Genomic DNA, 125,024 nt, shown 5'->3' with positions numbered 1-125,024 from the left:
TTTTAATGAAATCATAGGCAATCAACCCCTATTCTAGTCCAATCATGGTCCCCCTAGAGCCTTCTAAAAAAGTAGGTTAGGAGGCCAACACAAAAGGTAAAGAGGCGAGGGCCCCTTTGCTACCAATCCTTAATTCAAGCATTGGTGGTAGAAGTCACTTGTAACAAGTATGTCAAGGGCGTAATTCACTAGGTCCTTGTGACACATGAGCAGTTGCATTTACTATGGAACTTGTAAAAGTAGATATGCTAGCATGAAGTGCAGGGGAAGAACTGCAATTTCACAGCAACTTAGTATTGTGGCTTGAGTACTGGAAAAATGATATCCCTGCAAGGTGTCATCCTAAAGGCAAAGCAGTTGCACAGTATTTGATCTGGTACATAGTGGGTGGGGATAACATGGACAAGATAATAAGGAGACTGTCATCTATAAAAGTTTTTATTTACAAAACTTGTATACAAACTTTAAAAAAATAAAAAAGTCCGAATTTAAAAACCAGAAACAGCAGAAGCAATTTTATTATAACTAGCAATTAAAAGCATCTTGGAATGAAAAGTGGCTTAGGGAGCAATCCTGTGTCCCCTAGACCCTGTCTGGGGGACATAGATGTCAGGGTGGGAACTGAGCCCATAGAGCCCCAGAGCAGTTCTGATTCTAAGGAAGAGCAACAACCCATGGGAGAGGAGCTCGCTCATCTCTCACAGGCACAGCGGCAGGGAGAGATTCCTCCTGCCTGCATTCCTGAGAGAGAGAGTGACCCTGGTAGCGAGAGAGCGGGGTAGGGGGTTTTGCTGGACGCTCGGCACAGACGCAGGGAGCGGCGCCAGATGGAAGGCGCCGAGAGGAGGTGCTTTGCTCGCTTGGCGCTAAAACAATGGTCGTGTCCCGAGGAGCCAAGGGTAAGAGGGAGGACCTCTCCATAGCCCACAAGTTCAGGGTCTTCCCGCCCTTCCTCTTCAAACAGGGACCAACTGCCTTACCCGGAGCTTAGGCTACTCTGCTAACTACCCCAGTGCAGTTCCTTGCTTAGTTGCTGGTGATTAGCATCTGAAAGAGTCATTAAGTTGTAAAAGGAATAAAGCCTTGGAAAGAATCCTTTTTGTCTGTGTCTTGAGTTGGCTATTGGAGGGGACTGTAAGAGGCAGCTAGGGCACACCTGACAATAGGATATTTGGGTTTTCTGGCTCAGCCAGGAGACTGTGCTCCCCTTCCCCACATAGCCGTTGCAGAGAGAACAGTGCCAGCTACCTCTCCAGATGCATAAAACAAAGCACTGAGACAGGGAGAAGGGGACGTTCCCAGAGGAGGGGAGGAGACTGAGGCAGCAGCCATACGACAGATTCTATGGCCACCCTAGCCTCTTTCCCTCCCTGAAGCCTCTGCTAGATGGGTGAATACAACTCCTGCTCCGCATAGGATACTCAGAAGCCTCCAAGGCTTACGACTACCCAGCACACATCCCAGAAGATTGCACTCTTAATCGGTTGGTGCAAGGGAAACTGCTAAACATATACAGGCCATAGAGGCATGTTCTACATCTGGTGGCAATTGAGAAGGCCCTGCTTCTAGTGGAAGCCAACCTGGCTTTGAAATATAATGGAATCTATGGTATTGTCTCTTTAGCTGATCTGAGGTTGCAGGGAAGTTCATATGGGAGTGACACTTGTTAAGGTATGCATGCTCCAGACCATTTTAGTACTTTATAGATCAAAGTACCTTGAATAGAGTCCACAAATACCCTAGTAATTAATGTTACCACTTCAGCATTTGGTGAGAACTGTCTATGCTGGTATTCAACTATCACCAGCTGGGTGGTGGCATTCTGAAAAAGCTGCAGTTTTGAAATCATTTTCAGGGGCATGTCTAATCAGTGCAAAATACCTTGAATTCATTTCAGGCTGATTTAGTTGATTGTATTCTCAGAAGTGTCCTTGTTGCTGGCTTGTTTAGAAAACGGAACATAGAAGTAATCTGCCTTTTGATGGGCAATGGGAAGAATGTTTAGAGACATACACATCCAGGAATATTTGAAGAATTATCAGGCTTTTGTCTGCAATACACACCGAGACTGAAATCTAAAACAGGCATGTAAATGCTTAAGTGCCCATCTTATGAGCTGAATAAGTAAAACTGAAAAACTTGGTCAGCATTGGGTGACTAGTTGGCACAATAAAAGATCTAGAAACTACAAAGCTGTACAGATCCAAAGTGAAAAGCAAGTACACACTGTTTCATATAATGTTTCGACATACAAAACCCAACAGCACATATACATAATGGCGAAAATGACAATATATATACACTAGAAAATCTTGTAAGATATGTGATTGTAAGCATATTGTCCCTTAAGTCATTTTGTTCCTAATAACAAGGTGTTTTAGCCAATCAGAAAAGGTGTTTTCTGAAAGCTAACCTGTAAAAGATGAAAGAAAAGAAAAATACTATTTAGTATTGTCAATTGTATGGCTTCTTTGTGTGTGAGAAGGTCTGGCATTTGGCTATTTAAATGTTCAGGGTTTGGGTAGATTGTAACTAGAAACCTACAGAGAACTAGTGTGACACCTAGTATGAACATTTTATTATGGAATAAATAAGATGCTTAAAATGCGGTCCAAATATAAAGCAAATATAGAGATTATGTAGATCTCTACATCCTATGTTTTTATGAGGGTGGATTGTTTGCCCATATATCCTTGTAGCCAGTTGGCTTAAAGTTATGTGGAATATATTTTTTATGGCTACTCTATCAATCTGCATGTTCATGCATAGCTCACATGGATGTGTCCATTCATGGATGTACTACCAAAGGGCCTACTCAGCCTCTTCAGCAGGAGATGAAAAGTTAGTGAGGATAGACTGGAATGTGATTTATCAAACTGTGGATTGGGGTAGCGAGATGAATATAGAGGCTTAGAGGAGGGACTATAGCTGCTTCTTCGTGGTCTCTGACACACACATACGGGTTGTGTGCCTGTGCAGAACAGTCGATTCAGAACATTCTAGAACTGAGCAGAGTTTTGGTGGGAGCCCCACCAAACTCCTCCGCACATGCTCCAGATGTGGAGCACATGCTCCAGATGTGAGCACTTACTGCTCAGTTCCCTTTCATCCTCTGCAGCAACTGGCAGCATTTGGAACATTCTCCGTGTTTCATGGCCTTTCACTGCACAACTGCAGCTGTCCCCTCCTGGGAGTGCTGAGCAGAGTTCTTTCTCTTTCTTCCTTTACTATTTTCTTTGCATTTTTCTTCCTTTTTGTCTGCTCGTCTGGGGCGCATGACCTGAAAAGTACACCCGCTGTAGCAGGAAGATACCACTAATTGATGGCCATTCCTTCTGTCTGCTGTGCCTAGGAGAGGCACATGGAGTGGATTCTTGGACCCGCTGCCAGGCCTTTAATAAAAAGGCAAAAAGGAATAGGACGGCTCATGTTCATACCCTATGTGGGAGCAAGCCCTCAAGACAACAGGTATGGCCACCCAAAATCAGCCTCTTCATACCACCTCATCCTCGCATCAGCACCAAGTTGGCACCAACCCTCCTGCACGCCACAGCTTCCACACCAATGGAAGGGACTGAAGGGCAATCGTCTCCAATATTGCACGTACCAGCCCTTTTTCTGGCATCAACTTTGGCCTTGCCTTTGGACCAGCTGCTGGCCATAGAAGTGCAGCTTGGCCCCAAGACTTTGATAGCCAAGCCTGAGAATGCCAAACCTACCAAGTCCTGAAACAAATGCCCCAATAATTTCCTGACACCGGAACCGAAAAGCAAGAAAAAGAAGGCCATATGTAGTATCGAATCTGACAATGAACCTATGGTTACACCAGTACTGAAGCAGTCAGCTCCAGTACCAACTGTCTTGCAGCTGTCTCTCCTGTGGTCCCCATGGAGAAACTACAGTTCTCTCAGGATCATAATTCCTCTGATGACATCCAGTTCATGGGTTTGGTGTCTGAGAATGAATCCAGGGGACGAACTTCCCTAGGCCCTTATCAGTCCACCCCTTGGGATCGCTTGCCATCCTTGCAAAGGTCTCACTCTCAGAGGGCTAGATTTCCTTGATACTGGGAAACTTCACCAGCATCCTCTGCATCTTCAAGTTTTCTCCACCACTGCTATGACATACAGTGGAACTGTCACCATCACCCCTATTATGACTGGTCACCACCATACTACTACAAGATCTGATCACCCCTGTGCTGGCATCACTCATCATGCCTACAGGGAAAGAGACGGCTCATGCTACTACTCCCAATAGCGAGTGGTCAAGGTCCTTCCTGGCCACGCACCCATACACACTTATTCAAAACTGCCTGCTGTACAAGTGTCCCACACAGCCATGGTACCTAATCTGACTGTTCGCACTACCTAACTGCTTGCACTATGTCCATCTCTCCTGGCTAACTCTTCAAAAATGTTATCCTTTGGAAAATTCCAGAGACTGCCGCAGAAATTCAGGCACCAGCACCTGCTGCACTACAACCACTATTTACCCAGATATTACCCTTTACCAATCTGGAGCCACCAAATGAGCTACGCTCCAAAGATTGTTCCTCAGGACAGGACAATTACTGCTCTGACTCATCCTCCCTCTGATCTGTGGTGGCTTTCATCTGTTTTCCAGATGCTGTTGTGGAGGAACAAAAAACCCTCTCACCCTCGGGTGATGTTAGCCCTATGCAGAGCAAATACTGCTAATGGCAACATCTTTGGGTCTAGAGATCAAAGCTGTGTTTCCTGTCATGGACCTGGTGTTCCAGAGGGCGCAGCTGGACTTCGCTAGCGCAGTCAACAGTCCTATGCTCCCTACTCGTCTGCATGTCATCAGAACAGTCATGGAAAAAACCTTCCACCATATCTTCTACATCCATAAAGATAAAGAACTTCTACAAAGTCTAGGAAGAAGACTGGCCTTTCTCCTTTAAACACCACACACCTAACTCCATAATTGTGGGAGTTTCCCAGGCCAAAACTAGACAAAAGCCCTGTTCTTCTCCTGTTGACTCAGAAGGGAGAAAGTTGGACTCAATGGGATGTTTCACTGTGGCCCTAGTATTCTGAATGGCAAAGTATAAGGCTTGCATGGCAGCCTACCAGCAGTTTCTATGGGAAAAAGCAGCCTCCCGGAAGATGTAAAAAACCTGGTGGTATTTCAAGCCGAAGCTCACAGACAGGCAGGCCAACAAATCAGTATAGCCCAGCATATGGTTGACTAGTTCGAAGGCTATGGCAGCCGCTATATCACTGTGACCTCACACCTGGCTTAGAACAGCAGGGCTTAACCAGGGGAAGACCTCCTGTTTGACAGATGAGAATTTGGACTATGTCCACAAGATGAAAATATCTGCATGAAAGATGGGGATGAGATCCCAATCATCTTCACTCCCCCCATGGGGACCTTCTGCACCACTCACCTTACCCCCACACTCATGGAAGAAATTGCCATGTTTTTGAACAAGGGTGCGATAGAATCACCTCTGCTGAAAAGCTTACCATTTTTTTCCCTCCAGGTACTTCACTATACCCCCAAAAGACAGGGGTCTTCGGCCCATACTTGACCTTTGAGATGTCAATTGCTAGACCATGGAAGTTCCAAATGATCACCTCATCCATTCTTCCCATGCTGCACCCAGCAACTGGTTCACCACGACCTCTGCAACATCTACTTTCATATTACCATCCATCCTACTTTATGCCGCTTTCTCCACTTTGCCCAAGGCAACAGATTCTTCCAGTCCAAGGCCCTCCCATATGGTCTAGCCACAGTGCTGAGAGTCTATATGAAATGCATGGCAGTAGTAGTGGCATACCTGTGTCTGTAAGGAATAGATGACTGGCTCTTCGCTGCTCCAGGCCAATGTCACTGTAGACTTGGACCTTCCCAAGTCCCTAGGCCTTCAGGTCAAGAAAGAGAAGTTCTGCATCACCCTTCTCAAATTCAGTCATTTTTAGGGGTGCTTCTGGACTCCACTCAAGCCCACCAACAGAGTGGACACACTTGAGATGCTTGGCATGATACATGAGATCTTGCCTGCGGTCCCAGGCAATCATAATCGAACGCCTCCTTGGCCTTATGGCTGTAACATGCACACCGCACTCACCTACACATGAGGCTACTGCAGTCCTGGTTCCTCAGGGCCTTTGATCCGGAGAAGGGACTCCCAAGCTCGTCTCCTAGACCTCCCTCATCAGTTCCATCACTCCTTGGATTGATGGACCATCCCAGCAAATCTACTGGTGGTACTCAAGTTTTCATTCTCTCTGCTCATTGGTAACTGTCACAGTGGATGTGTTTCCGTCAGGCTTGGGGGCTCACTCAAGGTACGCGACTGCTGGTCCCAAGAAGAACAAATTATGCATATCAGCTAACTCAAATTGCTAGCGGTGGCAAAGGCCCTTCTGAGCATTTGATCAGACTATCACCATTCACTTGGTCCAGATCAACAGTGTTTTTTTCTATATCAGCAAACAAGGGGAAATGAAGTCTCTCTCAATTCTCAACCGGAACTTCTGGGACTGGTGTGTAGCTCATCACATTATTTCTGTCACCATCCCTCTTGTAGGCACATTGAATACAATCATGAACTCACTCAGCAGGTCAGGCACTACACCACCTGAGTGGGAGCTGTCTTCAGATATCACATCATGCCTCTTCAGGGTGTGGAGCATCCCTATGGTAGATTCTTTTGCTACATGCCTAAACTCAAAATGCAGGAACTTTTGCAGCAGGGCAGGCCACAATCCAGATTCTCTGGCTGATGCCTTTCTTCTCAATTGGGGATGTGTGTGTGTACACTGAACTGCTTCTCCCTCTTTCATCTCATTACATGTCTCGTGAATAAGATAGAGGACATTGCCCCTTGTATTATAATAACCCCATGGTGGCCATAGCAACCGTGGTTTGCAATATTGCTCCTTCTCACCAGCTGCACCTTCTTCTGCCTGCCTTGGAGACCAGACATTCTCACCATGAACAGCGGAAAGATCACGCACCCTGATCTTGAAACCCTTCATCTCACAGCTTGGAAGCTGGGTGACCCCAACAGTTCTCCAAAGAGATATTGTAGTTAATGACTACCTACCACAAACCCTCCATTTCGTATACCACTGAATGGAAGGTGTTTTCAGCCTTTTCTTGCACCAACAAAATAGAGTTCCAAATCCTGTGACCTTTCTTGAGTACTTGAGTTCCTTTTCTCTCAAAACTAAGGGTCTAGCAAGCTCATCCCTAACAATATACTTGGCAGCTATCTCCGCTAATCATGACAAGACTGAGGGTTTTCCCCTCTACTCACACCTGGATGTGAAGTGTTTCCTCAAGGGACTTGTCAACCGCTACCTGCCAGTCAGTCCACCTGTCACAGTATGGAGCATATCAGTGGTCCTGGTGCAATTAACAGCAAAACGCTTTGAATCAATGGCTACAGCTGACTTACAACTCCTTACTATGAAGGTAACTTTCCTCATTGAAATTATGTCAGTACACCGAACAGGTGAGCTCTGCATTCTTTGCCACAACTTCCATATTTGACATTCCACAGAGAAAGTAGTTTTCCAACCAGACTCTTCCTTTCTCCCCAGTGTGGTGTCACAATTTCATTTGGTTCAGGATATCGTGTTCCCAACATTTCTGCCATACCCTACCTCTCCATTGGAGACCAAGCTTCACTTGCTAGATGTACAGAGGGCTCTCTCATTCTACCTCCAACATGTGGCCTCATTCTGAACCTCCCCTTGGCTGTTCATGTGCCATTTGGGCCCGAGAAAAGGACATCCCCTATTCCCACAATGGTTCGCTAAGTGGGTGATGTTGATTACGCTCCTCGCTTACCAGCTTGCATGCCTTCTGGCTCCCCTGCATGTCTACAGCTTCTCAACTAGGGCTGCCTGTTGCATCATTTCCTGCCTTTCTCAGAGGCCTTTCACTTGCCCAGCTGTGCAGCATTGAAACATTGGCTCAACCTTCAGCCTTCATTAAGCACTAGCGCTTGGACATCAATCCTGGTGTGATATCAGTCACCCATATGTGTGAGTCACAGAGATCACAAAGAAGAAGGGCAGGTTGCTCACCTGCAACTGTGGTTCTTCAAGTGGTCATCTGTGAACTCACACAAGTCACTCTTCTCCCTACTTTGATGCCTCACTCATAATTTATCCCTCTGCTGTGGTGGTCTTGGAACTGAGTGGCAGATGGGAGCTGGAAGTGTGCGCAGAGGGGGTGGGTAGGGCTCCTCCCTAAAACTGCTCAGCTCTAAAAAGTTCTGGACGTCTGTGTAGGCGCATAGCCCATACGTGTGAGTTCACAGGTGACCACTTGAAGAACCAATTACAGGTAAGCATGAACTTGAGCACACTCCAGGAGAGAGCGGAGGACAGGAAGGCCTGGCATGCTATGGTCCATGGGGTCACGAAGAGTCGGACACGACTTAACGACTGAACAACAACAAAACCTGTCCTTAGCAGCAATACTGGCTGCTGGGGTGGAGGGCTGGGCAGGTAATAGTAGGCACAGCCAAAGATAACAATATGCAGAGCTAGCAGGTGGAGGAAATCTGAGCCTCAGCAGACAAGACCACTCTTTTAACCCCATAATTTTCTGCTCCAAGAAGAAACTGCTTTACAGAAAGGCAAAAAGGCAAGTAACTTGACCAACATCCTGAGTACAATGCAGAGGTGGGGTCTGAGTACAGCACAAAGCCACCCCTTTCAACCCACAGTTTTCTGCTCCAAGAGAAACCCAATTTACAGAAACATAAACAGGCTAAGTAAGAAGAAGAAAATAGCAAGAGGTAGAGGGTTTCTGTGCCACCAGGTAAAAAAAATTAAGGAAAAGTGAACTACATTTTTAAAGCTTAATGAGGGCAAGGGGTTCTCTAGCACCCACAATCACTCCTGCAATCCCAAGCCACCAGGTTAAAAAAATATAAATTCTTAAAATTTAAAAAAAAAAATTGTGATAGTAGGGGATGCCCAGGCTGTTCCCTGTACTATTGCTCTCCCCCTCCTTCCTTCTCACATTAGGAATCCTCCACCATACTTTTTCCATGGAGACACATATTAGCTTGGCTTCTTCTCACTGGTCCTGTATAGCGCAGAAGACTGGAGTTTGAAGAGTAAGCATGATCAAATTTGGTCACACTGAATTTCCCTGAAGAAGGGCCTTCATGTTGTCCAAAATGCATTGGAACTGTTGGTTTTTATGGAATAAAACACCACTTGCTTTTTGACATCCTGTTTGTTCACTGCCTAAAGGAACAGCAATGAAGATAACAGTCAAACATGCCTACTGAAAGCATTTGAATTTAGGTGCTAACAAAGAAAAGGCCCCAAGTCCAGTAGCCATCCGCCTAACTTCTGAAGATTGGAGGAGAAGGCCTCCCAAATGATAGTTGAATTACCTGATACCACAAGAGTCTTTTGGCAGGCAATACAAAAAGAACTAGCTAGCCTTCAGGCAGTAGCAGGTAATGCCAGGAGGTCCACTTCTGTACTCCTGTCCCATGGAATTCAGATCTCTATGGGCTTGGACTTGCATTCTAGTGCGTTCTGTTAGTAACTAAGGCCTGAGAACAGGCTTTCCTAATTTGGTAGCTGCCACACGTAAGGCTGGGGTGTTGCCCACCCCAGTCCTATGGGATTGAAAGCAGAACAAGAGCCAGAGGAAAGCGCTGATTTGAAAGCTTTATCTGCTGTTTTCTTGTTTTTGTGTTTCATACTGTACAGTGCCCTGAATCTGATACGATGAAGGATAGTATAACAATGTTTTAAATAAACAAACCACTAACCCATTGTTCTCAATGTTGACTGCACAATTACTTCCTGAGCAGTAATATCTTACTTAGCACCTATAAATCACACAACGTATTTCTATATGGGCAGCATGGAGGAAGCTTTTTGCAGACAGGTACAATAAGAAGGGCTCCCTCCCTCCCTCCCTCCCGTTTTTTTTCTGGAGGGTTCAGGAGGCAGAGGGATCATTAACGTTAAACTGTGATGGGGCCTCCAGTAGGAGTACATGGGCTTAAAATGGACAACGTCAATCAAACCCCTTTATTCTCTCCAAAGGTGTTCAGTATGAAACCAGGAATGGAGATGTTGAACTGGGGCCAGGGGAGAGACAGTAATCCTAGGTTGGGGGTGAGAATAAACCATTCAGTGGGACAGTAGGGTAATTAGATTAAGTGCTGATGATAGGGAGAAGCTGAAGGTAGCAGAGTCTGGGTGGTAGTAACAAAGGAGATCAGGAACAATGTTTTTAGGGTGGGGAGAGGAAACAGCATTCATAGATTTCTGGTTACAGAAGGAGTAAGGGACAGAGCAACTGGTATGCAGTGGGCAATATTAGCAGCCCTGGAAGTAGCAACATAAGTAAGGGATATAAATCCCTTTTTTAAAAAAAGTTTAATGTGTGAGGGAAATAATGTGAGGGAAAACATGGAATTCCATAGGGGTCAAAGAGCAGCCATTCATTCATTCATTCATTCATTCACTCATTCTACCACCCAATAGCTGAAGCTGTCTGGGCAGTTTGCAACAATTAAAACCACAAGGTACAGCATAAAACAATATAAAGTATGAAAGCTTAAAACTACAATATAAAAAGTATAACCAGAATAAAACCTAGCAGCACTGCAGAGATTTAAAATACAGATTTAAAACAACAGAGCTAAAAGACTAGAATGCTAAAATGCTGGGAAAATGTGTTCACCTGGCACCGAAAGGAGTACAACGTAGGCGCCAGGCAAACCTCTCTAGTGAGCTCATTCCATAGCCAGGGTGCCACAGTAGAAAAGGCCCTCTTTCTGGTAGCCATCTATTTGGTAGTTCCAAATAGAGCAATTTGGAACTTGGCTGCTATTAGTAATAGAAATGGAAGGCATATATTCCCAATTAAGTCAATTCAACAGAATTGTAATTCGTTTCAAGGTATTCGATATCCCGGTATTTTTGTGATACGATCCCTTATGGGAGCCCAGTATCTTTGCATTTTGGGACAAACCCGTCCATTGTGGAAGAAGGCGCCTATCCCACTATGCTGCTTTAAAGCAATATTCTAGATATATGTTGAAACTGATTTCCCTTTAAAACAAGGCCCGCGGGGAATACGTGCCTTGTTCTAAAGCAAAATCGTGTTCCTGGAAATTGTGAATCCAGAGACTGATTTTGCTTTATAAACCACGCGTGCGCCCTCCACGCACCTTGTTTTAGAGGGAAATCAGCTTCCTCCCCATGAATTTTGGCGGCAAAGTCCACTGCGGAGCCCCCTGTGGGTTCTGGGGGGTGGGATCAGCCCCTGGACTCTGGAAGTTGCCCACCCTGGTTTAAATATCTACCAAAGTTCTGGCTTATAGGCCTTACCAATCTCTTCTGAACTTAACGAGATTCTGCCTCCCCGTATTGCCACCATACTACTTTTACTAGAATATGGCCTTTTCTTTTTCTTTCTTTTACAAAAACACACACAACAAAATTGCAGAAGAGACATGTTTATTTTTAGTTTTGTTTATTTAAGCTAAGCTTATCAAGACCAATACAAGACTTACTTGAACTACTCCACTAGGATTGACAGTAATCATGGTACAAATTCCACGGAATGCTGAATCTTTTTCTTCATTGCCCCTTACGTTTCGGAGAGAGGTGCACTACGGTCTTAGAAACTTATAACTTGGAGAGGATAAGATCAAAGAGTGGTGGAGGGAGGAGAGAGTCCAAAGATGGAGACCAGAATAGAAGAAAGGTAGATGTATGTGAGAGAAAGAGGTATGTGTGTGTGGTGGGGGTAATGGGATGCAGCAGCAGCAGGATTGGGAATGTCAAAAGCAAGCTAAGTGTCAAGAACTGAAGTTAAATCTAAGGCAGTTGTGGAATATGATAAAACAAATGAAGATGTAGAAGGGAATAAAGAAGTTCAGAATGAACTTGGAAGGAGGAGAAACAGCTATAGTAGGAGGGCAAGGGATGGGTCTGGCAGGAGGCCAGGTCTACTACTATGGCTTTTGGCCTGGGATGGGGTGAGGAGACCTGCAAATAGCAGTAGCAGCGCCAGAAGGGAAAGCCAGATTTCAGTGAGAGCAAGGATCTGAAGGAGCTGAGTGAGGAAGAGAAGTAACTGCTTTCCCAGTGGAGGAAGAGCAGTTTTGGAACAAGAGAAATGTCAGTAAGGAGGGGGCAGCTAATATGGATGAAATTGAGAGAGATCAGATGGCACCAGAGATCTTGGAGACAAGTGGGAGAAGGCTGAGAGTAAGGCTAAGGACAAAAATAGCACAGATGAGCAAGAGAATAAGGAAGGATGCAGAGCAGAGGAAGGAAGATGGATTTGGGAGAAATGGGAGCAGAATTATTCTGCACCATGCCAACAGTAAGCTGTTCACATGCGGGTGATAGTGTGAATCCTGTATTAATGTGGGGGGTAGGGTTAGAAAGCCTTTATAAACAATATAAGTGAGAAAGGCACAAGAGGATAAATACAACTTCCATTTATGATTCTGAAAATGTATCATTTGTACAAGGATTCACCAGAAAAGAGCATTAATTCTCAAAGTGTACAGTCCAATACACCTTTCATTATTAATATGGAATGTAAAGAATGCAGCTTAGTGAACAAGATTTTCAGCCTGGCTGAGAACAATTTATTAAATCTAGAATAAATCACTCAACCATTTAATCACTTTTCAAAAGAAGCATAACTTCATATTTGATTTTAATCTTAGGAATCCAAAAAGGTCAAGATACGTAAAAAGCAAACAAACACCCTACCCTATCAATTAGCCAAATTTCCTCGAAAGTATTTTTCCAGACTTTTTCAGAGGATGCAGTTTTCATCCCACAGAATTGTTCTGTTCAGTGTGATTTGTTTTTCAACCCATTCAGTTAATTTATTTGGCTATTTTTGTATTATAGGGTGGCAGGAAGGAGTGGACATTCCATACTGCACAGCTGCATTCATTTTATCGGGGTTGAAGCTAGTACTGGGATTTTGGAAACTAGATAAAACTGAAAACAAAGTCTTGTGACACCCTAGAGACTGATGCATAAGCTTTCATGGAATAGAATCCATCAAATGGGTTTGTCTTCATACGTAGAGTTGATACTATGGTGAACATAGCTGAGGCAGATGACATGGGAATCGGTTTCAGATGGCTTAGTAGTTATGGGACCAGTACTGAAAAAGGTTGCAGTGACGGCAACATAGACAAAAGCAGTTATTACAGTTACAGATTATCAATGTTGCCTGAAATATGAAAGATGTCGTCACTGAATGGCCTTAAATCAAGGATAGCTGAGGCTGGTCTTAGGGAAACCAGTGGTGGAGGTGCCGCTGGGTGAACAGGGTTCAGAAAGTGTAGCTAACAAATATATTTTGTAGTGTTAAGAAGGAAGTCCTGGTGGGGCAGGTGATTAAAATAAGGGCACCTGTCTGGGAAATAAGACAGAGAGTGGAAATCTTAAAAAAAGCAAAGCAAGAACCCCGCTGAGGTGATCTTGAAGCTTAAAGGTTAACTATCTCAGTTCAGAGTACAGGATTCTCCTAACTTCCTGGGAGGATGTTAGAGAATCCTGGGAGAATACATTAAAGCTGAATGAACCCTTGGTTATAGGTATTGGAAGGGCAGAATCTGAGCATATTCTCCCAGTAGCCATGGGTGTGGGAAGTTGAACTGTAGACACTAAGCAAAGGGGTTGTCAGTTTGTGGACAGGGCTCAGATTTCCATAGATTGGTCTGAAATCAAGGCAGCCAACACCCTTTCCCAGAAGGAGGAGGGCCAGAGCCTCAAGGAACAATCATGGTGTCTCTGTTTAGTGACTTTCAAGCCATGTGGGCAGAATTCTGCTTTGTGTCATTCATCCTGTCAGGTCAAGCATTGCTCATGACCACCCAACAGTGATATGAAATGTCCTTGCTCTTGCAAGTGCAGCACTTTTTAAAGGAGTTCCATCGTGGATTAGGTGAACGAGAAGTCTAAACAAAAACAACTTGCAGAAACGACAAATGGAGGGCAAGACCCATTTAAACTAAAACATGAGGGGAAAAAAACCCAGTACTAATGTCGCTGTAGAAAACAATGTTCACAGAGAACATTCCCTGAGCTGCTACTGTGGCATTCGTAAGACACTTGAGGCTTTTTCCCTAACCACCTTCTGGTCCTCCAAATATATTGGCCTACAACTGCCATCGTCCCTCATTGGCTATGCTGGCTGAGACTGATGGGATTTGTAGGCCAAAATATCTGGCCACCAGTTCCCCACCCCTGCACTAGAGGCATGGTCTGAAGGCTCAACGGGAAGGAAAGTGCCAGTTAGAATCACAAGAGTTGGAGGGGGCTTTATAAGCCATCTAGTCCAACCCTCTGATGCAGGAAAACTAGAGCTAGACCATCCCCATCAGACGGTTGTCCAGTCTCTGCTCGAATATCTTCAGTCATGGAGCACCCACCAGCCCTATAAATCTAGGATGTGAGCAAAGATGCTCTGCATAGGTACAGAAACCATATCTGGGACTGTAGTAGCCTCAAAGAAAAAAAACAGGGCAAGTACGGTACTAGGCTCTAGTAATTTTAATAGCTGCACGTAACAAGAAGTTTAGCAGGGCAGCTGGTCATGGTGGAGTACTGCAGGGGTGAGCAAAATGTTCTACAGAAACATTCTCTTTTTACAGAGCTATTAAAAATAGAGGACGCCTGTCCTCTTCTACAGATCTTCAGCCTAAGAAAAAAAATCTATCCCAGCAGTGGAAATGGTTAAGTGTTGGAGAAAATATGGTTAACTTCCAGCTCTTTTTAAAATTAATGTGCTGAAAATAACTCTAGGGGATATGTAGTGTTGTTCACCGATAGAGCCCTGCCCATAATCAAAGACAGACTTCCCCAACCGGCTACTCTCCAGATGTGCATGGGAGTTGAAGTCCAACACAACAAATGGGTGTGTTGGCTGGGGAAGGTAGGAGTTGTAATCAACACATCTGAAGGGCACCAGGCTGGGAAAGGCTGCTCTAAGATCTGTTTCAGGCATCCTTCTCCTGCACCCGCTGTTAAGATTGGTTAGGTTGGTGTGCAAAGGGACAGGAACTTTGTGGGTGGCCCTCAATTATGAAATTCCCTTCCAACTGAATGATGACTTGCCTTTCGATACAGGTGGTTGTGCAGACCTTGACGACTTTTCTCTTCAGCGCTGGCTTTGACTACGTTTGAAGCATGCTTTGTATGCTTCAGGGCAGCTTTCTGACATTAAGTGTTCACCTATCTGACGTTGCCAATTATTTCTCATATCAATTCTTCCTTTGTACATCACTTTGTGAGGGCATGACCACAAAAAATGGCTTATAAATACCTTGAATAAATAAATAAAACAAGGTCCCGTCCCCCCATTCAGTTCTTGTACATTCTGTATAACACCATAGGCAATCAAGAGCTCCCAGATGCACTTGGTGGCATTATCCACATCACACCAACACAAATCTAAGTATGTTAGATTACAAGTTGTGCCGTACTGAGAAAATGCATGGAGAATTGTGCTAATACCAGAAGGCTGGCCCCAGCTCAAGGGTGCTTCCAGATGGATGGCTCCCAGTTCTACCACTCAAAAGGCTTTGTGCAGCTATTCCGCCTTTCCCTTAACAGATTTTTTGTGATAAGCAAAAAGATGGAAGATGTGGTAGGAAAACAGTGGAGGTTTAGAACTTGAAGACAATGGTAGGTACTTCCAGATGGGGGGCGCCTAGTGCTACCAACGACAAGGCACTGTGCAGCTAATCTGCCTTTTTTTCTTAATGGATTTTATCTGCTAAGAGAAAAGACAGAAGAAGTGGTAGGAAAATATGAGAGGGTTATGAGTGGAAGATGATGACATCTGGATGCCCCATAAAATCCTGTGAATAAGGCAGGGAGATTACCCAATAAAAGCCTCATCATGAAGCACCCCAAGTCTACTCATTATCTACCAGAGGCCTAGGTGGCTGTGTTCAACTGTTGTGGAAAAACCAACAGTTTTGTGACACCTTTAACAAATTTATTATGGCATAAGTCAGGGTAGGCCATCTAGAGCTTCCCCTCCCCACCGATGTTTTGAACTACAGCTCCCACCAGCACTAGCTACCATGGCCAACAGTCAAGAGACTGACTTAATTTATATCCAACCTTTCCACCAAAAAATGATATTTAAGGCAGCTAACAAAATAGATTTTAAAAAACCTTAAAACATAAGATAAAAACAAATGAAACGCATTAAAAATAAACTACCAGTTCGACGACTGCCATTGGAAGTTGTAGTCCAAAACATCTGGAGGGCACCAGCTTACCTACCTCTGCAATAGGCTTTCAAACAGTCAATGTAATCTGTTTGACCATTGGATCACCTGCCTCCATTCTTATTTTCTTGTTTGACCCTTTCATGCATCTGCTTGTTGGCACCTGTTTGAAAAAGCCACTGATGGCTGTGGCCTGCTTACAACTGACCAGCCTGCCTTATTCCCAGATGGCATGGTTCGTAGAATCTGGGTTGTTGCTGAATCATAGGTTGTCATTATGTGCGAACCCTGCACTGTTTTAACTATGGGTTAACCACAACCCAGGAAAAGAAGCCATGGTTTGTGAACTCTGGGCTGTTTGTGCTGTGTTTAACTATGGGTTAATCACAGAGTTCTCAAGTAACAACCACCCATGATGAACAACCTACAGTTCAGTGACACTCAAGGTTGTTGTGTGTGAGCCAGGCTAATGACTTGCTTTGGTTGATTTCTACCTGGCCTTTCCATCAAGAAGGTCACTCAAGGCGCCTTACACAAATAATACAAGCGCCTTCCCCACCCTGGAGCCCTCCAGATGGGTTTGACTGGAAGCCTATCATTCTTAGCCAGCATGGCAGGGAATCATGGGAGTTGCAGTCCAACGTATCTGAAGGGCACCAGGCTGGGGAAGGCTGCGAAACGATATAACAGGGGCTGCTTCTACCCCCTGGCCTGCATAGCTCTGCCCACATCCTGCGAAGCGCCTGTCGCAGTCCCGGAGCCGGGCCTTTCTCGCCCACAGTCCCCAGAAGGTCGCACATGCGCCGTGCCGTTCCTGCTCGCTCTCTTCCATAGAAGAGAAGCGGGCGGACGCGTTGCTGTGTCGAGCGTTGGTGCCTGCGCCTTGGCCGGCAAGCCGGCGCATGCGCCTTGGCGGCCTCCTGAGTCGGCTCTGGAGAGAGCTGGGCAGGAGAGGACTAGGAGTTGTGCCGTGAGGGGAAGGGCGGCGTTCGGAGGCTGTTTCCTCTTTCAGAGGCCCCCGGTGGCGGACGGAGCCGGGCCGAGGCGGCGGGATGGTCATGGCGTACTTCGTGGAGAGCTTCTGGGTAGGGAGCCGTTTTTGTTCGGAGCCCCCGCCCCTCCCTTCTCCCCCCCCGCAGGGCTGGCTTGTGTCACGCACAATAGAAGGGAAGGGAATGAGAGGGGACGAGGGGAGACGGGACAGGAGGACGAGCTGGAGCCGGCGGCGTCCCTTCGCACTCCTGCGCCAGCTTCGGGGCAGGGCTCGGGCCTGCCGTTGTGGCGGTTGGGCTTCGGGCTTCTTTCCTTCGCCGCGGGCAGCGAGCGACCAGAGCTGAGGCGGCCGCCCTGGGGCCAGTGCCTGTTGCTTTGGGCGAGCGAGGCGGGCGTCTGTCCGTCCGTCCCGGGGGGTTGGGCAGCCGCGGGGACGGTGCTCCTTCCTAGGCCAGTATCCTTATGTGGCTCCTGCCCCTGTTCTGGGTGAGGAGGGACCAGAGCACCTGCTCCGGCGGCGTCCTCGGAAGCGCCACTTCGTCCGCAGAAGGGCGGCTTTGGGGGGCTTCAGAGGCGACCTGTCCTGAGGGGGCGCCTCACACGGCGGCGGAAGGACGGCGGAAGGTTGGATGGGATTGTTTACTTTCCCTCTCCTGTACTCTCGGTGTCAAAACCCTAGAAACGAGAGCTTCGCTCAGTGGAAGTTTACTCAAGATCCTCCCTCCCTCTTGTCTCTCTTGCTAAATGCCGCTGATGTTTTCTTTAGCGCCTTCTGGAATCCCAAACCACTCCGCTGTGGCGCTTTTAGATCTTTAAACAAGCTCTCTTTATTTTTAATTTACCAGGTTTCTTATGCATTTATAAACAAAGCAACAAAATGAAGTAATTTCTTGTAATAATCTCAAGTCGCAGTCTGAACACTGCTTTAAGTGTACACAAACTTATATTAGAGTTATTATGGTCTTGAATTACAGTCTAGAAAGCATTGTGGTGTTTTAATAGTAAATAAAACCAAGGTGGCCAGTCATTGTGGTGCAAAATCAGGAACTTAAAAAACAACCCTGCATTGTACATATGTGCTGTCCAGGAGTGAAATTCATACAAGGACATACACTTTGCTCTCTTCTCCATCTATCCCACTTCAAAATTCAGGCGAAAAACAAGATAGTTCTTTCTCAGCATAGCGTACCTTAGGTTCAAATAGCTTGAACAGGCTGCAGACAGAACCATGAAATCTGGCTTAGAATTAACTGCAATCAGAAAACTGCAATCAGAAACCCAGTATGTGTTCCATATTGGGTTTCTAAGAATTCCCATGCAAGTTTGATTTGTCTAAACTGGATTTGCTTTTCTTTGAAAACTCAGAGGTCCAAAAACAACTGTTCTGAAATTTTGTGAACTAGTACAGAATTAATTGAGACTGCAGTCTGGGGATAAGCTCCATTGAACCTAATGGGACTTACTTCTGAATAGACATGTATAGGGTTGAAAGGCAAGAAGTGGAAGTCAAGCAGCTTTTAAGCTTTTCTTATCCCTAAGTTCTACATGTAAACAGTCATGTTGTGTAGACTCCCGGAGGGCACAATCCAATGGGGATAGTCAGTCACCTCTGAACTCGAAGGTGACTGACTATTCAATGCAGAGCAGGTGAAGTACAGAGGGGATCGTCTCCTCCGCACTCTGCCCGCCCTGCATTAGCAGCTAGATGGCCAATATCAGCTGTCTAGCCAAAGCGGGTTGGAGCGGGAGGTTGGCACATGGAAAGCGTCATACTGACGCTTCCGCCATCCCCGCCCCCAGGAACATGCCCTTTTCCCCTGCTCTGTGCTGCTTTTACAAGCACCAAGCCAGGGATGAACCGCCGCTCTTACGAAGAGGCAGGGGTGGGGGCGGAGAGGTGGTATTCTGGGAAGCACTGGCTCCGAGGTCAGTTCCTGAAACCAAATAGTCCTATGGCCATCTAGCCGCTGGCTGGTGGCCATAGGATAGTGCCCTAAATCATCTTTCTTGCATAGTGATGACTTGTAGACATTCTGAATTTTACACTACAGTCATTTACTCAGAAGTCACTGAATGCACTGGGATTTACTCCATAGTAAGTGTGTATAGGAATGCAGCCTTAGTGATCTTCAGATGTTCTGGGTGCAAGAACTGTGATCAGTGGTGCTGCTGTCAACATCAACCCAAAAGTCAACATGTGGCTTTTTTGAAGCACTGGATGTATTTGGAAAGACACCTTTTAAAAGAGAAAATAGCTTTATTAAATGTTAGTGTGACAGTTTGTGTGGTAATTCTACAAATACTTCTATAGTCAAGTGGTGGTTCACTACTCCTAGGATCTAGGTCTTGTAAAATTTGAAATGGAAACATCCTATTTATCCATATCCATTGGCTGTGTTTCTTTGTATGTGATGAAAATAAGTTTTGTTTCTGCATTTTTCTATTTATTTTCTTTTGTTTAGCTTTGGGGGTTAGGGAAAGCGGTATGGAACTATGTGACAGTTGTCAGTCACTTCTGTAGAAGGATACTTATATAAATACCTATATCTCTGCTTAATATCAGTAAGGGATAATGCTAATACCGTAATAGTTGGGAGAAGGACGTCCCTAAGTCAGGTTTCACTGAAGTTAATTTCAGGGGTAGTACATGCTGTTAAGCTTGACAGACTCACATTTTTAGTTTTTGGTGTGACTTAAGGGCCAATTTACATATGAAAGGTACATCATGAAAATGACATACAACCAAATGCGTGAACTGATTCCAATAAAAAAAACCTTCTGTGGCAGTGATATGGAGTAAAGATTTTTCTGTAACTGAAAATGCATGTTTATTTTATTATTTATGATTACATTTCTATCCCACCCTTTTTCCTCTTGAAAGGAATCCAAGGCAGGTTACATAGTCTGCCTCCTCCTCTCCATTTTATCCTCACAACGATCCTGTGAGGTAGGTTAGATTGAGAGTCAGTGATTGGCCCAAAGTCACCCAGTGATCTTCAAGGCCAAGTGGGGATTACAACCCAGATCTCCTGAGCCCCAGGCCAACACTCTGACCACTGTATCACTCTGGCTTTTTCCATGGAAAATATCTCCATTTTTAAAATGCATCATTCACTCTAATAGCAAATGCAAGTGGTTAAGTGCTTATCAATTTTGAAGTGAAATGGAGCTACCCAGAAACAACGTAGTGGTTTTTGATTACTTGGGGGCCACCCTAGGTATACCAGCATACATAGGTTTGTGAATTTAAAAAATGACATTAAAACCCCTAATTTATCCCATTTTTCTTTACTTACTTTACTTATAGACATGAAACCTTCACACTTTAAATACAGGAGAAATGAAGAAGGGAGGGGAAAACACAATGAGGAAGAAATGCAGGCACGGGGAGGGAACAGTTTACTGTTTGTTTTGGATTGGATAATGAAAATTAATTAATTGTTAATAACCACTCAAAAAATTTGACAGGAACCTGTGAACTTACAGAATGCAGGTGACAGTTGAGCCTGTGGGGATGTGGGGAAGAGGTCAGGTCATCTGTTAATCTGTCAGTCACATCTATGTCTGAGAACAGTTTTAAGACACAGAATGCTCATGTGCCCGTTGAAAAGAAGAAAAGAAAAAAGAGAAGATATGGCGGGCAAAGGAGGGAGTTGACCTGCTCAGCCCCTGATAGCTTATAGTAAGTATACTGGAAGAGAAGATTAGGGCTGAAGAGATCCTTTCCCATCTCCAGAACTACATTCCCTTCCTACATAAGCAGTAAAATAGCTTGCTGCTGCCATCCATCTGGTATTATGTAGAACAGTAATGGAAGAATGTGGGGAGGAAACTCCTGAAATTTATCTCAACCAAAGCCTCAACAGTACTACAAGGCTCGTATTCCAGGCTGTTTTGAGCCATGAACAGGACACTCCTTTTGGGGGTTGGGATACACTGTAAGATTGTGTTGCAGGTTCTGCTTGTTCATTCTTAAAAATCCATTAATAACATAAGAAGTGGATATAATACTAGTCTGTTGCTCCGTTTCAAGGTTGTAAGTAACTTTTTGCTATTCTCAGGAAGTATATATCTTTGTGGTCCGATCCAGACTTCACTCTTGCTGGCAAAACGTGAGGAGGTGTTGTTTGCCAGTTCCCTCTTCCCCCTTCAGCCCTTTGCCCACTCCAAAAATCTACTCTGGAGGTTGGGGGACCCTTTGAAATAGTGTGGGAAGTGGCACTGAGTGTCGCAGAGGAAATGACAAAAGTTACCTCCCCCTTTTCACCCATGGGATTCTTCTGGATCAAAAGCTTTCTGTGGATTGAAATTCCTGGAAATTCCTGGAAATTGAAGTTTGGATCCAGTCCATTACATTTCGTTCGCTCACTCTCTGTCAGTTTTTGTAGGCGGTTGGGGGGATATATACAGTGATGTGGGTCAGAAAACCTTCCACAAAATATTCCATAATATCTTAATTGTTCTGTGGAAAATATTCAATTTAATACGTTCATTAGTAACAATGAATGGATGGCAGTTGCAAATACAATATTTGGTAAGCTTGGCAGTTTCAAAGTTTTAATTAATGTTTTTCAGGTTATTATTCCTAGCAAATATATGAAAGAATACATTTATGTCATTGAAACACATATATGTCTTAGTATGAAATGGAACTAATATGTAGTAACAGTGAAACAGAAGGTGCCTCAACAACCTCAGTGGAAGAGAGCCGAGCTCTGTTGAAATAGATGAGTGGTTGTCAGCCGCTCATGCACTTCTTTGGGTTGCTAAAATTTATTAGTGTGTCAACCATTTTAGTACCTTTTCCCCTTAAATTTGAACAATGTAAGGGAAGTGCATACTATGTTTTTTAAACTTTTAGGGAGCAATCCTGTGTGGATTGACGGTCGCCTCTGACCCTGGGGGCGATTGCCTGTCCGGTGCAGGGTGGGAGGGGTGGTGAGGAGCGGATCTTCTCCTCACTCCCCCTCTCCCTGCTTTCGTGGCTAAACAGTCCATTTCGGCTGTCTAGCCACAGGACCTCGGGGCGCGGGAAGCGGCAGCCAAATGACATTTTGGCCAGCATTTCCAACTTCCCTGCCCCCAGGAATGCCCCATTTTCACTGCTCCGTGCTGCTCTTATGAGTGCGGACCTCAGGGCCTATCCATGCTGCCTACGAGGCGGTGCAGGAGGGGGTGGGGGTTGGTTCTCTGGGAACCAACCTATCCTATGGCCATCTAGCCACTGACTGGTGGCCATAGGATTGCGCCTTTATTAGTATTCTAATAAAATGTCTGCATATTATATAACATTTCAGTCACATTAAGTGTGCTTTAATTTTTCCCTTCAGATATTTCAGGTCAAATACTTGGGGTGTATTGAGACAAAAAGTTAATATGGGATACTTCATTGTTTACTAAATGCAAGTAAAATAAACATTCTAAATTGGATCAGTCTTCAAGGCAATCCAAACTGAAAAATTTCTGATGCAAATTAACCTAATTTGCAAATAAAATTTTTCCAATTCAAAATTGTCTGGAAAACACATTTATGAAGGTGTGTTAAAATCCAAAGTGTGCATAATCCGAACCAAAAATCAACTTGGATCTATAACTTTATTGGCTGCAAGTCATATCAAACCCAACATTAAAATTCTTACTCTAGTGATAGTTAAAACAAAACTAAACCTGCGATTGCATGAAACCACAGGTGTGCTTCATTGTCTACATACACACACACACACACACACACTCACTCTAACCAAATATTTCAGTTCAGTCTTCCTTTCGCTATTAGAGATACTTATGAAATATTTGCATGCCACATAAGATGAACACTGCATACTTTTTAGGTTTGTTTACCAAATATGTCAAACATGTTAAATCAGATCCCAAATAGATTTAGAAAGTTTTCCAGTTTCCAGAAAACCCACGAAACTGGTAAGGGAATATTAAAGTTCTGCCTTGAGTATTTTACCTGTAATGCCTTATATGATGAATATTGTTGGGCTGTACCATTTGAAACTTTAAGTAGGGGGTTGTGTGTTTGAATGCTTCCCCATATAAAGCATTTTTCCTAGCATGCTAGTTTTGTGTTGTTGTTGTTGTTCAGTCGTGTCCGACTCTTCGTGACCCCATGGACCATAGCACGCCAGGCCTTCCTGTCCTGCGCTCTTTCCCGGAGCGTGCTCAAGTTCATATTCATTGCATCCGTGATGCTATCTAGCCATCTCATCCTCTGCCGTCCCCTTCTCCTTTTGCCTTCAGTCTTTCCCAGCACCAGGGTCTTTTCCAGAGAGTTTTCTCTTCGCATTAGGTGGCCAAAATATTGGAGCTTCAGCTTCATTATCTGTCCTTCCAATGAGCACTCAGGGTTGATTTCCTTAGTTTTAGTTTTGTATACACAGGGATAATTTTTTTTAATATGGAGGAGCATTCAAACACATGATTTCCCCCACCTACAATATGGAATATGCAGTGCAAGAAAAGATACATCATGAGTGTTTTGGTTCATATTCATAGATTTGAATCATCATTTGATGTTGCAGTCATCAGGGAATGAACATCTCTGTGTGTGAACCACTCCATCGCATGCATAATTCTAGATATGCATTCATTCTCTTCCCCATGCTCTTTCAAACTTGGAAGTAATCACCATTATGGCACAGAAAAAGGTATTAACTTCTAGTTTGAGAGATTATGGGAATGCCATGGACATAGTATATCTTGAGGTCAGCAAAGCATTTGACAAACTCCCCCGTGTTTTTATCATTTTGTTGACAAGATGATAAAATGTGGGCTGGATGGTACTACTGTTAGGTGGATCCACAGCTGGTTAAACAACTGTATTGAAATGTATATCAACCTGGAGGAAGGTCTTGAGTGGAGTGCCACAGGGTTCTGTCCTAGGCCCTGTGCTGTTCAACATTTTTGTAAATGACTTGGATAACTGCATAGATGGGAGGCTTATACAGTTTGAGGATGTTGGCAAAGGTGGGAGGTCTGTCTAACACCATAGAAAATAGAATCAAGATTCAAAACTATCTTGAGAGCTGGAAGGCTGGGTTGAAACCAGCAAGATGAAATTCAACAGAAATAAATGTAAAGTCTTGCATTTAGGTACTTTAAAATCAAAAAATCAAACTTTGCAGCAGTACGTGAGAAAAGGATCTAGATGTCTTAGGTGATCATAAGCTGCACATGAGTCAGCCATGCAATGCAGCTGCTAAAAGTGCTTATGTAATCTTAGGGTGTATTAACAGAAATATAGTGTCCAAATCATGAGCAGTAATAATTCCACTCTGTTCTGTGCTGATCAGGCCACTTCTGGAGTACTATGTTCACTACTTGGTGCCACATTTTAAGGTGGGCATTTATAAAAGTTTATCCAGAGGAAGGTGATCAGGATGGAATTCATGGAAAAGTAGGATGTGAGGCGATGGTTTTAAATTATGTATTATGTTGACATTGTCATGGGATATGCCATTCTGTGGCATATTGTACTTAAAGAGGAATACTGTGGCATAGGCAAGATAAACCAGCACTCATCCCAACATTGGAAATAGCCCATTATGTCTAAAGTCTTCTTGGGCTCATGGAAGAAGGTTTGTAGGTTTTTTTAATCCTGTGCTTCTTTGGCACGGATGCTGTACTTTGACACTCAGGGCAAAGGGGTTGGCCTGACTGCCCTTAGGTGGCAATGCATAAATGCCACAGGCAGGAAAGTGTAGGCTTTTAAAAATAGTTTTAAATTTACATAGTTATAAGGATAGAAACTTAAAGAGGATTTTGAAAAAAATTATTCAAGGTTGTCACTGAAGTCAGTTGGGTATCACCATCCTGTATTAACTAATAACATTTTGCTAAACAGATACTTACATACTGCAGACTAAATTATATACTTATCTGTTGATTATGAAGATGTGTAAAATTGCTATCTCAAGTGTCATTTGTATGTTTATGCAACATTGCTTTCAAATTGGCACCTCATTTGCATGCCAATTTTCAGAAAACCAGTTGTGCAATACTCATTTTGTTTGTTTGTTTTAGAGATGTATTATTTTTTTAAAAAATGGGAATCTTTTTTGTGACAGAATGTTATAAAGGATTCAAAATTTTTGTTCACCTATCTGCTTTGTGGAATTTTGTATGCATGTTGTGAAGAATGTGGCTTAGTATGACTGACTACCATGTAAAATCTCATGGCTCTTCTATAGTGTTAGTTTGTGATGTTTGTGAGAATTCAAGTCCTATCCACATCCTTGGTAAGTTGATCTATGTTTGTATTTAGTGGAGAGAAACTACAGACTTAGTACTGTAAGTAACTAGACATAATATGGCTTATGTTAAGTAGTATCTAAAGCCAGCGAAGTTTTGCCTGTGAATTCATCCTTAGTAGACAGGCAACATAGCTTGGTAACTATTCTGCTAGCCCTATATTAATGTAATATGTGTCATTGCTTTAAGTTATAACATTCCTGAAGATTAGTGTGCATGATCCACTTCTGATGTTTCATGTTTTCAAAGACTATGTCGATTTGTACTTGATGGGGGAGGGGTTTACAATATAATCAGACAATAATTATTGTTTACAGTAACACTACTGCCTCAGTTATCTGGCTGGGGCATAAATATTTAGGGGCAAATTGAACGTTATGTGAGCAGATGTCTGCTTGCACAACAGTCATTTCTATTTCCCTCCTCACCCCTACATGCCCCCCCCCAATCTGTTCTGGAGAGTCCTCCAATCCTTTGGAACGTATGGGGGGGAACTTATTTGGAGGGAGAATTCAATCTGCCACTGCTGGCAGAAAGACACAGTTATACACAACTCTTAGGAACTAACATAGGCTTGTGAAGTTTGATGGTAAGGATGGCAAGGCAATTGCCGTGGGAGGAGTATGGTATTGCCCAGCCATTATTTTCAAAATGAACCTGTCCTCCCCCAAGTGCAGACATCATAGTACCAGAGAAGATAGTAAGGAATTCTTCCAGTCTCTTAAGCCAGGAGCTCCATTCCTTCCTCTTTTTTGCCAGATTCCTGGGTGGTGAAACATTGAATATGTATTGGCACCGACCTCTCTCCCACAACCCTGAAGCTCTTTTTTCACAGGAAAGAGGAAACATTTTGCCTCCGTCATGGTGTGTTTCTTGGTTGAGGCTGGCTCACCCACTGTGGGATGGTGAGCCGTTTTTACCCTTGAAGCAACATTGTGCCCAAGTGCAGCACTTCTCTTTTCCCCATAAGAGAGAATACCAGTCAGTCACTTATGTCAGAGAAACTAAAGGGGCACCTTCAGAGAAACAGTTGGGGTGCGGATTAGTCTACGTCTGTCTGTATAGGTCCTGGGTTCTGTTTCATGGTCAGTAGTGAGTCATGGGATGTTGGGAAGTGGTGGATACCTTGTTTATTCAGAATTATAGATAAAACACTGCAACATTGTGTTGTGGGTTCCATTTGTATCTCCACAATGGGAGGGGAATGTTCCCATTCTGGGTTCCAGCCAGCCTGGAAGAGAAGCCTTGTCATTTGGAGGCTTTGCAGGGGAAAGGAATGGAAAAAGGACACCTTGTTTTCTCTGCCCCTTGCTATGCTATATAGGGTTCACGCTTGGGCCTGTCTTCCAATCTTGAGCCTGAGGATTATATTGCTATATAAAGAGATGGTGACTTTAGAAAGTAGGAAAGGGAAAATGTGTTCGTTTCCTTCCCTTCCCCCTGAAACATCCCCATATAGCACAAAAGTGGAATTCTTAACCAGTCATAACTCCGACCCTATTCTTTCCCCTCAGGATACTCACTGTAAACTATTAGTGACTTCCCATCTCCCCCTGCCCTCCATTTTCCTTTTTTCTCTGTCTCAGCTGACACCCTAACATTCTGTGTCTCAAATGCTTTCAGCCATATGCTAAACTGATAGACTCCCACAGCCTGACAAACTTCTTGTTTCTTTTACTCTTTTTTCCCACTCCCAGGATGGAAAGTAAGAACTACTGATAGAATCCAATGGTGAAGCTGAGGAATTTAGCTCTTCCCCCCCCACACACAACAAAATCTAACAGGAAAGGCAGGAGTCCCTGTCTTTGGCATTCACTGTGAATCCAGAAGTTCCATCTCCAGACAATGAGATGAGTTACTCTAGGATTGTCTTATTCTATGATTTCAAGTCTAGAAACAGTGATGGGTTTTCTTAGAAAATTTGGGACTGGGCAATTTGCAAAACCCTAAATTTGAAATCTCATTTAGCATGTTTACTTTATATTTAGCAAACATTTTTAATGCCATCTTAACTTTATTTGCTGTATAAATATCTCAGAACTTTTTCTCATATTCAGAAGTAGTCGAACTGATCAGACAAATCCATTTACCAGAGTAAGTATGGAGTTCCTACTTCAGACTAGCAGTTTAAGTATAATACTGCTTTGCAAGATTGTCTGCATTTCTAAAGAAATGCTCAAGGTTTTACAAGTTGAACATAAACATGTTTACTCAGAAGTAACCATTACTTCATGGGATGACCCTAGGATCTAGCATTATGAGAGAAGAAAAAGATCTCCCTGTCTACTTTCTCTGTAGCATGCATAATTATGTACATCTCTATCATATCTCCCCTTAAGGCGCAATCCCATGGCCGCTAGACAGAGGCTGGACGGTCATAGGAGTATTTGGCTTTCGGGAACTGATCTTGGAACCTGTGCTCTGAGGTCGGTACCCAAAAATCCACCTCCCCTCCCCTGCTGCCTTGTAGGCTGTGCGTATCATCCCAGGCTCCGTGCTCATAAGAGCAGCATGGAGCAGGAGGAAAGGGAGCATTTCCGGAAGTGGGGACCTTGGAAGGCCCAGTACGACTCTTCTTAGGCATCATCTGTCAGGCCCCCCCCCCCCCCCCGAAGCACTGTGGCTGGACAGCTGAAATTGGCTGTCAAGCTGCTAATGCAGGGTGGCTGGAGCGCGGAGGAGAAGATCCCCTCCGTGCTCTGCCCGCCTTGCATTAGATAGGCATTGCCTCCGAGTTTGGAGGCGGCTGCCTATTTCCATAGGATTGCTCCCTTACTCGACTTCTTTCTAGGCTAAACAGCCCCAGATGTTGTAACCTGTCATCATAAGGCAGTTGCTCTAGCCCCTTAATAATTTTGTTTGCTCTTTTCTACATTTTTCCAACTCTAGCCTTTTTTGAGGTATGGTAACCAGGACCGTACACAGTATTTTGTGTAGTTGCACCATAGATTTGTATAAGGGCAGTGTTATATTGGCATTAGATATCATATGAGAATTATATCTAATGAAGTAATTACAAAATATGGCAAAGGAATCATTTTGCATAAGAAACATTCACTGCTAGATCAAGACTTTGATCTGATGAAGAAGTTCCATCTTTGTCATAGAGCCATTGTGTGGTCTTTTGGCAAGTTTTTGTTTCCCCGCTTCAGTTCCTTTACCCATAAAAATAAATGGTGGTGGCTGTGCAGAAAATGTAGATGCAATCTAAATAGCTGGGTGCATTCATAAATCTACTACAGGACACTCTTACATGTGTATTAACTTATAGTAACATTTCCATAAAGGGGGACTTTATAGAGTGTACTTTATAAGGGTCCAAGTGTCCTTGCTATGAGTTATGAGAACAAATTTGAAATAAAACTCAACACTTCACTGATAAGTTCTTTAAATATCACCCTTCATAGTGAATTTAAAATAGATTCATCATGCAGCTTTATTGAGGCAATGTGGGAATATTATACATGAGCCGTAAACGCCTTGAACTATGCTTAGTTTATAAGATTCCTTTCTTGGTAACGGGGAAAAGATCAAGCTCAAAGTATCTCTACTAAGTTTTGACCTTGAGATTAGAGTAAAAATAGGAGAGTTCAATTATAATGATTTCAAGTCTGTTAATAGATTTAGGCAAATGCCATTTGGTACTAAAGGATTATTTTAAAGAAAAGTCATATGACAGAGGTATGATCAAGAGAAAGCACAGAATTAACATACATAGTGGTTGTATCAAAAGAAGCATGAAGAGAAGGAGTTCACTCATTAGCGCTGGCTCACAACTTGTTGCAAAAACCCTAGTGGAAAACTTCCTGCAACAAAGAATCTGGAGTTGTGTCATACTAGGCCTGCAGTTAATGTCTGTATAGTGGGTATATGGAAAGGGTTGGAAAGCAAACCCTATTGCAGGGATGGGCAACATGTGGCCCCTGTAGATTTTCAGTGCCAAAGTGCTATGGAACACTACAATGGCTAAATTTGTAGTTCCCTGTAGCAGTTTGCTGCCAAAATTTGGTGGCAAATCAGCAATTATTTTTTTTGCAGCTGCCACTGGTGGCCCACTGAATTTCACTAGTACCCTGTAGAGTGTGGTCTGAGGGGGTGAAAATGCCCCCTGGAGCTCCCAAAGTTGCCTACCCCTGTCCTAATGACTGTGGTGCGTTCAGTTGCATATTGCAAAGTGTTTACAGCAGCTGCTTGAAAAACCAGCCACTTTCAATTCCCAAGGGCAAAGCAGACTTTACTTTCCAATGTGGAACTGATTGTGCTCCAGCCTTTGGGGCTTGCTTTGTATATGTATAAGGAATTTGAAATATAACTGATTAAAGATACAGAATCCAGAGGACAAAATAGCCCCCAAAGCACTGCTGCAAATGGTCACACAAGCCCTTGCAGAAATAGAGCAACATCTCTGGGTTTCTGTTCACTTTTCTCATGCAACACTCCTCTGCTAAGATGGAAACAGCCATTATGTGAGTGGAAGAGGTCTCATGGCTTCATTCCCTTCTTGATTTCTTTTTCTTTCCTTCCTCATTTGCTTGTCCTTGTGTTTTCTCAACCCTATCTTTGTGATTCAACTCTCACCTTTCAATGCAAGCTTCTTAAACCATTAGCAGTGAGAGAAGAGTAATTTAGTAGCCCTGTCTTTAAAAAAAAAAGCATTTTAAAGATCCAAATAAACAAATCCTCATTGTTTGCTCATTAAGTAATGTTGCACCCATAATACTAAAGCTTGGTTTATTTAGAAAGGTGAAGGAGTGATAAGCACCACTAGCAGTTCAAGGCAGTCCTCCCGCCTATCCCCATGTAATCTATACCAGTCTTGAGTAGACCCTAGAACCAGTTACCAAATTTTCAACATTGAGGAACACTTCTCTCACATAATATTTTTCACACTCATCCATTCCCCACAGTTGCTCAGGGCTCTATCTAAAAGAACTGAAAAGGGCTGTTTCGTTACAGTCATATCGAAAAATTTTACGGAAGTTAATGGGAAGTATGCCATTATTCTCCCATTCAGCTGATTAAATCAAGAGTGAAAATTGGGTCATGGTGTTGGGTCTTCCTTGTTTCTAGTTAAAGTTTCTTTCTGGCAGTAGTGATTGATGGCTCTAAGACGTTTTGTCAGCTGTTTCAGGGGACAGTGAATAAGCCAAACAAAACATTAAAAAAACTTTTCTAATATCCCTACATTAAAATGAAGCAGTTTAATTTGTCTCACAGTCCATAATGAGAATCAAGAGCAGAGTTAAGTTTGACTTTTTTGTTTGCTTTCTCCATCCTATCCCACCCTCCAGAGAAAATCTTGGATACTGATAAGGAATAGACAAATCTATCTGTCTTGCTTTCTACAACTTGCAAATTTTTTAAAGTACAAATGTATTTCTCTCATTTCTGCATCACTTTGTGAATGTTTTGGTAAAATGTCTGCATGAAAATTGTGTGCATTTTTTTAAATCAGAGAATTGCAAAGCCAAAGGATAATTGTATTCTGGTTTATGTATTAATTCAGGAAGTGAAAATTAGGTCAGTTCATACTAAAATGAGAACCAGACAAATTTCTCCTCCAGTTCTAGTACTGATTCAGTACTTTAGGATGCTACAAATTCAGAAAAAATACAATGCAGTGGAAGTTACTGTAAGGATGTATTCCCTGCATGTGTTATGCAGACAGACTGTTCATGTGGATGTTACGTGACCTGTGGGCATCATACGTAGTGCATGAGCATATACAATGCTCTTAACCCCCATCCCCTTTGTGCACGTAGACTCTTAGAATGTGAACGTTAATGGACAAGGATCCATTTTCCATCCTTTATGTCCATGACAGCACTGTAGGAATAGGGTGGGCTACAAGTGTTTATATTAACATTTGGCTTTTCTCTTTTAATCAACTTAGTTAAATCTAATGCTAACATGGAAATGAAAGTAGCTGTGCAAGCACTATCAAATGACCAGAGCATTTCACAATGAGTACATAACAGGAAACATATTACAGGAACTCCTTGCTTTGTTAATATCCTAAATGTATTAAAACTCTGGAGAAAAGATAGAAGGCATCACCTTGTATCCCAAACAACATATTTGAATTTTTAAACTCTGGTTTGGCACTGTAGCAACTTTTGTTTCTAGCATAACTAAGCAAGTAATATCCTTCTTCAATTATTTCATTGGTAAAAATAGAAACTTGACGCTACTGTAATTTTTACATTAATATTAGAGAATCTGCTACACTTGTCTAAAACAGAAAAATACAGGACAAGACATTAGAAAAACAAATTTACAGTGACAAATAACATGTTATATTTTTATATGTTTATATTTCAAGTATAAACTACAACAAGAAGATATGGATGAATAATTGGTAACTTGGGATCCAGAAAGAGACCTTGACTTTAAGGGCAGTATCCAATGGGGCGCTTACACCTCTGCTGATTCTTTTATGCCCTATCACTTCCTATCCACAAGTGGCACCCACCACTTGCAGAACAAAGATTTAGCACTTCCGGGGCAACTGGAAACAAGCAAAAATGCTTGTTTATGGAATGGGACACATTGGTGGAGCTTGCATAAGGGAGCCCTGCTAACTTGTCCCAATTGAGAAACAGGCATTTCAACTCATTTGAGGGCTTCTTCTGGGAAATGCTACATCTCTGTTACACAAATGGTACATCCCGCTCACTTAACGGAATCAGCAGGATCCACCACTTGTGCAACAGAATCGATGGGACACAAGAGGATCAGTGAGCGCATAAGCGCCCCACTGGATTCCACCCCTAAGTTTTATAGACTGCACACTTCCCTACAATTTGTTTGCATGCCTGAACACTAGGGGCTGGATCCAGGATCAACCTTTTGTGAAAGGAGGGGCTGCACTTGCTGAAGGTACCTCTGCCCAATTTTGGGGGGATCCCCCCTCCTGCCCACACTACAGCTCACCCCATTCAGCAGGGTCTTCTGACTCTCTGTATAGCAGTTTCAGGAGACTGGAGGGGCTGCCAGAGGAGGGGGTAGAAAAGTCTACTTCTTCCAGCGCAGTTGACCCAGCTTAAATCTGAATCTAACCCTAAGAAGTGAGAGCAATGGGATGCATAACCATTCAAAATACTGCACTCCAGAAAAGCCCATGCTAGTAACTAGTGATGTAGGTTTTCCAGAACAATATGAATCAGAAACTTTTCTGGAAAAAATTCCCAACAACCTAAATCAACTGGGATGTTTGACTGATGTTTAGCAAATGCAGGAATGCCATGTTAATTTTACATGCCACATAAAATCTCCAAAACATTTTTCCAATAGCCAAAGGTATTTCAGACAAAGTATTTTCCTAATAAAGTAATGAAATAAAACATTGTCATAGTGAAACAAATTCAGATATTTACTTCAAAATTATTTTTGTTGTACTTTTTACATCTTAAAATATTTACAACTCAATAACATAATTTTCATTGTTTACATTTTAAGTCTGGGGGAAGGAAAGCACAGAAAAATTACTAACATACTCATCTAGCACACTCAGAGAGCTACACATTTATATTTATATTACTGTAATGTTTTTTTTTAATCTTAGGGAGAGAGGAACAATGGCTTTGATGTCCTCTATCATAATATGAAACATGGACATGTCTCTACAAAGGAACTAGCAGATTTTATAAGAGAAAGGTAAGTTCTTTGTTAGCCCATTATTTAAATGTTTGAGGGCTTGAACAAAGTGTTATAATATCCTAAGCCCTCCTCCTTAAATCCTTCAGCTATATTATTTTAAGCTACTCTAGATATGTCAAAAAAAGACTTGATGCCTATTGATTTATTAGTGAATTACTGTATTGTAGTTTGACAGTCTTTACAACACAATTCTATGCATGTCTACTAAGAAATAAGCCCCACTGATTTAGGGAGCAATCCAGTGGCCCTTAGACAATGTCTGAGGGGCCATAGGATATTTCAGATTCCCAGCTCTGAGGTCAGAGACAGTGCGCAGATGTCAGAGCTGGGAATCAGAGCTTTAACCCCACCCCCTGGAGTCAGCACAGAAAGAACTGTGCCTGCTGTCTCTCCAAGGTTGGGAAGAGGGGGAAAGGGGGCATTTCAGGGGGAGGGGAGGAGACCAGAGAGACCAGGATATGAACTATTCAGGGGCCTTTCCAGCCTCATTCCCTCCCCCTCTGAAACTCTGTCTTCAGACAAGCAAAAAAACTTGTCTAGCAAAAATGCAGGGAGCAAGAACAGGGGAGGTTACAGCCATGTGGAGATGGTTACATGACATTTATTTTAGGTCACATAACATTTAGACTTGCATAGAAATGAGTTTTCACATCATATATTTAAATGGTTGATGGGAATTTAAAATGAGTTATCTATGCTTTACCTTTATAAATGTACTGGTCCAGGTCAAGCTATCTGCTTCCATAGTTACGAAGAGGAATTTGTGAAGGACAACTGCAAGGATTTTGTAGGCAAGCCTAGACTAGTAAGGCTTAATCAAATACCAGAGAATTAGGCATTCTTTCCATCACAGCATGTCCTCAGGAGTGATTTGTAAATATGTAAATTTGTTGTTGTTAGTCAACACCTACAAAAAGGCAGGGTCCAAATCTTTTATTTTAATGCTGCTGGATAGCACTGAAAGTATTGTCTCACAATACTGTGCACAAACACAACTTTCCCTAATGGAATTATACATGTTTATATTTTGGTCCAAGGAATTAGATATTCTTCACCAAATTCCGCATTTAAATCATGAAAGTTGTAGTATTCATGTCAGTGGGTTGAACCCAAACATTCTCTTCCTTTGACTGAGGGAGCCTGATGGACGAAAGAAAGCTTTGGATCCAATCAAATTTGGCTCTGCTTCTACCCACTCTTCTTGCATACCTTCTTTTTAACTTTTTGAATGTGTGAAGAATATAGAATTGTTCTAGCAGGAACAACGTAGAAGAGGAAAGAATGGCAGTGTAGTTGATAGCATATGAGTGTGGGGAACATCATGAGATCACACAGGGCAATCATATAGGAATTGGAAAGTGCTAATATTTGATTGTAGCGCCCATCTCACTCCCCTTTCTGCCAGAGGGAAGGAGCATCAACTTCATATTGAGCAGTTTAAGTCAACCAGAGCTTACCTTCCTCTTGTTAAGCCGTTCTTCAATCATAATGTATAGTTTGTATTCAGATTTGAGTTGTCAGAGTTAGCTATATTAACTGGTCGTCTGTGCTGATAGTCAATGTATGTATTGATTTAAAAATACTTCTAAACTGCCCTTCCTCCAGTGGATTCAAGGGCAGTGTATAATAAATATTTAAATATTTAAACAAAATATAAATACAATACCCCATTTGATTTAGGAAATTATTTTAAAGATTATTATTTCCAGGTATAATAAACTCTTAGTTGAATGTCTGAATCTGCAGTTGATCAGTAACTACTTAAAAGAAGAGAAAGTGGAGAGTAGGAATAAATAGTACATTTTCCCAGTGGAGGGATGTAAACAGCGGGGTCCCAAGAGAATCTGTATTGGGTCCAATGCTTTTCAGCTTGTTCATAAATGATCTGGAATTAGGAGTGAGCAATGAAATGGCCAAATTTGCTGATGACACCAAATTACTTAGAGTGGCTAAAACAAAAAGGGATTGTGAAGAGCTCCAAAAGGATCTCTCCATACTGACAGAATGGGAGTCAAAATGGCAAATGTAGTTCAATGCAAGCAAGCATAATTGATGCACATTGGGGCAATATATCCGAACTCCACATATACACTAATGGGTTCTGAGCTAGGGTTGGCTGACCAAGAAACCTTGGGGTGGTGGTGGGTAGCTCAATGAAAACGTTAACCCAGTGTGAAAAAAGCAAATTCCACGTTAGGCATAATTAGGAAAGGAATTGAAAATAAAACTACCAATATTGTACTCCCCTTATACAAATGTATTGTGCAACCATAGTTGGAATACTGTGTTCAGTTCTGGTCACTGCATTTAAAAAGGATATTGTAGAGTTAGAAAAAGTATAGAAAAGGGCTACTAAAATATTCAAAGGGTTGGAGCAACTCCCCTATGAGGAAAGGTTACAATGTCTGGGACTGTTTAGCTTAGAAAAATAGGTGAGTAAGGAGAGACATGATAGAGGTGTAGAAAATTATGCATGGTGTGAAGAAAGTGGACGTTTTTCTCCCTTTCATAATATTGGAACCCAGGGTCATCCCATGAAGCTGATTGGTGGGAGAGTCAGGACAGATAAGAGGAAGTATTTCTTCACACAGTGCTTAATTACACTATGGAATTCACTACCACAAGATGTAGTGATGGCCAGTTTGTATGGCTTTAAAAGGAAATTAGACAAATTCATGGAGGATGAGGCTATCAATGGCTACTAGTCCTGATGGCTATCTGTTACCTCCAGTATCAGAGGCAGTATGCCTATGTACACCAGTTGCTGGAAGATACAAATGTGAGGATGCTATTGCACTCACGTCCTACACAGCTGGTTGGCCACTGTGTGAACAGAATGCTGTGTGAACAGAATGCTGCACTAGATACACCCTTGGTCTGATCCAGCATGGCTCTTATGTTCTTAATCCTTTATCCATGTTCCTGTGAGTAAGCCCCATTGAGTTCATATCTGAGTAGATGTACATAGGATTGTGTTGTAAGTATTGTTAGTGACCTATTGCAATATTTATTTTTAATCAGTTAATCTCACAAAGCCTGCGAAGAAAGGATAAATCTTAATTGTAGGTTAGAAAGTGGACTAGGGTTTGTTCCAGAATCTAAATTACTTATCCAGCAACTGAAATAATAGAGGTTCTGTAGGCGCACTCTGATAAGTAAATAAAGTTTTGTTTAGGTTACTGAATTCTGTATTTGTATACTTGAGTAGCTTCATATACATCAGTGAAATGCAAATAACGTAAGGTAAACAGATGTACGTACACTTTAGGGCATAACTACAAAACAAGATGATTGTGCTAATAGCAGTTCACCACTCTTCCTTCATTGGTTCAGGTTGCTCAGTTTATGGTATTCATGTTGTTTCTAACTGTGGTTTTTAATTAATAGCTTAGAAGAAATTTAACTTTAAATTCATGTGCCCCGTAGAAAAATGAGATTTGGGAAAATCTATTTGTCATTTAAAGTATGAATTTGATTCAGTTGATTAGAAAATTGAAAGGAATTATATATTATATCCTATCCTTCATAAAATCCCAGGGCAGCATTAAAACAACATTAAAATCAGAATAAAGCAGTAATAAAATACACTAAATATATGCATAATAATACCAGTAAAATAATCAGCAGCAGGACTGATTGAAGTGGCAACTAACAACTCATAGCTTCTGAGCCTTAACATGGCACCAAAATATGAACAAGAATTGGTGCCGGGCAAACTTCTTGGTGGAGGGCATTCCAAAGTCAGGGCATCACCACAGAGAAACCATCAACTCATATCACACCCAATGTACTTCACCATATAGTGGGACAAAGTGGAGTCCCGTCTCCCCCGATCTAAGAATATGGGCAGGCTGGTACAGGGAGAAGCATTTCTTCAGCCTCCTGGGCCCCAAGTCATTTTAGGGCTTTGTAGGTCAACACCAGTACCTTGAATTTCACCCAGAAAGAGAGAGCTGCATTGGTTGCCTTTTAGGATTAATTTCGTATACTCCCTGTCAGCTGTTCCTGTCAGTGTTCTACACCAGTTGTAATATCCAGATCATTTTCAGTGGCAGCAGCACCATGTATACAAAGAAGAGGGTAAGGATAGTGGTGAATGCCTCTTTATGGCAGGGTGTGATTCCATCTTGACTTAAAAGAGGTGGTAGTGAGACCTTTGTTAAAAAAAAACAACAAACACTTCCCTGAACCACAATGTATTGGATAATTTCTGGCTGATCTCCAATATTCTATTGGGCAAGGTGCTCGAGCATGTGGTGGCTTCTTGGCTCTAGGGATTTCTGGATGAGACAAATTTTCTAGATCCATTTTAATCTGGCTTCAGGTCTGGTTATGGGACTGAGACTTCTTTGGTTGCATTGGTGGATGATCTACACTGGGAACTGAACAAGGGGAGTGTATCCTGGTTGGTTCTGTGGGACCTCTCGGTGGCTTTCGATACCATTGACCATGGAGTCCTTCTTGAGCGCTGTTAACTTGGTAGAAGGGGGTGGGTGACAAAGCAAGCAAGCAAATAAATAAATAAATAAGAGGTTACCAGACCTTGGGTTACTGTGGCTATGATATCTCTGCCCAAGAGTAGCCTTGTCTGTGGGCAAGCCAGTGTTGGATGAAGGCACTCGGTGCCACTGCAGTCACCTGGATGTGCCCCCAGCCTATGCTTCTGCTCTTTCAAGGGAGTGCAACCCCATCCAAAACAGGTACTCTACCCAATTCGTGGATGAGACAACCACCCACCTACAGATCCTCTGTCTTGTCAGGATTCCATCTACATTTATTGGCCCTCATCCAACCCATTCATCTAACCAGTGATCCAGCACCTGCGCAGTTTCACCTAACTCAGATGACACTGAGAAATAGAGCTCAGTGACATCAGCCTACTGCTAACACCTCGCCCCAAATCCCCTGATGACGTCTCCCAGTGACTTCATATAGACTTAAAGAACATAAAATCCTGCAGGACACCGTAGTTCAACTGCCAGGAGGTTGTGAAGAAGTCCCCCACTGCCACTTTCTGGAAACAATCCTGCAGGTAGGAATGGAACCACTGGTTTACCGTGTTCCCAGTTCCCAGCCCACAGAGTCAATCCCACAAGATACTATGGTCAATGGAATCAATAGCTGCCAAGAGGTCCAAGAGAATCAGCAGGGATGTCCTCCTCCTGTCTCTCTTCTGACATTGAGGCAGCTCACTCACTGAGGCAACCGAGGCTGTTTCAGTGCTAAATGCAGACCTGAAGCCAGATTGAAATGAGCACCATATTGAAATGGACTCAACTGATATAGATCAGTTGATTAGAAAATCACTTGATTAGAAAATTAAATGGAATTAGGTATAGGTCAGTTTTATGGGAAATGGTGTGTGTGTGTGTAGTGATGGTAAATGTGAAATGAATATCTTTAGAGAGGCATCAACCTATTAATAGCAAGTAGACAGAAGTTAAAACAATGGAGGCTTGAAGTATACTGAGAGCTACAGAACCTTTATGTTGGAAATTGCCTTGGACATTTTTAATGGAAGGTGGGATAAAATTATTTTAATAAATAAGACAGTATGGAAGATTTCAAATACGTTAGTTGAGCATCTTTCATACCTTGATTCCCCTGTCTCATAATTTAGTTCATTGCTTCATTTTCTTTAAAATATTCCAGTTAGTAACTTCTTAAGAGAGTCTGACCTTTCCATGGTTACTGAAGACCTGCTCTGTTGCAAGCCCCTTGGTCATGTGCTAGATTTACCCCCAGTCTGTGCACCTGCTGTTTTTTAGGCAGAAGATACTAGCTTGTGTTGTGTGTTTTTCTTTAGTCTGTGTTTAACACAGAATTTGGTGGATGCTGTAATTTGAATCACAAGCTTCTCTCTCCTTGAATACGGTCAAAGATATATTGAAGCCATATTGGTTTACTTCTCATGTATCTAAACAAATCTTAAGTTTGCATTCAAACCTTAGTACCTGAAATGCTTTAAATAGTCATCTCTCAAAAACAAATTAGGCTTGGAATAAACCTGCATTGAAATGTTACTGTAACAGCCTTGACATTGGTATCTAACATTAGAGAATCAATCATGCAACAAATCTAAAATCAGTTGCCTTCTAGAGGAATGTTTCTGCTAGGTATATATCGGATCAGGTTGTATAGAGCCGGAACTCTGTGGAACAGTTTGTCTCAGTTTGCTTAGAACTTAGCTATAGCTTAATAGAAGAAACATATTATGATCAGAAGGCATGGTGCTTGCTGTATTAGTCGGTGGTTTGCATTTATTCAGGCTAATGGTGACTGTGATAAGCATCATGTGGGTCTAACCTTGTAGCTCTGGGTTACATAAGTGGTGTAAACTGCCTCCTAGCTGTATGGAACAATACACTTAGTTTTAATTTTAAAAGGTTAAAATAAAAATAATCTAAAGCAGCTCTCAATAAAAATTGGTTAACTCACCACCACAGAAGTAAAATCAACATTAGCAATAACAGCCGTAGTCGGCAGAATAGTTAAAAACAATAATTTTAAAATCGGGTCAGAAGTAGCAAAACCATACAGTGCCTTGGAGAATGTTTTAAAAGTCTTGGCCTGCCATCTAAAAGAGTAACATTGGCGCCTCATGACTGTTGTCTTTCAACCACTGAAAAGACCCTCTCCCCAGTCACTACCCACTTAACCTCTGAAGGTTGTGTAATTTGGAATAGGGCCTCTAGAGCAGTTCTTAGAGATGAGACAAATTTATAAATGGTGAGATTAATTATTTTCTACTGGCACAATACTGAGATATAGCCTCTGATCTAATGGAGTCCTATAATATCACCTCTCAAGTTTTGTGATGGCATTGTCTGAAAACAGAGAGCTAGAATAGCCTTTTTCAGTCAGCTAAGCTTGAGATAATGGACCCCTTAATATGTAATGGAATTGGGAGAAAATAAGGAAACCTGAATTGAGTACACATCCTGTTGAGTGAAAAATCCCTCATCTTCTTACAAACATTTGGGCTTGATCTAATTTCCATGTCTTTTTCATTCTGGCCTGGTTCAGGCATAATGATCCTAGTCGAACAAACCATGAAAGACCAGATTTATGGTCTGGGTGTATTCTTGATCTCATGTTGTTGCTGAAGTGCCAGGTTGCTGCTGTATATATGTATACTTAAAACACACATGCAAGACTAAATAGGTATTGCTGTTTAAAGTAAAATTAGGTATTGTCTCTTTTGTCAAGAGTATCATTATCAATATTTATAACCATTGGCATCTTTTCTTATAATATCCTCCAAGGCAGTTCACAAATACACTCAAATCAATACAAAAATTCCCAACATAACATAAAACAGTAATATACAAACCAAATAATACAGATAAAAGTTGATAATTATTAAAAACTGTCAGATTATCATAAAAAAGCTGTCACTTGCAAAGGCTCTGTTAAAAAGGGCCACCTTTCCTTGCTATCTGAAGGCCAACAAAGAAGGAGTAAGGCAAGGTTCCCTGGCAAAGGAGTTGCACAATTTTGCTGCCGCTTTAGAAAAGCCCTGTGCTGGAAATCTACATGCTGCTGCTGTCTTGTGGGGCAGACCCAGCTGCACACACTTCTGTCCATTTGGTAGTAACTGCCACACCACCCATGTTCTTATTCTCTAACCCTGGGCAAAGGGTACCCCAGCGCTACAAGGCAGTAATCTACCTGAGATTGGGGGTGGGGGTGGGAGGAGCAACCATGCTTTGACCACAAGCAGGTAGCCTGCTTCCCCTTTACTTCCCTGTAGGTGTAAATCTGAGAACCCTATTAGTGAAACCAAATGGCTGGGCAGATGAGAAGAGAAAAACCTCTCTCTTGGAGTTGGTCAGAAATTCACACTCCAAACCTCACATTCAAATTAAGAGAAAATATTAAAGGAATATGGTAAGAGACAAGAAAGGAAAACAGAGGGTACTTGAAAAGTAAATAAAACGGTATAACAAAGCTTGCTAACTTAGGTTAGGCTACTTACAATGCAGGGGTCACATGGAGAATTGCAAAACACACAGTATCCTTGGTTGGTTGGGAGAGGCTGTGGGGATTCCATGTTACATATCCCCAGGTGAAAATGGGCCCAAGTGTCAGGGATAAAGAATCCTATTCCATTTTATTACATTGGAGCAGGGGTGGCTGCCCAACCAGTAACATAAACAGGAAGATCCTTCTTGTTATCAGGTTTGGGGCTGGGAGATGAGGCTAGGAAAGTGTTAATTAAAAGAGATATGCTTTAGATATCTCTGACAGGCTGGATACAGCAAAAGTCTTCTTGTTTTGTGGTTTTGGACACCCAGGAAATACATGTGCTATTCAAGGAGCCCTGTGAAACCCAGCTGTCCTGGTTAGGGATGTTTACAGCTTTAGAGCAGTGGACACTAAAGGACAGTTTAGCGTTACAAGGCCCTATTCCACATTGCTACCTCACTGTATTTGAGGTGGTATGGGGAAATGGAGCAGGACTTCTGAAGAGTGTCTCAACATAAGGGTAGGTTTATATAGGAGCAGGCTGTCCTATATTAGCTTATATCTTATCCTATACCAATTTAAACCAAGAGGAATATATACAGTAGAAAGATGCTAAACAAACTGTTTAAAAAAGCTGACTAAGGAAAAAAGAACGGATGACAAAAGATGAGTTCTACATATGCAAACATCCATCAGTTGCATTAACTCTCTTCTAGTCTCTTCCTCTACATTTTACAGAAAGGAGAGAGCAGATATACTCAGCCCTCCAAATATTAGTCTTATGATTGGTCAATATCTATTTTATTTTTACGACATTATCTTACTAGATTTATGTGTTCCTGCAAAACAGTCCTTGCCAGATCACCCACTGCCTTGCTCTTTGTGTGTGTTTCTGTTAACTGTTGTGTTTGGAGCCAGATGAAGTCGTCTAACACCCAAGCTCTGGGGCAAAGCTTGTTTTACTTCTACATCACCAGCACAGTCTGAGGGTGTTCTTTTTGCATGCCCAAGACAGTATTCTGCCACAGTACTGGCTTATGCAGTTGTTACAGAAATTTGGATTGCTGAACATTAGGGTTGTCTTTTGTTATTCATAGGGCTACAATAGAGGAGGCATATTCAAGATCAATGACGAAGCTAGCCAAATCAGCAAACAATTATTCCCAGAATGGGTAAGTTGATGGTGTGTCAAAGCAAAATAACTTCATGCAGGTTCTCTCTTATATATTAAGAAACATTGAACAGATGAATTGAAAGCTGTTGGAGCAACTTCTCTGCCTTTCTTTACTTAGTTTATATAATTAGTATTTTTTTTTAAAGATTACATAGAGTAGGCACTCCCAGAGCCTGGGTAGAGAATTTTCTCCTGCCAGGGATGGGACTGGGATTACCAGTCCTAGAATCCTTGGCAGGAATGTGGTGCTGTTTGCATCATTTCTGCCAAGGAGAAAGTTGGCCTCCTGCATGTTCTTGGCGTTGAGGCAAACGGCTTTGCTTGCTTCAGTTCTCTTGGTTGCAAGCCTTTAAACGGGAGTGCTTGTTTTAGTGTGTCCTTATTTCAAAACATATAATATCCTACTCATTCTATACTGCAGAGTTCTCATGTCTATAAGGAATTGCTGTGTAGTATGTAACTAATACCGTTTCTACTCTATAAATTAATAGACATTTGGAACCTCTGAGTTAGATTTTTTCACTTTTAAAATAAAGGATTTGAATAAGCCCTGAACATATACTTATAATGGAACAGCAGTAATCAGCTGTGGTGTTATCTGTTGAACCTTGGTTTAAAGTTGGGGGAGAAATTAGTTTGGTTAGCAATTTAATATAAACTAACCTGATTTGTACTTCCCGAACTAAAAGTGAACAAGACTGTGATTTTCCTTTGGTGTTTGCACTGCTTTAATCTTACATACAAAAATCCATACATAAGAAAAATTAGGTACAAAAATGCATACTTCGAGGGAAATAACATTTGAAAAGGAATATACTAGAGAAACATCCTTGCAAAAAATGTGTCTATAATAGGGAAAATTATACAAATTTGCAAATGAAATGCAAATGAAAATATGTACAAATCTTCATGCAGGCTTTTTTTTTAAAGCATTCACCAATTGATGCAGAAATGGGACCAGCCGAACTTGTGGTTGAAAAAAATGTGACTGCTATAGAAAGTGAAATAGGCAGAGTCATCCATTGCTACCTTGGGTTTTCCCAACCTTTTGGGTTGGGAAAGCAAATTTAAGGTGCAAACCTATGCAGGTTTAGATAGGAAAAAGTCCTACACCTCCCAGCATTCCCCAGTCAGCTGTGCTGGCTGGGGAATGCTGGGAATTGTAGGACTTATTTCTGTCTAAACATGCACAGGATTGTGCCCTTAGAGAGCAATCTTATGGTCCCTAGACAGCATTGGGGGGGCCATACGATACTTCAGATTCCCAGATCTGAGGTCAGAGACAACACTCTGACCTCAGAGCTGGGAATCTGCACTCCCCTTCCCCTTGCAGCAGGCGCAGAGAGAACTGTGCCAGCTGCCTCTCAGAGGCTGGAAAAACAACCTCAGAGAGGAGATAGAAGGGGTGTTCCAGTGGGCAGGGAGGGGAGGGAACTGGAGAGGCTGGGATATGAGCTATCCCAAGGCCTCTCCAGCTTCCTTCCCTCCCCCTCCAGTTAGATGGGCAAAAAAGCCTGTCTAGCTAAAATGTAGAGTGGGAGGAGCAGCAGAGGCGACAATCGCTTCCACCTCTCTTCCCACTCTGTACATAAGCCTTTGAGTTTGGAGGCTTACAAGCGTCGACTGTGGAAGTAATAGGATTTTCCCTTACAGTCTTTTTTATGTTGGTTCTGCGTGTTAACAGGATAAAAGTACACAGAATCTTTGTTTTTAAGGTACGTAGGTAGGACTCTAAAATATGTTTGAGTTACATTTAATAGATGGCTGTGCTTAATATATTACCTTGCTTTCAGACTATTTCAGCACTAAAGTGCCCACCTTTTTCCTTATTCTTAGGACATTTGCACCAGTCTGGGATGTTTTCAAATCATCAACAGAAAAATTAGCAGGCTGTCATTTAGAACTTGTTCGGAAGTTGCAAGAACTAATAAAAGAAGTGCAGAAGTATGGAGATGAACAAATGAAAGCTCATAAAAAGGTTATGTATATTGTTATCAAATGTGCTCCTCTAGACATGTGTACAAACTTGCTCACATTCTCAAGATGCACATTTGTTAAGGGATCTTTTAACTTTGGTATCTGGCAGGAGGAACCCAATGATACACACACACACACACACACACACTTCTTCAAAAACAGAGGACTGTATTAAACACAAGCAAGAATTTAAAATGTACACTCATTAATCAGAGAAATTAAGTTGGTAAAGGGTTCATGAATCAAACCAAGTAAAACATACATAAACATGTAAAAAACCTTCAGCGGATGCAGAGAGAACCAGATAGTGGAGAAATTAGTTCAATTCTTTTGGCAGCTGAATCAGAGGGCTCTGGTTCTTAAAGCTAGGCCGTGGGCATGCATGAACAATCTGGTCTGATCTGGGATGAGCTTGTGAGAGTGAAGAAGTCAAGAGGTGGGGATTAAGTAAGCTGGAGTCCCTAACACTCTTGGGAAGGAACAGGAAAGGTTTGGGGTGAGCTTGTAAGAGTGGAGAGGAAGAGAAGGTTTGAGGAGGTTTGTCCTAACAAGGAGTGATGTGCTAAAGCTAGTCCTGATGCATAGTCACAATAACAAAAGGGAATTGGGGATGGGAGTTACCTAAAGCTGAAAACAGATTCACTCCAATTTCTAGTGCTTTGTGTGCTCTCTCCAACTTTGTTTACTCCTTTTTCTGAAGGACCACAGCTTGGCCAAATCTTCCAGAAGACCTGGCCAACTGAGGTGACAATAAAGAGGAAACTAAAAGTGGTCCCGACCACAATCTTTCCCACGAGTTAAGCAGGGAAGCATGCAATAAATGGCTGGGACTCCAACCAAATACAGTCCAAAATTGGATCAAATGTACATATATGCAGACACACCGGAGAAAAGAGGGTACAAAGTAGGAGGCTACAATTTGTACAAGAACCTCCTGAAAATAGAATAGATACCTCTTCCTGTGTCTGTTCTTGTAGCTGAAGCTTGGGTTGCATAGAAATTCCTGGGTCTTTGCAGATGAAGGAAAAATACGTGTTTTAAAACAGGTTGTAGTGGATTTCAGCCTGTGGTGAGGTGACAACCTAAGCTGCCAGACTCAAATGATACTGGGCAAAAGTGGCTGAGAAGTAAGAGAATCACAGCAATCCTGTGCGCTTTTCTCTCTCAGCTTGCCCACGGGACTCTGGAGTTTTTCCTATTCCAAACAAGTGAGTGGAACTCCTTCCAACAGTGGGGCAGCAACTAGACCAGGGTAGGTTTCAGTAGCGTAGACTGAGATGCTACTGGTCGAACAGCTACGAATGGAACTGATCTATGAAGTCAGCATAGTCTGATGAGGGCTAGGAGACCAGGGTCCTTATACCCTTTCGACAAACGTTTCAAAAGAACAAAAGGGGTGTCAAATCTAGCATATCAGACAATACAAAGAGGTGAGGCAACAGTTCCCGGATGGCCTCAGTAGCTGTTCCAGGCTGAAACAACTGTGGTGAGAAAACTCCTTGCCATAGTCAACTTAAATGTAATGAAAAGGGTGATGAGTTCTCAACAGAGAGGGTGCTTGAGCCTGCAGCTATTCAAATATTGTGTTCTTTTGCAACATTGAGAACTTTTCCATCTGTACCTAGATATTGATTAAGCATCAGGAAATCACTCAAGGCTGGCAAATACATACATAATTATATTAACATTTTGCTTATCATAAAGCTATTGAATATAGTTCTGCTTAAGTTGGAATTGATGGATTTGACCTTACATGCGTGACCAGCAGAACCTTTAGCCACGACTATTTTGCTGTCACTGTTTGGCCTTGGCAAGTATTTCTTAAAGTGACCATCTCTCATGTTGCCAATTTTTTTGGCAACCTGTAGTGCTTGCCCTACCCTGAGCAACTTGCTAACAATTCTTTTTTTTAATGTATTTGAATGACTTCAGATGAAAATATTAAATGGGTAGTGCTTGACACACTTGTATTACTTAACAGACTAAGGAAGAGGTTTCAGGAACTTTGGAAGCAGTGCAAAACATTCAGAGTATTACCCAGGCCCTCCAAAAAGCAAAAGAAAACTACAATTCAAAATGTGTGGAACAAGAGCGTTTGAAAAAGGAAAGTGCAACACAGAGAGAAATAGACAAGGTAACTCTTAAGCCTTACTTCAAGGTTAAGGTTTAGCTAACTGACTTTATGGTAATATCACTCAGCTTGAAAAGTTCCATACAGCATTGCGGCTTTTGTTGTTTGAGTTTTTAAATATAAAAATGAATGCCTTCTGCATGAAACAACCAATAGTATTAATGTAATAAGATACGGTTGTGTTTGCTTATTGGATTAGCTTGTGTGCGCACCTGTGCAAGCGCATGAGCTTCACTGAGCAGTTCTTCAAGTATATATAATTTCTGCTGTATTTACCCTTATGGAAATGTTTTCATAAGGAAAGTATATGAACAAAGGAACTTATATTGGGATATGAAATATGTCTTTGACTCCTGAAATGTTTTACCATTCATTCAGATGACTGTGTAATGTAGGATGTCTTCAGGTGTCCAATATGCAGTCGACTCTGTTGAGCAAGATTTCTTTCAGCTTGTTGAAACTGGCATTTCAGAGCATCATGTATTTGACCCTTTGGACATCTCAGTTTTGTTGGATCTCACCCTACAACATGTGAGGTCACTGTGCAAATAAGAGAAAGGGTATCTAATTAGCATTTAGATTAAAAAGTAAATTAGCACCTCAGTCCTAATTAGCATTTTTTCCTTAAAATGAACATAATGCTATACTAATTTTGTGCAGTGTGACAAAAATAACATTTTTTAATGACAATTCAAACAGATAACTATACTGGAGTTCCACAAGGATTTTCTCCACTTATTTATAATATAATTAAAATATGCCTTGAAGGTGCTGTGAAGATTAGTAAAGAAAAAGTGCTAGGATGTCTATCTTATTTCATATCTTTCCCCTCTATAATTAATCTCTGAGCTTATTTTTAAATTGTTAGAAAATACTTATAACTGTGTTTTGGGATTACATCTTTCATTTACCTTTGATATTCTCTTCTTGATTATCTAAAGGCGCAATCCTGTGCAGGTTTAGACAGAAAATAGCCCTACAACTCCCAGTATTTCCCAGTCAGCCATGCTGGCTGAGGAATGCTGGGAGTTGTAAGACATTTTTCTGTCGAAACCTACATAGGATTGCATCCTAAACTATGTTCACACATTACATTTGAATATAATAAAGTCATCCAAGGTGACATTATTGAAACATTTTGTGTCGTATGTTGTTTGTGTGAGCCCTCATGTGGTGAGAACTGGAATATATTGTGATGGAGCAAGCCATGGCAAATTAAATTAACAACTAAATTGTAAAATGTTTGCTTTTCAATATCCTCCTTATCTGTGATTTCTTTAGGCAGCAGTAAAATCCAAGAAAGCTACAGATACGTACAAACTCTATGTAGAAAAGTATGCTGCAGCAAAATCTGATTTTGAACAGAAAATGACTGAAACTGCACAGGTAAACCTTATTTGGATCCAGACCTAGTCATGCTTACAATAGACCCATTTAAATTAATGGGACAAGTTAGTCATGACTAAGTCCTGGTGATTTCAGTGGGTTTACTGTAAGCATGATTACGTCTGGATCCAGCCCAATATATATATGTGAAATATTGAACACTATATTTTTATTTGTAATCCTCGCTCTACATGCAGTCTCTCTTTCCCTTTATACCATTTTGCAGGGAATCTGGCAGAAGGGAGAATACACTATCCAGAATAAATAGAAATGTTTGTAATTTGCACAGATTACTGCAAGTACTGGGGTTCAGAGTATTTGATAGAAGTAAGACTTGTGGATAAATCCTAGCACAGAGAAACCAGCCACTTACCATTCAACTGCCTCAGCTAATCACTTCTTACATGTTGATTTATTTCTCTTCCTTTCACCTTGATCAAATTCCTTGTGGAATTTGTTATGCTATTATTGCCATTTTCGTTTTGATATTCAGTGCTTTACTTTATCCTAAAACTACTTTTTTTATCATAAGATCCTCAGTAGTTTGAAGATGTTACTGGGAAAGTGCACACTGTAATCTTAAACTGTTACAATTCATTGTGGCAAAGGATCCTTGATGAGTTAAAGAAAATCTAGATCTTAGGTCTCTAATAAATACTAAGATTTGAAGAATTAGAGTAAGAAGTGCCCATTCTGTAAAATGAAATCAGGAAAATGAGAGAAGGTTGAAGACCTGATCTACTTGGTATTATCTTATGAACTCTTCCTCAAACAAACAGAACAATAATGCTTATAACTTTAGTAGATAGTGGTGCCATAATTGTCTTGGGCTAATGTAAAATAAACATGAAACGCATTTTAAATATGTTTGCTATTTAAGGCAGTCTGAAAGCTGCTCTGGCAAAAGTGGAGCAAACAAGAACCAATCTGCACTATGTTTGGTTATTTGCATATTCATCTTTCGTGTTGTACTCAAACAGTTATTTAGTTTTACACCATATACTTGATGAAGACACTTAGGCCATGTTCAGACATCACAATAACCCATGATTGGCTAATAAGCTACACACACTAGCTTATTTTTTTTTAAATAGTCCATAATCCTCCACCACATGAATGGCTAATAAGCTACTGTGAGTAGCTTATAGAATCATAGAATAGTAGGGTTGGAAGGGGCCTACAAGACCATCAAGTCCAACCCCCTGCCCAATGCAGGAATCCAAGTCAGAGCATCCCTGACAGATGGCTCTCCAGCCTCATCTTGAATGCCTCCAGTGTGGGAGAGCCCACTACTTCCCTAGGTCATTGGTTCCATTGTCGTATTGCTCTAACAGTCAGGACGTTTCTCCTGATGTTCAACTGGAATCTGGCTTCCTGTAACTTGAGCCCATGATTCCGTGTCCTGCATTCTGGGATGATCGAGAAGAGATCCTGGCCTTCCTCTCTGTGACAACCTTTCAAGTACTTCAAGAGAGCTGTCATATCTCCCCCCAGTCTTCTCAAGACTAAGCATGCCCAGTTCTTTCAGTCTCTCTTCATAGGGCTTTATTTCCAGGCCCTGACCATCTTTGTTGCCCTTCTCTGAACCCTCTCCAGCTTGTCTGCATCCTTCTTAAAGTGTGGTGCCCAGAACTGGACACAGTACTCCAGATGAAGCCTAACCAGTGCTGAGTAGAGGGGAACTAGTACTTCCTGGGATTTGGAAGCTATACTTCTATTACTGCAGCCCAAAATAGCATTTGCCTCTTTTGCAGCCACACCACATTGTTGGCGCATATTCAGCTTGTGATCGACAACAATTCCAAGATTCTTCTCGCTTGTAGTGTTGTTGAGCCACATATCTCTCGTCTTGTAACTGTGCATTTGGTTTCTTTTTCCTAGGTGCAGAACTTGGCATTTATCCCTGTTGAATGTCATTCTGTTGTTTTCTGCCCAGCGCTCCAGGCTATCAAGATGATTTTGAATTTTGTTTCTGTCTTCCAAAGTATTAGCTATCCTGCCCAATTTTGTGTCATCTGCAAATTTGATCAGCATTCCCTGCACCTCCTCCTCCAAGTCATTCAAAAAAATGTTGAAGAGCACTGGGCCCAGGGCTGAGCCTTGCGGTACCCTGCTCGTTACCTCTCCCCAGTTTGAGAAGATCCCATTGATAAGCACTCTCTGAGTCTGATTCTGTAGCTAACTGTGGATCCATCGGATCGTTGTTTCATGTAGACCACTTTGAGCTAGTTTGCTCATCAGGATATCATGGGGCACTTTGTTGAAAGCTTTGCTGAAGTCGAGGTATATTATGTCTACCGCATTCCCACAGTCCATAAGGGAGGTTACTTGATAAAAAAATGAAATCAGTTTCGTCAGGACTTGTTCTTCACAAATCCATGTTGGCTTTGAGTAATCACTGCATTGTTTTCAAGCTGCTTCCAGATGGATTGCTTTATGATCTGCTCCAGAATTTTCCCAGGGATTGATGTCAGACTGACTTGTCTGTAGTTCCCAGGTTCCTCCTTTTTACCCTTTCTGAAGATAGGGGCAACATTAGCCCTCCTCCAGTCATCTGGCACTTCACCCCTCCTCCATGATTTCTCAAACAGAATAGACAGCAGTTCTGAGAGTTTTTCTGCCAGATCCTTTATTACTCTAGGGTGCAGTTCATCTGACCCTGGAGATTTTAACTCATTCAAAGTACTTAGGCATATGGTCAAGAAACACCTGTCGATCTCAAGCTGCAATCCTGCCCCTTCAGCCTGTACTTCACCTTTGCCAGGGGGCTCATAGACTCTCTTTTGGGAGAAGACTGAGCCAAAGTAGGAATTGAGCACTTCTGCCTTTTCTTGTCATCTGTTATCATTTTGCCATCCTTATTTAATAACTGAACCACCATTTCTTTCCTCTGTCTTTTACTATGCATGTAACTAAAGAAAGCCTTTTTTGTTGCTTTTAGCATCCCTTGCTAACCTCAGCTCGTTCTCAGCTTTAGCCTTCCTGACGCCATCTCTGCAATTCTGTGCTATCTGCCTGTACTCTTCCGTTGTTGCTTGGCCTTCTCTTCGCTTCCTATATGTGTCCTTTTTTGTTTTCACGTCATCTCTAAGCTTTTTGTGAAGCCACACTGGCTTCTTCTGTTGTCTTCCACCTTTTTTTCTTGTTGGAATTGTTTGTAACTGCGCCTTGAGAATTTCCTTTTTTAAAAACTCCCACCCATCTTGGACTCCTTTTCTCATTAGAGTCGCTTGACATGGGACCTTACTTATAGTTCTGAGTTTATTAAAATCGGCTTTCCTAAAATCCAGGGTACGCGTTTGGCTACACTCGGCTTTTGCTTCCTGTAGAACCAAGAACTCAAGTATAACATGGTCGCTTTCCCCCAGAATTCCTGTAACTGCTACTTTATCCACTAAGTCAGCTCTGTTGGTTAGGATCAAGTCAAGGATAGCCGATCCTCTAGTTCCTTCCTCTACTTTCTGTAGGAGGAAGTTATCTGCCACACAAGTCAGGAATTTCCTGGAGGGGCCATGTTTTGCAGAATTTGTCTCCCAACAAATTTCGGGGAAATTGAAGTCCCCCATTACTACTGCATCATGCTTCCTTAAAACATTGGCTATTTGCTTTTCAAAAGTGTCATCCTCGTCTTCTTGATTGGGTGGCCGGTAGTAGACTCTGACCACCAGGTTCCTTTTATTTTTTGCTCCATTTATTTTAACCCAGATGCTCTCGATGGAGCTACCAAGGTCATCCTCCTGTATTTCTGTGCAGAGATGTGTATTTTTAACATATAGTGCAACCCCACCTCCCTTTCTGTTCCTCCTGTTCTTTTTGAACAAGTTATATCCTTCAATTGCTGTATTCCAGTCATGAGAGTCATCCCACCAAGTCTCATTTATACCTATCAAGTCATAATACAAGAGTTCAAGTTCGTTCTGTTTGTTTCCCATACTCTGGGCATTAGTATATAGACATCGAAGACCATGGACATTAGTATATAGACATCGAAGACCATGTGCTTCATGGTCTGACTTTCTTCCTACATGTTTGTGAAGACTATTATTGGGCGCTGTTAGAGCTGTTCTGTCCGTTGAGGTGCATGAGCCTTGGTCCATTGTTACCCCCAACTTTATGTTTCCCTTCCCCATAGGATTCAGTTTAAAGTCCTCCTGATAAAGTTCTTCATGCTGTGGTCAAACACATTCTTCCCAGCCTTTGTGAGGTGCAACCTGTCCCTTGCCAACAGTCCATCTTCCAGGAAGTATAGCACATGGTCCCAGAATCCAAATCTCTTGGATGACTGGTAGCCAGTCATTCACCTGGAGTATTTTTCTTTCCCTTTCTATCCTTCTTCTGATTACTGGAAGGATGGATGAGAAAACTATCTGGGCCCCAAAGTTCTTGGGTTTCCTTCCCAAAGCTTCAAAGTCTGACATGATTTCTTTGTAGATAATTGTAGAACTGCGCTTCTTCGTGGAAAAGTGAGCAGTTCTTCCCCTATTCTCACCTATTTCCCAAGTTGCGCAGTTTCAAAGTAGCATTCAGGGAAGCCTGTCATTGTGTAAGTTTGTTATATCGGGTTGTGCGATAGCACAAGGCTGTCATTGTACTAGGGGAAAGCTGTCATTTTGTAACTGTAGCCCGGCATCAGGGAAGTCTGTGCTTGTTTGGCTGCAGTTGTCCCTGGGCTTCTTGTCAGATCTTGGAAAAAGGCTGCTGCTGCCTGGAGCGGAGCAGCCTGAGCAGTTTTGGCTGCTCCTGTCAGCTGACTCCGTAGGTGTCCGGAATAAGCCATGGTGGGCACCAGACAACACGATGACCTATGGTGGGTTAAATAACTCTTACTCCAAAGTGAGTTATTTCAGCCAAATAAGCCATCATGGGTTTAAAAATTCTCGACAGACGACACGATAACCAATGATGTGTTATTGAACCCATCGTGGATTATTGTGTCATCCCAACCCAGTCTTAATGCGTATCTCTTTACTTTGATTAGTTCTGACATATCAATTTAAAAATATTTATATCCTCATTTAGAGCAGCCTTCCCTTCCCACCAGATACTTTGGACTACAACTCCCAGCATTCCTGACCATTGGCCATGCTTGCTGGGGCTGATGGGATTCGAAGTCCACAAAATCTGGAGGACATCAGGTTGGGGCTGATTTAGGGTGCAATCCTATTGGGATGCCCTTCATCCTCTGAACGTGGAGGCTGACGGCTGTCCTATGCAGAGCAGGAAGAGTGCAGAAGCGATCTTTACCTCCATGTTCTTCCTGCTCTGCAGTTTTGTTCAGTGGGCTTTTTCTCCCATCAAGCTGGGGCTCTGCAGAGCAGGAGGGAAGGAAGCTGGGGTGGCCAGAGGAGTCTTCGTAAGCCTGGCTCCCCAATCCACTCCCTTCCCACAGAACTGCCCCCTCCTCTCCAAGGTCACTTTTGCAACGTCGGAGAGGCAGCTGGCGTGGTTCTCTCCATGCCACAGCGGAGCAGGAGGGAAGCTTGGACCTCTGGGTTGGAGCGCTGTCTCTGACCTCAGATCTAGGAATCCGAGCTATCCTATGCCCCCCCCCCCCCCCGATGCTGTCTACGGGCCATAGGTTTGCTCCCTCCAAGGACTGAACTGAATATTAATAGAGTTCAGCCCATATGAATAGTCTCTGTCTGCAGTGGAAGGGCACACTATACATTCATACATTTTCAAATATATCAAAATAAATACTAATTGTCTTGATAATCTTACATTATTAACTTTTAATATAGAATAACACATCTATACTAGGAGTTGATCAGTTAAAAAAGGAAAATTTAAAATCTATGTGCATTCTGGAACTTCCTTTCTTGCATTCTTCAGTGAGTTTTTAAGAGTGAAATCATAACACTTGTATCACATATTTAATCAGTTTCTTTAAAACATGGCTGTATAGCAGGGAAGTACTTCAGTCCACTCATCACATCAAGGCTTTAATTTATTGCAGACATGATTGTGGTTCTTTGTTGTCTCTGTGCAATTAGGATGGGGTGGAGTGCCCACCAGAGCGTTAGACTAACTTTAGAAAGTACTGAAATGAGGCTCTGTGCAAATGCAGAACATATTGTCAAGGGCTCCTTGGCAGCCTCTTTCAGTCTAATCCAGTAGCCAAGTCCAGACACAGACAAAAGGATTATTTTCAAAGTTTTATTCCTCTTTTACAACTTAACGACTCTACTGTTAGCAACTAGCTACGAGCAGCAGAGTACCTATGCCCTAAGTGGGAACAGTTGGTCCCCGTTTGAAGGAGAATCACTGGCAGACCCTGAACTTATGGGCTAGGGAGAGTCCCTCCCCTTTTTCCTTGGATCCTCTGGGCGCAATCGTTATTTGCGCACCAACCAGGCACTATGCCTCCTTTCTGTGCCCTCCATTTGGCACCGCTCCCTGCGTCGGCGTCGCGCGTCCAGCAAGTCTTCTTCCCGCGCTCTCTCACTCCTGGGACTGCTATCTATGCCAGGAATGCTGGTGGGAGGAATCTCTGCCAGCCATTGGCCCTGGGAAGGATGAGTGCGCTCCTCTCCCAGGAGCGACTGCTCTTCCTCAGAATCAGAACTACTCTGGGATTCTATGGGCTCAGTGTCCACCCTGACACATATATGCATAACTGCAGAGGTGACCACTTGAAGAATCATGGGTACAGCTGAACAACCTCTCTTTAATTTGCTGAGGTGTCAGATTGTTTGGAATGTATTAATTTTAGGGCTGAACTGGTTCATTTACTTCGTAAAATCAGGCTGAACAATGAGCTGATTTTTCAGCTCCTCAGTGCCCCTATACTTGTGCATGAATGCACTTCTAATGGGGGAGGGGGTATAGGAATTTACTTAGTCATTTGTTTACCTTCCTTTTGGGGAAGGACCATAGATCAGTGGTAGGGCATATGCTCTGCATGTCCAGGTAAAGTTGGTAAAGACTCCTGTCTGATAACCCAAACAGCTACTGCCAGTCAGTGTAGACTATACTCAGTATAAGCTAGCTTCCTATGTTTCTGAGGCCATAATGAAAATGTTTGTAAAGTTTTCTATACCTAAGGGCCTGGTAACATTTTTGGTTGCTCCGTAATATATTATGGAATAATTGGTGTTGCCCCCTCCCTTCTATGGCAACTTTTGCAGGGGATGGCCTGGGAAACTTATTTCAGTAGTTTATTCCTCATTATAGAATCCCTTGTGTAGATTAGAAGGAGAATGGCCAGAGCCTATCCTATAAGGCAGCAGTCCTCAACCTTTTTGGGACCAGGGACCAGTCCGTGGAAGACAGTTTTTCCACGGACCGGGGGGGGGGGGGGATGGGACCGGGCCACAGTAGGTGTGTGGAACCCCCCTTACCTTGGGTCCGCGGGGGGGGGGGGCAATCCGACCCCCCCCCCCACCCGGAATCTTCGCTGGCCCTGGACTCACCACGGAGCTGCCGGCTGGCTCCAGCCGGGGGAGGACTTCTGGCCGCTGGGACACAAATGGTGTCTGTGTTGCGGACACCATTTACATCCCTGTTCTTTGCAGTAATAGGCTATTACTGCAAAAAACAGGGACAGAGCCAGCTGGCAGCTCTGCGGACTCGCCGCGGAGTGGAGCCGGCAAGGGCCAGCAAGGATTCCAGGGCGGGGGGGAGGGACGGATCACCTCCCCCCCCCCACGGACCCAAGGTAAGGGGGCTTCCCACACCCCTACCGCAGCCCGGTTTGGGGACCCCTGCTATAAGGCATTTTCCATGAAGGGCTTATGGACATTGTCTGGATAGAGAGGACAGAAATCTACAAATTAACCTTTAATACTGGTAAATTTGGACATGAATTGCAGGAATCTGGGAAACTGTTCACTTTTACAGGATTTTTCTTTACAGAAAAATAGGAATCTTTGTCCTGGCATCACACTCTTGGTTTTCTTTCTAATTCTCATTCTTTAACACATATATCCATACATTATGTACCAGCATAAAATACAAGAATTCACACTAAAATTACATGGAGATTAATGCATAAAAGAGCCTCAAGACTATATTGCTGCATGTATCTTTAATACCTCTTCTACTTAGCTACTACTAATAGTAACAAATTTAATATGTTTGAATTCTTTCTATTGTCACTGACTATATTTTCCTGTATTAAACAGCTGAAGGATGAGCCAGTACCTACTTTTTTATGGCAAAGAGGGTTTACATCTTCACTGTCTTCCTTGGTCTCAAGCTTGAAAGCAAGCTTGTTATTGGAGTTGGGTGTGTGGTTCAAGCTTGTTATTGGAGTTGGGTGTGTATTCAGTACTTGGCATTCTGTTTTTACATGAGCTTTTTTCATCATTGCACTAAACTAAATCCTTATTTGTGGTGCAGAAATTTCAAGATATTGAAGAAATGCATCTCCTGCATATGAAAGAAATGATAGAGTGTTTCTCAAATACAGTAAAAGAAATTCACTTACAGATGGGTGAGGTGAGTTTTTGGTAGTGTCTCTTATTAATCAAAAAATGAATTAGAATATATTTATCTTAACTGAAATTTATAGGCCATCCAACTTTAGCCGGTCTTGTATTTAATCTGCTGTTGCAGATCACTCAGGCAGGAAGGGAGGAGATGGGTCTGTGATGGGCTTTCACACCATTTTTGTAGATTGTGCCTCTGTTACCTACATTAGCTACACATTAAACTCATTTGGGTAATTATGCATTAATATAATAAGAAGAAACAAAAAGCAACTGGTGTCGATGGTAACACAACCCAGTGAGACAAAAAGAATCCTAGTTCGTATGCTACTTGGGGTACTAAAACATTAATGCATTTATTCTGAAATGTCATAATTAAATGCATTAATTAAACATTAATATTTCTAGCTATCTGAAAATCATTATAATATGGTTGCTTTTTATTTATATTTTGTTTGTGTATGCCACCCAGCATTTTTCTTTCTAGAAATTAAGTTCAGGATATAAAACATGCAGCCCAGGGTTCTATTATAATAGAGAAACACTTCCTGGCATATTGGGTTGTATCCAATGGTTACTGAGTGGAAGGCAGCTCATGCAACTGATCTTTCTCTTCTCCTCCTCCCCACCCACAGCCGTCTGTTCTCCCTGAAAACCCTGAACTGTGGGGGCTGTGTCATATGGGGCTGCAGTGTGAGTGGGGAATTTCCTGATCTTGTGACTTCAGGTGTTTGCTTCTTGCCCTGCAGCCCCATATTACACAGATCACAGCCCTCTGGAGAGGATTTCTGGGGGTACCAGAGGCTGTAGAGGGAGGAGGGAAAGAGAAACATTGGTTGCACAAGCTGCCTTCTGTTCACACAACCATCAAATATAAACCATTGTATTTACTGTGTCTGTGATCTAATGAGCAGTATAGATACTCATTCAAGTGTCTTGTGCTAGCCCTGTGGATTTTTTTTTTTACCTTTGGACCCTGATATCATATTAGAAATTTGTTTTTGAAACTGTTCTCAATTTCAAAAGTGGTTTGCCACTCTCAGTGAGTTGTGGAGAGAGTTGATAAAAACAAGCCTAAAGCCAGTTTGAGCTAGAAAATTAGTTTCATGGTTCTTGAATTAAACCATAGGTTTACCAACTACTGAAGCCCATCAAGTTATGTTTAATAGTTCTCTCTTTCTCAAAGGTCCATGAAGAATTTATAAATAATATGGCCAACACAACAGTGGAAGGTTTGATACAAAAATTTGCTGAGTCAAAAGGCACAGGCAAAGAGAGACCTGGTAAGAAATGGAAGATAATGGCGTAAAAATTACTTGCCATTTTTATATCCCTACACTCTTTAATAGTTGAAAAGAGTTGCATACATGTTTGTAATTGACTGTCTGAAAGTAATGATGAGCAGCCAGCTGTTGGGATGCCTGGCCACCCATCTGGAGGACTGCAGGTTCCTGTGGGAGGGAGGGTGGTTAGAGGATGGTTAGTCTAACTGCGTTGCAGAAAGTGGACAGCTACACGCGTGGCAGTGGCACTCACAGTGGTTAGCGGTAACCACCATGCACCATGGTTAGCCTAACCACCCTCCCTCTTGTGCATCTGAACAGGGTCAGTGGGTTGATTATTCCTCTGGGAAACATTTCACACTTTGATGATGCAAATGTTTGGATGGAAGTAGGCCTGCAGTCAAAGAACAGTGTGAGGTACACAGGTGTGAAAAACCTAGCAGACTCATTGGAGTCAAGAAGGTGCAAATCCCTACCTGGATTTCATTGCTTCACTGGATGTGACTATACAGCAGCCTTTTCTCTCTCTCTCTCTCTCTCTCACACACACACACACACACACACACACACACACGAAGATTTTGGAAACAAACAAGAATGCACAAGCTACTTATTCTTTCTTAGCGCTTTGGGTCTAGACTAAGAGCGGGGAATATGGAGTTTATGTTGTGGTTTTCTTAGGGTGGGGGTTGCATATTAATTGTTTTCAGTGTTTTCATAACTGAAATAAATAAATACAAAAATATTCTTGTAGCAAAAAATGCTTTACTTTGACTTCATTGCTACAGTAGTTCATAATTTCAGAGCAGATGTACATAGTTCCAGTTAAATACATTGGAAAGTGTTATGACTCTCGATCATATTAAATGGTCTGTTTTGGGGTTGGTCCCATGTAAAGCAGTGAGATTGGATATTTTAAGAAACAGGAAGGTGATCTCTTCCAACTACTGCCTTTCTGACCCCTTTAAAAAGGTCCCCATTACCCCTTTTTGGACGAGGTAGAAAGGCAGTATGCCCCAACAAAGTCAGATTGGACAGTCTGAAATCATGTATGCTATTCCCCATGAGATACTGCTTGTTTCATCCATATAGCTTATGATGTAGTTATTGGCCCCAAAACGGGGATGGGGGGTACAAAACACCCCAGCAGTTGCTCAATAGACAAGCAGTTTTGATGATGCCACAACTTTTGTAAGATGTCCAGATAGTCAAACCTTTTGTACCTTATAATGTAACAATTTTGACATGGGCTCTTGGACCATAAGGTTTAATTACTGGCAGTAAGAACTTTAAGCTAAAATATCCTGGTATTTTTAACCATACCCCTTTTGCCTTTGGCCCTCCCACCAATGGAATGCAGCCCCTGAGAGCTTCTCCAAAATGTAATTCAGCCCTCAGGATGAAAGAGGTTCAACACCCTTGTAGTGTACAGTCCAATAATTTGATACATTGGCTTCCCATTTATCAAAATATCTCAGTGTATTTTCTTTAGGATTGTTACTATGGAAATGTAAATCTACCCCTTTTCAACTGGTCAGAAAATGGTATAAAGATCTGTGTTGGTGACTGGTCATATGTACATCACCGAAATGTTTGTCCAATACCGTGTTTTCATTTTTATTTTTATTTCTTTGGCCTTGATACCTTTATTTTCTTTTTTAGTATTTCTATGAATTAGCTTCATAGATGTCACTTTACTTTGCACTGATTTGCTTGTGATCAGTGAGTGTAATTACCCCTTGCCTTAATCAAAGTCACCTCGGAACTATGTGTTCATTTTTTAAAAAATTATTTCTTGTCACTGGATTTGTTGTTCTGATAAAACCTTTCAAGTTAAAAGAAAATATAAAATGAACATGAATTTTGTACATTTAGGTTATATTTACCTTCCATGACACAGGTATTTCAAGCCTATCATTTATGCTGAAGGGACAAGTCTTAAGTAATTGGACTGATTCAGTTAAGTAATTGGACTGATTCAGTGAGTATTCCAGGTATAAATACGGTACAAATGGTGAAGTGGGGGGTACAGTTGTAAACAGTAAAGTCAAAGAGAAATTAAATGCAGAAAGTACTGACATTGACAATCCCATTATTAATCATGGTCATTCGCAAAACTTGTTGCTGTTAACAGAAAGTCAATTAACATACGTAGTGTGATTTTTAAAAAATCTTCATCCCAAGCCTCGGGTTCAGTTATATTGCTAGAGGCTTGAATCAGGATAAAGGGTTGGGCTCTATTAAGCCATTGTTTTAATAGAGTGACTGTCGCTGTCAGTACTTTTTGCATTTGATTTTCCTCTGACTTTGCTGTTTACAATTCTCCCCCAACCATATTTACCATGATGGCTGGGGAAGGCTTGGAGTTGTAGGGCATTTTTCTGTCTAAACATGCATAGGATTGTGCTCTAAGTAACTTTGTTCTGTGGTGGTTACTGATAAAAAGCACATCTTGACTTTTCATGCCTAAGAAAGCAATCCTGTGCACACCAGACAGCATCTGGGGGGACATAGGATAGTTTGGTTTCCTGGCTGTGACCTTGGAGACAGGGCTCTGACCTTGGAGACAGGAAACTGTGCTCCCCTCCCATTGTAGCAGGCATGGAGAGAGCTGCGCCAGCTACCTCTGCACCAGGAGTGCAGAGACAGGGAAAAGGAGGGCATTCCTCAGGGCTGGGAGAGGAGGAGACAAGGGTGGCTGTGTTATGCCATTTTCTATGGCTACCCCAGCCTCCTTCCCTCTTCCTCTGAGGCACCTCTGCTAGATGGGCAAAATCATCTGTTTAGCAAAAATGCAGGGCGACTGGAGTGCAGAGCCACCACTCTCCTCCCACCCTGCATTGGATACTTGGCAGCCTCCAAGTGCTGAGGCTGCCATCTATCTGGATAGGATTGCGCCCTAAATATAGCAACAGGGGTTGTTTTGTTTTTTATTTATCGGTTAGTATAAGTGCGGACCGATAAATAAAAAACAAAATAAAGTAGTATAAGTGCTACAGTTACAACACTATTGACTGAAAGTTTAATATGTATTTCTGATTTTTCAGTTCGATTTTTTTTCTTGATGCTACATATGAAATGGCACCAGAAGTTAGCAACGAAAAGATTGCTTGTGTGTTTGTACACAGAAAATTGACCTTCGTGTTTCAGCTTAACATCTAAGTACTAAGAGCAATCATTTGTTTTGACAGCAGAATTAATTGAGGCTAAAACAGTTGAAATTCCACTTGTATCAAGCTGTTCATTAGGAATTGCTCTCTGGCTTTAGTCCTGTCAGAAAAATAACCTGTCTGCTATGATTAAATAGCAGAATGATGGTCGGTCCACTGCATTTGAGAAAGAGGTTGAATAAACTTTGTACTGCGGAAACAATTCAGAAGTGACATGCTGCAAGGGGGTCAGAATGTGTATTGATATCCAGCTGAGCTGTCAACTGGCTCTGAGCCAGACACGCAAAGCTTTGCCATTTTGAAGCAGTATGTGAGGCATATGCAGTTTTCAAAAAATTGTCCTCCTTTCATGCATGATTTAATGCCAGAGGGGGGGGAAAAAACCCTTTGTTTTCATCTAAAACCAAGCATACTGTCTGCTGTTATATTTGTGGCTGCAAGTAGCTTTACAACTTATGTGGCTTTTAAGTGTGGGCTACTTTTTATAATGCTTTCATGTAACATTTAACAATATGTAAAACCAATTTGTTATACAGATTGGTTAGTGTTTCTCCTATAGCAATTATAAACCTAAAATATTCTATTTTTATTCTAATTTTCAGTTTAAGTTACTAAAGCACTTAAGAATACATTTGTGCTGTTTACCTATTATAAAGCTAGAATTTTCAGCACGTACTCTTTTCTCTACCTTCCTGTTTAAATGTCCAATGTATTTTTTCACTTTATGCTTAATTAGAAAAAAAAGGTACTTCAGTCCCATGAGTGTGTAGCTTTTGCAGAGTACACACTAGTTGACCAGTCATGACACTAACTGATAGATGAGACACTTAACTGTTTTCAAGGCCATTAGTGCCACTTCACAGATTAATTAGGTAGCAGGTGATGCTGTGAGTTGACTGAATTTTAAAAATTGTCTCATTCATCCCTCTTGAGAGATGAAGTGCGTCATTGGTAACCATCTAACAAGCAAAACATATGAAGTGGGCTCAAAGTAGAATTTGATATATTATTATGTTTAGTACTATGTAATCAATGTAGCTTCCAGTTTAAATGAATAGTCATTTGTCAACGTGGTGTCATATTTGCTTGAGTATCCCTGTTGATTTTTGTTGTTATTGTAGCGAAGCATTCTGACTCTTTCCTGATTAAGGAACAAATCTCCTTTTGTTTATACATATGGCAGAATTCTTACATTATAAGACACCATACATCTGTGTGTGGAGCTCAACTTAGAAATCTTCAGGTTGTATAAGACAGTATGTGCCTCTCCAGGAAAGGACTACATATATTGCTCTCAACAACTTGGCAGCAGCCTCTGTTTACAAAGAAATGCAATTTTAAAACATGCAATGTATATATATATCTATATCTCCTTCTACATGTACAATATATTTATTGTAAGAGGCTATTGTTGCAAATATATTGGGGGGGGTGATTTTTCCAAATTCAGAATGAAGTGAATTCAGTGGACTACTCATAAGTAAAAGCAGAAAAGGCATGAATCAGAAACATGTGCTCTTCGGTTTGATACCAGAGCAAAAATACATGTCATACATATCACATTTGAGTAGTACATGCATATGTTTTTGCAAATTTGCTGTACAGACAAGTGGTACAGTCATTGTTCACACATATTTGAAAGACAAGTAGCTAAAATTGCATGCATGTGCAGTTCAAATACAGTGTGTAGAATGATTATTTTGTGGTCTAATGTTCTAAGTCTCATATCTGAATATAACAAAGAGTCCTGTGGCACCTTAAAGACTAAAAAAAATATTCTGGCATACATTTTCATGGACATCAGATGCATGCAGTGTTGTGGAGAGTTTCAGGTTTATATACAGTACATATGAGCAAGGAGGAGAAAGGGAAGAACTGTAAACAGTGAAGTTGGAAGGAAATTAAATGTAGAAAGTACTGATACTGACAATCACATTATTAATGGTGGTCATTCACAGTGCAGTTGTTGCTGATAAGAGCAACTGACACTAGGTAAGGCAGTTAACGCATGTAGTTCGTTACATCCTTCAACGTACGAATCCTTTATCACAGTTCAAGCCCCTGGCAATAGAATTCATCAACAGGTTTAATCACTCTTGTCACTATCGGTGACTCTTACCTATTTCATACATAGTTGTGTTTTTATTTTTAGTAGTAATACTGTTCTCTATTTTTAAGTTGTGCCTTTAGTAATTAATAAAGAATAAAGGTGATGAATCTTAAGTAGGGCTGTCACCTAGTTTAAAAAACTTAATTGAATACGAGGATTAATTGTTTAAATCTACAGAAATGTTAATAAGAATAAACCATTTTCAAGAGAGAAGCATACTCTCTTTTTAGGTAGTGTCCACACAGTGTTTCAGCAGGCATTGTCTTAGAAAAAGAGGTGTCGACATATTTTTTCTGGGGGATGGTCTTGGTAGCCAGCCAAGATTTGGGCTCTCCATTGACCCTCCCCAGCTCTACAAAGGATGGAGTCTCATACCTGATTGTGAACAGGCTTCAGAGTCATATGGGAAGTGGTGATTACTGTTACTGCTGCTTTCTCAGTTCCTTCCAAACTCAGTGCAATCTTGAAGATAAGCCCCTGCCATTCTCCAGTCTTGGAAGAAGGGCAGGAGATCTCCCCGACCTGACACTGAGCTTCTCTTGCCAGATTAAAAGGTGTGGTTATCGGTGGCACATTTGTGGGCCCTTGCAGAGTGTGTGGGGCAAGGGGGCAGGGGAGAATGTCTCTACTAAAGTGATGCCTGCCATCTGGTGTTTTAAGTATTTATATTTATATCTGTAATAATAAAAAAGGCATGCCAGTCTGTCCGCACCATAGCTCCAGGTCCATGAAACCTAGGTACTTGAAACATGGCATACGAAGGGGACCTTAGGGGTGTGCACCACAGGGTTATTTGGTTGTTAAAACGCATTAATTCTATTTTTAATAGAATCATAGAATAGTAGGGTTGGAAGGGGCCTACAAGGCCATCGAGTCCAACCCCCTTCTCAATGCAGGAATCCAAGTCAGAGCATCCCTGACAGATGGCTGTCCAGCCTCGTCTTGAAGGCCTCCACTGTGGGAGAGTCCATGTGTTTGAAGGCTGCGGTACTATCTTCTGTCACTAAGTGGCTTTCCTAACCAACTTCCCTTACCAGCGCATAGCTTTGCACCTGATATTTTTTGAAGCCTGGGGGATAGTCCAAGGGGCAAAGTTATATAGCAGTTTTTTCCCCCTTAGGGGAATGGAGTGAGCAGACACCTCCATCAGGGGTGCACAATGGCAGGGGCCCTGCCCTGAGACAGGGCAGGCACAATGCGTGCAACTCTTGGTTTGCTGTATCAAACTAAGGGCTATTCCAACCAGTGCAAAGCTGGGTACATTTGCTAGTTAAAAACAATTCAGCTGTCTGTCAGGGGCACCTTTTTGATTGATCAAAAGGTTTTTTACTGGTTAATGAAACAAATTAATTGATTAAGTATTATAGCCCTAATTTAATGGAAAATGCTTGTGCATAAATGAAAACAAATAACATTAGAATAACATTATTTTTCTTGTTTTCAAAGGACTTATTGAATTTGAAGAATGTAATACAGCCAGTGCAGTTGAAGGTGAGCTTCTCTTGTATTGAAAGAATGATTTAAAATGGGCCTACAGAACCTAGCTTGTTAGGTGGCCGAATTGTCCCCCACCAGGCCCTCCACAGGTCGGATGATGTCAGTGAGCATGGCCACATGCACTGACTTCATTGACCCACCCCTGCCCATTTAGTCTTTCTCCATGCTGAAAGAGGTGCAGAGTTCCATGCCTGTCTCAGCACAAAGAAAGGGTCTCAGATGATGCTGGGAGAAGCCACTTCTCCTTCCAGCACCAGCCTAATCCCTTTGTTCTTCATACCCCAGTGCTGGGAAACGCAGCTGCTCCTCCCAGTGTCAGCTGAGTATCCTGCTGTCTGCATCTGAGTTTGGAGACAGTGTAAATTCCTCCATTAGGAATGAGGGTATTCCTCCAGGGGGCAGGGTTTGGATGCCAGGCCCTCCCCTTTGAAGAACCCAAGGAGACTCCATGGGCTGAATCCAGAACCTCTGCAGCCCAGAGGTTCTGCATCCCTGGTTTAAAATGTACATACTAGATTATTTCTATTAAGCATAAAAAGGGATTTAAAAATATAAGGCTTAAAATATTAGGTGAAATAATTTCATCTTAACTTGAAGTCTGCTTCTGATGTAACTGAAAAAGATCAGAATTCTTAAGTTTTATCTCCATTACGAGCCAGAGCCTGCCTTATTTGATTGCTCCCATCACAGAAACTATAAAGAAGTTAGTAACTCTCTGTATCCTCCTAGTAGGAAAGGAAAGGAAAGGTTCCTCCTGTGCAAGCACCGAGTCATTGCTGACTCCTAGAGGGACGCTGCTTTTGCTGGCGTTTTCATGGCAGGCTATAGCGGGGTGGTTTGCCATTGCCTTCCCCAGTCGTGTCTACCTTTCCCCCAGCAAGCTGGGTACTCATTTTACCGACCTTGGAAGGATGGAAGGCTGAGTCGACCTGAGCCGGCTGCCTGGGACCCAGCTTCCGCTGGGATCGAACTCAGGTCGTGGGGAGAGTTTCAGTTGCAATACTGCCGCCTACCACTCTGTGCCACACGAGGCTCCTATCCTCCTAGTAAGGGGAAGGCAAATTCCCTTGTCCCCCTACACGTGCGCGCGTGCGTGCACACACACACACACACACACACAAACACACACACACACACACATATTCAGGGGTCCCTGAATCTGATGTGCACAACTTGCAACCATTCCCACAAATCTCTTCTATTCAACCCTTCGTTGCCTGAAGCTTTTTAGGCACTCTGGCACTACTGACCTCTTTGGAACTCAGGAGGTTTGTGGATGAAACTATGTAGATCCTTACTGAACTGTTGCCCTGTTTTAGGGCAGATACTTTGGTTCCCCTTGTAGATTACCTTTGCAAAGAGAGAGACCTGGATATTTGATCTGGACTTCTTGACTGCTTTCGTTCAACCTAATGGCAAGGCTGAGGACTGGGGGAACTGCATTCAAGTGATTCTATTCTTTTTTTTTTTGTCAGAAAGGTCTGAAAAGGTGGTGCTGAGGGCTGCTGCTTCACAGAGACTGCTAGTTGCAATTGCCCTGTGAGGAAGAGAAGAAGTAGGAAACAGTGAAGAAGTGCCATCTCCACTCTCTGTTGCTTTTACCCACTGGGCTGCACCCCCCGCCCATTAGTTTCAACTGCCCTCTGAGAAAGAAAAGCAGCAGCAGACAGTGAGGAACTGTCACCTCCACTTGTCACTGCTTTTACCAGCCTTATCTGCAGTGGTGGGAGTGACAAGATGCCGGCAGATTCTAACTACATCCTAGGGGCTTTTTTAGACCAGCTTTAAGTGTACAGTGCTCTCATATAAACTATAATGTTAAGAGTTGGTGCTTGAGTTTTCTTACTGTCCTTGTCCCCATCTCTTTTGCCTCCTACATTGTGTCTTTTTAAATTTTAAGTCTGAGGGCAGGGACTTGTTTTTACTGATCTGTAATCTGCTCTGAGAACTTTTCTGACTAAAGAGCTGGGTATAAATGCAATAAATAATACATAAATACATACATGCAACTTTGTCCTGTAGTGTTCCCTGAAGTCTCTCCTCATTTTCATCTAGTTGTTTAAAAGTAGGAGGACGAGTTGCATGGAGCTGTGGGATGAGGTATCATCAATGTGCTGATGACACTCACTCTATCACCTTTTCATTAGACCCAGGCAAGGTGCTGAAAGCCCTAAACAGATGCCTGGAATCACTGGTAAACTGCTTGAGGATGACCAAACTGAAGCTCAGTTCAAATAAGACTAGCATGCCAGTTCTCTTTATTTATTTTATTTATTGCATTTATACCCTGCCTTTTTTCCTCTTGCAAGGAACCCAAGGCGGCTTACATTATCCTCCTCCTCTTCATTTTATCTTCACAACAACAACCCTGTGAGGTGGGTTGGGCTGAGAGTCTGTGACTGGCCCAAAGTCACCCAGTGAGCTTCCATGGCCGAGCGGGGACTAGAACCCGGATCTCCCAGCTCCTAGTCCAACACTCTTGCCACTACACCACACTGGCAGTTCTCTTGTATATGTGTATTATGACATATGCTGATCTCCTAAAATGAGATATCTCCATAGTTACTCTGTAGTGTATGCCTGAGTCAAGTGTCACTTCCTATACATAGGGGGTTCACTTGTGTGTGGCCTGTCTGCATGTAGATAATTTTCACATTTACAGATACAAGCTATTTACTGGAGATTCATATACCTGTACTGTTAGGTGTGATTTTAATCTTAATTTTCATCTAACAATAAATTACTTGCTCTGCAGGTATAAAGCCAAGAAAAAGAAAGCATTTTGGGTTACCAGGGATTATTAAGAAGGAAAAAGATGCAGAATCTGTGTAAGTAAAAGTAACACTTTTTAAAAAGTACAATTCATGCAGGAGTCAGGATCCTCTTTCAGCCCAAGGGATGAATTCAGTTTTGGGGAAGCTTTCAGGGGCTGCATTCCGCCAGTGGGAGGGGTCAAAGGCAAAGGAGCAGAGCCAAAGGCAAAAGAGGCCAATACAAAAATGCAAGGATATTGTAGCTTAAAGTGTGCACTGCCACTAACAAAGGAGAGGCATTTCAACCTTGTAAAATGGGGCAAAAACTGCACAAAATCTGGGAAACCTCCAAACAATTTGTGGTTGGGAGAAAAGGGGATGATGCCAAGGGAAGGGGCTGTAGCCATCTTTAAGGGATGTGAGCCTTCTCATTTTTTCTAAAATACTAATCTTCAGATCCATGCTCTTTCAGAGCTGGGATTTTATATTAACAATTTTATATAAAATATGATCAGATCAGTTCAAGTTACAAGTGTGTTCCAAAAGCAGTGCTTCTAAAGTTAAGACCTTTGCCTACCCCCCCCCCCATGTGATTTAGATTTTTTTTTATACATCCCAGAGATGGAGCATGCCTTTGGCCTCTTAGAGAGGAAAAGGGAATTTAACCTACTATAGAGATCAGAAGACAGTCTGCCCAGGCAGTTGAGTGTTTTGAAGTAGGTTGCACTCATTGTCCGATGTCATAGTCGCACTCTCATTGCTTCAAGCTCTCTTCTGTTGGCGCTGTTGCATTAGCTTAAATGCTTTTTTTTAAAAATCATTTTATAGGTGCCAGGGATTGAGGGGCATCAGAAGTTGCCCCTTCTGAGGAGATTAAGCCTGCCACATTTCAGATGAATAGGTGCAGGATGCTTTGTGCAAGAGCAGCCTGTTTGAGCAGCAGTGTGAAGGTCCCCCCACCCCCCAAAAAAGATGTTTTTACATGCCTACATTTTTGTGGGCATTTGTGGTGAAAATGGCACACAGCATAAAAGTTGCCCTGGTTAAGAAGCCTGCAACATTTTGGAAAGATATATGCAGTGTTTTTTGTGTTAGGGGAGCATTCAAATTTGGGGCGGGGGGTAAGTGATTCACTTCTCCAAACCCTTCCCCCTCTATGGAGTTTTTGGCAACTTGTATGAAAATTACATTTGTTATAGAGGTTGTCCCTAGGCAAGAAACCTGAAAAATTCCAGGGGCAGGGAATAGGGAGTTATGATGAACAAAAACTATTTAAGCCTTCTTTGGTTTCTGCTCAGTTGGCACCAAAGTCAATAGGGCAGGGATGATTGATGGATGTGGAGCATACATGAGCAGAAGGGCTTGACCATATAGCATTTTCCAAGCAAGTACGCAATGCTACACTCTCCCAGTCCCCACAGTCTCCACAAAACTTCTTTTAACGTTTCTGCTCCTGGGAGAGACAATTAGCAGAGAGCACTGAACACTGGACCAGTCCTGCAATATATTACTTCAACATCCCTCCCCACAAAGCACTGGGACTGGAGAGGCCTAGTAAAACCTTTGATTCAGTCCACTGTGAAGGAGCCTCACTTAGATTCTGACATCTCCCAAATCTTTCTGAATCAGCCAGGTTTGGGATTTGGTCAAATCCAAAGCAAACCCCCCTACAGACTACCCTTTAAAAATAGGATAGTTATATTTGTTTATTTACTATGCATAATATAAATCCTAAATACTTCATCTGTTTTTATGAATTGGTGTTCTAAACAGTGCAGATCTGCAGTTACTTAAATGAAATATATTGGCTGAATAAATAATAGAAATATTAGTGTCATACCTTGATCAAGACAAGACAAAAGTGCTTTTTGTCAGAAATACAGATCCAGCAATAGGGGTTCTGCCTATTTTGGAAAGGGGTTGCTGCACTCACTTTGCAAAATTAGGTTCACCGTTTGGGAGTGCTTCTCAATTCCTGGGTAGCAGCTGTGGGCAAGAGCACTTTTACCCAGTATGCGTTTCTCGGGAAGCTGGACACAGCCATGGTATTGCTGTCCTTCCACCAGCAGGAAAAGACCACTTTATTCAAGAAGGCCTTTGGCCTGTAAGTGGATCTGTTGGGTTGGGTGCCGCTTTTACATTTTTTTGTAACTGTTAGGTTTTTATTATATTTTAATATACTGTTTTATTGTTTTAATCAATTTTAATTGTGCCTGTAAGCTGCCTTGAGTGCCATTTTTTGGTAGAAAGGTGGGGTACAAATCAAATAAATAAATCTTGCATTTCTTAGATACAACAAGGTTGGATTACTGCAACATGTTATATATAGGGCTGCCGTGGAATTCTGAAATTCCAAGCAAATTGGAATTCGTACAAAAAGCAGCAGCAAAAATTCTGACCAGAGTCGGGCTTTTTTGAGAATGAGAATCCTTTGTTATACTAGTTCAGTTGGCTACATGTCCCACCATTGTCTAAGACGCAATTGGGGTTTGTGAAAAGGCCTTATGTGTTGCACCAAGACTATGAGACTCCCTCCAGGAGACTCCCAGGAGATCTTCCTGGTCACCTCTCTGATAATTTTCCATAAGCAGATAAATACTTTTTTTTTTATTCCAGCAGGCCTTGAGCTGTCAAGTGGCTGATTTTATCTAATCTGGATCCCTGCGTGTTGATTTTTATCCATGTCTCCTGTTTGTGTTTTGGTTAATGTTATGTGTTTTGTTGTTTTATGTTAGTGGCCCTGAACATTTCTTAAGTGAAATAAAAGATGGGATATAAATCCTTTTGTCAACAAATAAATGACCTATATACTGTTTTATAGGCATTAGGAAGCAGTTACCTCTATAGAATGATCAATTCAATAGAAAACCAAAAGACCCATATTTATATACTATAACACGTCATTATGTTGTTTTTTTTATAGAGAATGCCCAGATGCTGATTCAGTAGTAAGTAGTCTTATTTTGAATACAATTGAATGAAGTTATTTTTTTAGGAACTTACAGTTTCACATAAAATATGTACAGTGTGTTCCTTTCATCATATTTGTAGTTTTCTTTGGCCATTTTATCAGTGTTTAATTCAAGGTGACAGAAAGTTAAAATCCCTGTGGCTGAAATGAAAGAAGCAATTTCCAGAATCATTGGGGAAAAAATTGTAGGCAGAACTGTTTTCTTTTTATGAGGCCCTCAAAATTTTGAAGAATTCATGGATTCAGTTAATCTTATTCAGTCAGTCTTGATAAATAAGTGTGTGTTATACTAAAAGCACAGAGTAAACAGATACCTAATTTCTCTGTCAAGATTATTTTTATCTATAATCCATTCTGAAGTTGATTTTTTTCTAAATCGTTGCAAGACATCTCAGTAAATCAAATGCTAATTTTTATGTGACTATGCTGAAGGAACGGATGAATTTATCCCTGGAGTTACCATGCCACTCATGGAATTAATGGTTTTTAACAGCACAAGGAATAAATCAGTGGAGTGAAACATAACTGGGGTTGACTTACAGTGTTTACTTTTTGACTTGCTTGTTTTGGTGCTCATTGTTTATTTAATAATTAATGAAACAAATTCAAGTGTAAATGTCTCTGGCCTGTTTCTTTCAAGCTATACCAAGCACTATATCTTATTCCTTCCCCTTCCCCCAATAGAATAACTCTGCATAATAGTTTCAGACCGTAAATTTGATTTTCTTTCTGCAGCATTTCTGAAATGGTATGCATTTTTCAGTCTTTAATGTCATCTTTAGTAAGCAGCAGTACTCTTCACTCTACAGAGCTTGTAACAAAAGGTATACCAATTCAAAGTTTTCAGTTATTAAGGCATTTATTGCCATGACCAAGTTCCTGTTGAAGAAAGGATGCAGTTCGTGAAGTTTTCACTGTGCTGGAACTTAGATGTATGTTATGACTAAAATATTTGATTTTTCTATACAGATGGCTTTAAAACTGGTTTGTGTCCAGGGGAATCTTGGGGTTCTTGAAAGCTTATTAGGGGGTTACTCAGTTAGAAGCCCAGTAATGGTGAAGAAACTTCCCAAAGGACAGCTTATCCACCACTACGTATATGTTCCTGCAGTGTGGAGCCACAGGAAAACATAGGGTGAAATCATGTAATCTTTTCATATAGGATAACATGCCTGGATGTTGCTCTCCATGTGTATGCTAGAACACATCTCAGACTTCTCAGCAACATTCAGGGGTTCCCCAGCAGACATGAAGAGAGTTCCATGAAGATGATAAAAGTTTTTGTAAATAACTAGATTAAAACACTTACATTATATAGAAAAATGTATACACAAGTTTTACAATGAAGATTTATCAACAATCCCAGCACTAAACTTGTGATAGTCATTTTTTGTGTAGAAGCAGGAGGAAATAGAGCTGTCCTTAGAATACTGGTGATGGCTCCAATGCATTTGCATCCAAGACCATTATAAATAGACATAGGAGCAATCCTATGCAGATAGGCAGCCGCCTCCGAACTCTGAGGCGACCGCCTATCCAGTGCAGGGCAGGAGGAGCACAGAGGGGATCATTCCCTCCATGCTTCTCCTGCGTTGCATTTTTGACTAGACAGCCGATTACGGCTATGTAGCTGCTGGAGGGCTGAGCGGGGGAGGAGGCTGCCATACGACACATTGGATGTGTCGTACAGGCTTTTCCACCCTCCCCAGAATGCCCTCCAGGAATGCCCCATTTTGGCTGCTCCATGCTCCTCTTGCGAGGACGGAGCATGGGGCTGTTCCGTGCTGCCTTTAAGACAGCGTGGAAATGGAGGCAGGTTGGTTCTCCAGGAACCGACCTTGGAGTGCAGGCTCCAAGGTCGGTTCCTGGAAAACCAGATATCCTGTGGCTGTCTAGCTGCTGACTAGAGGCCATAGGATTGCTCCCTCCATTAGACAAGGTAATTTAGGGCACAATCCTATGCATGTTTAGGCAGAAAAAAGGTCCTACACCTCCCAGCATTCCCATGCTGGAAATTGTAGGTCTTTTTTCTGTCTACGAATGCATAGGCTTATAGTTTTAAATACTGTAGTGGTGTGTGTGTGTGTGTGTGTGTGTGTGTGTGTGTGTGACTGGTGATCTTGTTGCTGCCATGGTGACCTTTTGTGTCACTTTACCAGTGACCTCTGCTGTGAGTCTGGTCTTTTGAAATGTAGGTCCCAAGATACAGTGAAGTAGAGGCGTCCAGATCAAAAATTAGGATTGGCAATGTACTGGGCAAAACTTGGTCAAGTACTTGGAGTGTTACTTTTTCAAAATAGTAACACAGAATTGAGAGAATTCTGCTAATTTCAAAAATATAGTATTCTGGAAGATTCCAGAACCATTACCATATTTTAAGTAGAGAGTACTACACAGAAGGACCTTCTAGCAAAGCCAGTAATCAAGGAACTATGCTGGGAGAAAAGTTTCTATCATTGATTTTTTATGTTAATTATGTATAGATTTTCCATTTCAAGGTACTCCATCAGAAATGTGTGTGGAGCTTCATCCAAGCCAGATACAGTCATGTTGACTTGATAATTTGAAAGCTGAGTACCATGTAGCCCTCCAGATGTTTTAGCCTACAACTACCATCATACTTCACCACTGACTATGCTAGCTAGGGCTGATGGGAGTTGCAGGCCAAAACATCTGGAGGGCCACACCTTGCTCATGTCTGCTATAAAGGCTTAAACCCAATGTCACAGCATCAGACATTCACTAGCATGACAGGACTTTCTTCCCCTCCTCTCCCCACTGTAGCCCTCCATGCGACCCAAAAACCTATTCTAGAAGATTTCCCAGCCCTCTGGAGCAGGTTTTGAGGGTGCGCAGGGGTCTGCAAGGAGAAGGGGGAATCACCCCCTCCCAGTTCCACTAACACAAGCAGTTGCATCAGCAGAATAACAGATCTGGATCCTGCCCAAAGATTGCAAGATGAATGGAGAGTCATATATCATTCTCAGAGACAAGAGAATGTCTTGAATTTACTTGAATAAGTAAGAGGGTAATGTCCAAGCTTTGGCTTATTTTCTAAATAAAAACACAGGAACAATTTAAAATTATTTTATGTATTTTATTTTAAAAACCATTTTAGACCACCACCTTGACCACATTGTATGTTCATATAAAAGGCCACGTTACCTCCTCCTTCTCCAGCATTGTTAATCATAGGTAAAGAACAGTGTCTTCTTCAGTTTGTCACAAGCTATCCAAAGTAATTTTTAAGTATTTGTACCATTTAACTGATGGGTAGCAAAATAGCTTTCCAACTTCAACAGTGTAACTTCAGAAGTCCTTTGGTTGTAGTGTAATATGGGAATGGCCTCTAGCTACTTGTATTTGTTCCATTTACTTTTGTCAAGTCTTGTTAGTACATTTTATCCTATCAACAAGGTCGGCTTGAAGTCAAGCATAGCTAAAGCTTCATGATTCTGAACAAGTGGAGTTAAAGTATTGGCCTGTGTGATTGCTATGCTTTCTGTTTTTAAAATTGTGGTGTGTTTTGAACTTGTTACCCACACATACAAGTTCTTGAAAGAGAAACTGTATCTGAATATTCAGGATGTATAATTTCCTGCCGCATTTTCCCTGCTTTAAATTATGCAGTGATATTTGTTAGGAGATCTGCAATCTAGGAAAAAACTGAATTACTTAAGTCTAAAATTATTTTCTAATCTACATAAAAAGTAGGAAGTTAAAGACAAACATAATTAATGTGTTGACTGCTCTTATAAACCCATCTTACCTAGCATGTGATTATTTTGCCTAGAATGTCTAAGAGTAAGGCTGTGTCATTTAGTACAGCTCTGCCTACTCTTTAACAAAAGTGCTATTATGAAATGCAGAATAAAGAGCTGGTTTTCATGTTCAGAGATACTATAAGAAGTAGATGCAAAAGTGATTCATGCTTTTGCTTTTTAAGCTTTCCAGAAATTTGCACACCTTGCTACAGAGGTGAAACACAGTTTATTCCATTTGTACACTTCAGAAGCTTGCATCCACATTTCACTGCTTTCTGAACATGTACCCACAGTTTATCACATCTGTAAAGGCAGTGCCATAGTGCTTTGGGTATTCCTTTGTGGACCCCCATATGTGCACACGCCCATACCCAAAGCCTTAAAGGATTTTTTGACTGTTGGTATGCTCACTCAATACTACTCAGTTCCAGCCATTCTGATCCTAACACAGGTGGACTTATATTGCTTCAAAAGGTATTCAGGGTTTGCTGAATGTACAGGTAATGGAAGAACCACTGAAAATGCCACTCAGATTGCCATCATATGCACACTTACTTGGGAGTAAATCCCATTGAACTCTATTGGACATTTCTGATTAACCGTGAATAGGAATAGGTAATAGGTTCTTACCGCATAGATATAACACAAATACACAGATAATATGTTCTCTTTTTAGTTCCTTCCTTAGTAAAATTCCTAATGGTGAGAATGGTAGTATATGGTTAGAGACAGAGCATGAGTCATCTGCCATCCACACGAACAGAGTACTGAACCTTTTGTTAACCGCCGCCACAGTTCAAATGGACAGCATTGCTGCTGGAAGCAGCATATGGAAGTACCTTAAATGTGCCCAGTAGGTTATAACAAGTCAGTGCAAACCTTGTAGCAGTAGTAGGATTTCAGTGACTCACTTGGGCTGTAGTCTATACTCCATATCAGAACAATCATGAAAGGCTGCATTGTAGTCTAGTGTTGAGGTTACAAAAGCAGGAATAATAGGTCATACTCTCTCTGGAGTATGTAACTCTTATGCTTGATCGAACAGTTATCATTGGTTTAAACAGTGTTGTGAGGTAAGAGTTTTTCACTAATCGGGTGCATACATGACATATTCCAGGCAGTGTCTCTAGTTCAATGGATTGTGTTTGGGGCATAGATCTGGAAGAACTTATTTCGTTTGTAGATTCTCTAACTAAGCTTTAAAAAATGGTTATCTCTCAGTTTTGACTCCCTGGTTGTAAAAAAGGAGTGGTGAAGGTGACAAGATTTGTAAAGTGGCAAATCATGATTAACCGAATACCCCTGGACTTACTGCTTACAGTTTTTGTTGACAGAAACACTGTTGTTTTCATAAACACTTTAAAAGATCATCAACAGTATACTGACACATACGGAAAATATTTTCAGAGCTATATTGCCCTAATACATTTTCTATTTTCCATCTAGAACATTCCAGATGTAGATGATGAAGGATATAGCATTAAACCAGAAGCTAGTCTGAATATCCTTTTTATTGTTATGCTTATATAGACATCTGATCTTTTTATAAGGCTTGTTGAATATGTTAGGCACTAATTTTAGTGCCAGCTACCACCTCTCGCCACTAGAGCTCTCCTGGATAGGGATAGCTTGTCCTCAGTGGTACAGTCATTAGTAACCTCAAGACTGGATTACTGCAATGCGCTCTATGTGGGGCTGCCCTTAAGGCTGGTCCAGAAGCTGGAACTAGTGCAGAATGCAGCAGCTCAGCTGTTGTCAGGAGCTGCCTCTTCTCAGCATGTAACTCCTTTGCTGAGGGAACTGTACTGGCTGCCTATTTGCTACCGGGCCAGGTTTAAAATATTAGTACTAGCATACAAAGCCCTAAACAACTTGGGACCAGGATACCTGAGAGAGCGCCTTCTTCTTTACCAACTGTCCGGTCACTGAGGTCATCAGAGGGCATGTCCCTGGTGGTTCCACATGGACCCATGGCCCGGCTGGAGTCCACCAGAAAAAGAGCCTTCAGTGTGGTGGCCCCCTTCCTGTGGAACTTCCTGCCTTTGGAGGTCAGGCAGGTGTCAACGTTGTGTTGCTTCCGGCACCTCCTGAAGACATTGTTATTTTGAGAGGCCTTCCTTGAGTGACCAGTCATGGTTTATTAAATTCAAAATTTGTTTCTTTTAAGAATGTTTTGATTATTTTAACATGGTGTTTTATTCTTTTATCTCTGCTGTTCACCGCTCCAACATCTTTTAATGTGGAGCGGTATATAAATACTGTAAATAAATAAAATAATTTCACTTCCTTTTTTGTGAGCCTTAACAATCCTCATTAGCATCTTGGTTTTCTCACAGTGCTGTATGTTTCTTTTTGTGTGTGTATGCATCGCACAACGATATTGTTCATTAACTGATTAATCAGCTTTTACCTTAACTGCAAATAACATGCCAAACAGAACCACTTCTATTCCTCAAGTGATTCTGACTCTGAAGATGATGAACCAAGGAAGTTCCATGTGGAAATCAAACCTGTACTGCCAAGCAATAGTTCTCATTATACAATGCCTTCATTGGATGAATTAAAAGAATCAATAGGGAACATCACAATTTCACCAGCTATTTCTGTAAGTAACCCATGCATACTATTTAGTATATCAGATATGTTGTGATTCATATTTTATTACTAGTGTTAAACAAATCCATTTAGCACAAATGTGTAAATTCTAAAACCTCTCAGTTGTCTTTTTTTAATGAGCTATATCAAATGATAAGAGTGGATTGTGGAATGTAATATTCCAGGCTTCTGGAGCAGAGCTGCTGCCATTGTCTTCAAGGAACATGAGATGCAAATGGGCAATAGAGCCGTCTTTGTTCAGATGAAACAGAAAGAAACCAGCTGCATAGGTTAGCAAGAGCTTCACTGTTCAGAGAGGAACACCCCACCTCTAGCCTAGTTCTTGAAGCTATATTCAAAGAAGTTGTACTGTGCAGCCCAGTAGTGTGTTCCTGTTACAATAAGCACAAATTGGGTTACATTCTGATGTTCAAATTGGCATCGTTTGTATACTGAAGTCATATTTTACTTGAGGTCTTTAGCAGAGAGAGAGCATGTCTGTGGCATGTCAGAATTAGACCACTTACCTGACACAGTCCTATCTCTTGCCTTGATACAGCCAAACAGTTTTTGTTGGGCTCCTTTGTTTGCTTGCTTGCTTGCTTGCTTGCTTGCTTGATTTATTTATTTAATGTATGGACCACCCCATACAGAGTTCACAGAAACAAGCCAGAAGGATCAGACTCCTTACTGTAATGTTACCCATCATACAACATTGTTAGTAACTACAGCTTCCATTGTGCAAGGATAAATATTCCTCTAGCTAACACAGTAAATTTCTTCCCTCACAGTCTTAAATCTGCTTCAAGTGTGTGAAGGGAAATAACACTCTGGCCCAGTTTGCATGATCACAGGATGGTTAACAAGCCACCATGGCTTGTTAACCACCCATTGCGTGCCAGCTGATTTGAATAATTACCCTCATTGGGTGCAGCTTCTCATGTCATCCAAACCCAGCAAGGGTGGCTTGTTGGGGTGGTTAATAAACCACCAGAACCCATGGCCTGTTTTTGACTGGGTTCGCACAACACATTAACCCACACTCAGTGGTTTAGTGTGGGTTGTTGTGGAACCGTGGTTTATCTGTTGAACCATCATGGGTTAGCATGTTGTCTGAACCCAGGACATTTTCTGCAGGGTGGCTTATTTTTCTTGAACATGCCAGCTTGAGAATGCATGGTTTGTTGTTGGGTTGTTCAGGGTGGTTAACAAGCCACACTGCACAGTTAACAAGCCACCCTGCAGAAAATGTCCTGGGTTCAGACAACATGCAAACCCACGGTTCAACAAACAACCCATGGTTCAACAACAACCCACACTCAACCACTGAGTGTGGGTTAACGTGTGAACAGCTTGTGGGATAGTTTGTTAACCACCCCAACAAGCTACCCTTGCCAGGTTTGGACAACACAAGAAGCTGGGGGCGTGGGGGTTGGACTGGCAACTTAGCATCCATAGGCGCCACAATCCGCTACAGCTCACAGTAGGGTGTAGTGATCATGCGTGCCAGGTCACAGAATCCAACATTCCAATCCATCTGTGCCTTGGCTTTCTCTGTGCTGGAGTGACTACTGCTGTTATGAGAGACTCTCTTTCTCAAATGTCTAGAGAGAGGGGTTTTAAATGTCTCATTTAAAGATCTTCCAAGATAGTTCAGAACACTTATAGAAATGTCAGCTTTCTGTGAGTTGTGGAAACATATTGATACTTCCATGAGTTAAGGCCCAAGGTCACTCTATATGAAGATGGATACTAATGTAAAATATATGATCTACAATAAACAGGTGGCACCATCAATAAGATTTCTACTAAGAATTCTTACTTTTTCTTTTAAATGCTAAAACTGTCCTCTATGCTTGAGATTTTTATTTTATTAACATTGTAGCTTCTGTGTCAAAGTTGTCAATTAGGAAAGAATGTACACTAGTAAATATAATTTGCACAAAACTGTATATAATTATGTTTTCCCCATTTTATTTCCTATGCTGACATCAGAGACATAGTCCTGTAAGTATGAAAATATACTTAATTGGCAATATCACACATTTTACTGAAGACTTAAAGGTGTAAGTTTATGTAATGTTTTTGTAGTGGTAATTTGCAGTTTACCCAAAGCTGCCAGTTAATCTTGTATAAATTTTGTCCTGCAATAACCAGTTCTTTATGTTAGCAATTCTTTATGTTAGCAACAGGAAAGGCAAAACATCCCTAGCTGTAAAACAAGACTGTCAAGGGGGAAGGAAGAGGAATATTATCATGATTTTCCATGTTGGTGAATTCCCCTAAACCAGTAGTTTTTACCTTTCCAGACCTTGAGTCTATTTAATCTAGAGCTGGGCAACTTGTGTCCTTCTGGATATTTTGGCCTACAGCTCCCTTAACACTGGCTATGCTGGCTAGGTATGATGGGAGTTGTAGGTCCAAACATCTGGAGGACACAAGTTGGCCACCCCTGATTTAACCCCAATCTGCAACCATGGGATCCACTTTTAATCTTTTTTAGTACCATAGGTCCACCATTTTGCTTGCCACATGGCAAGTGTTCTCTCTCGCCTTGCAAGCATGACAAGTGCCAGCTTCTTAGAGCTAGAGAGGGAGGTTGGGAGGGAACCAACTCTCTAATTGCACTGGACATCTGTGCCTTCCTGGGGCCTCTGAAGCCCAACACAGTTGCAGGGACAATTCCTGACCTTCTCCCCAGCTTAAAGCTGGAGGGTAGTGAGTGCCTTAGAAGTGGAAAGGCAAAACAAGCCCCAGCTCAAAATTGAGCTGGCTCTTGTTTTCTTGCTTGGGAGGCAACTGTCCCCCACCTTGTGCTGGAGAAGCTCAGGGACAAGCACCTGCCCAGAGATTTTTGGTTGGCCATGCAATCTCATACCCCAATTCTAATCATGTGAGTAGGTGCTCTGTATCAATTTCATATGAGCTGTTATTCTTAGTTCAGGGTTATTTTCCTTCTCTAGCTCTTGATCAAACATTTATTTTTATGTGCTTTTGATCAAACATTTATTTTTATGTCAACTCAGAACATATTTCTCAGGATAGCTTCACAGTTTGTTCCACTATGCTGAGGCCTTTTGAAACTGCTTCCACATGGCTACTATTTTAGATGTAGGTTATTTTTAATAAAGCATTTGTCCTGTGGAATTGTTTGGCTTGCCTTGCTGGTTTAGAAGCTTCAACTAGCCACTTGTCACCTCAGTAATGGAAAAAAATAAAACAGAGGACTGACCTAAGTGGCATAAAGAATTGGGTTGCCATATGGAGCAGTCACCATGCTGCAGCAGTTTCAGGCAGCCTTCTGGGATGGCCAAATTTTGAAAAGCTATTATCAGTTAATCTGATAATATCTATCTGAAAATAATATTAATTTGATAATATCAGAAAAGCTGTTATGTTCTATATAACTGATGTTGCTACCTGTGTCTACCAGTTACTTTGCCTTTTTAGAGATAGTAAGCCTAATAGCTGATGTTGGCTTTTGAATTTGTCTCCATCTGCAACCTCTCCCTTAGCTTAGAAAGCAAATATTTGTTCACTAAGTATTGTTTGTTTTTTTTGTCTTTCATGTAGGCACAAATGAACCGGAACTTATCTAGTAAGTTTGTGTCCAGTGTCAGATATTCCTTATATTTATATCAGACCTCAACTTCCTGTTTATGAAGGTGTGCCTGTACAATCAAATGTTTCTTGTAAATGAAAAGATATATATGGTGTGATAACTGGGTGTTCTAAATTAGGTTTCTTGTTCTGTATTTGAGGGTTTAAAAAATAAATTAATGTAGGCAGTTTTCCCCCACAAAAAAGTCCCCCACCTGCAAAAGTCTTTTCTGGCAGTTGGCCAAAATATTTCTATAATAAAATATTGATTAATACAATGCCCATGTGGAATTAGATGGCTTTAATGCTGTATGTCACAATTTCTAGTGTCATGAACGATTATGACACTAGAAATTATATTGCACATTAAATATTAATGCTTGTATGCTGGCTTTAAGAATAGAGATTCCCCTCCAGGTTATGAAAATTTAGTCATTTCTTGTGCTTGTAAACAGTATATCAGGTGGGTCTTGTGTGCCACCTAGTGATCAAAGGCAAAATTGCTGTTCCAGTTAAGTCTTTAAGGGAGAAATCCTATCTAGATAGGCAGCCACCTCCAAACTCGGAGGCAACTGCCTCTCCAAAGCAGGGCAGGAGAAGCACAGAGGGGATCGTTCTCCTGCACTGCCCTGCTTTTTCAGCCCTGCCCTTCTCCTGCCCTGCTTTTTCAGTTGCCACGGGAGGATGGAGCGGGAAAGGAGGCTGTTGTACAACACATAGGATGTGTCATACAGGCAGTTACGCTCTCCCCGCCCCGGAACACCCCCAGCCACGCCCCTTTCCGGCCACTCCACACTCCTCTTGCAAGCGCGGAGGACAGGGCTGTTCCACGCTGCCTCAAAGGCAGCACAGAAGTGGGGAGAGGTCAGTTCCCAGAAAATAACATATCCTGTGGCCATCTAGCCGCTGCTAGTGGCCATAGGATTGCTCCCTCCACTATCTTTTCCACCTTTGAAGTTCAGTTTTGTGATTTTGCCTCACTGAAGTGGTCATGGATTCATCTCTCTGCGTTCTTCTGACTCAGGCTTGTTTTTTTTCCATTTTCTCCCTAACTTTTGCATGTCCATGTGTTATTGTCTGTTCTCTTTTCCTCCCTTCCCAATCTTTTTTTCCTTTCAGAGAAAACAGTAAAAAAAAACAACACCCCACCACAGCTTCTCCGTTCTTCTCAGCTACCTTCATTGTCGTCTCCAACCACCACCACCCCTCCAATTTGGCCAGCCGTTTCCCCCTTGTGCCTTCGGCTCTGCCGCTTGCCATGGGGAAAGCAAAAGGAAAGTCTGTTTCTGCTTGCAAATCTCCTCATGAACCTTGCCCAGCAATCTCCTCCGGCTCCTCACAAGCCCACCTCTGTGTGGCCTCTGTGAGTGACGGAAAGGCAATAATGGCAGCCATTACTGACCCTCCTCCCACTCACACTGAAGCGGCTTGTCCATCTACAGCTTATGAAAAAGCAAGCCTTTCCGTCGCCTCCAGAGCTCCTTTTTCTCCAACTTTGGGAGTTTTCCTTAGCAGGGCTCAAAACAAGATTGAATGCCTGCAATGACATAGCCCTGGCTGGTATGGATGTTGGGAGTTTGGCAGGAGGAGGAAGAAGAGGACGACAAGGAGGGGCAAGCATGGCCTTACTCAGGAGCCCAGCTTTTGCTACACCATCCCCCAGGTGGTTGGCCAGAAGGAGCCTTGGGGCACATGAAGATCTCTCTGATGACAGAAAGGCAGACTTGGCTGGGAACTTGGGCAGTCTGTTTTTGATGCAATCTTCCCCGGGGGAGTTCTGGGGGTTGAGAGACTGCCCTGTGGAAACAAGGGCATCCTCCTCCAGGCCCACTACTTTTTCCCACCAAAACCCTGTCAATCAATTCAGTTTCCCTGGAAATTCCACCTTCTCTGCTACCGCGCTTGAAAGAGGCTTTATTAGCTGACCTGGCTAAGGATGCCTTGGTTTGTTCTCAGCCTTGAACCCTTTCTATGTCTGCTACATCTAGAAGTGCTGCACAGCGCTCTGGCTCTCTCCTAATGTCACAACAGGCTCCTACAGCTATAGCTGGAGACAGTGTTCATATATCTCCAGATCCTCATGATATGCCTAGGAGGAAGTTAAAAAAATGTCCAACCCAAATCTGGAGTCTCCTAACCCAGATGAGAATAATGTGGACTTTATTGTCCTGGATGAAGAGGAGTGGACTGGTGAGTCCAACTTCGAGAGGCCTGATTCCTTTCACCTGTTCCAGGACTCCCATTATCTTCCCCTGCTATGTAAATCTATGGCAGCCTTACATTTGATTCCTTCAGAGGAAGCTCCTCAACCCTCTACTTCTAGGATGGCAGCTGTCTGTCCTGATCTGCAGCCCAAGACCGAAGTGGTGAAGCTGCCTGCTCTTATCCCAAAAGTGATTAGAGGCAAGGTGAATTCTCCTTTGTAGCACAAGAAATCCATCGCTATGGATTCTCCACTAGACATGGCTCATCCACCATGTCAAGGGGATACAGGCACCAGTTCTGACACCAACCTTTTGTTGGTGGGCAGTCGTCTTGCTGGGTACACCAACAAATGGCTGGCCATCACCTCAGATCGTTGGGTCCTGGAGACTCTTTGCTCGGCTCTGCATCTGGAGCTGACATCTTCACCTCCCCACTATTTTTTCCCATCACCAACCCCAGCAAATCCAGCCAAGAGGGAGATGGTGAAATTGTCCATCCATTTTCTAGTAGATATCACGGCAGTGGAACCGTTGCCTTTAGAAGTGAAGGGATTAGGGCTCTATTCTCACTTCTTAACAGTCTCAAAGGAAGATGGATTGGTCAGAGCTGTCTTGAATCTCAAGTTTCTCAACTGCTTCATCTGTTACCACTGGATCTGGATGGAGACTCTTCTGTCCATCAAAGACGCTCTTTGCCTAGGACACTTCATGACTTCAGTGGACCTCAAAGAAGCCGATCTCCATGTTCCTATCTTCCTCAAACATCAGCACTATCTCCATTTTGCCTTCTCAAACTAATCCCCGACTTATCTAGTTGTTCCCAATCTATCTTACTCCCTGAGTGCAGGGAGTGGGATAGCAGTTCAGATTCTGAAGGAGAACCACCAGACATGGGAGAGGTGTTATCCCACGCTAGTCCAGACATGACTGGGCTGGCTTCTCAGGTTACAAACGCCCAGCTGGCTGAGGATGAGGGTCCCTCTTCACACACCCCTGTGAGAGACAGCGAACAGAAGGAGGCGGGGTTTGGGGAGTCTGATCTAATAGACGCCAGGTGCAGAGCAAAGAGAGAGAAGGCAGGGGCGGAACTTAGATGGTCTACCCGATTGGCCTTGGGTGAGAAGCTGTGCTCAGAAGCCTCACAAGAGAGAGGGACTTCCCCCCCTTAAGTTAGGCTAGTGAGACTGCCTTCCTCTTCAAGCGGCGGGCAACTCTCCTAACTTCCTTTTGAATTCCCCTGAAGGCATTCCTTTGTAGACTGAGAGTCACTGAGAATTTCCATGTGTATGACCCTGTGAAGTAATAGATTAAAAGCTGTAGACTGAAGCCTCTCGTCTGTGTTTGTTTTCGGCGTTGAAATAAAGTGGGGGCTAAAGGAATCCTGACGCTCCCAGACTTATGTCACTCTCACAGAAGCAATCACTTCAACTTTTATGCACAAGCTCTCATCCAATCACACTGCATTCCATTCTCACTCAGCCACTCCCTCTTTCTTCCACTTGCCAAACTGTCATTCTTGCCCACACTCTGCCAAACCCCACCTCAATCATTCCAGATACATACCAGCCACCATACATATATACAAACCTTTACTATTTACATATTGTACACGTGGAATCGCCACACAAGGGATCTCAATATACCCTTACCTTGACGATCTTCTCATCCATTCATCCTCTTGGTATCAGGCAGTGGACGTCCTGCAAGTCACCCTGGCATGTCTCATGGACTTCAGTTTTCTGGTCAAAAATCAAAAGAGTCATCTGCTCCCCTCTCACAGAATACTCCACCTGGAGCCCTTAATAGACACAAAAGTAGGGATCATGGCTGTCTCTCCAGAGAGGTTCTCCAAAATTCAAGCTGCAGTCAAATTGATTTGCTTCAAGAAGTCAGCTGACCTCATGCTTCTAACGAAGGTTTGGGGCCTCATGGTTTCAACATTCCAGGTAACTCCTTGGGCAAGATTTCATTCTCATCCCTTACAATCAGCCCTTCTTCCTTTCCAAAACGATATAGCTTCAAGATGTCACTTGAACATTCATCTGTCCAGGACTATTTGAGCTTCCTTCTGCTGGTCACTCCTCTGTCCTGTTTTGGAGAGAGCCCCCCCCCCCAAAGATCCCCTCAAAACAGTGATTACATCAGATGCCAGCCTTTCTGGTTGGGGAGCTCTGTGCAAGGGGAGGATGGTTTAAGAATCCTAGTCCTCAGGGGGCTTGCAGCTTCCCATCAGCCTACTAGAACTCCAGGTGGCCAGGCTAGTGGTTTAGCACTTCACGCAAGTACTTCTCAGATCAGTTTTCATCCAGGTGGACAATGTCACAGCCAAAGGCACACATCTGCTATCAAGAAGGAACCAAGTCTCTAGACCTCTAAGGAGGCGGACTCCTTCCTTCTTTGGGTGGAACATCACCTAGAATCCCTCTCTGCGGAATACCTAAGCAGGGGAGAGAATACTCAAGCTGACTGGCTAAGCAGGAAACAGCTAAACCAAGGAGAATGGATGCTTCACCCAGAAGTCTTCGAAGAGATAGTCTCCTGTTTCAGGAGAGTCCAGGTGGAGCTGTTTGCATCAGAAGCCAAGCACCAGGTCAGCAGGTTCTTCTGCCATTATACATCTCCAGCAGCGGAGATGATGGATGCCCTGTCTTCTCCGTGGCTGATAGGTTTTCTGTATGCTTTTCCACCGCTCTGTCTTCTCTCCAGGGTTCTGTGGAGGTAAAGGAAGAAAAGGCGAGACTCATTCTAGTGGCTCCCTTTTTTGGCCACAGAGACCCTGGTTTCCTCACCTGATCAATCTGGCAGCGGCTCCTCCTTGGCCTCTCCCTCTGTGTGGTGACCTGTCATCTCAAAGCCATTTCCTTCAGTCAAACCCTGCATGGCTTCAGTGACATGTCTGAAGATTGAAAGGAACCGTTTTGCCAGAGCAGACCTCTCCCCCCCACCCCCCCAGTAATCGAGATTATATTGGCCTCTAGGAGACCATCTACCCACAGAATTTACCAGAGTACATGGAAGATATTCTCCACTTGGTGTACTAAGAAAAGGATTTGGGGCTCAAAAAGCCAGAATCTCAGACCTTTTAGCATTTCTGCAAGACAGTTTGGCTATGGGTCTCAAGCCTAATACGCTCAAGCATCAGGCTTCCATGCTTTCTACTCTTTTGTCAAAAAACCCAGATAGGTCCATGGGCGCTTATTCTTTTCTTAAACAGTTCCTGTGCAGAGCTTTTTCAAAGTAACATGCAGTTCAATACCATTTCCCTTCCTGGGATCTCCATAAAGTACTTTCAGCACTTTAGAAGCCACCCTTCAAGCCCCTGAAATCAGTATTGCTCTCTTCCAAGGTTTTATTTTGGGTGGCCGTAACATCAACCAGAAGGATCTCCTGACTTAATGTCCTCTCTGTGGATAAACAGCTATGTGTTCCATAAAGATAGAGCGGTGCTCTGTACTAACCTCTTTGTCCATCCTAAAGTTCTGTCTCCTTTTCATTGTCAACAAGAGCTAATTCTTCCCACTTTTTGTCCTTCCCCTGTGCACCCCTCAGAAATGAACTGGCATTCCCTTGTTGTCATGAGGGCCCTGAAGGCCTATATCTGCAGAACCAAAACTTTTCAGCAGTATGATTCCTTGTTTGTGTCATTCCTGCTTCCTTGGGCTGGAAAGTGTCTAATGCCACTCTAAGTAGATGACTAAAGGAGTGTATTTCCCTAGCCTATTCCTGCCTAAACTTGTCTCCACCTTCCAAAATTTTTGCCCATTCTACAAGAGCAGCTACGACATGGGCAGCTTTTCCCCTCAATGCTCTGTTGCATTGATTTGTACGGCAGCTACATGGGCAAATCCTAGCACCTTTATTAAACATTACAGGATTGACTTATATGCCTCTGCTGAGGCGGCCTTTGGAAGGCGTGTCTTGCAACACGTCCTTCCCAGTCATTAAGCAGCTACTACTTTGTTGAATCCCGCCCTACATGGGTCAAGCTTTGGCATGCCCCCCCTGATGTACTGATTGCATGCGCAAGAGAAAAGATCATTGGTCACTTACCTGTAAAAGGGATTTCTTTGTGCATATAAAACCGTACATCAGGGCCATACCCTAGATTCAGATTCTGTTATGGCTGTTTCTGCTGGCGGGGTTTAATTTTCTTTTTTTGTCACACTTGGTTTCTTTCCAAGCCCTGTCTGCAGAGAGAGCAAGATGTCCTGTTTTTCTTGTTTGTATTTCGCTGTTCTCACTAATCCTAGAACTTCCTGAGCTTGTCATCAGAAACAGCTTCAGAGGCAGGAATGACAGTTAAAAGACTTAATTGGAGCAGTGATTTTGCCTTTGACCACTAGGTGGCGCATAAGGCCCACCTGATGTACTGTTTTACATGCACAAAGAAATCCCTTTTATGGGTAAGTGACCAACAGTCTTTTCTGCAGCATCCAAAGAGCTGTAAAATATCTTGTTGATCATCTCAGCAATCTTGTACGATACGGTGATACTTTGTGGATATTACTAAAAAATAAAGTTATTTTCATTGAAGTAATATATATGAAAGATGAGAGGAAGCCTACACATTTTAAATCTATATTTTTATATCCTGAGAGACTAGTCCTTTAGGGCCAGACTAGACAAGACATGGGAGATCTGATCACAGATCTCTATCTCCTGCAAATTGTGTAAAAAGCAACCATCAATGGTGTATGATAATTAGGCCAGTGGTGCAGCTACTATTTCATATGAGCAGCTCCACAAGTTTTCCCTGATGGGGCAAGTAGCAGTTAGGGAGGCAATTTTAATTGGGAAAATGGGATGGGGGAAGATGTTAAAACCTAATCACAAAAAAGGGCCTTTCCATATCTCCCTTCCCTCTGCAGCCCCAAAAATATGTTCATGAGGGTTGGGGGGGGGGAGACATAGGGAATGGTGTGGGATAGGGTGAGAGGGGAGTTGGTTGAAATTGCACCTCCCCTTGCATGAACAGAGGAGCAACTTAGGATCCAAGTCATAGTTTGGAGAATAATTATATAGAAAGCAAAACTCCTATGAAATTAACACCGTGCAAAATGTGTTATTTTCTGTTATCTGTAGTTTTATATCCCACTTTTAGACTGGAGTTCTCAAAGAGGCACACAACATTTATAAATTGTAATGGATACATTAAAACATACATTATAAAATTAAATCAAATCAGATGAGCCCTGTTGGAGCAAAAGCAGACATTTGATGCCTAGGCCTCTTCTCATAGGGCAGTTGGTGTTAAATGCCCCTGAGGTAAGGGAGGGGACAGTCCGGCAGAAGCAGCTATCTTGTGTTGTCTTCATATGCCGCCTCCTCTCTCCTGGAATCCATCCCATATGGCAATTTGTATTAGATTAGAAGCACATATGAGGAAAATATGGCAAAAGCAGATTATTTGTATTGTAATGCATGCCCATTTCACTTCAGCATTTATTTGTGTTACTTTATATTGCCACTTTACCAGTTGAAATTGTGTTTTTATAAAAAGCTTGCTGATTTTGTTAATTAAATATCATTGCTTTCAACTGTCATAATAATCTTTTTAATTAGGTGAAGAATTAACAAAATCAAAGCTTTCTGCTTCATCTAATGAGTAAGTTTCACCTTTGACATTTATTTTTCTTTGAAGGTCACTGAATTTTATTTTTGCCGTTCTGCCCATATTTCTGTGTCCAGCGCTGCATTCAGATGTTGCAGCTTAGGCGTTGGCATCTGGGGATTCAAGTTTAATTTCTCAGTTTTTAAATTAATTTGGCTGCTTCCCTCCCACTCCCTTTTTGGTTATGCTCATTTCAGAATATATAACTATTTGCCACTAAAATAATTGAAATTCAAATTTTATTTCCACCTATAGCATAAATCTAATGCATATATCTTTGCACTGAATAGCACCTGATACTTGTAAAATTTTATCTGCATATACTTAATCAAAACAGTGTAAATGTAAATAACTTTCTTGCCTTCATAAGTGAAAAGATTTTTTTATCATCCATAAGTAAAAACATCTTGCCTTAAAATAAGCCCAGATTCTTGAAGGCCATGCAGGAAAAGTAGCATGGCTCAGGAAAAGTTTGAAAATAATTATTTTACTTCTTCGTATCCAGTCCCAAATATAGGTACTGCTCTTATTTCAGAACTTTCTAGAACTAGGTTAGCATTTTTGTGGGTGACCTTTCTCCACCCTCAGTGCACACACTCAAGGAAGCATGGCTCCTGCCTTCCCACTCAGTTATTTTCAAGACGGACATCCTTGATGCTGTATCCCAGGCCTACTGCTTGCTTGGCTGCTCCACTTACACAAGAAGCAAATCTGGTCTTGTCTCGGCCTCCTAAGTTAGTTCTCTTTGTCAAACTTCTTGTTGTCAAACTTGATGGCCACTAAGGAGAAAAGGGAGAGATAAGACAGCCTCTTTGATACCAGCCATTTCTGTACCGTCTCCTCTTGGAGAGACTTGCCCTACTCAGTTACAACAACCTGTCCATTCGCTGGTAGCACCCACTCCTGTGCTGTAGAAAATTGAGGCATCTCTTGGATTCACCATTACATTGTCCCAACCTAGGATGTACCTTGTATTCCATCATTGGTGGCTGAGTCAATGCAAGTAATTGGATCTACCTTGGAAGGGGAAATTAGAGACCATACTCTATCAACAATGACCTGCGTATAATGATATAGATCATGGTTCTAAAAGAAGCAAAAGCCAAGTGTAGCCAAACCCACACCCTGGATTTTAGGAAAGCTGATTTTAATAAACTCAGAACTATGATAAGTAAGGTCCCATGGCAAGCGACGCTAATGAGAAAAGGAGTCCAAGATGGGTGGGAGTTTTTAAAAAAGGAAATTCTCAAGGCACAATTACAAAGAATTCCATCAAGAAAAAAAGGTGGAAGACAACAGAAGAAGCCAGTGTGGCTTCACAAAAAGCTTAGAGATGACGTGAAAACAAAAAAGGACACATATAGGAAGTGAAGAGAAGACCAAGCAACAAAGGAAGAGTACAGGCAGGTAGCATAGAATTGCAGAGATGGCGTCAAGAAGGCTAAAGCTGTGAATGAGCTGAGGTTAGCGAGGGATGCTAAAAGCAACAAAAAAGCTTTCTTCAGCTACGTGCATAGTAAAAGACAGAGGAAAGAAATGGTGGTTCAGTTATTAAATAAGGATGGCAAAATGATAACAGATGACAAGAAAAGGCAGAAGTGCTCAATTCCTACTTTGGCTCAGTCTTCTCCCAAAAGAGAGTCTATGACCCCCCTGGCAAAGGTGAAGTACAGGCTGATGGAGCAGGATTGCAGCTTGAGATCGATAGGCATATGGTCAAGGAACACCTAATTACTTTGAATGAGTTAAAATCTCCAGGGTCAGATGAACTGCACCCTAGAGTAATAAAGGAACTGGCAGAAGAACTCTCAGAACCACTGTCTATTATCTTTGAGAAATCATGGAGGACGAGTGAAGTGCCAGATGACTGGAGGAGGGCTAATGTTGCCCCTACCTTCAAAAAGGGCAAAAAGGAGGAACCTGGGAACTACAGACCAGTCAGTCTGACATCAATCCCTGGGAAAATTCTGGAGCAGATGATAAAGCAATCCATCTGTAAGCACCTTGAAAACAATGCAGTGATTACTCAAAGCTAACATGGATTTGTCAAGAACAAATCCTGCCGGACGAATCTGATCTCATATTTTGATCAAGTAACCTCCCTTGTGGACTGTGGGAATGCTGTAGACATCACATACCTTGACTTCAGCAAAGCTTTTGACAAAATGCCCCATGATCTCCTGATGAGCAAACTAGATCAAAGTGGGCTAGATGAAACAATGATCCGGTGGATCCACAATTGGCTACAGAATCGGACTCAGAGAGTGCTTGTCAATGGCATCTTCTCAAACTGGGGAGAGGTAATGAGCAGGGTACCGCAGGGCTCAGTCCTGGGCCCAGTGCTCTTCCACATTTTTATGAATGACTTGGAGGAGGAGGTGCAGGGAATGCTGATCACATTTGCAGATGACACAAAATTGGGTGGGATAGCTAATATTTTGGAAGACAGAAACAAAATTCAAAGTGATCTTGACAGACTGGAGCTCTGGGCAGAAAATAACAGAACTTGGGATAAATGCCAAGTTCTGCACCTAGGTAAAAGAAACAGTCAGGACGTTTTTCCTGATGTTCAGCCGTAATCTGGCTTCCTGTAACTTGAGCCCATTATTCCGTGTCCTGCACTCTGGGATGATCAAGAACAGATCCTGGCCTTCCTCTCTGTGACAGCCTTTCAAGTACTTGAAGAGCGCTATCATATCTCCCCACAGCCTTCTCTTCTCAAGGCTAAACATGCCCAGTTCTTTCAGTCTCTCTTCACAGGGCCTTGTTTCCAGTCCCCTGATCATCTTCGTTACCCTCCTCTGAACCCTCTCCAGTTTGTCTGCATCCTTCTTAAAGTGTGGTTCCCAGAACTGGACACAGTACTCCAGATGAGGCCTAAGCAGTGCTGAGTAGAGGGGAACTAGAACTTCACGTGATTTGAAAGCTATGCTTCTATTAATGCAGCCCAAAATAACATTTGCCTTTTTTGCAGCTACATCACATTGTTGGCTCATATTCAGCTTGCGATCTACCACAAGGTTCCAAGATCCTTCTTGCTTGTAGTATTTTTGAGCCAGGTATCCCCCATCTTGTAACTGTGCATTTGGTTTCTTTTTCCTAGGGTTCTAACCAGCACTTTGATTTTTGCCCAGAAACAGACCAGTAGCCAATGAAACTGTCATATCAAGGGAGTCACGTGCTGCTCTCTGTAATCAGACCCGGGCAGTAGTCTCATTGTAGTATTCTGGACTAGCTGAAGTTTCTGAAAAATTTTCAAAGGCAGCCCCACGTAAAGTGTGTCACAGTAGTCCAAGTGGAGTGTAACTAAGGCATGTGTGATCATGGCTAGATAAGATGTCTCTAGGAATGGGTGCAGTTGGTGCACTAGCCTCAGCTGCACAAACACACTCCTGGCCACCACCAAAACCTGAGCATCCAGGTTCAGGGCAGAGTCCAGAATTATACCCAACCTGTGAATCTGAGATTTCAGGGGGAATGCGAGCCCATCCAGCACAGGTTGAAGCCCTGTTCCCTGATTTGCGCTATGACAAACCAAGAGCACCTCTGTCATATCTGCGTTAAGCTTCAATTTGTTTGCTCTAATCCAGTCCATTACCGACATCAGATGCTGATTTAGAACTAGAATAGCTTCCTTGGATTTTGATGGAAAGGAGAGAGAGAATTGAGTGTCATTGGTGTGCTGGTAACAATGAATCCCAAAACTCTGGAAATGTCTCCCAGCAGTTTCATGTATATGTTAAATAGCATGGTGGATAAGATGGAACCCTGAGTGACACCACAGGCCAATGGCCATGACATCTGACAGGAATCCCCCAGCACCACCTTCTGAAATCACCCCTCCAAAAAGGACCAGAGCGACCATATAACCGTGCCTCCCAGTCCCATCTCAGACAGACATCTCAAAAGGATACCATGATCAATGTTATCAAAAGTCACCGAGAGGTCCAGCAGAACCAACTCGGACACACACCCCATGCCCAGTGCCCAGCATAGATCATCCACCAAGGTGACAAAAGCAACCTCAGTCCCATAACCAGGCCTGAAGCCAGATTGAACTGGATTGAGATAATCCTCATCCAGAAATCCCTGGAGATGAAAAGCTACCACACACTCCAGCACCTTGCCTTAAGAATGGAATATTGGAAACTGGCTGGACGTTACTCAATACAGTGGGGTTCAGGGAGGGTTTGTTTAACAGGTCTTGCCTTAGCCTTAGCTTGCCATAAAGAGGCATTCACCACTACTCTAACCCATTCAGCCAGTCCCCCCACCTCACCCCACCTCGTTGCTTTTATAAGACAGGAAGGGCAAGTGTCCAGCACACAGGTGGTAGACCTCACTTCTTGGTTGTGCAAATTGAAAAGTATCCACTATTACCGGACCACTGATTTTATCTGTAAAGTGCCACGTGAAGAAGTACTTCCTTTTATCTGTCCTGAATCTCCCACCACCTAGCTTCATTAGATGACCCTCAGTTCTAGTATTATGAGAAAGGGGGAAAACCTCTCTCCATCCTTTATCCACATCGTGCTTTTTATAAACTTCTTATCATGATCCCTCACTTGCTATTTTTCTAAGCTATAAAGCCTCAAACATTGCAGCCTTGCCTCAAAGAGAAATTGCTCCACCACCTTGATCATTTTGGTTGCCTTTTCAGCAACCAAATATCCTTTTTGGGATACAAAGACTAGAACTGTATACAGTATTCCAAGTGTGGCTGCATGACAGATTTGAATAAAGGAATTGCAGTGTTGCCCATTTTATTCTGAATCTCTTCCCCAATGATTCCTGATAGGGAATTTGCCTTTTTCACAGCTGCCACACACTGGGTCACTGTTTTCATTGAGCTATCTACTACAACGTCAAGATCTTTTTCTAGGTGATTTGCCACCAACTCAAACCCCAGCATGGTATATGAAAAGTTAGGATTTTTTTTGCCTCAGTATGCATCACTTCACTTAATAGTTTGCTTTTCTGCTATACCCCTGGCTATTTTTCCACAACTTCTCTTACAGCCAGTTAGAAAGGAGGGTCTCATTTCAAAACAAGGCGTGTGGATCAACCTCTGGGTTGCATCATTCCAGTGACTGGAAATTTAGACGGGGATTTTGAACAGTTGAGCCCACTGAGAATGATGACTTCTATTAAGGCAATGGTGGTAGAGATGGCCACCAACTTGGATGGCTTTAAAAAGGGAGAGAGGTATAACAAGTGTTCAATATGTGAATTCAAAGGTATATGAAAAATATTTCCCTTCCTAAACTATCATTAGATTTCAAAAGAAGTACTAGTACTTCCTCTTGGATCATTTATAAGGAATAATTTTCACCAGAAAATATTCTATTTGAATATGCATGTGCCTTGTGCACTTCTAGGTGAGAGTATCATACTCCTTGTATTTAGATAACACTAAGTTGTCAGCTAACTAGGTGACATAAATTCTCCTAGGAAGCCCAGCTCTCTTTTTATCATCAGTCCAAATAGGCATTTGAACTTGATAAAACTTGATAAAACATTTAAATCAAAGGCTTTAGGTATAGTCTTTATAAAAACTTATTCACTGCAAAATATTGAAAGTATTTACATGATAACAAGATATAGTATGACAGTATAGAACGTGTACAGAAATACAGACAAGTAGCTGTAATAAATTGTTTCAGGAGCATGACTTTCTTTAAGAAGAGTAAAATATCTTACCCATATGAGATTTGTGAACTGTCCCAAAAGGAAAAGAGAAGTCAAGACACAGATAGCTGTTCCTGTCCTGAAATCTCTCAGTTCTGTCCCTAGTATTTATGATTCGTGATGAGTTGGTGCTACGAGATGGCCAACAAAGAAAAGAATGTAAGCTCAGCAGTCTCTAACAATGGACTGTTAGGGCATGGTCCTATGCAGGTTTAGACAGAAAAAAGTCCTACAACTCCTATAATTCCCCAGCCAGCTATGCTGTGCTGGCTGGGGAATGATGGGAGTTGTAGGACTTTTTTCTGTCTAAATCTACATAGGATTACGCCCTTAATTTAGAAAAAATCCAAGTTATGGCCTGGAAGTAATATCTTTATTTCATTTCTTTTGTCAGTACTTTTAACTAATAGATTTCATTAAGTTCCAAAAACAAAATGCTTGACTTTATGTTATATCTGAGTTTACTTCTTTTGATTTTTACTGTTTGGGGGGTAGCTTAACCATAAACTGCATTTAATTCTACTCACTCCCCAAAACATTTCATCTCATCTTTTACTCATTTACATCATAACTAGAAAATGCTAGCAATACTGTTTTTTCTACCTAACCAGGTAGCCTTCCTCTGAACTTCTTATCTGAATCTTAGGTTGTTTTTCCTGAGCTGAGGTGGACAATTTTTTTTTTTTTACCTTTTTGTCACTTGGGTTAACAGTGGTAGGCTAAGAGGTCAGAGGTGAAAAATACAAGAAACTTGTGTAAGTCAAACAGAATTAATAGATCTGCTAGAATCAAAAGACTTCAACTCATATTGTCTATCTTTTATAAAAGATATAGGGTAAAATCCAAAGTAAGATCTACTTAGAGTAGACCCATTGAAATTAATGGGGCCTGAGTTAGTCATGAGGCCTATGCTGGATTTTACCCGTAGGCAATAATATATTTAGTCATGAGATTAGGGTTGTTACACATGGTGCTAAAAGGTTCCTACAAGGTTCAGAAAGGCACAAGATGCCAGAATAAAGATGCTTAAATAAGAGTGCAAAGGCTTCTGGGGCAAAAATAAACCTAATAAGAACAACAAAAATAACACTGAGTCTATATATTCTCTAATATCCATGACACATGAACAGTTTTGTTTTTATGAAAACGTGCATTTCCAGTTTCAGCTGTTACTATAGCACTGAAAGCACTTTAGTAACATGCATTTAAACAAATGTATGATTTATATTCATTTTCTGATGAACCCACAAATTAGGAAGGGGAACAGTGACCTCTTGGCGTGGGATCCACTCTTTAGAAATTCTGGTGACTCATCCTCCCTTACCTCAACAGTGTCTTCCTCATCATCAGGTAACACTACTATTACCAAAAAAAAAGTTTGTGTGTAAGTATGCTTTTATTTTTTTAGTAAAACCCCTCAATAACTAATGTGCCATGAAAATAGGATTTATAAATATACAGTTACGGTAATGCCTATTGATAACTATTTTTTCCTGATAAAGTGGCAGAATTATTTAAAATATAATGTAACTTCAAGCATTGTATCAACATTTGTGTTCCTCTTTATCTGTTACCCTTTGAGGGTGTTTGGAAAATATTTGTTTAAATTCTAACAACTGTCACTTAAGAGCATATAATTTGTGCATACAGGTACAATCTAGCATGGAGTTATACATGTTAAACTTCTTCCAACATCATCAATGGAACGTAAATACACTGTCCTTGATTATGTCATCACATTACCTAACCTGTTATTAGGACATAAGCTGTGTGTGCATCTACCAAGCATCTTGTGGTCTGACAAATACTGCCAAAGACTACCTTTTGCAATATCGTGTAATATCCAATGTTTCTGTAGTTCCTCCACCTCTTACCTATCAAATAGGATCTAATAAAACTTTTTTTGTTGTTAAATCCTTGGTATACTTGGGATTTGCTGGACTAGTTTGAGTGTGGGGCAGATGTATACACCACAACACATGAAAGTGTTGTATTACAGAATTCGGCTGCTCGAATTCTGGCTGCTTTGCCCAGGTGGAGCCATATCACATCCATGTTACATTACATCCATTCTGAAGGAGCTACATTGGCTGTCTGTTTCCTATGGAGCCCAATATAAAGTGCTGGTGCTTATCTTGAAAGCACTAACAGCTGGGGCCTCCCATGTCATACTGTCTCCTCCCATATCATACCGTCTTTGCATTAAAATCATCAGAGGAGGCCCTTCTCCATATTCCTTCTATAAGAGAAGTACATTTATCATCTACAATAGAGAGGACCTTATCTGTGGTGGCCCCCTGGCTTTAGAATGCCGTCCTGTGGGAGGTATGTCTGGCATCAACGTTGTACTCTTTTCAGTACCAGGTTAAGGGAGCAATCCTATCGGGATAGGCGGCCACCTCCGAACTCAGAGGCAATCACCTATGCAGTGCAGGGTGGATGGAGCACAGAGGGGATTCTGTCCTCCGCTCTCTGGCTGCCCTGCATTTCTGGCTAGACAGCTGATTTCGGCTGTCTAGCCACGGGACCTCAGAGTGGGGCAAGGGAGGCCAGACGACGACATTTAGGACGTGTCATATCGGCACTTCCTCTTTCCCTGCCCCTCCCCGTCCCTGGGAACATCCCCTTTTGCCTCAGGCAGAGCCCAGATCTGCGTCACCTATGAGGCGACGGGGGAGGGGTGGGGAGGCAGTTTTCCAGGAACCAACCTTGGAGTGCAGGCTCCGAGTTTGGTTCCTGGAAGCCAACCAATCCTATGGCCGTCTAGCTGCTGTCTGGTGGCCATAGTTGCACCCTAAACCTTTTTATTTGCCCAAGCATTTTAAATGTTTAATTTGAAATTTGTATTTTTGTTACTGGTTGAAATAGTTTTATGCCTCTCAATTTTATTATACTAAGGCTTAGATTTTATGTTATTTACTGTATTGAATATACCGACTTGAAATCCTCTTTGGGTTGAAGGTATGGTTTATTTTTATTTTTTAATGGATAAATGGATTACACCTTTTAGTTATTTTTATTGTGAGTTTAGTGAAAACTGCTTTCTGTGATAGTCTGTTGAATTAATGTTTCTATTTTTGCTCAGAAGGTAGTCTGAGTAATGTGAAAATTTCTCCATAATCCATATGCTTTTTTATCTTGTTGCTAACTAATCTAACACAATCCTTTTCTTTATAAAAAAAGTTCTGTATCTTCTTGTCTCCTTTTTTTTAATCTATTTTTATTTTATTTTTATAAATGAAATAAACACTACCAACAATATAATCAAAATCTTCAGTTTCCAACATTACAGTATTCTAAGAAAAAGAAAAAAGGGAGGATAGCAAAAGAAGAAAGAGAAAGAAAAAAAAAGAAAAAAACTTCAATAAGAACAAACCATACAGCCTTATAGCACAGAAATGGAAGCAAACAATCCATTTCCATTGGCCATAAATTACCGTTCAGTTAATGCGTATTAATAAACATTAAAGGTTTAGCCAACAAGGAATAATAATAATAATCCCATAATGATGATAATAATAATGATGATGAGGGGGGAAGAAGTTTAAGAAAAGGATAAAACTAGGAACAAATCATGTGTATATTTTAAGTAATACCATATCTAAAGATGTATTTATATGTGTATACATACATACACACGCAAATATGTGCTTTATTACAATATAACATAAAAAAGAGGAGAAAGAAGAAAAGAAACATGCAAACATTTATTTTGGCATATTGCTTAGAAATCTTATCAGCTAAAGCCCAAGCAACACTTCAAAAGATCAGTAAAAATGGCTTTGTTCCAACTCCAGAGGCTGAGAGAGTTGGTCCCCTTAATTTAGTTTTAATACCAAATAAAATGCTTCTGCAGCATCAGGATCCAAAAATCTTTTCATCTGGCCTTCAGAAAGAATACAAAATGTAGCTGGATATTTAATATGATATTGCAGGTTAATTTGCTTTGCTAAACTTCTTGCCTTGGTGAATTGCCTTCTTCTGTCAGCGATTTCTTTAGTATAATCATGAAAGAGCATAATCTTGTCATTTGCTGGTCCCCACCGGAGCTCATCTCGTTCTCTTACCAGACGCATAAGGTAATTTTTTGTGGAGACTACTGAAAATTGAACAATAACAGTCCCAAAAGTCCCTTTAGTGCCACGTATTGAACCAGGAACATGATATGCATGCTCAGTATCAAGTAAAAAATCAGATGGTAAAGCAAATAGCTCATGCAAAAGTTTATCCATAAATTCAGCCAAACCTATATCAGTAGCTACATCTTTAATACCAAGGATACGTAGATTCGCTCTGTGTGTGAAGGCCTCCAGTTGAGAGATTCAAGCAGACAAAACATTGTGAGACGCTTTCATAGCCATTTCAACCCGATCTTCAAGATCATTAACCTTCGCTTCCATCTTTTGAAAAGAGATATTAATTAAATCTAGAGCCCCCTGAAGGGCAGCAGTTGAGTCCTGAAGTGTTTCAAGTTTCTTTGACTGCTCTGGTAGCTGAGAAGATATAGTTTTTATCAAAGCAAGCAACTCCTCTTCTTCTCTGGCATTTCTAAAAACCTTTGCCGAGGGAGCAATTGGGGGGGTAGGTAGCGTTCCCAAGCCTTTCATTTTTTCCTTTGGTACTGCCATCCTACACTTTCCAAACCACAACAAGCAAGTATAATTGCAGAAACAAAAAAGCAAACACGCAGATTTAATTACAGGTCCTCAGATATTGCTGGCAGTTTAAATTCAGAAATACTATTTGGAGCCGTTTGTCCTTGTATCTCCTAATTGATAGGAGTTTCAAACAGTATTCAGTAGATGACACTCCGGGGTCTATTCTTAGATTTCAGCCCCTCTGTTCCTTCACAGAAGCAGCTGTTCTTCCAATATTTCATCCAGATGGTACTGTAAGCTTCCCCTTTTAATTCCAGGGGAAGATAAAAAGGTTTCTCAACCTTTTCCCAGCTGTTTGAGATAAGCAACCTGCGGAACTCCGCAAGTCACTGCCGGACGCCATGGCTCCAAGCGGATGTCGAGTATCTTCTTGTCTCTTGTCTAAAGATTGTTGAGCAAATACCATCAGTTCCTCAGATATTGGGAATTTTCCAGTCATTAACAAATATGCATTCTGTTAAGCTTGGCTAAGCTGCTGATGATCGTCAGGTCATCAAGTACAGTCTCTGTTACAGCCAACAATTAGACTTCTGCTTACATTCTACACCTCCAACCTTTTTTTTTGGGGGGGGGGGGGTAGGTGCAGTCCTGCCTTGAACCTGACCCAGTTCACACGACATGGCAGGTTATTGTAGGTTAAATAACCCAGAATGAGCTGTGGCATGTGCAGCCACCATTTTGAATATGCAACATCCATTTGGGGGTTGCACTCTGTCTTGCACACCCAACCACCGTGGGTTATTCGAGGCTTAAAAAATACCCTCGCTTAATAGTTGATCAGTAGTAGGGTTATGTGAGGGTTGCTTAACCCTCGAATAATCCAAAGTGGCCAGGTTTGCACAACACGGCATATTCAAAATGGCAGCTGCACATGCCTTGGCTCATCATGGGTTAAATAACCCAGAGTTGACTGGTCATGTCTTGTGAACTGGCCAATTGTCAAGGATAAGAAAAGAACATTTCTTAACTATGTAAAAGCAATACTGAAATCCCAGTTGTGTGTAAAGAACACCAATACCTAAAGTATGCATTTACACCAGTTTCACCCATATAATAATATTCATAAGAACTTAAGGTCATACCAAGGGTCCATCTGACGAAGGGTCCATCTAGTCCAGCATTCTGTTCACACAGTGGCCAACCAGCTCCCTGTGAGAAACCCACAAATAGTACATGAGTGCAATAGCACCCTCCCACTCATGTTCTCCAGTGACTTCATTCAGCTGGAATGACACATTCTGTGCTTGTATTTAAATTCTGGCAATCTGAGATCAGGGGAAGGGATCTAAGGCAGGAGGGCCATACAGTTATAAAAAATGAAGTAATGAATTACTGTTTAAATAGTGGGATTAATAAGTACTGTTGGAGTAAAAATGCAAAGATCAATTTTCCATCCAATACACCACTGTACTCCTTTTATGTTGTGGCTTCATGTGTATTGGAAATAATGTACAACATTGAAGAAATTTTACACTGCGATCTTAAGAATATATTGTCTTGGAGTCTGAGGATTTCCTTGGCAGATGGACTTTCGCTATTAAAAGCATGTGCACCACAGCAGTCTCAGAGTCTCCATTCTAAAGCAAGGAATTCTAAAGCTACATTGGCTGTTCTTCCTGCTTCAAGCTGTTCATCGAACAACTTTGCTTCACCAATTATAGTGACCTTCATATTTTTATTTGCCACTAAAATGTATTCATTGAAAATTTTGGCAGAGCTGTGGAAATTTCCATATTGTCATGCTATAAGTCTGTAGTAAGTCTTTGTGTTCAACCAAAGCAGGGTAGGCCCAGCTAGGGATGTACGAAAGTCACTTACCTTTTCGAAGGGTGACATTCGTGGTGGGGGGGAGACGCTCCGTCCCTCCCCCCTGAAATTCTGTCCGGCCGGCTCAACTCCGCAGGGATTCTGCAGAGCCGCCAGCCGGCTCCGCCAGTGGCCGGACATCCGGCTGCTGGCTAGCAGGGACACAAACGGCGGCGGCCATAGCCGCCGCCGTTTGCGTCCCTGCAGTCAGCTGTGATAGGCTACGTAAATGTTTACGTAGCCTCCCATGGCTGATTTAAAAGAAGAAGAAAAATGCGCGTACACAAATGGTGTTTTTTAAAAATCTAGCCGTGATAGGCTACGTAAATCTTTACGTAGCCTATCACATTTTTTTTTTTTTAACTGGAAATAGCGGCAGCGGCAGCCGGTCAGAAGCCGCTGCCGAACCGCTGCCAGGAAGATCCACCCAAGGTAAGTCCCGTCCGGGGGGGGGGGGGCAGATCGTTCCGCCACCGATTTTGGGGGGCTGAATGCACTGGCATTCGGCCTCCCCGAGATTCGTGGCGAAATTCTCTGACATCCCTAGGCCCAGCATATAGTATCCATGCGTTGTGATTTTCTAATGAATAATATAACTCGTATGTACTGACTTTGCATTGTAACAATTCATTTGTTCATCTAAAAGGCATTATGTATTGGCATTTTATCACTAGTTTGTCAGCAGAGATATTCAGCTCATTGAACAAATGAGGGACATTCCTACTTTCTTAAAAACATCGCTTATTGATTGGTTGGAGCTCTGTTTTTTTTCATACACCTGGAACTCCCATAAGGATATCTAAGGCAATGAGCAATCAAAGGAATCTGAAAAATTAATAGATGTTCGCCAGTCTTTATGTAAGCTTGGTAAAATAAAAAATATTGGCCAGAATCCACCATCCTTCTCCATGTACAAGTGGAAAGCACTTCCATGCGTGCACAGGCAAGGGATTGCGGTTGATATTTCTTTCCAATGAAAGCACTCCTGGTATCATTTTGGGCCATTCCAGACTGATCCTGACCCGGGGGGAAGGGGGCTAGAAGGGGGAGAACTAAAAAGCTCTCGTGTTCAAATATACTTCATGGCACTTTGAGTCCTGGCTATAATACTTACTGAAGGATTAGGAAGTTTTATATGAACCAGCAAGTATGGAGAAAAAACATAATTTAGGTAGACCTTTGGTTTTGCTTATGATTTGTCAAACATATTCAGCTCTTCAGCAGACATAATGTATATTGGACAGAACCCAAATTAAATTAACAAAGTAAAGTTACCTTAAACAGATTGAACTGCATTAAATGTGAGATTTTCAGAATCTTACAGAAGGAAGTCAAACCAATAACATTCAAATTGAAGAAACAGTATATTTTCTCCGTCACTTTTGAAAACCACACATTTGAAGCAGTGGCATTCTAGAATCATAAATTAAAACAAATGCAAAGTTCACTTGCACTTTGAATAGTACTTTCCTTTGTTATATTTACTTAGATGTACTGTAGTCTGCCACACCCTGAAGATTCAGAGCAGGTAATAGTTAATGCATAAAATGTAAGGAATGGCACCTTCTTGCCTCAGTCCACCAAGAGAGACTCACTCATAAGTACATAATAACATAAGAAGAGCCATGCTGGATCAGACCAAGGGTCCATCTAGTCCAGCATTCTCTCACACAGCGGCCAACCAGCTGCCCATGGGAAGTAGGCTTCCATACCCAGGATTCCCTCATGGATTAGGAGTTACACATGCAGGTTCCTATATTGATGCAGTTTTCCATTGTACTTCAGGGTGTGGATTCTATACATGTTGCAATGCAGATTTTTGGGTGTGTATATCCAGTTGCTGTTTCAGGCTGCTAGACAAGCACATACATGTTAGTCCTGAATTAGGGCCTCTAGGTTTTTCTGTATTTGTAGATTTGTTCTAGAAACAAATACCTTGAGCTTCTGGTTGTCTTCCTGATACAGAACAGTACTACGGGTGCTTCTCTTTCCTTCTCATATATGTGTATATTTTAAAAATACACGTGTATATTAATTATTTTGAATCATTAAGGTAGCTCACCAAAGCAATTTACTGAACTTGGCTCAGTCATTTACCCTTGTGCAGACTTAATACGTAATAGGAGGTTTTCAATCCAAGTGTGTCAGACACAATGCTAAGATTTACTTAGTTCAATGGCAAATTTGCCACTTACTTGCTTTCTTTGATGTGGATTAAACCTATAGAAGGTCAAACATCATCATGAATAATACTAACAACAGCAATAACAGTAACATTTCTATACTGTCCAGTAGCCAAAGCTCTCTGGGTGGTTTACAAAAGCTTAAAAGCTTAAAATACAATATTGAAAACATAGGGTGATTAAGGGCCGAATGATATATTATGTGGGAGATCTGTGCTTAGATTTCACAAAATCGTTTTCTTTTCCTAAAAGTAGCTAATGGGCCCCGGATGGAGCTGCAATTTTGTTTTTAAAAATCTTTTTATCTGCAACATTGAGCTGCAGTTAACTCTTTCTCCCTGTGCAGTTCCCTGGGAACTGCTAGGCATAATGTGTAAACATACAGGCACTTATATATCCCCTGTGTGTTTTTCCCTCTGCAGTTAACAGCAGCTCCTGTGGAAACAGTTTGCATTGGGGAATCAGCCTGAGGGGAAAGGGTTAACTCCCCTCACCTCCAGATTGGGGCCCCTAGCATGGCTTGCTTTTAGGAGAAGAAAGAATTAGATGATCCAATCTTAGATTTGATCCTAAGCAATACAGTGAGGAAATTATATGTGGCTGTTATTATAGATGTCAGTCTGTCTGAAAAGTAATCAGGCTAGATTCAGTCTTTTTTGTGAATGGTGTGAGTATAGCTAGGAAAAGTAATATTACTATTTATAAGCAAAGTATGGGATTTCTGTCAATTCATAAGCTTAAGGATACTATTATTTCTAGTGCTACCTTTCAGAATGGTGGTCGTACGTTTGCTACTACTTAACCACCAGTGGTCAATATGATTAAACAGTAGTTTAATTCAGTAGTTTCTGTTGTCTCTTTAAAAGTACTTTTGAATTTATTTTGTATTCTAATAGTTAGTGTGCCAAAATACTTTTTTGCCAGTGTTTACAAATATAAATCAAATATACTAATAGCCCATTATTGCCTTCTAGCAAGACCAACGACCCCTCTTTCTGTAGGTACCTTAGTGCCTCCCCCAAGACCGACTTCCAGACCAAAGTTGACTACAGGGAAACTCAGTGGAATTAATGAAATTGTAGGTGCATTCTGGTTTTAGTGAGCTTTATATATATTATAGGCTTGTACACTCGAATGTATGCATTAATGCTTTTTAATGTCGTTTTAAGCCAAGGCCATTTAGCCCTCCTTTGACCTCCAATTCCAGCCCACCTCCTTCAGCTCCTTTGGCACGTGCAGAGAGTTCCTCCTCAATATCATCTTCTACTTCATTAAGTGCAGCAAATACACCCACAGTTGGTAAGTCACAGTCTGCCAGTAACCCCATTGTAACATCTAAATCTTCTATAGCTTTTGAAAACAGGATATACATGCTATTTATAAATTATTATGGGATATGTGAAAGAATTTGTTTACTTAGAGAATGTGAGCTACTTTGAAAAGTATCCCCTTACCATCTTACAAGATAATTGTCACAGCACCATGCACACAGAATACAACTTGCATGCTTGGAATGATAGGATCCATTTAGTAGAATTTTGGACACACCCACAAATTTATATTATTTTTCCTTCAAATGGAATATTTACATGATACAAACCCATAAAGCTGCCATTGGGCTGTTTGCATGTAATGATGGCAAATCATGGGTTAATTAACCCACAGTTTGCCTTGGCACATGCTGGGCATGTTCCGTAGCCTTTTTGAACATTCAGTCCCTGATTTGGCCAATCAGGTGTTGTTACATGGCATCCGAACCCAGACACTATGAGGGTATGCAGACAATCACAAGGGGAAAAGAAGCCTTCGTGGCTTCTCCCTGTGTGTGCTCCTGTGCTTCATACCCACCATACAAACCCTACTGCAAGTCATGGGTTGTAGTGTGGGTACAAAGCTTCCCTCACTGCTCTGCATGCCAGGTTCAGACAACACACCAACCCATGCTGCAGCGCAGGTAATTATGTAAACGGTAGACGTGCGGGTGAGAGAGGAGAAGCCATGAAGGCTTGTTTTTCCCCCATGATCATCCAAACCTGGACTATAGGTTAATTGTGGGTTAAACAAACAGTTAACCATGGGTTAAACAAACAGTTAACCTAACTATAAATTGTAAGTGAATTGTGTTTCATACAAGTATATAGTAGATATCCTTTGATATGACATGATATTAAAAAAAATTGTATGTTTGCAATATCTTTCCAGTGCAATATTTTAAAATCTGCAGCACCTAACGTGTGTTCTTTGAAGTTTCTTAGGTTTCAAGTTAATAGCGAATGTCTTATGAAAATTATAGATGAAGTCATCCATATTTGAAGTTGCTACTATTGGAAATGAAGCTTATAGACTATATGTATTCTAGGAATTTCGCGTGGCCCTAGCCCTGTCAGCCTTGGAAACCAGGACACATTGCCTGTTGCAGTAGCCCTTACTGAGTCTGTTAATGCCTACTTCAAAGGAGCAGATCCCACAAAGTTAGTGAAATAATTACTTGTTTTGAATTACTGATGAAAGTAGGAATCATGTTGTTGGACAACTACTGTGTCTTGAGCTCGCATCAATTTCGCTATACTTGTACTTGCATTATACTTGCTAAACCATTCTTTAGGCCAGGTGTCCCCAACCTTTTTGGTCCTGTGGGCACATTTGGGAATTTAAGAAACTGCTGTGGGCACCACCAGAAAATGTCTCCCACGGAGAACGTGGCTAGACAGATAATGGCTGCCTTGGGGACCTGGCTTGTCAAAAGACAAGTAATTCACTGAAGTAACTGAGTTCAAGCAGAGGAAGGGTCTGAACTCCAAAGCCAATCCACATATTTGGCCCCACAGAAGCACAACAAAATATCCATTTAAGATTGCAATTCTATGCATGCTTACATGGAATTACTTCTGAGTAGGTCTACGTAGGACTGTTCTGCTCATCCTTTACACACACACACACACACACACACACACACACCTTTCCCCAGCCCCAAAGAAAAGGAAAATGCCCCCCAGTCCCAAGAGGAAAGAAAAGGTTTTCCCTACCTCAACCCTAGTTCAGCCACTCCATTTCCCACCTCAATTATCGACCTCTGACATCAGAGCCCCCACCTTGGTTGTGGTGTGTGTGTGTATGTGTGTGAAGAGCGAGAGAAGGTACTGGGAAGGGAGAGAAAAAGAGCAAGCCTAGGGGCTGGGAGGAGGAAGAAATAGCGAGAGAGGGGGAGAAAGAGCAAAGGCCAAGAGCGGGGAGAAATCGAGGTAAAAAGATGTGGGAGGAGAAATAGCGAAGCTAGAGGCTGGGAGGGAAGAAGAAAGAGCAAGGCATAGGGGAGAGAGCAAGGCTGGGGGTGGGGGAGAAATAGCAAGGTAAAGAGGTGGGAGAGAAATAGCGAGGCTAGTGACTGGGAGTGGAGAGAAACTGAGATAAAGGGTTGAGTGGGAGAGAGAGCGAGGCTAGAGGCTAGGAAGGGAGAGAAAGAAGGCTATGCACGGAGGAGTGAGAAATAGCAAGGAAAGGGGCTGGGGAGAGAGAGAAAGCAAGGCTAGAGGCTGGGAGTGGAGAAAGAGAGATCAAAGGGGAGAGGTGTGTGTGGGCAAAAGAAGATTGGGTGGGGTCAGGAAGCAAGTCTTTCCTTCTTACCCACTGAACAGCTGATCAGGTTCAGGAACCAGTAGGTTCAAGAACAAGAAGGAGAATCTGGTGCCCTAGCATTTTTCAAGGTTTTTATTAAAAGAAATTTTTGAAGGGGGCATCGAGTGGAGAGCTTTGTGGTTGCCGTTGGAGTTCCCTATCGGAAACTATGCTGTAGGGCTTTCAGCCTGATTTTCAAAAATGTTATTATTTATGTTTATTTGGTTATTTAGTTTGGGTTGGATACCAAGAAAAGTACATGGAAGAGGGTCAACAGAAGATGGTTTCACCCCCTTTCTGTTTCTGGTGTACACTTCCCCCATCTGAATAGCTTTTCCTGAGGGTTGCGGGAAGCCTGATGAATGGGGGTGGACTATGATGGTGGGGAGGACAGGGATCCCCCAAAGTTGGGTGGAGGCAACCTCTGTGAGTGGAGCCCCAGCCTCGTGTGCTATAACCCACATCCAAAAAAAGATGACATCTGGAGCAGGGTTTCACTGACTGATCTTAAAACTTAAAGAAGATGGAATTCATAAGGCACTCCCTAAGTTACACAGGACTGTTGCTGTTCAGGGTTGCCTGTTGCAGGCTCAGACTTAAAATCATGTTATAAATTAGAAGGCATAAAGTAAGTCCCATTGAACTTGGTGGGGCTGTTTGCATGACACAACAGCCCACCGTGGGTTATTTAACCCATTGTGAGGCTGCGGCTCATGCTGCTGCCATATTGAATATGCATCCCCCACTTGTGTCATTCAAATCCAGCAAGCATGGGTTATGCAAAGGTTAAACATTCCTCGTGTAACCCATGGTCTGTTTTAGGGTTATGTATGGGTTGTTTAACTTTCACATAACCCATGCTTGCCAGGTTCACATGACACGACAATCCGGGCACTATGGCTCATCCAAATCCAGTCAATGGAACTTTCTTCTGAAGAGTCCTGTATGGGATTGCACTGTTAGTGAATTAAATGTCAGCTAATATTTGTTTACAGTTAAAATGTATTCTAAATCAAGTTGCACACATTTTTATAGAATGTAACATGCACCAAATAACTTGTAAAAGTAATGTTCATATTTTTGTATGTTTCTCTAGATGTATTGTGAAGATCACTGGTGATATGACAGTCTCATTCCCAAGTGGAATTATTAAAGTCTTCACCAGCAATCCATCTCCAGCTGTGCTCTGCTTCAGGGTAAAAAACACAAGCAAACTAGAGCAGATTCTTCCAAATGCACAACTTGTATACAGGTTTTGTATTTTTTTTTATCTAATAGCAAACCATGTCTTTTGTTGCATTACTACTTTCTATATGCCTTCTCTCACTTTATTAAGATGTATTGTACATGTTCTGCTTGTTTTCATTTTCAGCTTGCTCATTTCAATGCTAGTAATACATTTACAAATTAATCTTTTTATTAGAGAATGTATGGATTCAACATGCTAAGAGAAAGGAAAGCAGCACATATCCTTCCTGGGAGACATGGGTACATGTATAGGAGAGTCTGGTGGGCAACAATAACAGTTTGTATATAGTATGATATGCAAGTCCTTCCTGGGGTGAAGAACTGAAAAAGCCTAAGGATTCAGGTCAGGGTAGTAAATGTCCAAAGATAGTTGGGCCAGGTCAGTCTTTTTCCACTTTTTCCAGCTTTTGATTATGGATCCTCTGCAGCAGATATATTTCTCATTAACTCTGGGGGATCCTCTTAGGTTGTTCTCTGTGGTGGTTACTGGTGTGTCTGGTCACTCTGTTTGCAAGGTGGTGTTTGGCATGTAGGCATGGTGAATAGAAAGCGCAAGATTTCATACAGAGTACATTGTGAATGAATAGAGGATAGGATGCTTGGGAGCATCAGGTATCCAAGTCCTGATGGTAGATATGAAACAGTGTATTTGGTGCGGAGTCTGTGGTTAGGGAGCAGGACAATGCTCGGGCTCTTCTTGTGGGCAGTGGTGGTGCATCCTTTGGGTGTCTCCAGCTTCTCACCAGTAAGCTTCCATGTTTCCATTGGAGTTCAGCTACAACAAACTACCAAAATAGCCTAATTTTAAACCCTATAAACAGTTGTCAAGTACCATGATATTTGAAAGGAGATACCAGTAAATACATTTCTTTCTGTATAATTACAAGCAAAACATAATTTTCCAAAAACAAGTTTCAAGGCAGTCACATGCTATTTCTTCTCACAAGCCAAGAAAAGTATAAACAAAAAAGTTAAAACTATAGTTGAATTACATGAAATTACATGGCCTTGTAGACCCCTTCCAACCCTACTATTCTATGAAAAGGGACGTAATTAGGATTCTTATCTGAACTGTCTTTATAATCAGTTTATTGGGCCTGTTAATGCAATGGGCACAAGCTCCATGTGTCATACTGCTTGTACACAGTGGCTCACCATGTACATGACTGCCACAATGTTGTTTGTCTCCACATTGCCACAAAACTTTCCTGTTGTCTGTAGTGGCATGAATCCACACAGCAAACCATTGCACAAGTTGCAAAGGTAATCAGAGTATGATAATCTTTATATCATGTTTGGGAGCACTTTCGAGGTAAGATCTTGGATAATGTTTTGGTTGGTGGGCTGGCCATGGGTTTTCCTTTCAGCACAATAATGCTCAACTATTTCATGGGTAACAGATGTGTCTTTATCCTGGGACATTTGTGCTCTGTCCCGTGTTACAATATAAGTAAACATCCAGCTACCTTGTACAGCAGCCGCTGTGTAAAATGAAATACTGAGTACAGAGTCGTAGAGGTGATACATTGCCACATAATTTTTACCATTGCACTTGAAAATTATTATATATTTACTTCATTATCCATCTTCATTATCAGATTTTAAAAGTTTTCAAACTAGCATATAATAATACTTAACATTTATAAAGTGTTTTCAAACATTCAGCATGCTTTGTATACACTGTGTCATAATCCGTATGACATTATGCCCGTATCAGAGATGGGGAGCTGAGGCAGAGAGAGCAACATGCCTAAGGTAACGCAGTGAGTTCATGGCAGACTATAGAAAGAAACCAGGTGTAAAACAGATCTCCTGTGTGTAGTTTGCATGCAGGAGCATACCTTTTGGCTCCATCCCCTTATCCATAGATGTAGTTGGATAACGAGATGGTAAAAATAAAAAAAAGTGTTCTTAATTTAAACATTTCCAGTATATAAGAGAAGCTAAAGCCTGTGTCTTCACTCCTACCTTTTGCACACAGTGATCCATCACAAAGTGATTCCAATACAAGAGATTTTTGGATGGATATGCAAGCTGTCACAGTCTACCTCAAGAAGCTATCAGAGCAGAATCCTTCTGCCTCTTATTATAATGTAGATGTTCTAAAGTATCAGGTAATAATGTTTTTTATGTTGGTACTGGGAACTGAGAATGTCATTAGTAACGCGGTTAATTCCTACATATTTAATGTAACACCTCTGATCGTTACATTAAACAGGGTCGCCCTCCAGGTGACCCCGCTGAATGAAGTTAGGCAAAGCGCTAATAGTAGTGGTGCTCTGCTTATGGGATGCCGACCCAAAAGAGACTTGCCTAGCACCTACACTGTTATCTTCCCAGCAGCAGGCAAAGACATTCCTCTTCTCCCAAGCATTTTAGCTGCTTTCATATATTTTATATTGTATTTTTATTTCCTGTGTTGATTTTATTTATTGTATACTGTTAGCATTATGTTATATGCTCAGGGAACTTTTGTTATGGTACAGACTAAAAATATAATGAATTATTTGCTTATTTTCAAAGGTATCTTCAAATGGCATCCAGTCTACACCTCTGAACCTTGCCACATACTGGAAGTGCAATGCTAGCACTACTGATGTAAGAGTTGATTACAAATACAACCCAGCATCTATGGCAGTGCCAAGTATGCTATCTAACGTACAGGTCATGGTTCCAGTCGATGGAGGCGTAATGAATATGCAATCACTTCCACCAGCAAAATGGTATTTTTTATTTTGAATACCACATGAACTTCATTCCAGTATGCTGCTACTTATTATACTATCTTCTAAAAACATTTGTGAAAAGCAGTTCTAACTTTAGCAGTGTTTCTTTTCTTTTCTTTTATTTTTAATGTTAAGCCTACGTTCTGATATTATGTGCTACTTTTAGGAATTCCTTCTATATTCCTCCCAAAAGGTAGTATCAGGCCCTTAAGTAGGGAAACTAGTTCTAGCTATTGTACAATTCTGCATTAAACCAATGGATTTTTCAAGGTATTTAGATTGCAAGGTGCTGAGGAACAATTATTTCCCTGTTCTGTCCAACATTTAATACACTTTTTGGTAAAAATACAAGCTTGTTCATTTATTTATTGGATTTGTACCCCACCTTTCTATCAAAAAATGGCACTCAAAGTGGCTTAGTTCAAGTTATAATACAAAGATTAAAATAGCTGGTAGATGCATTCAGGTCTCAAATACAAAGGGAATCAACAGTAGTTGTGTATCTGTAGGGCTGCTTTGAAAATTGTTTGGAAACTTCAGCTGGCCCAGAATGCTGCAGCCAAACTGTTGATTGAGCTGGTTACAGGGAGCATGTGACTCTGTTGTTACAACAGCTTCACTGGCTACTGGTCTGTTTCTGGGCACAATTCAAAGAGCTGGTTATGGACTATAAAGACCTATATGGGATCAAGCTACCTGAAAGCCTTCTTTCATACAAGCCTGCCCACATGTTAAGATCTTCAGGGGATACCCTTCAGTTGGCACTGCCACAGCCATCAGAGGCATATTTGGTTGCAACTTGAGAGGGCCTTCTTGGTGGCTGCTCCCAAACTTTGGAACTCCCTGCCAAGGGAGGCTAGGTTGGCTCCCTCTTTGCTGTCTCCCTGCCAGCAGGCAAAGATGTTTTTATTCAAGCACGCCTTTAGCATGTTGGGTTGGATGCTGTTCTGTTGTTGTGTTTTTTAATTGTTTTAATGTATTTGTTTTTACGGTTCTTGGAGGGAGCAATCCTATGGCCGCTAGTCAGCGGCTAGACAGCCATAAGATATGTGATTGTCTGGCAAGTGACCTCGGAGCCTGCACTCCGAGGTTGGTTCCAAGAGAACTGACCTTCCTCCCCTCCCCTGCTGCCTTGCAGGCAGCAGGGAACAGCTCCGTGCTCAGAAGAGGAGCGCAGAGCAGCCAAAACGGGGCGTTCCAGGGCAAGGAAGGTGGAAATGCCGGTACAACACATCCTATGTGTCGTCTGGCAGCCTCCTCCCCTGCTCTGCCTTCCCACGGCTAGACAGCCGCAATCGGCTGTCTAGCCGCAAATGCAGGGCAGGAGAAGCGTGGAGGGAATGATCTCCTTCGTGCTTGCTTATTTTATTTATTTATTTATTAAATTTATTAATCACCCATCTGGCTGGTCATGTATAATAATAGAAACAGTTTAAAACAATAAAATTCTACATTAAAACATCATATTTCTAAAAATACCCTAACCCACCCCAAATGCCTGCCTGAACAACCACATTTTTAATGCGTGGCGGAAGCTCATTAAAGAGGGGGCATGGCAGAGTTCCCTAGGGCAGGAGTTCCACAGAGTGGGGGTCACCACAGAGAAGGCCCTCTCCCTCGTCCTCACCAGTCTAGCTGTCGTGGCTGATGGGACAGAGGGAAGGCCATCCAAGGCTGATCTCGTTAAGCGGCCTGTCTGGTATTGCTGGAGGCGCTCCTTAAGATAGGCTGGGCCGGAAACATATAGGGTTTTAAAGGTCAAAACCAACACCTTGAATTTGGCCTGGAAAACAACTGGTAACCAGTGCAACTCCTTCAGCACTGGAGTGATGTGATCTCACCGGTAGCTGCCTTTGATCAGGCAAGCCGCTGTGTTCTGTACCAGCTGCAGTTTCCGAACGTCTTCAAGGGTAACCCCACGTAGAGTGCATTACAGTAGTCTAAACGAGACAAGACCAGGGCATGTACTACCGATGGGAGCAGATGGTCGGGAAGGTAGGGGTGCAGCTGCTGTATCAGATGGAGTTGGTACAGAACTATCTGTCTCACAGCTCGCACCTGAGCCTCCATGGACAGCTGGGAGTCTAAAATGACCCCCAGGCTGCGGACCTGGTCTTCCAAGGGTAGCCGTACCCCATTCAACACCAGGTCAACATCCCCCAACCTCCTCTTGTCTCCCACTAAAAGTACCTCGGTCTTGTCAGGGTTCAGCTTCAGCTTGTTCCTCCCCATCCAGCCACTCACCATCTCCAGACATTTGGACAGGGATTCTATGGCCAACCTTGGTGAAGATATGAACGAGAGGTAGAGCTGCATGTGATCCGCATATTGATGACACCGCTCCCCAAGCCAACTGATGATAGCCCCCAGCAGCTTCACATAGATGTTAAATAGCATCGGGGAGAGGATGGAACCCTGTGGCACCCCACAAGTGAGCAGCCACGGGTCCGAAACCTCCTCTCCCAGTGCTACCCTCTGGTACCTGCTGGAGAGGAAGGACCGGAACCACCGCAATACAGTGTCTCCAATGCCCAACCCCTCCAGGCGGTCCAGGAGGATACTGTGGTCAACAGTATCAGAAGCCGCTGAGAGGTCGAGGAGAACAAGGAAGGACCATTCGCCCCTATCCAGATCATCCACCAAGGCGGCCAAGGCCATTTCTGTCCCATGCCCAGGCCTGAAGCCTGACTGAAATGGATCTAGATAATCGGCTTCTTTCAAGTGTGCCTTCAGCTGCATCACCACCACCTGCTCAATCACCTTGCCCAAAAACGGCAGATTCGAGACTGGGCGAAAGTTGTTCAGAACTTGGGGATCCAAGGAGGGCTTTTTTAAGAGCGGTCTTATCACTGCCTCCTTGCGAGCGGATGGCATCACTCCCTCCTCAAGGGAGGCATTCAACACCACCCTGATCCCCTCACCCAGCCTCTCTCTGCAGCTCATAATGAGCCAAGATGGGCAAGGATCAAAGCAGGTGGTTGGCCTTACAGATGACAGCACCTTTTCCACTTCATCAGAAGGAAGAAGCTGGAACCTATCCCACAAAACCGGTTTGCCACAGACCGCCTCTTGCTCACTAACTATATCCATAGCTCATGGAATAACACTCTGATCAATTTTATCCGCAAAGTGCCTTGCCAAGGCCTCACAGGAAGCCTTAGAATGCTCCAGTAGTTCCAGAGCAACTGGACCGACCAGGCTCCGGACCACTTGGAACAGCCTCCTGGGACAGCACTCTGCAGACGCGATAGAGGCAGCATCATATTCCCTTTTTGCTGCCTTCACCACCACGTGATAGGCTGAAGATACAGCTCTAGCCCGTATGTGATCGTCTTTGGAGTGAGACTTCCGCCACCGGCGCTCTAGCTGCCTCACCTCCTGTTTCAGAGCTCGTAACTGCGGATTGAACCATGGTGCAGTTCGAACCCTGTTCAGGAGGAGAAGGTGTTTCGGAGCCACCTGATCTAATACCCCAGTGATTGCGGCATTCCAGCCACCCACCAGGATCTCGACCGAGTGGCCGTTGGCATGCTCCAGAGAATCCCCAAGGGTGTTTAGGAATCCATTCGTATCCATAAGATGCCTGGGGCGGACCATTTTAATGAGTCCTCCACCCCTGTGGAGGGGTAGTGGAACCAAGAAGTCCAATGTCGCCAGATAGTGATCTGACCATGACAAGGGGGTGGTGGATATACCCCCGACTTCCAGATCGCTCCCTGCTTCTCCAGAAACAAACACAAGGTCTGACACATGACCGGCTACATGGGTGGCCCAGTTGGAATAGGGTGCAGCTCCCAGGAAGCCATGGTCTCCATGAAGTCCCAAGGTGTCCCTGTGAGGATGGCCTCTGAAGATACACTGAAGTCCCCCAATACCAATAAGTTAGGGGACTGTACATGCACATCAGAGACCACCTCAAGCACCTCGGCCAGGGAGTCAGTCATGCTGCGGGGTGGACAGTACATGAGCAGAATCCCCAGGCTGCCCTTCAGGACCAACCTCTAGTACAGGCACTCAACCACCTTGGTCTCCCGGAGAGGGGGGTCTGGTGAAGACCAAGGACTCTTGGTAGATAACAACCACTCCCCCTCCCCGATCCCCATCCCTCGGCTGCTGTGCATATGAAAATCCAGCTGGACACATGGCTGCAAGAGTTGGAGCAGCGGCCTCGGCCACTCAGGTCTCCGTAATACACGCCAGGTCTGCACCTTCATCCCGGATCATGTCGTGGATGAGGGATGTTTTCCGGGTAACAGACCTGGCATTGCAGAGCAGCAAACGAAGGCCAGAAGATGGGGTCACACCTCCCCCAGCCATCCTTTGGCTCTGGACAGGCCCAGAACAGGGGACAGATATTACACATCTCTCCCTTACCTGGCATGGCCTGCCCCTAGCGCTCCGCCAGCGCCTGCCACCCAGCCTCAGTATGTTCTGGCCCCCAACACTCCCCCCACTGCCTCTTGTCAGGTGGACACATGCCCCCTCGCTCCAGCCTATCAGGCAGGCTACCCACCCCTAAAAACACAACAGAATACCCCCAAAACCTGCCCCTCACTAACAATTAAAAAATAATTAAAAAATCAAAAAAATACATCCCCTTTAAAAATACTGCCAGGCAGGAGTCCGTGGTGGTGGCGGCGGCGAAGGCAAACAGGAGGAAGAGCAAGCACACCATCCTCCCCACATGGTGGTGGCTTCTCCTGCAGATCCTGGCTCTCCCAGGCCACCTCAGCCAGCCAGCCAGCTTATATAGCCCCTACAGGAAGGGGCAGGTGGAAGCAGTCAGCACATCTGGCTCAGTACCTGGGTGCCTGGTCCTGCAGGGACTGGCAATCTGCCGGGCAGAAGTCCACAGGGAAGCACTGGTGTTGGTGGTGGCAGCAGCAGGCGCAGCAGCAAGCAGACGCAGCAGCAGGCATGCCCTCTTCCCCGGGTGGTGGTGGCTTCTCCAGCAGATCCTGCCTTCTCCTGCCCTGCATTGGATAGGCAGTCGCCTCCAAGTTCGGAGGCAGCCGCCTATCCCTATAGGATTGTGCCCTTAACTGTTTTTATTTTAAATCTTTTGATCTTATTGTTGCTACCTGCCCTGAGTGCCATTTTCTGGTAAAAAAGCAGTATAAATCAAATTTATACTTAAATAACCCTTATTAGCAACTAATATTTGACAGGCTATGTTTTGAACTGAGGAAGACCTTGAAGGACTGGCAGTATTGGCTTTGCCCACTTAGGGCAAAACTAGATGCAACAGTGGCCATTCCATGTTTTCAAACATGAACTGCTTCATTTGTGTAGTAAAAAGGGATAGGATCCAAGTCTAAAAGCAAATAATTCATGTGGGTGGGAAGCTCACATACCTCCCCTCCCTCAGTTGTAGCTTATCTATCTGCAGCCCCTCTCCCCAAGCACTTTTGTCCCAAGAAAGCAAAAGAAAAGCCTGGAGGAATGAAGCTGGAGGGAGCAGAGGGCTCTGCACCTCTTTTGCTTTTAAAATTGGATCCCAACATCCCTTTTGCTACTGGAACTGGGACAGTCCCATGTGCCTCAGTGCATAGGAACTGCTGCTGTAATGTCAAGTGTTGCCCTCAGTACTGTGGGAGCTAAACACATGCAAATAGTTTCTTCATGCTTTCTATACTAGAAAGAATTGTAGAGTAGCTCTGTCAAGTCTTTTATACCCTTTAGTTGATCATTCCCATTTCCCTGTGCCTTGGCTCTTACACAAATGTCAGCAGCTGTGATATATGTGGAAAGAAGTCCTGATAGCCTCAGTTGCTGTTGACAATGGTGGTCAGGCAGTTAAAGAGCACTGTTACTTTATTTGGGTGTTTTTATTTTTTGTTTTTGCTTTCCTGATGTAAGGGAAAGCCACTGAGATTGTTGGGATTGGGGGTCAGACAAGAAGCCCTTGGGGGCAGATGCAAAATGAGCCCCAAAGCCTCCTGTTGCCTGTATCTATAACTGATATAGAAGTTATAAATATAGGTAAAAAATGCTGGTAAAAAATTGTTTCAGCTCTGGTAGTGGGGTGTTTTTTTTCTTATTCTTTATGTATTAGATTCTTTTCCTTTGTCTTCATCCTAAAGGGAGAGGGAGAATTGAAAGCAACCCACGCTCATGATTCTTTAAAGAAGAGCTCAGGTGCCCACTAATAAGCCAGTGTATTGCTTGTCTGTTCTTTTTCACACTTCTTTGTCACTTATCTTCCATATAAATGCGTTTTTTATTTATTTTTGGGTTGTATCCAATACTGACTGTCCACCTGTGGAATGGATTTCCCCTCCCCCCTGCACACCCCAGATCTGTTCTGTTGGGTCCCCCATCCCTCTAGAACAGATTTGGGGGGGGGCATGGGGGCAACATGGTGAGGAGACAAGGGAGGTCCCGTTGCATGAACAGAAGTCCAATCGTGCAGCATTGGATTCAACTCTTTATTTGGCTAAATGTCTTCTGTTTAGACATTCCCCTTCCTGGTACATATCTTTGAGGTTGCTATCCTGGACACACTTACCTGGGAGTAAATCTAATTGAACTCAAGGGGACTTCTAAATAGACATCTGTAGGATTGTGCTGTTAGTGTAGCTATATTTCTGGAGAACTGAGGTTACCTGAAGTTCAGCAACTAGGCCTTTTTTTCTTACAGGAATTCAGAACAAATGAAAGCTTTTTGGAAATTATCTGGTCTTTCAGAAAAATCAGAAAATGGAGGTAAAAATAGATTCTTTATGTTACCTTCAATTTATAATCATCCCCCTGGCACCAACATTGTCATCTTTTCAGCCCCAGATTAAGACTTCTCTACTCCCAGGCATTTGACGGCATATGATAGAGCTTTTAATGTCAGTTGTTTTTATCAGGTCCTGGTATTTCATTGTAATTGGTTTTATCTGTTTTAAATTGTCTTTAATTGTCACTAGTCAGCGCCATAGGTTGGTTCCTGAGAACCGACCTTCCCCCCCTCCTGCACTGCCTCATAGGCAGCACGGAATGGCCCTGTGATCTGTGCTCAGAAGAGGAGCATGGAGCAGCAAAAACAGGGTGTTCCTCGGGGAGCGCTGGGGTGGGGAAGTCAGAAATCCGATACGGCACATCCAACGTGTCGTCCGGCTGCCACTTCCCACGCTCTGGCTTCCTGCGGCTAGACAGCTGAAATCAGCTGTCTAGCCGCAAACGCAGGGCAGCTGAAGTGCGGAGGGCATTGTCCCCTCCATGCTTCAGCTGCCCTGCATTGGATAGGTGGTCACCTCCAAGTTCGGAGGCAGCTGCCTATCCCAGTAGGATTGCTCCCTAAATTTTGTACGTTAAAGATTTTATATTATGTTTTTATTATGTTGTATTTGGGGGGGCTATCGTTTTTGTGAACTGCCCAGAGAACTTTGGCTATTGGGTGGTATAGAAATGAAATAAATAAAATGAAATAAGGAAAATCTGTAAATTTATTCTTTTATGTTAGGCAAGCAACCAGTGGAAAACTATAACACACTGTGTTGTACACTGCTTTGGAGGCCTAGAAATATAAATATATAGCATGTATTTATATTTCTAGGTGCTTTTCTGACCAATTGTTCTCTTCAAAAACTAAACTGTATTTATTTGCGGTATCAAAGCCAGATTTAAATAATGTTTAGGGCTCTTGCTTAAACATTATTGGACAGAGAAAGAATGAGATACGAAATAAAAGTACAAACTATATTGATTCGCAGAAAAATAGTCCTTTTACAACTTACTCCCAAAATCAGATAAATTCAGCAGAAGAAAAAAATGAGGTAGATTCAGGTTGTAGTTACCTCTGCAACTGTAGGATATAAGTGCTCTGGCTTTATTATATTGAAATGAGACATCCCTAACTATTGGCTCAACTGTTGAAGTGCTACGGAATGTTTATGAATATTCCAGCTGCCCAGAAGTTTTTTTTTAAAGCCATCACTGGCCTGGTGGGGAGGGGAGGGGGTCCACAGAGTGGAGAGGAAGCTGTGCTATCAAAGCATTGGTCAAGTATTAGATTGTGTTAAGAGTCTGTGAATGAGGGCCCGATTTTGAATTGCCCCTTTCTGTTAATTCAAGAGTTGCCCCTTATATAGTTTTGTGGTATGTTTTTATGTGTTTTAAATAGGATTTAATTTTTTGTTTGTTGCCTTGAGTTTTCTTTTTTTTTTTTTTTCTCCCCTGAACAGGCTCTGGCTCCCTCAGAGCCAAATTTGACCTTTCAGAAGGACCCAGCAAGCCAGCAACACTTGCAGTGCAATTTATCAGTGAGGGAAGTACTCTTTCAGGAGTAGATGTTGAATTAGTAGGCACTGGCTATCGGCTTTCCCTAATAAAGAAGAGGTTTGCCACTGGTAAGATACAAAACGTTAAGTCAGTCATAATATGCCACAAACCACTAAACCGTTCAGGTATGACCTAAATCATATCCCTGATGAATATACAGTGGAGGTGAGGAATAGATTTCAGGGATTAGACCTGATAGACAGAGTGCCTGAGGAACTATGGACGGAGGTCCGTAACATTGTTCAGGAGGCAGCAACGAAATCCATCCCAAAGAAAAAGAAATGCAAGAAAGCAAAGTGGCTGTCTGATGAGGCTTTACAAGTAGCTCACGAAAGAAGGGAAGCGAAAAGCAAGGGAGAAAGGGGAAGATATACCCAACTGAATGCAGAGTTCCAGAGAATAGCAAGGAGAGACAAGAAGGCCTTCTTAAATGAACAATGCAAAGAAATCGAGGAAAACAACAGAATGGGAAAGACTAGAGATCTCTTCAAGAAAATCGGAGATCTCAAGGGAATGTTTTGTGCAAAGACGGGCATGATAAAGGACAAAGAAGGCAGGGACCTAACAGAAGCAGATGAGATTAAGAAGAGGTGGCAAGAATACACAGAAGAACTATACAGGAAAGATCTGAATGTCCCTGATAGCCATGATAGTGCGGTCACTGAACTTGAGCCAGACATCCTTGAGAGTGAAGTCAAGTGGGCCTTAGGAAGCATTAGTAACAACAAAGCTAGCGGAGATGACAGTATTCCAGCTGAGCTATTTAAAATCCTAAAAGATGATGCTGTTAAAGTGCTGCATTCAATATGCCAACAAATCTGGAACACTCAACAGTGGCCACAAGACTGGAAAAGGTCAGTTTACATTCCAATTCCAAAGAAGGGCAACGCCAAAGAGTGTTCAAACTACCGCACCATTGCGCTCATTTCACATGCCAGCAAGGTGATGCTCAAAATCCTACAAGCTAGGCTTCAGCAGTATGCGAACCGAGAACTACCGGAAGTACAAGCTGGGTTTAGAAGAGGCAGAGGAACTAGAGATCAAATCGCCAACATTCGCTGCATCATGGAGAAAGCAAGAGAATTCCAGAAAAACGTCTATTTCTGCTTCATTGACTACGCTAAAGCCTTTGATTGTGTGGATCACAACAAACTCTGGCAAATTCTTAAAGTGATGGGAGCACCAGACCACCTTACCTGTCTCCTGAGAAACCTGTACGAGGGTCAAGAAGCAACAGTAAGAACCAGAGATGGAACAACCGATTGGTTCAAAATTGGGAAAGGAGTACGACAAGGCTGCATATTGTCACCCTGCTTATTTAACTTATATGCAGAGTACATCATGAGAAAAACCGGGTTGGATGAATCAGAGGTCGGAATTAAGATTGCTGGGAGAATTATCAACAACCTCCGATATGCAGACGATACCACCCTAATGGCAGAAAGCAAAGAGGATCTAAAGAGCCTCTTGTTGAGGGTGAAAGAGGAGAGTGCAAAAGCTGGTTTGAAACTCAACATTAAAAAAACTAAGATCATGGCATCTGGCCCCATCACTTCCTGGCATATAGAAGGGGAAGAAATGGAAGCAGTGACAGATTTTACTTTCTTGGGCTCCAAGATCACCACAGACGGTAACTGTAGCCATGAAATTAAAAGACACTTGCTCCTTGGGAGGAAAGCTATGGCAAACCTAGACAGCACAGTAAGAAGCAGAGACATCACCTTGCCGACAAAGGTCCGTCTAATCAAAGCTATGGTTTTCCCAGTAGTAATGTATGGCTGTGAGAGCTGGACTATAAGGAAGGCTGAGCGCCGAAGAATTGATGCCTTCTAACTGTGGTGCTGGAGAAGACTCTTACGAGTCCCCTGGACTGCAAGGAGGTCAAATCAGTCCATCCTAAAGGAAATCAACCCTGAGTGCTCATTGGAAGGACAGATACTGAAGCTGAAGCTCCAATATTTTGGCCACCTAATGCGAAGAGAAAACTCCCTGGAAAAGACCCTGATGCTGGGAAAGACTGAAGGCAAAAGGAGAAGGGGACGGCAGAGGATGAGATGGCTAGATAGCATCACTGATGCAGTGAATATGAACTTGAGCACGCTCCGGGAGAGAGCGCAGGACAGGAAGGCCTGGCGTGCTATGGTCCATGGGGTCACGAAGAGTCGGACACGACTGAACGACAACAACAACAACAAATATGCCACAGGACCAATATGCACTTGCTTGGCAGTCACACGTTTGCCAAATGTACACATTGGTGTTTGCCACAGTCAGCCCCCTAAGTACAAAGGGAAGATGCTTGTCTATAATTATTATTTTTTTGTATGGACACACAGGGATGGTGCTTTTTGGGTCATGTCAATCATGTATTTAGACATACCGCTTCACCTTTTACTGTTCACTATGACAAAGGTTGGTGTATGCTCTACAAATAACTCAGTTGTAAACGGTGTGAAACAGTCTTCAGAGTTGGGTACTAATTTTAATGCTTAAAATATAAGCAATGGAATGTTTTGACATATATAATTCAAACATTAAAAACAGGTACACATTTTTTTTTTGCAGGCTTTGGTAGCCAAGCCAAACATTGTGGTTAGGCTACCTCTTGCTCGTTTGGCCCCTGTACAGCCAAGGAAGCTCCCTGCCTTCCTTTCCTGCAGTAGAGTTGGACAGGGGGGGCAAGGGGCGTGGTGTTTTGGTGTTTTGACTGAAGCACTTCAGCAGCCTCAGCCATGCAGCAGCCAAGCAGCCTCCAGCCTTCCTCCCAACCTTGGAGCTCAGGAGAGGGGGCAGGGATCACACACAGCTGTAGGACTTCCACATTTGGAGGAAGGTTGGGGGTTGTCACACTCACCAAAGAGAATGGCACATTTCCCATAGTATGTGAAAATGTGGAAGCATGATAAAAAATGTAGCCCGATAATGATGATGATGATGATGATGACATATGTATTATCTTTTGGAAGAAGAAAGTTGTTTGCAAGTAGCAGCAATCAGTGTAGCCATTTTAAGGTTTCACTTTACTGAAAAGGTATTAACTACAGAGCCTTTTTGTGTCTTTCAGGTAGATATATGGCAGATTGCTGAAGAGTCTGTGAAGAAATACAGCTACTTCAATGAAAAGGAGTTCATTCTGTCCTTTATTACCTTTCCAACACTATTTTAACATGCATTATTTTTTGAAAACATGTTGCTTAGTTTTTGGAGTTTATATCCAACAAAAATGCACTTTTAAAAATAAATCATTTTAAAAATACGCTGTTTTATAGTAGCACTGAAAGCAAACTCCAACACTATCTGTAGAAGATTTGACTGCAATCCTGAGAAACAAGATTACTCAAGTGTTTAGTACGGATGTAGCCTCAGAGTCAAAATAGCAATCATTTGTGGTATTTAAAGTGTGTGGTGCTTTGGGACACCGTAAACAACCACAGCATATTTTAGCTTTCTATAAATATTACTCAAGTATATTTTTTTTCCGTTTCCATTATTGCCATTCCATAAACAAAACTGTGGCAAAGTAATTTTTGTTTCACTCTTGTATATTCATGTGCCATATCTTGTTAGAGATATGTATACAAAATAACATGATTTCCATATACCATATATAATTAAGTGTACATTGTTTTATAAAAGATGATTTTAAATGTAAAGTGCAATTTTTTTTAAGTTGCAGGCAGACAGATATTTACTTCTGCCATTAGTTAACTTTATGGGAGTTGTAATTTTAATTAATGCTGTAGATTAATTTATTTTTATATGAAATGTGTAACATTTGTGCCTTTTTAAAAGTGTGCCTGTTAAAATATTAAGGTGCCTCTCATTTATTTTTCAGCGTCTAGATCTTCTACACAGAAAACATGGTGTTTTTCTGTGTAACATGTATAACAACATAATTCCCTAGGCAGGGATTTAGAAGGGAAACTTACAATAACTATAAAACAGCCTTTAAAATATTAAATAACTTCCTTGTGGGTTAATTGCAATAAATGCAGCACTGTAAAGGGAACCTCTTGACTTTGATATATTCATACACAAAAACTACTTTTAATCAACATTTAACTTCACTTTCACCAAAGATGTGTAAAGTCCTGAAGGTGTATTACATTTTAAAACCTTTTTTAAAAGAACATTTGTAGCATTTCCCTTTGCTGACTGTAAAGTTTTTACATTTCAAGTGCTTTCAAACATACGACATGAATGTAAATGTTGCTTTTGAGGAGTAACATTCTTTTAAGGGTTTGTTTTGACAGACAAAGTTGTAATTCGTATTTTCAAGAAAATGGATCAACTAAGCATTTGAACATTTGGATTAGTCTCTAATCCCTTTGCCACATTTTAAATACAGTGGCAAATAGTGGCTCTAAGCAACAATTGAAGTGACCCGTTCATATAATTTTTAACACAAAGTACTAATTTGAGAGCTTGTAATGTATTGTGCTATAAAGACCCTGTTAAATGGTAAAATCAAAAGTTGACGGGATAACTGAATTCTATAACCAGCAATTGTACAGAGATTACATCTCTGAATTCCAGTGTTTAGGAAAAGCAATTAAATATTTAAAAACTTGTAAAATCACTAATGGATTTATTAGTCTATTTTATATAAAAATGTATATATAATGCCCATAGCCACTTAAATATTGGTGAATGTTAACACACTACAAAGGTTGCAAATAATGACAGGTGCATATGTTCTATTGATTTCAAAGCAATTTATACTCTGGCTGGGCCAAATATCCCCACCTCATTTTTTGCTGACCATTCATGAAAGTTGTGTGGGGAAGAATATCAGTGATTTTCAGGGGTGAGCAAAAAATAAAAGAACTTGAGCAGTTGTGCCCTCACACCCAAATGCCAAATTTCTGCAGTCCAGCATGAATTTATACATTAACTGATCATAGTCAAAATATTAGTTTCCTTTTTACCCGTTTTCATAGTTTTATAAAAATGTTAAGATTTCATTGAAGCAGTGCATACTGGATTTTCATTCCAAAATGTTAGTCTTCAGTGAATTATTACTAGAACTTTTAACTAAAATAATTGGCATTTCAAATGGTACAGTCTTTTACTGGACTCTTAATTGTAATCTGCTAATGCAATCAAAACTGTTTGAACAGTTTCATATCTTACAATTGAAATTCAACCTGTTCTCTATTTTTAATAATGTATTATTTCCAAATTAATGCAAATGCTAAGTTTCAGCACTTTTAATTTCACCTTCCTACTAAGTGTTCTCAAGCATACATTCACAAAGGGTTGCAGGTTACAATTTTGAAGCCGTACCAGTTTATATAGAATTTTTGTAAAGAACTCTAAAAACTGTATAAAATTAAACCTATCTGATGAAAATTGTATGTAGCAAGCTGGATCTTGCTTGTTTATTAAGTGATCATCTTTGTAACTGCATTTTGAGAGAATTTTTAAACACAATTCTAAAGGGTCTGGGGTTTCTATGAACTGTAAATTAGAGCGATATAAATCTTCGAAAAATTGTAAATACATCTGATCTTTCACAAAATGTAAAAAAAATACACCCTATAATAAACATGTAATATATAACTTTTAAGTTGACTCTTGCTGTTTATATGCTATCAGAGCAGTCTTCTCACATAGTCTTATTAGTTTTTGAACAAAGGAACTGCATTTGATCCAGTGTGTTTGGATTTTAGTAAAATGTGGTACAGTATTTTTTAACACTATCTAGCAGCCTCCTCTGAGCAAACTGCTAAACTTCTGTGGGGGCTTATCAGACAGGGGAGCTACATGCGATCTTCCAACTGTTGTTGTTTATTCAGTCAGTCGCTTCTGACTATTCGTGACTTCATGGACCAGCCCACGCCAGAGCTTCCGGTCGGCCGTCGCCACCCCCAGCTCCCCCAAGGTTGAGTCCGTCAACTCAAGAATATCATCCATCCATCTTGCCCTTGGTCGGCCCCTCTTCCTTTTGCCTTCCATTTTCCCTAGCATCAGCATCTTCTCCAGGGTGTCCTGTCTTCTCATGATGTGGCCAAAGTACTTCAGTTTGGCCTTTAATATCATTCCCTCAAGTGAGCAGTCTGGCTTGATTTCCTGGAGTATGGACTGGTTTGATCTTCTTGCAGTCCAAGGCACTCTCAGAATTTTCCTCCAGCGCCACAGTTCAAAAGCATCTATCTTCCTTCGCTCAGCCTTCCTTATGGTCCAGCTCTCGCAGCCATAGGTTACTACAGGGAATACCATTGCTTGAACTATGCGGACCTTTGTTGTCAGTGTGATGTCTCTGCTCTTCACTATTTTATCAAAATTGGTCATTGCTCTCCTCCCAAGAAGTAAGCGTCTTCTGATTTCCTGGCTGCAGTCAGCATCTGCAGTAATCTTTGCACCTAGAAAGACAAAGTCTGTCACTACCTCCACGTTTTCTCCTTCTATTTGCCAGTTATCCATCAAGCTGGTTGCCATAATCTTGGTTTTTTTGAGGTTTAACTGCAACCCAGCTTTTGCACTTTCTTCTTTCACCTTCATCATGAGGTTCCTCAGCTCCTCCTCGCTTTCAGCCATCAAAGTGTTCATTAAATAAAAAAACTTAAGGATCTTGTAGAAGGAAGGAGAAGGTTTAAACCAGCCCTTACGGCACAGGCCCCTTATTCTGCTCTGAACAAGAAATGGCTGGAGGATTTCCTAGTTCTTTCAGGAGGTCAGGCACTCTATATTGCAAAAAAACAAAAAAAAGGATATTAGGACAGCCAACATAACTAGGGCTGCAATAAAACAAAAACCTTATGAACAATGTTTAAAGTTCCTTTGATTTTAATCAGGCTGTATTTTTAGAGAGGCATTCTCTTCTGTTCTTCCCCTTTTAAGCTGGTACCCAGCCCTTCCCCTCCAGCCATCTTGGGTGACAGTAAAGGGTAGAATTGGAAGTTTGGTGATCTCGCATCAGCACCATTGCTTATCCTTACCTTACCACGTGGAGAAGCCTGGTCAGAAGGAAAAAGGGTTATTAATGTGACCCTCCACCAGAGGCCATGGCTCAGTGGTGGAGCACACTGCAGCTTGCATCCAGAAGGGCC

General features: G+C 42.1%; 1 protein-coding gene across 6 annotated transcripts; it reads left to right on the top strand.

Moving 5' to 3' along the window:
• The first annotated feature begins 17,171 nt into the window (after positions 1-17,171).
• On the top strand, positions 17,172-123,541 carry FCHO2 (FCH and mu domain containing endocytic adaptor 2). 6 transcript variants are annotated; one of them, XM_084833498.1, is made up of 26 exons: positions 17,172-17,334; positions 33,063-33,154; positions 42,223-42,297; positions 44,136-44,277; positions 46,258-46,410; positions 47,689-47,793; positions 56,134-56,232; positions 57,409-57,505; positions 64,232-64,276; positions 67,038-67,110; positions 69,959-69,983; positions 75,217-75,273; positions 76,199-76,375; positions 78,361-78,372; positions 79,939-79,963; positions 87,732-87,774; positions 94,724-94,818; positions 103,090-103,193; positions 103,285-103,414; positions 104,475-104,586; positions 106,827-106,982; positions 108,960-109,092; positions 109,502-109,701; positions 116,345-116,409; positions 117,876-118,040; positions 121,037-123,541. In XM_084833498.1, the coding sequence occupies exons 1-26, from the start codon at positions 17,302-17,304 to the stop codon at positions 121,057-121,059; spliced, it is 2,436 nt and encodes an 811-aa protein (XP_084689624.1). In that variant the 5' UTR covers positions 17,172-17,301; the 3' UTR covers positions 121,060-123,541. The 6 variants fall into 6 exon arrangements, with proteins under 6 accessions (XP_084689624.1, XP_084689625.1, XP_084689627.1 ...); XM_084833502.1 differs by lacking the exon at positions 17,172-17,334 and adding an exon at positions 27,866-27,924; XM_084833499.1 differs by lacking the exon at positions 78,361-78,372.
• Positions 123,542-125,024: the final 1,483 nt, after the last annotated feature.

This window comes from Heloderma suspectum, chromosome 2 (assembly GCF_057233095.1).
Source record: "Heloderma suspectum isolate Gila_16-S chromosome 2, 16-S_ref, whole genome shotgun sequence".
NCBI lineage: Eukaryota > Metazoa > Chordata > Lepidosauria > Squamata > Helodermatidae > Heloderma > Heloderma suspectum.
The sequence above is the reverse complement of the archived record's forward strand: the minus strand, read 5'-3'. Positions and strand labels throughout refer to the sequence as shown.

Excerpts from the sequence above, each read along its gene's own strand:
- FCHO2 (XM_084833498.1), top strand. The coding sequence starts at position 17,302 with ATGGTCATGGCGTACTTCGTGGAGAGCTTCTGG. Across the intron at positions 94,819-103,089 it reads AGTGTCTTCCTCATCATCAG|CAAGACCAACGACCCCTCTT; the intron begins GTAACACTACTA and ends ATTGCCTTCTAG. Across the intron at positions 103,415-104,474 it reads AGCAAATACACCCACAGTTG|GAATTTCGCGTGGCCCTAGC; the intron begins GTAAGTCACAGT and ends TATGTATTCTAG.